The sequence below is a fragment of the Varanus komodoensis genome, unplaced genomic scaffold (assembly GCF_004798865.1).
Source record: "Varanus komodoensis strain SLA01 unplaced genomic scaffold, ASM479886v1 scaffold40, whole genome shotgun sequence".
Taxonomy (NCBI): Eukaryota; Metazoa; Chordata; class Lepidosauria; order Squamata; family Varanidae; genus Varanus; species Varanus komodoensis.
This window is the reverse complement of record NW_025335942.1, coordinates 7425244-7549392: the sequence shown is the minus strand read 5'-3', so window position 1 is coordinate 7549392 and position 124149 is coordinate 7425244. Positions and strand designations below refer to the sequence as shown.

The window sequence follows — 124149 nt, the reverse complement described above, 5'->3', positions numbered from 1 at the left end:
GGCTCGGCTGCCGGGGGCGCGGTTCTAACCCGGCCGGCGCGCGCCGCTGCCTGCCGCTCGGCCGGCCCGGGAGACTCGGCGTGGCGGCCCTGCCTCTCCCGCCGCCTGCCACCTCGCCGGGCAGGTGCGCCGCGCGGCTCGCTTCCCGGCGGCGGACAGCCCCGGGCCCCTCCCGCCTCCCCTTGGACGGGCCCGGGCCCGCGCAGGACGGGGCAGCGGCCGCCCCGAGCCGCAGGTGTGCTCGGCCCGACCCATCGGGGCGGCCAGGTGGGGCCGTTCCCTGCCGGCGAGCCCCCGCGCGGTTCCCGTGGGAGCGCTTGGCGGCGGTGCAGCTCGGCCCCGGGTGCCTTCAGCGCGCTTCCCGCAGGGCGATCCATCCCAGCGGTTCGACCCACCGGGATCCGGCGCAAATCTGCCCTCGGCCACGTCCACCCTCGGCGTTCCGCGGTGCCCTTTGCGCCCCCCGGGGCTCCCGTGGGACGGCGGCAGTGGGCGCAGAGTGCAGCCGGGGAGAGGGCAGATTTGCGCCGGATCCTGCCTTCACGGTGGTCTAAAGGGCAGTAGCCGCGTGGCCAGCCTCGAATGCCCCATTCAGGCCGCGATGCGATGGTAGGTTGTCCTGCAGCCGCCTCGGGCTTGCCCTCCCGTGGCCCCGCGCTCGCCGGGAAGCTCCGAGGGGCTCGCTGAGACTCATTTCCCAGTAAGCACGATGGGATCCCGCTGTTAATTCGTTGCTGCAGCCAGTTAAGGGTATGCATTCCATGTACATCCCGTCCCTTTCCCAAGGCGGTTTGTACAGCTGCTTGATCCTGGCAGCAGCCCCACGGCGAGGTGGGGTGGGCTGCGACTGAGCCACTTGCCGCAAGTCCCCCAGTGGACTCATAGCCAAGGGGGATTCGAACCCGGATCCCCCGGGTCCCCAGTGCAGGTCTTTTGAGTGGAGCAAAAGTAAGACTGGAGCAGAATCTTGGCTAAAAGTGGGGGTTTTATCGTGGGGGGAGGGCTCCCCAGGAATAGCCTGCTCTAGGAAACATGTCTTCTTGGAACTTTGTGCAAATGCAGATTCGTTTAAATCTGTTGCAACTCACACAGGCATGCTCAGGCAGAAAAAAACCCCTACAGTGCTACTCTTCCCCGGAAGTGTGGAGGGCATTTATGCACCTGAAGAATCGTGAGGTTATGCCTCACACTTCCGTGAGCCAGGTGAAACCTCTGCTGGCAGCTCTGAGGACCTCGGCCATCTTGAATAGACCTTAGAGATTTGGACCTGTGTCCACCGTTGCTTGCCTTCCTCGCCACCGCGCTGGGACAGCCCTTACCAGGACAATTCATCCCCCCCCCCCCCATCAAGTCCTTAAAGTCATGTTGCAGCGGGCTGCCATTTGCCGGAACCCTCTGGTGCTGTTCTGTAGCCTACCGAGCAATCTGGGTTTGTTCAGCAGCCATTTGTGATTCCAGGGCTGCATTTTCTGGAGTTGCATTTATCCGTGAACTCTGTTCAGCAACAGTTGCATAACTCTGGTAGAAAGGTCATGCAGTGGGTCCCTTTTGTTATCCGCTCTCTTCTGTGGGGTTCAGGGACGGGGAAGGCTGTTTATAATGCATCACCTACCTTTAGACAAAAGGAAAATCCTTCTGTTTTTGTCCTTTGGGAGTCACTGAGTTGCACAGTCCAGCGCTTTAGAAAAGCGAACCTTGTGGCATAGTTCATTATCTTTTGTGTTTTGGTAGACTACAGTGGAGCAGATTGGAACATTTCTGAAAGGGCTTTTTAAAGAACAGGGTTAAGTCCAGCATGCAGTTTGGTTGCTGGAGGACTGAAACGGAATTTTAGTCATTGCATGATCCTTCTCTCAGGCCGTAAAACGTGCGACACATGAAATGCAGTCCACCAAATTCCCAGTACGAGATTAATATTTGCATTGGGAATGTCGAGTTAAAGATGCAGAATCCTTGCTGCAGAAATAGGAAGGGTTGTTGAGTGTGCTCGGTGATGATGTATAAGACTGGATTCAGACACACACACGGGGGGGGGGGGGTCACGATCTCCCACCAGAATGGAGCCGGCTGTGACTAACCACATTTTCCTGGAGTAACGGACAGGGTTGCCCCAACCTCTGTGATTAATTCCAGCAAACGAAGCGTGCTCCAAATTGCTGGCTTGCGCTCAAACTTCCCCTCCCGGCCATCCAAGCTTGGAGAAGTCCTGGTTCCCCACAGCCCAGCATCTGGTCCCGTGAGCCACCTAGGCGACTCTAGGCTGGAGTGCTGACCCATGAGGTAGATTTCACCCCCCACCTGCTGATGGTTCGGAACTGAGATGATCCCAGCGATCAGAGGGCACACCCTGTGCGCATAGGAAGTGGGGGACACGGGTGGCCCTTCAACGCAAGAAAGCACGGGAGGGAAGGGGCCCTGCCGTCCCTCCCTTCTAGTCCTCCCCGGATTCACCGCGTTGTGCTGACACCAACGGTCGACCCTGTTTGAGTGGCCCAGGCAAGGTGCCAGTGGGGTCCCCACAGCAGAAGTCTGACAGTCGGCACAGGGCAGAGTCTGTTCCTAATCCAGAGTGGGCCGTTGCCATCCTGATGAGGCTCTGGCAGTTGGAAGGACCTCTGAGTGCCCATCTGTTGGTTTCCCAACGACCATGTTTATCCTCCCGAGAAACGGATGGAGTGAGTCACCGTCAGATCTTAATAACTGTGCGTCTAAAGCTGCTTCCAAAACCTGCAGACTTCGGGCGGCTGGGTGGAAATACTGCGGAAGGCCAGCGGTTCTGCTTGTAATGGCAGCAAAAGACCCGCCACGTGCGATCTGCCGCCTTTGGAAGGAGAATTCAGTAGGTTCGGGGGATTATTGTCAGCATTTGCAATGTAAAGGCAGAATTAAATATTACAAAGAACGGAAAGCGTTCTATGGAGGGCATGTGCAAAATATATACCCATTTGGAAGCCTACATTGGATTTGTGTCACTGTTTGAGACTTTAACTTGCTACAGAGAGGCAAATGAGTTGTCAAATTATACCACAGAAAACATACATTTGGAAAATAATCTGGGATTGCAAATTTATTCCCCGGACAAATAAGCACAGCAAAGGAATAACCAGGTCAATGCTTGCTTTTTTGGTTTGGAATGGCTTCAGATCAATTCTGTTATACTACAGTTCAGTAGCACGGAGTGCCATCTGGTGGCCCAGCTGTTTCCCCATCTAGCCCCTGTCTCAGTAATTTATGCTCTGGTGAGCTCTTAACTAGACTACTGCAATGCACTCTATGTGGGGCTGCCCTTGAAGACTTTTCAGAAACCAGCACTTGTGCAAACCCCAGCAGCTGGGTTAATAATCCGGACCAGAAGCTCTGAACATAGAACACCAATTCTGGCCTGCTGGCCTTGGGCTCGTTTTAACATAGAACACCTGCTTGGTTTGGCTCTGCAGGGCTTAACAAAATGCCTCTCCCAGCCACCATCTGCTTGGATAACACTGTACTCGGCATTGGAGGCCTTCCTCCTCCGACGGGCACCCAGCGTCAGCCAAGAAGCAGCGCCTCCTCTGTGGCAGCCCCCCCCCCCAGTATGGGACAGTCTCCCCACTGAGGCCTGCTGGGCCCCAGCTCTGCAGCTTGTTTGGTCAAGCTTGCCCTCTGTGCCAGGGCATTTAACAGCTCTAAACCACACATGGCTGTTCCTGTTTTTAATTGGCCTATTTTAATTAACTTGCCTTAGTTGTTTGCATTAGTTAAATTCAGGTTTTTGAACTGCTGTGGTGAAATTGTATGATGTTTTGTTATCTTTTGTATTTCATACTGTGATTGGTTGTATTTTAGGAATGATGCTAAACATCCCAGAGAGCCTCAAGTATGGGGTGGTATAAATATAAATAAATAAATAAATTCTATAAAGGGTCTAGATTTAGTTGATTGGAATGAACCCTCTGAAGGGAATGCCTCAAATACTAAGATGTTATAGAATGTTCATAAACATCCCAACTGCTCAGATGTTTTGACCGATGTCAAGAGAGTGGGACCAGAGGCCCGTGAGAAAGGGTCGAGAAAGGGTTAAGCAATGCTATCACAGTTCAGGTTAGATGTTAAATTGTGTGTGTATATGCGTGTGGTACACTGATTTTTACACAGTCTTATGGCGTAAATCAGGGAAGGGCTGATCAACAGGTTGAATGCAAAACGGTGGCAAATTGAGGACCGGATGCCAGGAGGAGTGATAGACCTGCTAATCCGCATGTTAATTTAGAGGGAACTCATTCGGATGTAAACATGGCTGTTGTTAAGCAATTGGGAATTGGAAATGGTTGCAGATGTGCCGACAGACAGCCGGAGATTTAAAAGCAGATCCTAATCTACCTGCATCCGCCTCAGTTGTGAATGAATGTTTGTGTGAAAGGGTTGTGAAAGACCATGTCCGGTGGACAGCCCAAAACCACACTGGAAAATGTTGTGGCTCTCCCTTTTTTGATCGATTTCTTTCTCAAAAATGAGTTCAGTGCCACCTTTTCTGTTTTGGATATGCAATTTCGCCGTCTTTGATGAATAGGGACATGTCCAATCAAAATGAGTACATTTGGATTTCACTGACCTGAGCTGCGTTTAAGGGAGCTGGCGTGGTATAGTGGCTAAGAGTGTGGATTTGGGACTCAGGAAGTCTAGCTTCGAGTCCCCACTCGGCCACGGAGCCCGCTGGTTGGTGGCTTTGGGCCAGTCACAGGCTCTCGGCCCAGCCTGCCTCGCAGGGTTGTTGTTGTAAGGGTAACACTGAGAGTAGCTGGAGGAGAATGAGGTAAGCCACTTGCAGTTTGGTGTAAGGAAACAGGCCACGTAGAGATGTCTTCTTCCGGAGAGAAGAACCTGGGTCAGAAGAGTGGTACAGCCATGGCTCGGAATCACTTGAACCAGGCACAGTTGTGGGAGAATCGAGATGCGGTCTCTTTCAGCCAACCCTGTATTTTGGGAATGGCTACCGAATAAAATGCAGAAGCACTTTCCTAGGTTTCCTAGGCTAGGAAGAAATCGATTGATCTGCAGTGAATGCCGCAAGGCAGGGGTTCCCCTCTGATCCGGAAGCGGCCTCTCCTTTACTAGCTCCCCGTAGTTTTCCTGTTTTGATGTCCGAAGGAGTTTTAGAGATGACATGGATCAGGTGAGGATTTTGATCCGCCAGTCTCAGACTCGGAGCTGTTATACCGCACGGTTTGGTAGCTGGGGAAACCGGTCCCCTTGCTGGGCCGCGTTAAATCTTAGCTTCGAAGGTTCAGCTGCTCCCTGGGAATTGCATGTTATGGGAGCCGCTTCCTGCATCGAGCACCAAGTCAGTGGGGAAATGCAGACCAACTCCAGTGGCTCTGAACTGTTGTGAGTCCCTTTGTGGCTGCGTAATTCCTGTGAGGGAGGTGGAATGTTGCGGGGGGGGCAAGATCTTTAGGCACGTCGGTGCGTCCCGTACCTGCCGTCTCCCTTGCGCGTGCCGCTGTCCATGCACACAGCTTCACACTGAGAAACGGACTGTGCACACACAACCGCACGCAAGCTTTTGGGTCGCTGTGCTGTGGAAGGGGAGCCTGGCCACGGGACGGGGCGGACAAGCCGAAAGGTCTTGAGAACCACCAGGATAATTGTTGGAAGGGATTCCTGGGTTCACCCATTACCTCACCTGCTATCCATGGGTCCACCCCTTCCGGAAAGGTCCAGGCGGCAGGCACTGGTGTCTGCAAGGTGGGACCCTGCAGGCAGAGGTCTCCGCTTCCTTGCCACCTGGCGCCCGGATCCCATCGTCCTGGAAGAGTCTGTGCCAGTCAGTCTCTGCCGTCCTGCCGCTTCCTCCTGCCCGCAGCTGCAGGGCTTCTGGGGCTGGGAGAGGCCGTGGGGACGCTCCCTTCCCGCGCAGAAGGAGTGAGAGGGCTGATTAATGGGTGGGCGTGTGGGGCCGAGCAGGTGACCTGCCCTGCCTGGGACCGTGCAGCTTGCCTATGTAATGTGCCTTCGGTGCCCTTTGAAGTTCCTCAGGGCCTCATCTGCACGTCCTGAGGACGGGAACCCGTGGAAGGATCCCTGAGAGGAATCTCGCCAACATGTTTTTGGCACTGACATTTCGTCTGCGGAGAACCATCAAGTCACTTCTGGAAAATCATTGAACCATAGAATAGGAGAGTTGGAGGGGACCCACAAGGTCATCTAGTCCACCCCTCTGCTCAATGCAGGACCACAACTCAAAGCATCCCTGAGCGAGGGCTGCCCAGCTGCCCTTGAATGCCCCCAGTGTGGGAGAGCCCACCACCTCCCTGGGAAATTGCTTCCACAGCCGCACTGGTCTAACTGTCAGCAAGTTTTTCCAGCTGGAATCCAGCTTCCTGCAGCTTGAGCCCATTATTCTGAGTCCCGAATTCTGGGATGATCCAGAGGAGACCCTGGCCTCCCTCTTTGTGGCAGCCTTCCAAGTAGAGCGCTCTCCTGCCTCCCCTCAATCTTCTCCAGGCTAAACGTGGACCCAGACCTTCCATCTCTCCGCTTGGGCTTTGTCTTCGGTCCCCGGATCATCCTCCTTGCCCTGCTCTGAACCCTTTCCGGCTTGCCTGCATCTTTCTTTAGCGGCGATGCCTGGAAGCAAGTAGCAGCCCTGTCAGACCTGTGCAGCTCAACGTGGAGAAGAAGTCACAAGCAGGGGGCATTGGGGGGGCACATGTACCCCACTTTCTCCACATGGCCCCCCCTTTTCTGTTTAGGTGCAAGGCTAGCGCCAGGCTCCAGTGTATGAGCATGATTGCTGATATACAGCAAGAATGTAGATTTTAATTCCCTGGCTTTTCACTGGGAGGCATTGCACGAATTTCCTTTTTAGGGCACAGACCAAGAGGTTTGAGGGGGAGCCATTCTGTTCGGAGGGATATTCGCCACCGTTGTTTGTCTCTGCTTTGGGTTTGTGAAACGGGAGGGCCGGAAACCCTCCCCCCCTCCCCACATGGAGAGACTTGGAAAATACAGTAACGGTCACCCCCTTCCCCAGCATCAGTCGGAGCTTCTCTGTAAATAAAACGAAATGATTCTGTAGCGAGGTCACCCCAGTTCTTGGCCAAGGAAAGATGGATTTTGCGTAACTTGAAATCAGGAGTGAATCTCTCCCTGCTCGCCTTTCTCCAGGCTCTCCAGCCCTCTTCCATATTCAGAGATGGATCCTGAGATGTTCTCCCTGCCTCTGCATCAAGCAAATTGGGCGCATTTGCATATGCATGTTTATTTAGCACAATTCCCTCTGATTTTGCCTGCCGCCGGGAGAGGCAGGGAAGGAGCTCTTCAGGGGACCAACCTGCTGCCTCTGATCTGGCAACTGCATCATTTCAGCAAAATTAGAGGAAGGAACCGGAGGCTGTGTGAGCTGGGAGGCAGCTGCCGCAGGCGCTTCGAGAGGCCAGGGTCTCCTTCCTCTCTGGGCAGTGTATTTTCAGGCATGCTGCTCTGTCTCTGGCCCTTTGGTATATTTTCCTGCTCGTTTGCTTCCCAGTTACCTTCCTGCGGGTTCCCAGGTGCCTGCAACCACCCCTCCCCCCGAGGTACACCTGGCACTGAGGTACCTCTAGTATTTGGCCAGATGGGATGGCGGGAGGGAGGTCCCCTGGCCGGAAACCTCCCAGATATTTTGGAAGGGCATTTTTTGAAAAGCTCAGCCAGGCGGCCGGGATGTCCAGGGCGGATTACACGGAGTCTCTTCAGCGTCGGATGGTGCAGCTGGATTAATTTAGGTGCTGCAGGATTGCAATCTGTTCTCAACTGAAGGCATAAAACGGCCGCAAAACAGAGCCCGACATGACATGGAGCAAATGAAAGTCAACTGCCGGTCCCGGCAGAAGTCCTGAAAGCTTTTCTGTGGCTCAAACGAGCGTTGCCTGGACATGCCTTTTACAGAGCATGAGCACTGGTCTTCTTCACAGCCTCACAATCCTTGAATCTTCTGATTAAGGGATTCCTGTTCCCTGATCCACCCTCTAATTCATCGGAACCCCCTTGGTCTTGTTTGGATCGTTTCGATCCTGTCAGGCCCAGTTTAGAACTAGCGAAGCTTCCTTGGATTTAGCTGGAAAGGGCGGATTCGGTGTCATTACGAATTGCGCCCAAGCTGGAGTCCTGCCCCACTGACTTCATGTATCAGTTCCGTGGGGGCAAGATGGAGCCCTGTGGGGCACTGTGGCCAGGGGCTTGGCACCGCTTACTGAGAGCCAGTCATGCCTCCAGGAATCCCATGGCAAACGGTCTCCAAAGCGGCCGAGAAGTCCAAGAGAGCAAGGTACACGCAGCCCAGTTCCCAGCATAGGTCAAGTGGGTTTTGGCCCATCACCAGGCTGGAAACCAGGCTGAAATAAATCCACTGCATCCCGAAACTCTTGGACCTGAGAAGTTACCACAAGCTGCAGCCCCTTGCCCAGGAATGGAATTCCGAAGAGCGGTTGGAATTTGGTGCTTCTGACCAAGGTGTCTGGCAGGCCTGCCAGGAAAGGGGCGGCCAGACCCCTGTAATGCAAGCAGTGCATTGCACCGAAAGGAGGAGCAGTGGCACTTGGGTCAGGGAAGCCTGCAGAGATGGTGCTGAATGCGTTTCTTGCTTCCGGACTGGAGGGGCTGGAAACTCTGGTGCAACAGGAAAGGCAACACGGTGTTCGTCTACCCAAAGAAAGTGGCATCCCAAATTATTTATTTGCTTCCTTCCTTGCTTGCTTTCTATACCGCCCAGTTGCTGAAGCTCTTTGGACAAACGGCATCAGCAGCATCCTAAAAACATCACCACACAAAGCTTTAAAATCAAATGTATACAAAAAAAGTTACAGTGGCTTATATGAATTGGCTCATATGACCTATTTAAGCCACGAACCAAGCCTTGGTGAAGTAATTAAAGGCCCTGTGGTGGGTGAAGGACCTCTCAACCTGCTGCGGAAAAGAAATCAAGGTCGGTGCCAGGCGAGCCTCAGCAAGGAGCTCGTTCCCGAAGTGGGGGCTGCCCCGGAAAAGGCCCTTCTTGTTGCCCCCAGGGGCACCTCGCTTGAGGCGAGCCATGACTGCACGCTCGCCTGTAGCAGGATCCTGCCCTCCTCCTCCTCCCTCTCAGGTGCGCTGCTTTTGGCAGTCCTGGCACTCGTGCCGTGTGGCAAACTGGCCCGTTCTGCGCCCATTCGGCCGCCTTGTTCTCTCTCCATGTTTCGCAAACACCGCTGGAAATGCTCGTTTTGAGGGGCAGCGTGTGGTGTGGTAGTTCCAGTCCCCGCTTGGCCGTGACACATGCTCGGTGGCAGCCCTGGATCCGTGGCCTGGCCTACCTCACAGGATTGTTGCTGTGAGGATAGAAATGGAGTGGAGGAGGACGAGAGAAGCTGCTTCGGGTTCCTTGCTAAAGGCAGAAACGCCAGACAGGGTATAATGCATTCTGATAACACAGAGAAAAGGTATTTATTTTGAAGGGCCACATACGAACTCCGCGGAAAAACCACATCCCCACCCTCGCTGGCACGTTGCCCCGTGCTGACATGACGGTGGACGCGCACGTGGGCCTGGGGCAGGGACGGGGGGCTTCACACCCGCAGCGGAAGGTCTGAGCGCCGCAGGCCCTGCCCGGATGCGCCCAGCGGGCTCTTCCGGGGCCCCTTCCGTTCCCCATTACATGGGGAAAGCCCTCCGATTGCAAAGTGGCTCTGGGTGGCACTGCCTTTGAAGACGGTCTGGTCACGACCGCGGCACAGACCAGGGTGGCGTGGCTGCTTACGAGGACTGGCCGGCAAGAATGCGTAGCCCCAAGCCTCCGCCAGCTGTGGGCCCCCAGCTCAGTTCAAAGTCTTGTCTCTGGTATATAAAGAGTTGAGCCAACGGAAGAGACCTGCTTCTCAGTTTGGTTATTTATTTAAAGCTTTCCTATGCCATCCCATTACTAAAATTCTCTGGATGACTTACAGAGGACAAAAAAACCCCAAGAACAAAATGCATAACAACAACACACAATACACTGCATCCAATAAATAATGATAAAACAAGGATAAAACCAATTAATTATTAAAATACTGGGAAAATAAAAAGGGTTAGGGTTGGGCATGGAACCTCATCTCAAGTGCAAATCTACTCCGGCTGCAGGTGAGAACCTGTCCAAAAATAAATAATAGAAAACCGGATGTCATGTGAAGGGGTGTTGATATAACCTTTGTACTGACATGCTGGTTTGCTATGCACAATTTTTGTTTTGGTATGCAGGAGAAGATGATCACATGACCCTCCAACCAAATGAAGTGGTACAGTCCTGACACTAGTTTCCCATTCACCGAGTGCAAAATCCCACTTCTTACTACATTGTTGCATGGGAAATGAGACATTTCCCCTACATGTTTGTTTGCTTGTGTGGAAAGTTTCTACCCTACCTTTCCAGCAGAAAACATCTTCAGGATGGCGTGTGGAATAAACATGAGCCATCATATTAATAACAGTCTCCTAGACCTTATTAAAATAGAGTAGTGCTATTTTATAAAACAAGAAGTACAGGAAAAAATGCTTGTTAGAAGCTCTGAGAAGTAGAATGGACACCTGGATGCCTAAATGGCCATATATTTTATAACCATGCCATTCTGGGACCTAAATTAGGCATGCATTATTTTAGTAGAAAGAATATTTAAAATGCACGTGTGTAAATATTCTGTTCTTTGCAGCTTTAAGGATGCCCTGGAAAACCAGGGGCCTTTGGAGCAATCCTTATTTGAATGTTGATTCATATGGCCCAGGTTGGTACCATAAGCCAAGGCATGCCACAACTGTCCTTGCATTTCTTCTGATCCGAAAACCTCATGGCATCAAATGGAGTTTTCCAGCCTATTTTGACCCAGTTTGCTCCAGACACCCATAAGGGCCCTGATCCGGCACCATCCCCGACGTAGGCTTCCAAGATTCAAACGCTTCTTCCCTCCACCGCAACTTTGAATGCTGTTCCATCGCTTTCGACAACAGCAGAAAGCTCGGTGAGCATTTGACCTTATATTTCTGGATAAGCCCCAACAAATATCACTCTTCAAAGAAAGGGAATGTTCATGTGGACCTAGACAGTTTTGCAGTAGAACAAAGCAATTTCTTCATCCTTAAAAAAATAATTGGAACACTTCAAAGCAGGACAAAGGCTGTGCTCGCTTATAATAAATGGGATGCCCCGTATCTTTGACACTTACAGTTTTGTAACTGTGGTTTCTTTCTTTTAGCCTGAGCTTGGTGCTTTATGTTGGTCAGAGAATTAGCTCTGAGTTTAGTGAGATTTTTCCCTTGGTGTCCATGGAAATGGATGTACTCATTTACATGTTGCAAATGGAAACAAGAATTCTGCTGCACTGTGGCAACTTCTTTCAGTCAAGCTTCACACCTTGGCGACCCCCTAAGTCAGGGGTCCTCGAACTTTTCCACCGCGGGGCCAGATGAAAGCTGCTGGTGCTGAGCAAGGGCCGGAAAGGAGGTGCTGGTGGGGCGCACGGGCCGGCACGGGGGCAGGGGGAGGCGGGGGGTGGGCGAACGCACTCCACAAGGCAGGCGCACGAGGCAGCGGTTTGCTTGCTTGGAGATCATTTTCTCTGAGCGAGCCAACCGCTGTCTCCCTGCACGGCGGGTCCAAATGCGCATGGCGGGCCGGACAAATGGGCATAGTGGGCCTGATCCGGCCCCCGGGCCATAGTTTGAGGACCCATGCCCTAACTTCCTTCTGTGGCATTTGAAAAACTTCAGGATATTTAGCAGACAGTTTCAGTTTGCAACAGAACCAATTTTATTTATTCATTTCAAACTTTTCTAGGCTGATCCATTACCGAGGTCTCGGTACGCTTTAACAATACAAAATGTCAAATAAAACACAGCATCCTAAACGCTCAGCTAACAAGAAGACCCCAACTTTGTGGAGGCCCTTTGCAACCTTCATCACTTGGAAAGGTCATTAGAGGTCCTTGTGCATTTATTTGCATAGCCCTGGGATATTTCCATACGATGATTTCATTCCAGAAGATGAATCTGCTGCTCTGAAGATGGGAAGAACTTTGCTGCCTGTTTGTAGGTGCTAGCGGCGTTTTCAAAAGGCGTTCCCAAAATCATGCCAAAGGTGCAATAGGGCCAGTGATCGGAAAACCTGTAATATGTCTGGTTAATACATGGGGACCCATGGAGCAGCTGGTCTGTGAAGATGCCGAGCAGCCGGATCGCTTCGCTTTGATGCCCTGCAAATTGATTCCACGGTCCACACATTGTCTGGGAAACCATTCGTGTTTCTCACCCACCCCGTTGTGAGCGCTCCACGGATGTTGTGATATGAAGGCCACTCGTATTATTATCATGGTCCTGAGGTGCGGCCTTGTGACTGGACCGCAGGGCTGGCCGTGGAGGCACTTGAAGCTTCCTCGTTCCCACGATATTCCTGAGGACAGACCCGGAAAGGCTGCCCGCAGCCTGCAACTCTCATTGGCGGACGTGGTTTGGAGGGGCTGGTCCGGCGTGGGAGGGCGGGCGGTGGGTCTGGGGCATCCAGCAAGCAGGAGGACATGGAGGCATCGGGACACGAGGGGAGAGGGGGCCCACCTGGCGGTGCTCCAAGGCGGGGGCTTCGCGCAGGTTGAACAAGGCGAGAGCAGGGCTGGGTGCCTCAGGCTGGCTTCCGAGGAGCCGAGCCAAGAAACGTGTATCGGCTGCGTGGTCCCGTGGCGGAGCTTGGGGGAGCAGAGGCTCCCATGAAATTGGGTGGTGGTGCCACCAGCTGGGCATCCGTGAGCTTCCCTGTCGGATCTTCTGTCCCGTCAGAATGCTCTGGAAGCAGGAGCCTGCGTGCGTGCACAGAAGCAGCAGAGGTGTTGCAAACATGCAAGGACTCGATCGCGCGAAGCCAGCAAGGGCGCACGTGTGCATCCGCGGGTCCGGGACGGAGGACGCAGAAACAAGAATTCGGTCCAGTGCAAAGAGCTTTGGCATGTCCTTGGTTTTGGACGCCCTCCCTGCGGACTCCCCCATGAGGCCGAGAGCCTGCCTCCCCGCCTCGCACCGCTGCCCTTCCCTCTGCCCGTGGGGAGAATGCTGGCCCCCAACTGCTTTCTGAAGCCGTGCGTTCCAGCTCATGGCCATTCTGTTCGGAAGCCCGCAGGCAGTTTTTGCAATGGGTGGTATAGAAATAAGACCACCAAGGCGGCGATATCTGCCGACAGCCCAGATGATGGAAGAGAAGGTGGCAGGGATTTGATGGTGGCTACGCGCTGGTGAGTGAATGCATTCTGCACATGCCCAGGGGCGCATGTTCCTTGCCGAAGATATGCCTCAGCCAGATCACGTGGCTCTCACTGAAGCATCTACGTTTTCACTTGGTGCCGCTGACATCAAGCAGGAGAGAAAGCAGAAGGGAAAGTGGCAAAGTGCAGAATAATAAGCTTGGTGAGAAAGGGACGAAGGCAGCAAGCTGGGCGTCCGTCCGTCCGTCCGTCCGTCCATCCTCCGCTCCTTGTGAGGCAGCTCAGCGCAACCCAGTCGCCGTGCGCCGGAGCGCAGGGGAGCCTGTGGCGGGATCTGACGGCGTAGAGCGCTTCGGTCAGGCCTCCTCGGGTCGTTCTGCACAAGGGGCTCCCCCGCCTTGAATATATTTCAGTTCCGCGAAGCCCAGGGTTCCCCCAGGCCCACTGGTGCTCCCCTTGCGCGGGGGTCTCACTGTGTCGGCTGTGCAAGCGCTGGCGCTTGGGCTGAACCGGAAGTGGAGGGGGAGCTGCTGACTGCTTGAAAAGTGAACGCCGGGCACCCAGAGCAGTGGGACCGGGCGTCGGGGCTCCTGACGCTTGGGGCGGCCCTCGCTTTCGTCTGCAGCCCCGCCTGTTGTGGCCGCTCGGGTGTCTCCTTGCCACCACACACCTCCCAAGTCCGTGAGCAAACTATTTCCCTTTCCCGCCAAGCTGCCGTCTTCTCACCCCATCCTCTCGTCGCTCAACGAAGCCCCCTGCATCTGTCTGCCTGGCTCTGGCCGGGCCCCCTCCTCTCTCGCTTGCTTTCCACCCCCACCCCCTTGCCAGCCGTGTCGTTTCTCCCTCTGCGGCAAGACGCAACCCGCCCCTCGGCTGGAGCTCTGCCCCGTGCTTTCTGGGTGACTCCTGCGCTGGCCGCCGTGACCTCCCATCCTGGCCTCCCCGCTTAGTCCTCGCTGCTCCCAGTGCGTTGCAGAAGGCTGCCTCCGGCACGGCCAGCCTCTGCCCACCTGCTGTGCCTCCTCAAGCCCCTTCGCGTGGCCCCCGACCCTTTCCCGCCCCTGCGCGGGCCCCTTGCTCAGGGTTCCACTGCCCCAGGGCCGGCCCTCCCACGAGGCAGGGTGGGGCGGTGGCCTCAGGCGGCGGTGCGGAGACAGGCCTGCCTCGCGTCCTCCGAGCTCCCAGGGGGCTGCCCCCTTGCTCAAGGAAGGGTCTGCAGTCAGACGCTCCAGCGGCGCTCAGGGGGTGGGGAAGAGCAGAGCCGGACCGCCTCGCCTCCGGTAGCAAACATCTGGGGCTTATGCTCGTTGCCATTCCAGACCTGTGGCTTTTGCTTCTTAGGCAGGGTCAGCAGGGCTGTGTTTCATCTGCTCCGTCGGGGCACCGTCTGTGGCCCCCCAGGGCTGTGCCCGTTCCCACAGCCAGAGGAACCAGGGATGGAACCGAGACAGAGGCGGCTGACCCCGAGCGACGGCTCCGTACCTCTGGTGCTTGCTGCACTGACGTCGTCACCTCGAGGCCACTGGAAGTCTCTGCCCTTCCCAAGAATGCTGCCTGTTTGTCCGTGGCGCTTCTGTGCATGAACCGTCCCCCTGAAAACGCGTATTTTCTACCCTTCTCCAAGTGTGGCTGAGGGTTAAGTCAGGGCAATGTTCTTTGCCGGGTCGCTCCCCTCTCTGCCCCACCTCCCCTCCCTCCCTCCCTTTCCTTGCCATTAATTTCAGATTGCAGAATTTTTGGGAGGCGAAACCTGCCCGTGTTCGAACGGCCAGAAGGGACTCCTTGCATGACGGGGGCTTGCTCCATGGGAGGTTGGAGGAGCAGGGACCAGGACGGGTGCAGTGCAGAGGGGACCGTGCCGAGCACCGGCCTGACCCCAGGAAGCTGCCAGATGCCAGAAATGTCACCAGCGCTGAGATGCTGCTTTGGTGAACAAGCTGATTCCCTCGAACAGGGATGAAACGAACGGAGTCTGAAAGCTCAAGATACTCAACTTGCTGCTTTGGAAATCTTGTGCTCCTCTCTTGCCTCCTCGTTGCAAAGGGCAGCAGAAAACTGCACTGAGAAATGAGGGCTCTGCAAAAGGGAAGCCAAGTCAGCTGGTGGGTGAATCTAGTCGACTGCCCTCATTTGCATAATGATGGATGCGAAAGCGAAGGCGGGTTTACTCTGTTGGCTCGCCTGTGATGAGCAATTAAGATGAAGCAGGGCTGACCTATATGTGTAATTACTCTGGTGCGAAATCTCCAGACAGCACCTTTTGGGCAGGATAGGTTACATATGCTCAGAGGCACTTTCTCCCTCCAGTCCCAAAATGTATAAATATGAAACATGGGAAATGCCAGGGCAATATATATTTTCAGACCAGAGTTGGGAAGGTGGTTCCCACTGGTCCACCCTGGGAACCTCCCCCGACCCCAGGGATCTTCCACATCCCAAGCAGCCCCGTACTCTGGATCCCCTCTTCCTCTTCCCGCCTGCCGCTGCTTCCCGACCCTCCTGCCGCCCCCCTTGCCGCCGCCGCCTCTGCTCTGCCCAGAGCCCAGACTGGGTGGGGGCTTCTGGCCCACCTTTCCTCGCACCTTTTGGCCCTTCTTTCCACTGAGGCGTCCCCCCGGCTGCCTTTCCGTTCTCCTTTCTTGTCACCGCCGAGTCTTCCCATTGCCGCTCCAAGGAATTTAAAGCGTCTATTCAAGACAGTACTTTGTGAATGTGAAAAAGTTCGGTTTGGAAACACTGTCCGTATGTTATGCATTCATTTCCCCCTTCTCAGCTCATGTCCCACGCTGCCCTTCCGCAAGGCCCTCCGTAACGATAATAAAGCACCTTGTGGTCCGACCAGTGCAAGAGATTTTAATTCGAGGGCGACTATAATAGCCTTATTACACTTGCGGGTTCCAGTGGCATATAATGGGAACAGCGGGCGTGTGGTCCCAGCAAGTGCAGCTGGCGTCGTCTGGTGCACGCTTCCCAGTGAAACCTGAAAACGAAGCAGCAGCTCTCCTGAGAAGAAAGGGGAGCTTGGAGCCGGCTCCCCAAGCGTTTGTCCTGGTCCCATGCCCACCCCGGAGCCGATACTTATTTCTGAGGATGCCAGAGGCAGGGCGGTGGGGAAAGTGGGCATTGAACCTCCCCTCCCGTGGCGCCACTTGCCTTTCTGGACCCGCTCACTGCTGGAAAGGAGGGCAGGAATTCTTGCTCTCCCAAGGTCTCAGACGTTTGTCGAGCTGTAATGGTATTGAGCACCCTGGGCTTGCCGTCAGGATGTTCGGACCGACTGTGCTCCTTGCTCGTCAGACCCCACCTGGAATCCCGTGTCCAGTGCTGGGCACCAAGATTTGAGAAAGAGGCAGGAAACTTAGAAAAGGGTCCAGCGGAGGGCAACCAAAATGACCCAGGGTTTGGGGACACTGCCCTGTGAGGAGGGACTGAGAGAGCTGGGCATGTCCAGCCTTGGGAAGAGAAGACTGAGGGCGGGCGTGATCTCCCTCTAGAAGTGCCTCCAAGGCTGCCACAAAGAGGAAGGTCAAGGTCTCTTCTGGCCAGAGTGCAGGGCATGGAATACTCAGTTCAAGTTGCAGCAACCCAGATTCAGGCTGGACACCAGGAAAAGCTTCCTCATGGTCAGAGCAATACAACAGAGGAGCCAGCTGCCTGGAGGGGTGGGGGGCTCTCCCACGCTGGAGACATTCAAGGCAAAACTGGGTGGCCCTCGGTGGGTTGGGGTGACTTGGTGTCCTGCAGCAACAGAGGGCTGGACTCGAGGGCCTTCTGGCCCCTTCCAACTCTGCTGTTCTTTGATTCTATGATCCATCCTGGGGTTGAACTCAGGAAAAAGCATTGGAGAGTTTACACGTAGGTCATGGGACGGATGGTTTGACACCTGTCCCTTTGTGCCCTCCGAGTTGCTTTGATTAAAAAAAAACATATTCCACTTTTAAACCTGCAGCAAATGAACATATAAAATGTACACACAGTGCTTTAAAATGGTTTAAGGCATGCCGCCCGCTCGCTGGAGGCTCCGGGAAGACTGACGGCTGAACCAGTGTTGGGTTTGTTGAAATCTGCGTGCTGCAAAAGTGGGAGGAAAAGGCGCTCGTCCTGCAGGGGAACAAAACAATAAATCAGCCAGCCCTTCTTTTGCTCGTTTTAAATAACTCACAAACAGAATGGAAAAAGGCAGTTTTTCATTTTTAATGCTCATCTTTGACCTGCAATGTATTAATAAGCGACTTCAGTCAGAGTTGTATATTAAAAGGGGAGGGGAAGGTGTCTTCTGTCGTGTAAGTGAGTTTTTAAAAAGAGTGGAGGCTGAACTTCTTTTGCTTGCTTTTCCCCACCTTAGCAGACTAGGAGAAGCAGGGAAAGTTCTCCAGCAGTTGGGTGTCTAATTTTGTATATCCCGGTAAGCTGTTTGGAAGGAAAATTCAGGAAAGAAATGCAATCCGTTGTCGCCTTTGCAGTTTCTCTCTTTCTTTGCTTGCTTCAGTGAGGACTCGGGTGTGTGGGATTGGTATCCTGAGAAAGGAAAATGTGCAGAGAACGCCCCCCCTGCAGCTTAAACCCACCCAGAACAGTATTGCAGGTCTAGAAAAGTTAAATGCCCCCACCACTCATTCAATCAGATTCCCTGAAGTTAGCAGCACCCGGAGGCGCAGTGAGAATACAGGACCGCGGATATCTGGAATAACCAGCCCGGATCGAAACCTTGCCTTTCTCTTAATCCAAGATACTCACACAGGCATTGTTCTAAGGAGACTGACTTGGCTAAAGACACTGTCTTCAGAACTGTTGCTACCAAAAGGGACCAAGCGAGCGCTTATTTTTGAGCCTGCAGATTTGAAGTAAGTTTCGCCCTTGCAACATGAAGATTGATTATACCTTTGGAAGCAGGGATGTGCATGTGACATTTGCTTCAACCTTTAACCTGGGCCTTTGCTGAGGTTTCTTCTGATTCGTCCCCCAAACCGCCTTCCCAGGGTTGTTTACTTGTATCTGGGATGCTCACAAATGAGGCAATTAATTGCTCTGCTCTCGTGGCCGCCGGACGTCCGTTTGCATAGTGAGCGCAAAACAACCCACATCAATGCATTTGGTGCTTTCTGCTGACATCTCTGGAAGAAGCTGTTCTCCATATCAGGCGGTAATGAAGATAAACGGAAAGTATTGTGCAATCCTGATCCCAGACTGCTCTCCGAAATTATGTGCTGTGGAGCATTGTAGGAGCTTTCTACGTTGTGCAAATTCGGCCTCTTTGTTCCGCAAGGAATGTTCTAGCCTTGTGTACATGGGAGGGAGTGAAGATCTGGAAGGCCAGCGGGACACACGTGCTAAACAGTTAGGGGAACCAGGCACCCGTCCACTGCTAAAGCTTTTCCTGGGGAGTGCAGAAAGGTTCTGCAAATTTGAATCCACACACACACATGGCGGGCATGTCGTGAGCGGAGCCGGCTAGTGCCAGAGGTCAGACTAGATGGCCCGGGAGACCCCTTCTCACTCGCTCTGTTTCTATGTTTCTTCACCCTGGAAATGAAAGCATGCATATGACTTTTACATACGCTCAGGTTTAGGGGAAGGATTCAAATTCGCAACACCTTTTCTTCAGCCCTAAGAAATAAAGTCCAGGAAAGTCTCGACTGCCTGACTCTACTGAATGTATAAACCAGCTCTCTCAGAAATGGGTTGTAGCCCCTGCACGTTCACATTTTCCTGGCCAGCTTGGGATTTTCTGTGGTTCCTGAGAATGTGGCGATTACTCATTTAAATTTGAATTCATTTTAATAGAATGTTATTGAGAACCTGGAACTTTTACAGGAAAAGACAGAAACTAGGGGAAGTACAAGGTTGCAACACGGGGAAGGTATATTATGCATATATTATGTATTAAATACATCAAGATAATAAAACCAAATAAACATGGCCGTACTTTTGAGAATGCCTGAGCTAACGGTTTGCGATCGGATAAACGCACGCATTCAGACGCTTTTCCATTTCGGTTAGTTTCAGCCTTAGTAATCCAATCCTTATGGGTGCCATTTCTTTATGATTAGGACGTCCGTAGTAGCTCAGAGATTTAAAAACCCATATTCACCTGAAGCATCTGAACAAAATGGCCAGATCTAAGGTGTATTTCGAAACAGAACTGCCACCGGTTGTGAGGGAGGTGAACCAGAGGAGAACGCATCCCAACATCAGTTCCACTTCTGAAGGAAATGCTGCATTTGTGTTTTCTTGTCAATGGCTGCAGAAGCTCGTGCACCTATTCTGCAGAGGTGACAAATTCCCCCCCACCCAAAATCTGCTTGACCCCAGGATTAGACAATGGGGCGGGAATCCAGCCCTTCACCCCCATTTTTAATGATGGTATTTCCCAGCACTATGTATGAATGTGAAATCTGAAATGAAGAAAACGGGGGAAGAGCGGGGTTGCGTGTGAACCCTGCTGCTGGGGGAGAGCTTTGTGAATTCCCCGGACTAACGGAGAGGAGCACCTGTGCCTTTGATCAGATCAAGCCAGAATGCTTCCTGGAAGCCACAAGGGCGAAACTGCACTGTTGTACTTTGTGCACCTCATGAATAGTCAAAACACCGTGGAGAAGACAACCGTGTTCTGGACAGTTGAAGGCAGAAGAAGGGGGGAAGAGCAGCTAGGAGACGGATGGACCACCAGGGAGCCATGGCCTTGAACTCGGGAGAGCTGAGCGGAGCTGCCATGGACGAGACGTTTGGGAAGGCTCTCACTCCTCGGGTCGCCGTAAGTTGGAGAGAGCTTCCAAGCACGGAGCAAAACAACTTTTGTGCTTCGGAGTATGAGGAAAGCTATGAGGTTCGGGCACCGCCAAGGTACATCCTGACTCAGTAGTGCCATCTTCCTTTCTCTTCCTGACCCCAGAACACCCCATAAATCCTTCCTCCGAGGTGGCTTTGCAGCCAGCGTTTTTCCTTCCGTGCCGCCTGCAAGGAGGGTGCTCCGAGGGTGGAGTCCCAGCTCCGATGTTGGAGCAATGCTCTGACTTGGGAAACATTCATAATACCTCCAAGAATGCTTTTCAGTGGGGTTGGTTCACCCCGGGAGCAGTCACTCATAAAGTGGGCAGAGGTCAAATAATTAATCCTTTCTACGTGAGCCAGTCAAACCGGAGTCTGGGTGGACGAAGCACACCCTTGCAGCCTATTTAGAGTCTGATTTAAATACCTCCACGAATGAGCATTGCTGCCTCATAGCCCGTGAACACATGGTGTGCTTCTCTCGGACGTAACCCCTTCCGTGGGATGCAGAGCTGAATCACCTGCTGCGTGTGACATACAGACCGGTTCATGGACGCCTGGATGAGTTACTCACACTCCTTTACTCTCCGTCCACAAGCTTATAATGCACAGAACATAGTTTTGGTTCCTGCCCAATTCCTGCTGCACCAGCGTGGTTTTTCAGCCAAAAAATTTGGCGTAAGGTAGTTTGATTCACTACCCAGGGCCTGCAATGTATAGAAGCACCTGGAGACGCGTCCCCTCAGGCTATCAGAGGGGGTAAGAAAACGCTCTACACACACTCAAGAAAGTGCTGGGTACCAAACCAAGATGATGTTGCCCTCTTTGTGGAGAGATCCAGGACAGAACAGGGTCAAAGAGCTGGCAGTCCTCGTCACCAGGAAGGAAAACTAGCAGGCCGTGGAACGATAGAGGCTCTTGCTGAGGCTGGTCCGGCTGGGACAGTGCATTTCATTGCAGGTGGAAGTGATCAGGCAAGAACGAACTTCTCTGCGTGTGGATCCCCACGCGGGCAGCGTGGCACCCTCCACACCCAGAGGGGAGGTTCAAGAGGAAGCCGGAGGTTTGCTGAGCTCAAAAAGACCTTTAGCCGAAACACCCGTAAGGGGCGTAGAGCCCAGAACAGCCCCGTGTGGAAGGAACACGCACAGGGGATGGACAAACGAAGAGTTGGCCAGGAGGGGGAACGGAATGGAGTCCCCTGGAAAGGGCATGGTCGTCAGGCTGGCAGCCCGGAGAGGAGTACTCCGCATTAACGCAGTGTCGTTTCTGAAACAGGAATTGTTGGCCTGAAACCGTCCTTTGAAGGGAAGCTGTCGACGCAGGGCCAGCCTCCGCCCTGGTGCGCATGTGCGGGTGGGTGGTGCGATCATTCCGTAAGTACAGAAATGTCATGTCGATCAGGAATAGGAAACTTACGACCTTCCAGATGTTTTGACTGGCACGCCTCACCATTGATGAGAACCGCACGCCAAAACATCTGGAGTGCTATATCCGCCCCCCCCCCCGATATTCCTTGTGGCACACTCGTTGCGTTACTTCCTCTCTCCCTGGCATTCAGACCCAGTTCTGCCACTCATTCCTTCTCTGGCCACGTCTTGGCTCAGATTAAGCCCTCGATGAAGACTTTACCTTATTGGTTTTGTTCTGGCCCGCCACGGCGGAATTCCTCTGCTTGCCCTGTACACTCCCTAAGGAGGGAAGAAAGCAAGCAAGAAGCACTTTGCATCTTCTGAATCATCTCTGATTCCTATTTAGGCAGCAAGCGCAGGCTTGTTGGAAGGAGCTGCGAGTCGTCTGAGCTCAGCAGCCAAACTGCCATGCTGCCTTCAGGCACATGCTCCGTGTCTGCTCTTGTCTGTCAGTTATAGAAATCCCATGTTTGCGCTTATTCTGGGGCACTTTTTCCAGCCATTCCAGAAGCGAGGGTTGTTTTGCTTGTTTGTACCAAGTGGAAATTTCTCAGTGTAATTCTTGCAAAATGTGGCATTACTCATTCCTGTGTCAGGTAGGCTGCAAGTTCTCTGAGATCCGTCCTCCAGGTGTCCTCAAAACGCAAGATGCAACTGGACAGCCGTCGGGGAGGGATGGTTTGGGGCCTGGACCCGGTGGATTCCTGGCCTCTTCCAACTCTACTAGTCCAGGATTAGTACCTCCAAGGCTGCCACAAAGAGGAAGGTCAAGATCTCCTCTTGCTGATGCCAAAGTGCAGGACACGGAATAATCAAGTCAAGTTGAGGCAACCCAGATTCAGGCTGGACATCAGGAAAAGCTTCCTCACAGTCAGAGCAATAGGACAGTGGAAGCAGCTGCCTGGAGAGGAGGTGGGCTCTCCCCCACTGGAGACATTCAGGAAGAAGCTGGGCAGCCCTCTGAGTGGGGTGGTGTGGCATAGTGTCCTGCAGCAGCAGGGGGCTGGAATCGATGGCCTTCATGGCCCCCTCCAACTCTACTCTTCTATGATTCTACTTCTTTCCCCACAACTGCTTGCAGTAAAGATAGCAAATTTGGGTCGGTGTTGACTCAGCCCTTGAGCCCAAAATGGCTCTATGCCATGGCTGCACTTACTTTACCTGGGAATCCACCAGGAATTGTGTCTGAGCAGAGTAATATAAAGTTGGGCTGCCCTTGCAGAAACTTCTTTGCCATCTTTTGTTTTGTTCCATTTTCATTCCTGAAACTCTCCTATTTAGCTGTGGCTGTTTTGGTTTTACCTTTTATTTATTTTACCTTTTAATTACCTTTAAAATAAACCTTTTATTTTAAAAGGTTTTACCTTTTATTTATTTACCTTTTATTTTACCTTTTATTTATTTACCTTGCATCGCACATGCAATTCTAACAACTTTGTGGCAGGCAGAAATTTAGCAGGCAGCAGAGGCTTTCAAAGGCCTTTAGAAGGCCTCGTGGAGCTAAGACTAGAACTTGGGGCTGCCACTTAGAAGACCATGTGCTACCCGTCACTCCTGTTTTAGATATAAACAACTCATGTTAATGATTAATTAAGGCAGGAATAAATCGATGCCCCCTTTTATCGGCACCATTCTGGGCTGTTGGAAAGTGGGTGAAGAAATGTGGGGAAAGCTTTTCTCGGCGTGGGTTCACGTGTTTTCAGGAACACATCCAGTGCCGGATTGCGGAGCAGAGGCTGCTGTCCAGCGCACAGGGGCCGGCTGCGCGGGAATGTTGCTGGTTTCCCGGTGGCCACACGCACCTGTTCCAGTGCACCGCGGCTTTAAGCGCCCCGCCACAGCCGAAATCCCGCGGTTGCAGCTTTCCAGCAGCTCTTTTGCCGAGTTCCGTCTTTCTCCCCGAGTCTAACAAAGGAAAGTCTGGCGGGGAGGGAGACACGCGGGGAAGCAAGGCCCGTAATGTGTTTAACCGAAGCAAGACTGAGTGAGAGGGTTTTTTTGTAATGGAAACTTGGCACGAAGCTGCACTGACTCTTTGCTGAAAGGGTTTTGAGCAGTGGGCGTCCTGCTGATTCCTCAGTGTTTGCAGCACTGCCAGATGTTACTGGCCCAGGAAAATGCACTAATCAGAGCAACATGCAAGTTTCTAGGACGAGCGGGCGCTTGCTTGCCAAAAAAATCCCTGTGTGCTGGTGCTGTGGCTGCCAGCACAGAGCTTTTGCTCTCCAGCATCTCCACTGAAAAGAAAGCGGAGAATACAGAGTGCGCCTGGCTTACGAGGTTCGTGGAGGCCCTGGACACGCGTGTCTAGCGACATGCATCTCTGACTCACACCAAACTGAGACGCTCTTGCGGCAAGCCGAAGGCATCGATGGGCAGAATAAGTACCATGCCCGGGTTAGGCCAAAGTCTAACTTCTCCAGCGTTGCATTTGCCAAAGCCCGTTACCTCTGGAAGCTTTTAGTGTCCTTTGCTCTAGCAGTTTTCTGTAGCTCCTCCTTTAAATTGTGCATGGAATTGGCAGCTCCCTTGGCACCGAGGGGAAATCAGAATCCAGGTGATCCCATTTTGGGATGGGAAAGAGCCTTCAAGCTCAGATCTGTCATTGGCGGAACTCTGGAAATTGCCTTATTCTGAAGAAAGGGAATTGAAATGCAATGTAGTAATATGAACATCAGAAGCAGACTGGGGAATGGGAAAGCATGAGCTGAGATTCTTTTGCCACGACTCTCCCTCAGCTTTAGCACCTGCCTAGAGGCAATATTCTCCGTCCTTTCATACCCAGACTTGGAAGGCAAGTGCACAACACCGCACGACCCTCCCTTTTGCCGGGGAAGGATCTTGCGAGCTTTGTGGCCGGTGACCGCGTTGTTTGGGTGCGGCTCTGCCCTCCGGAGAGCAGCAGGCTGGTGTGGGGCGCGGGAGTGGGGAGCGGGCTCGCTGTCGAAATCACGACGGACCCCCTGGACTTGCAGCCAGAGATCACAGCAGCCCTTCTTCTGCACTGCAGCTGCAGTGGCTGTGCCCGAATTTGGGGTTTGGCTCGGCCCCTCGCCCCCTGCCCTGTACGAAGGCAATGCAAAATGTGGCCGGGCTTCTGTCGACCAGAATATGATGTTTCTCTGGTTCTTTTCCCTCTCCAGTTTACGATGTTCTGAACTCCGCTTTGGAAACGAGCGATGAGTGGAGTGGCCGGAAACTACTGCAGGATTCTGAGGAGAATGTCACGGACCATCCCGAGGAAACGGGGCGTGTCTACCTTAAAAACTGCACTGAACCAGGTAGGATCACCCCCCCTCCTCTTGGGGCCATCCATATGGCGAGATGGGATCCCTGCTTCACGGGCTGAGGTATCGCAGCTGGCCTTGGGTGCAAGGTGCGTTGCGTTGCGTTGCGAGCTGGGTGGGAGAACAGCCGGGGCCTCAGGCAGCAGCGTGGCTGGCCAGGAGCACCGTCTTTCTCCCAGGGCTTATCAAGCAAAAGAGTTACAAGAGCATCTCTGCGCAAGGATCGTATTTTGTACCTGTGAGTAAGAGGCGTTTGATGGTGCTTTAGGTGCCAACATCCTCTGGTGGAGGTGGTTGTCTACCGGGCGTTTTGCAACCGCTTCCGAGGCTTTTTTAGATGGAGGAAATTGCGATATTATTTAGAATTTGTGCCATCACTTGCACGTGTATTTATGTAGTTCCACTAGACTGTAGCACCCCCTTGTGGTTGCATGATGGAACATACAGAGAAAGAAAACCCCCGGGGTTAAAACACGTGGAAAGAAGCTTATCTTTATCCTGCAAAGAACCTGGAAACAGAAGCATCAGTAAAGTGGATTCAAGAGCTTGCGTAGATGTCTTCAGAGCTGAAAAAATACGGCTCTTAGATGTTTTTATTCCTTTTTGGTTTTCTAGTGTTTAGGCCTTGTATACAATCAAAATATAAATCTTGCTCAGTCTCTCTTAATCTGAGCTTAAGAGGAAGCGGCTAGTAGTATTTCTGCCAGTTTCACAGTTGTATATATCAGAGTTGAGTGTATGGAGCTGCTCGGTGGGAGTGTGAAAATGTTGTATCAGTTTTCCCGCTGGAAATATTTTAAGAAATGACACAGGTGCTCTTCCACTTTTTATTGTAATCTGAGAACAAGGTACGATCGTTCCAGTTTTGAAATGCTTAGTTTAAAATAAATGGTTTTTGAGTGGAGGGCTTGATAAAGATCCCGCAAAGAGAGTTTATTTCGTCTCTTCTACTTTAATTAAAAAGAAAACCCATCCAGCTCTGTTGCGCTGAGTGATCAAAGCCACTCTTCTGCATAAAATCTGCTGTTAGGGTTCTTCCCGTTTGCGTAGGGACAAGTGCTGAATTGTGTTTGCTTTGCCTGAAAATAAATGATGACAATCCAAGAAAGGGTCTGGACTCAGTTCAAAAATTCTGCTGAGAGAAAACCCGGAAAGCAGCGAACTGGTTTCTTCAGTCATCCGGCGATTATCGAGGCTGAAGGCTCTGGAGGTCTTACTGAGTGCAGCCCGTCCTTTAGCATTGTGCACCTAGTTTTTTCTTTAATCCTTCTAACCTCGCCGAGGCAGTCGGACGATCGCCCCGCGTCCCCACAGTTTCACTTCCTCCTTTGGGGTGAGCTTTTCAAAGGAGAATTCTTTCTGACAGATTCATTATACGAAGGTCTGCAATTCTAGTTTCATCTCTCTGAGTTTTGAATCTGCTGTCTTGCTTCTCTACCTGTTGCCGGTGTAGTTTGAAATATGATTTTGTGGAAATGCATGAATACAGCTAGTTTTGAGAAAGAAAATAGAGCTATCCACACAAATTAGCAAGTTAAATGGAAAGTGTCTGCTTTGGATGAATCTGGAGGACAGAAATTTATTAAAGGAATTCAAATGTATTTTCACGGACTTACTGACAGTTTGGTCTAAGCTGGGAGTCTGTTTATGTCCTTTGAAATCATCAGCATCCATCTTGATTTACAATTTAATAAAAATGCGGTAATTGGCCATTTTATAAATCGCAACATTATGGGGATGATACATTTATTGATTGGATTGATGGTTGTCACGTTAAACCTTTAAATCAATGGAGAATAAAATGATTAATTCAAGAGCAGCATACTTTCAAGTTAGATATATTTTAAATAACCAGTTAAGAAGTAAGAATGGGTGATTAACACAAGTAAATACATTTGAGAAGATAGTGTGGGAGAAGACCCAAAAGATGCTAACCCAAAATTTATCAAATTATAACAGTGTTATGACATACTGTCAAGTCATGGAGACTCCGTGATGGAAGAAAGCTCTCCAAGATGTCCTATTCATGACATCCCAAATTATGGTGCAGATGAAGGAAACAGAAGACTGACTTGCATTCAGTGGTAGAGAAAATACTTGGAGAAATATCATCAGATTAAATGTGGAAATACAGTTGAGATAACTTAAGTAGACATACAGCCTCTCTGCTTTAGCAGAAAATTCAGTTAAGCTTTTGCATCACATGCTTCCAATATGGATAGCTAATGAAGATCTAGGAAAATTGTGAAGCTATATGTTGGAAGGGTAGAAAGGAAGCTCGGGGTTTATGCATCGTTCGTGGACTTGTTCAGAGGCAAGGGGATTCTGGAAACAAATTATTTCTAATATTGGTAATATTCTGCCGTATACGATCATTTTGATCATCAAATGTGCTTAGTAGCTTATCTGTAAGCTGCAGTAGCAAAGAACAAAAAACCCCAACTCTTTTATATATTAGCAACACTTCTTGTGTGTGCGAAGTGATGGGAAAGAAACCAAAGCATTTCTGTTCTCTGGCAGTGCAAGAGACCAGCTAGAAACAGAGCGAGTCAGAAGGGGCTTCCGGGTCATCTAGTCTGACCCCTGGCTCCAGCCGGCTCCACTCATGACATGCCTACCATGTGTAAGCTGGCTGTATAGCTAAGAATGTCCAACCTCTGTGACCAGGAAGGTAAACCCAGATCTGATATTCTCAGAGGAGGTGGGGCTTCCTCTAGGGAATCCCGTTAACTCTTCCGACAAATTTGGTATGAGGCCAGTGGATCCCAACGGTTAACGGTTGATAACCGTTGGGCTCTTTGTAAGGCAGCCAAGCTGTGACGGGTGGGAAAATCCTTCTCAGCAGGACTGCGGTCCGGAAGGAGGCCACCCCACGGCAGAACAACTGGGAAGGAAAGAATTTCCACCTTCCCCCCAAGTTTGGGAGAACAGCTGTGGGGATGTAAACCAGCCCTGAGTTTGCCAACATATCAGCCCAAGGTGCTTTTGGCAGAGGCTTTTGAGTCTCTCCTGTGGCGCCTGGTGAAGATACGCTCTGACAAGCAAGTATCCACCCTGCGTATCTTGTCTGGAAAGGGACCCTCCCCAGAAAGGCCAGGCAAGCTGCCATTCTCCTGCCAAACATGGGCTAGGATGTCGTTGGGCATCGCTCGGTTCCTCAGGCCAGCGCAAGGCACCGATGCTGTCAACGGTGGGGATGTACTGATTGGGTGGAGAATCTGCTGGATTCCCTTGCTGCTGCTTCCCCAGTTCTGGCCCACTTTGCATGGAGTCTGAGTTGCTGACAAGCATGCCCATATTATGGGGCGCCCACCAGGAAATGAGCGCAAGCGGCGCCATGATTGGTCACCAGGCGCACCTGCTCCCGCCCCCCTTCTTCCCACACGCGTTTGGCACCCAGAGCAAAACCGCATGGCTCAAATCTGGCGCTAAGCAGGGAATCCTGATTTCTTGGTGGCATTTTGTTTACCTTTAAGACACTCCCGTGGACATTCTGCTAGAATCTGCCTACTTATAATTCAAGTCAAGTCACAGAAGTCACTCCTGACAGCCCTTGAAACATCTGAGGAGCCTTCTCGGCTCTCCTTTCGGTCTTCCTTCCTCCAGGCGAAATGCCTCCAGCTCCTTCTGCTGCAAGCAAAAATCAGCATCTCTCTGCTCCCTTGAAATCTTTGCGGGCGTCCCCTAACCTTCTGTGGCAGGTGTTGAGGGTGCACGCAGGAAGAGGAACCGCCTGTCTTCCTTTTCAGCTGAGTTAACCGGATCCCTCCATAGCTTCTGCTAATGCAGCCTAAAGCAGCACCAGCATTTTTAGCAACTGTCACCCCAAGACCCATTTCCCCGGTGCAACTGCCATTTGATTTTCTAGCAAAGAAATCAGGCTTGGCCAGTCGGGTTACCTCCTGTCGATCACCGCTGGTGCTCGGGAGGCGTCTGATAAATAGTCTGCTTATTACACCTCAAAGAGTGTTCCAAGTTGCCCATAATGCAAACTCCCGTTCACATTAGTGAGGCCTCTTATTCCTTGAGCCCCCTCGTTTCTGTGTAATTTTCGAGAGCGAAATAGCGCAGCTTGGCTTGGGGAAGTGAAAGGGGAAACAATGGGAGAGGCAGGGAGTAAATCCAGCCCCACTCCTGGAATAGAAACTGACATTAAGGAGTAATTAAGAGAGGCGATTCAAGGAGCAATTACCTGGCTAATCATCAATAATCCCTCAGCCAAGCTCAATAGAAAGCAATAAAAGGGCTTGGACTGGCAGAGTGAGATGCTTGTTTTATTAACGTTGGAAGGAGTCCTAGCAGAATAAGATGGATTTCTGAGTAAGTATTGCAGAAGATCTTGGTTGCCCACAGTGGGATGGTGCAGCGCTCTAGCAAGTCCATCTGGTACCTCGCTTCCGCCGGGTTTGCTCCCAACGGCGGCAACCTGTGGGTTAATTAATTAGTAGCTTGGAGCCAGGTTAACTGTGGGTCGTTGAACTCCCAATGAACCTACTGTGACTGGGTTCGGACATCACATGGCGGTCGGCTCAGTCAAAGCCTGCGGAACCATGCTCTGTGCCCCCTGTAGCGGATCATGGGTTAATTAACCCACCATTAACCCATAAACAGTCCATTGTCGGCTTATCTGGGGACAGGGTCTAAAACGGGGGCGGAGGAGGCTGCAGCAGCTTTGGGGTACCTCCTCTCCTCCCAAAATGCCCCCTCTAGCCCCCCTCCCGAGGTCACTTTCCCAGCCTCGGGGTGGATTTTTCCAGGATGCTCTTCCCCATACCAAAATGGGACTACCACCTCTTTCCAGAAGAGTGAACAAGGAACTAGTTTTTTATTGGAAAATGCTGAGTGATGCATGAGCCCCTAACTCTTGGCTGCTTCTGCAGAAAAGAAAAACCAAAGGGGCTTGGCCTGTTGGCTCTTTTGGTAGACGGGCCCATTTTTCTGTCTTTATACCTGTGCGAGATTTTCCGTTCATGATTTTAATCCGTTTGCGTGGCTCACCTCCTCTCCATTCCCACCATCACACCAGATGTGATGGGTGGAATGTTGGATTGGGGACCCAGGAGAGCCCGGTCCGAGGCCCCGCTCAGCCGCAGGGCGGCCTGGGCCACCCTGGGCCAGTCGCCCCCTCTCGCCTCGCAGAGGAGAAACGGAGGGGAGGCGTGCTGGAAACTGCCTTGGCTTCCTTGCATGAGGAAAAGGCAGGAAAGAAATGCAATGTGGTAACGAAACAATATACCCCTGTATACTTCCGGGCTATCTTTATTTCGAAATGCAAATAATATATCCAGTGTTCGTCTTACTTAGAGTAGATCCACTGAAATGACGGGGAGTTAAGTTAGACAGATGCTGGATAACATCCAATGTTCCTGTGCTTCAACATCTTTTCTAAGTACTGCGCTTCACAAATCGGGGCATTATTCAATATAAGTTGCTCTGTGAATGGTAGGCCAGTGGTAGGAAAAGATTCCTGGCCCCTTATAGGAGACGAGCCTGTCGTAACTTCTGTCAGGCACATCTGTTAACCACCCGTAAAGTCAGATCTTTCCCGAACCACTCCTGTAACTTTATTCACTGCGGCTGCTAAAAGCTTCAGGGCAGAGGGCCAAAAACCGTTCCTGTCAGATGTGCACGAGATGAATCGACTTGATTAGCTTGTTCGGTCTTTCTCTTTCTCACGTGTGGTGAGAGCGAGCGCCGTCTCCCGCCTAGTGAAATGGTGGGAAGTGGAATCAGCTGGCCCGACATGCCAGTCGCCTTACTACTGGCAAGACGATCTTTTCAAAGGACGGGGTGTTACGATGCGCATCTGGGTTTCACCTGACCGGAAGTCTGCTTTGGATATTTCGTTTTATAGAAGAACTTTAAAAATTGCTATTGTCGCATTGGATTAACAGTTGGCATGGGAATACGGACATTTTTAGTTTCTCAGGACTCGGTATGCCAGGAAGAAAGTAATCTAGAACTCTGCGCTTTGGAAGCTTGCCTGCTGCAATAGCAAAAAAGGAAGGTGGTAGGACATTAATTAGTGCTTTGGCTGTTGGCCACAGGTATGAGTATGGCGGACTCCTGTCTCTGCACATGCGCTGAACTTATATGTGGAAATACCAGGGCTTTGGCGCGAGCGTGGCAGGCATGATAAATCGGACTGCACGCTGAACTAGACAGCTCAGATGGGGAGTTGATCCAGTCACTGACAAAATAATGCTGGCGTGGCTTAAAAACAAGAGTGTGGAAGGCTGAGGGTGTTCTCTCGAGGTCCAGAGCTCAACCCGACTCGAATGTGTGCAGGGAGCTGCAGGTTTTCCTTTCCCTCACAGTGCGGGGTGCCTCGCATCCACGAAAGGGGTTGGTCCATTTCACACCCAGGTTCAGGTCCAACAGGTGGAACAGTCAGTTCAGCTCCTCCAAAGGTCATCTGCTCCCTGGTCATGAAACACTGAAGAGGAGGCACATAATCCGAGGGCGCTTGTTAAAACAGAAGTGTTGATGTTGCCTTGCAAATGCACGATGAGTCCATTCGCAGACAGGTAGCAGCGTGTGATGGGCCCGTTCACTGGGCAGCTTTTTGAAAATTCCACCCCCGGCTGGGCCAATTGGAGGCGAGGACGTGCGTGCAGATGTGGGCAAAGCCCAGCGACAGATTGCCGAGCTGCCGTGTATCGCATATGAAAGAAGAAGTCCAGAAGCTGATGGCGAAGGACTGCAGCAGGCCGAGGGGAAGGCCCAGCTGCGTCTTCAGATCCCCAGAACACAAAATAATATTCAGGGGCAACGTTCTTACTATGTTTCACAGGCAACAGGGCAACGTGGTCTTCCTGTTTATGAATTGTTCCTGTGCTTTTGTACCTCAAGTGTAACAAGGCTAAGATTAAAAGCCCGTAATATCGAGTTTCTCTTCTGTGCCGCGGTCAGATTGCCCATTAAAATGAGGAGAGCTAGTCCTTGTGCGGCACACCAGAAACCGATCACATTTAACGACGCTTGCCCAGCAAGGAAAATCTTCCAGTCAGAGAAAATGTTGAATGCGCCTTCTGGGCCACCAAGACTAGACTGCACAGATTTTGACTGGATTACCTTCAAGAGCAGGAAATGTTTGCAGAGATCAGAAAGTTTTTACTCTGAAAAACTTTATTTGACAAGGGAATATGAGAACTTCCTTTCAAGAAAAAAAAAATCAGGATGGTAGAAAGAGTTATTTGACATTTTCAATACGAAGTGCTATTTAGGCTATCAATTTCAAGAATAGCTGCTTGAAGTGCTACCCCGAAATATGTCTAAGTCTGAGCTGTTCAGCACCATCACTATTGATCCTCTACCTGCGCTCGATGTATCTGTTGGAAAATGCCAACATTTTGAGCTTGGACTGGTTTATTTTTAGCAGCTCCTTGGAACAATAAGTAGAAAAGGCTGAAGGTTTTGCTTAGTCCCACTTCTGAAGAAGAGGATGCAACTCATCCGTGTACGGCAGTCCTAGGATAGGGGGCTAATCTGGTTGGGTGAAAACCAGGATTGGGTTTTCACAGCTTGCTTCCTGTGCGAAGCAATCTGATGGGGTGATAGCCAGAGAATCATCCCTTTTTACATCTCAGGAGGCAGGCCCCATCCTGGTGGCATTTGTTTGGACGGACCAATAGCTTTTGCAAGGTTAAGAAATATAGAAACAGAGCGAGTCAGAAGGGGTCTCCCGGGCCATCTAGTCTGACCTAAGGACTGCCTTATTTTTTAATCTCTCCTGTCAAGACTGGCTGCCATGAAGGAATTCTTATTAAGTCAGCTTTTGGCATTACTCAAGAGTATCTACTGAGAAAAGTGCCCTGGCCCAAGTTTTCAGTGTCTCTGGTGAACCCAGAAAGTCATCTCAGAAGGTTCTGGTTTCACCCTACAATGTGCAAGAAGAGCGAGTAATTTTAGCTACAAGGACCAACTCTACTTAATGCCCCTCTTGTTTTCTTTTTAACTGACTGTTTGTACCTTGTGTTGTGTTTTGTTTTGTTTTTGGTAAGACCACCAGAGACTTTTTATATTGGGACAGCATATAAAAACGTTAAACAAATAAAAAAAAACACCATTGCTTTGGAGAAAGTAGTGCTAGAGAGACTGAGGAATCTAGAGCATTTAAAATGAGCTACCAACTGATGCTTTGTGGGCACAGTCTTGAGAAAACCAGGATTTTCAGGTGCATTTTAAAAGGATGGGCATTTTTTTAGCAATTAAAACTTGATATTTATTTATTGCAAACTTTTTTATACCGTCCACTACCGAGGACTTGGGACGGTTTGACTGTAAAGCAGAATAAAACGAAACACAGCATCCTAATTGATTTCTAGCAATAAAACCCATATTAAAATGACAATCAGACCTTAAAATATTGGGAAAATGGAAAGGTGGTTGCAATGCTGGGACTAAAGGAGGACGTTCGTCGGAATGATCTCATTTCAGAGCTCGGCGGGGCCTGTCGAAGTTAAGCATGTTAGCACTTAACTCATGGAAGTTGCTGGGCCATCTAACTCTTTTATAATCATCATTAGATATAACATTGATCCCTAGCTTATCTGTCAGGGAATCACTGCAGATTTAATTTTGAACTTCAGGAAGAAAGGTAATTGGTCACTTTCCTGGAAAGACCCCGTTTTTTGATTAGATGGATCAAATTTTCCCGCAAACAATGTGAAGTCAAAGCATCGCCTGCTGTCCTGTCACTCATTCTGACCAGAAATCAAATCAAGGAGAGCCCCCACGAGTCGCTCCGTTAAGAATGAAGGGGTTTAGCCTGGTTACTAATCGGATTAAGTTGACTCCCCCTCTGACTTGGTGCGGTATCTTTAGCTGGATGGGGGAAGATGCCACTGGACCCATCAGATACATAAGAGGAGCAGCGCTGAAATGCGAGTACCGGTCAGGGTCTGAGGGGCGTCTTCTTTCATCAGAATCACCAGCCACTACCGCAAGGGCATTAGGAAACCTTTTGGAAAGGCCAGAATGTCATCCTCACAAAGAACTCCACATTTTTCTAGTCCTTGGTCAGGTTCCCGAGGACCGGAAGTAAAGCTTTATGATCTTGAGGCTACAGTGAGCAAGATTCACAATACAACCCACATCTCGAAGATCACCTGGGGCTAAGCTGGTAGGAGGAGGAGAAGTTTTGGAGACCAGGATGGCCATGCCTCCTCCGATTCTTCTTCCTGCACTTGTAACAAACCGGCTTAGGACCTGGTTACCTGAAGGAGTGTCTCCCTCCACATGTACGTTCCCACCCCTTAAGAGCCTTCCTTGAAGGAGATTAGGTTAGCTGGAGCAGGGCCTTCTCTGGGGTGGTGCCCCGACTGTGGAATACGCTCCCCAGAGAGGTTCGCCTGGCACCGTCGCTTTATTCTTTTCGCCTCAGGCTAAACTCTTTTTATTTTCCCAGTATTTTAAGGTTTGGCTGTTATTTTAATATGGGTTTTATTGTCAGAAATTGATTAGGATGCTGCGTTTTATTCTGTGTTTTGTTTTATTTTTTGTCTGACTGAGTTAAACCATTCCAAGACTTCAGTAAGGGACAGTCTAAAAAAGTTTTAAACAGACAAACAAACAAACACCCATCCATCATCACTGGGATTTGTAACCACATCTCTTGAAGCAATACGTTGTCAGGCACGTCCATACGCTCTTCGAAAGAACCTTAGTTGAGGTCCAGCCAGTGATGTTCCAGGAAAGAAGACTGAGGAGAAGTTGTAAGTTGTCCTCCTTCCCCGTATGATGGACATTCTTCCAGTGGGTTGCTCCATTTCCGCTCATGCGGGAAAACAGGCAACTGCTGGTCCTCAGATAAATTGGCCACTTCCTCCGGCTTGCTTGCCCTGTCAGCAGAGGTGGAGCTATTCTGGGTTTTGTGTGATATTTTCATCCTCGTGACAGAGAGTTTTAATGGGAGGTTGGTTTCCTCTCTTCTCAGTCAGTCCAGTTCCTCTATTATATCCAGATGATCCAGCACAGGATCCGACACAGAATGGTTGGATGTTGGAGCTGGAGAACTAAAAAATTCTTCGGCTGGTCTCTGTCGCTCATTCATGCTTGGCAAGCCAATTTCAGTTGCTGAAAGGAAAACCTGTCCTGGACTGAGAACTTCAAAATTAACAGCTGAGATTCTTCTTGACTGGTGGCGATTTATGTGTTGTACATGCCATGCTTTAAGTCTTTTTTGGTTGATTACATTTCTGTACTATACACGACCAAGCTTCTTTGGGCAATTCCCAACCATTTCCAACAAAGTACAGCCCAGGTAAGAGTACAAAACGGTAAATGTTTTTAAACTACATCTTGCAAGAGAAGTCAAAGCCAGAATAAAATCTAACACCAGTACAAAAGTGATATGTAAGGTCAATGAAAGATTTAAAATAGAGGTTGAAACTAAAACTCCGGGAAAATAAGGTCCAGCAATTTGAATTGGGTCCAGATGTGGGCTAGCAGGCAGTGTGGCTGAGACAGTCACGCTGGTCCGCCTCGTTAACCATCTTGCTGCCAAAGTTTCTGAACGGCTTTCAACAGCAGCCCCACCTGTAAGAGGGTGCAGTGATGCAGCAGGAGGAAACCAGAGCAGGGAGAACCGCAGCCGAGCTGTCCCTTTCCGGGTGAGGACATCGTTGGAGCCTCTGTCTCCACCTCTGTTTCTGGAGCTGGACAGGAGAGCACCCTCAAATTATACGCTGATCCTTTGGGGGCATCACAGCCCTCTCTAAAACACGTTGGGTATCTCACATCCAAGTGGACAAACAACCCACCGACTGAACCTCCATCTTGCCTGGGGGGCTTCTCGGTTTGCTGGCCCTCTTCCAGTCCGTGGCTCCGCCTAGAGCCAGCCAGTGCTGCCGGGTTATTAACGGGGACTGGCAGATACTCCCATCTCATGCCAATCCTGTACTGTCTACACTGGCTGCCCACTGAAGCCCGGGCCCAACTTAAGGTGCTGGTAATGACCTATAAGGCCCTAAACGGCTTGGGTCCTGGATACCTGAAGGAGCGGCTTCTTCCCTATGTGCCGGCCCATCCCTTGAGATCGGAGGCAGAGGCTCTTCTCCGGGAGCCCCCTTTGAAGGAAATCAGGAGGGTCGCTACTCATAGAAGGGCCTTTTCAGCGGTGGCACCTCGACTGTGGAACGCGTTCCCCAGGGAGGTCCACCCGGCACTGTTACTTTATTCTTTTTGGCATCAGGTGAAGACCTTTTTATTTTCCCGGCATTTTAACATTTAATTGGTTTTATCTTTGATTTCATCATGAATGGTCAGATGCAGTGCGTTGTGTATTGTTTGTTGTATAAGGTTGCTTTGCTTTTTGCTTTTTTTGTTTTTTGTAAGCCGTCCAGAGACTTTTAGTATTGGCATATAAAAACTTAATAAATAAATAAACAGTGGTGTTTTCACTTTAAAACACACCTTGTTTTAAGTTAGGGGTGTATTCCTGGAGGCCCCCGGGGGACAAGGCGCAAGTTTCCATGAAAACCGGTTGTGCATTTCGCATGTACCCTGGCTTAAGGAATGCAGGCGGGGAGCTGAGAGACGGAGGCTTGTGGAATTTGGGAAGGCACTTGGCTGAAGCCTGGGTGTCGCAGGGAAGAAGATACGAGGGTGGTCTTGCCTCCGTGATCCCCACAGAAGATGCTCTGCAAGCACACATGGTTTTGGGCAGCCTCGTTCAAATGTGTATCTGGTGGACAAAATGCATTGTTAGAGCACCGAGCTGAGCAGCTGGAAACGTAAGCCGGCAAATTCGGAGCGTGTCCGCGGCACACGCTTCACGCTGGAGCTGTGGCTTGATTGCAGGAGGAGATGCCAAAGAAAGCAAAGGTTCTTTGCCCAGGAGTCTTAAAAGGATGGGCCCGGACCTCTGCTCAGTCACTGGATTTGCCGCAGCAGAGGCTGAACGGAAGGCAGGGACCTGAGCCACTGGGATGTAAGTTAGTGGAACTGTCTGTTCCTACAAGCCGGATTCCTCTCCCCTTGGCAACACGCTGTGCCTCCACTCGCAGATCTCTGGGGGCTGCAGCAGCCTTGTGCAAATCTCGGAGCCAGCATCCCCGTTTCCGGCTGCCACTTGCGCCGTCGGCTCTCACGCCCACCGCGAGCCTTTGCTTAGTATGCGCGCCTCTTGAGGAGGGGGAGTCGGGAGAACCAAGCTGCAAGGCAACGCTGGCTCGCTGGCTGATGTGCACCTTCAGGGGAATTGCGTAGGATTGCTCCAGGGTCATTCATAAATGCGGCTCTTGACCCTAGGAAGTCCGAATCCCACGGAATCCGCGCTTCTTGTGATTCACCAGCTATCCAGCTATGTACGGTTGAGCTTACATTGCTGTTTAAATTTGATTATTCGGAGACGCAATGCCAGTGCCCATTTCAGCTCTTATACATATCATCTATACACTGTTCTGAGAGCTTTTGCTAATCTATAAAAGCCTTAAACATACAAATAAATTTCTGGGATTGGAGAGCTTGGATGTAAATAATCGGTGACCTTCATCTTTTTACAGCCCGTCAAAATTGCTCTGCATGATTATTTGTTGTCTGAAAAGATTTGCAGATAATGTGCGGGAAGCTGCCAATGGGAAGCTGTGCCCCGGTTTTACTGGGGTTTTTGTGGCTTTGTTCTGCCCCCGTTGGATGCCTAGTGACCTGCTCAAATTTGCAGGCTGGCCCCAGTGAGGGGGACTCATCGGTCAATGAGCCGTTGCAGTTATTAGTCACCTGTTTCTCATGAGGGCAGAGGTGGAGAGCTGCGCCCGTCTCCTGTGGGGCACTGCCGCTTGGGCCTCCCCCCGTGCATGGAAGGGGCCTGAGTGCTCTCCTCCTCATCGGTGCTGAAGAGGGCTCTGTGGCCAGCATGGGGAACCTCTGGCCTATGAGCCTCGGCATCCGCAGACCGATCCCTGGTGAGGCCGTGGCCCTCCCCACCACCCCTTCTGTTTGTGCTTGCTCAGTGAAATCCCCACAGTGTGTGAAAAGGGCATTGAGGAAAAGGGCTGCCCCACTTTTTGGCCAGGTGGCCCTGATTCACCCCTTACCTGTGCATGCATGCATACCAGCGGCCCTTTGGTAGAGGCTCTTGAGAGGCAGGAGAGCCGGAGATGGGCTGCCCCAGGGGAGTGCAATCCGAGCAATTCCCCTTGATCTTGAAATGATCCGGGCTGTTCTCCTGGATTGTTTCCATAGGCCTGGGACTGAATGTGCTGCTGCCACGCGTTGCAGGATTTTACCATGATCCTCCTGGCAGACAATCAAATAAGTCTCTATATGATCGTGGCTTCCATCCTCCCTGCTCAGTTCTTCCACAGTTGGCATGTATCCCATCAGCCACCATACTTGGAATTCAATCCTAAGGTGCATCACTCCCTGCCTAGGCTTCCTCCTCATTGGTCCACGCATAGAGGCTGGGTGGCTAGAGCAGTTCCTGCAGTTGCTGCTCTTTCCAGAGGACTCTGTGGTAGTTGAGCATCGGCACCGTGGAAACCACGATCCTGGGTTCAGGCAACACAACAAACCACGGCGGTAGAGAAACTCCAGAACAAGCCATTGTTTCTTATCGTTGTTTCAAAAGACCAAACTTACCCTGGTGAAATACCATGACCGGGTTCAGTTGATACAACAGACCAACGATGGGAAACAATGGCCATGGCTTGTTGTGTTGTCTCGACCCACTGTGTTATGGTCTTACTTGCGGGGTTGATTTCAGCTCTTTGGGTGAGTGTCATTCGGCCCCTTGGCAACTGAATGACTGGATTTTGCAGGATGTCTCACATCAACATCTATACAAAGCTGCTACGAGTTGTCATTACGGTTTTCTGAGCCGTGGCATCTTTATGCCGACGACACAGAACTCTCTCTCTGAAGTGTCGGAATCCAGGGAGGCCCAACACCGTGTTGTTGCCAGTGCCTCCCACAGACATCTTTATTTCAGGAAGCTTCCATTGACTGCCCAGGGACCTTACTGAGAGTTATCCTGGTTTTAGCATAATTATTTTATTCTCGTAATATTTTTATGGTTCACTTCTCCAAATCACTTTTGGTATGAAGCTGGAGATCAATGCTGTACATAAATCCATTCAGTCAAAGCAAGTTCTGGATGCTTTTTTCCCAATTTTGAAACTGCCTTCTCAGAAAATGGGATGCACAACCCAAAATAGGGATAAAAGGCTGAGATCTGAGAGAAGGCATTTCTCCTGCTGGCTGTTGTTGCTCGCAATGAATTAATTCCATGATGCGAGACGCTCTCTACAAAGAGCAGAGGGAGGGACCGCAGATGAAACCGATTAAGAGAAGATTCAACGGAGCTTGGTTGTGGCAGGAGGCAGAGGGCGAGCTGGCAGGGTAAAGGGAACATTAGCTTGCCCTCTGAGACTGGAGAAAGGAATAATATTTGTTTTAAACTACCGACATTCCTGACATGACAGATCAGGCAGGGCTCAGAGGAAGGGCTGCATGTGACAGAGGCCGGGGGCATCCGCGTGGCGCCTTGTCGCGGCTTGTCAGAATGGTGGTTGCCGAGGAAGGCTGGTCTACGTTGTCTGTGGCTACAGCCCCGTCTCTTGCGCCCACAGAACTAGGGCCCTGGGCACTAGTCCCTGGGGAGAGGGAGGTGGGGAGAAGGTCAGGAGGCAAAATCCCACTCAGCACTGGCTCTGGATCTTTGCCTCTCCGAGGTGAGGTGCTGGCTGGATGCGAATAAGGCCAGGGGAGAGTTGTGGAGAGCAAGAGGCTCCCCTTGCTTCCGGTCGGTCCTATGCTCCCAATTTTTGTTGGCCGGTAGAATTCAACAGGAGCCGCTGAGAGCTGAGCCCACCCTGCCGATATCCCTCTGGGCTCTGCTCGTTGGACGTACTAAAACATCCGTCTCCACCGATGTCCTCGAATGCACAGCTGGACTGTGCGTCAACCCAGAGTGGGTCACACGGTTTGGTACCAGGCAGTGCAGCATGTTCCGGCACTCCCGGATCGTTAGGTAGAGGGCCACAGCCGTATCTCTTTTCTCACTTCATGCTATTAAAGATTTGCAGTGGCACTTTCGAGAACAAAAGGTGGGGAGCAGAGAGACAACTCCACACACACACACACACACACACACGAGTAACATAAATAAATAAAATCGATTGGTGCCTTGTTCTGAAAACATTGGGAACTCATGTCCTTCCACGCACACGTCTTCCTCTGACCTTGCCATGTGAATTCATTGTTTTTCATATCATTTCCCCAAATGCACAATGGTTTGCAGGGATGCCCCCATATTGCTCAGTAGCAACACGGGAAATGGCTTCCTATGTCGCTGCTGAACATAATCCTAAAAGAAGCACAGCCTTTTTGCTTACAGAGTTGGAGGCCCTCTTGTCACATGCAAAGAAATCCGAGGGCAAGTTCGCACCATCGAGGCCGATGCCGGCTTGTGTCTCTTCTCTGCATTCCTTCCATGTGCGTCTTTGATCGTCTGCAGTGAAACCCACGTGTCTGAGCAATCCTTCCACCCCACTGGAATCCTGACAGTGCATGGGAAAGACTAATACCTTGCAGCTGCCTATGGCAGTAGATTCCAAAGAATTGTCCCCGCTACTGTCACCTTTGCAACGGAATGGGGATCTTTCTTTTCTGTATGGTTCCTTCTTTGTACGTCTCCTCCGATACAGGTACGCTGCACTTGCACGTTCTTTTGGGGCCATAAAGATTAATTTGAGGCCATGCAGTTTTCGCGACATCTTCCTCTGTTCTTTACTGTACACAAGTACTGCATTTTGCTTTGCCGTCAAGTTTGCTCTGGTTTATGACAGCCCTTTGAGTGAAAACTCTCAAAAATTCCTCTCCTTGACAGCTGGGTGGATTTGATTTAAACTGAATTGATTTCAATCACTAGTAAGTTAGACTTGATTTAAATCATGTTTTGTACATAATTTGCATGTGAGCCTGCCTTACCGGAAGGTAGCAGAACTTAAAATATAATTAAAATTGTAAAATTAAAATATTCCCCAACTGGGTCTCTTTGTGGCCTGATGCCGTTATAGGTTTTCTTGTCCAGGGAAAGAATAATACGATAAGCCTCAGGATAAAGGATCCAAAGGCTTGCGGAGTATTCTGCTCAGAAGGTTTCGTTTTCATTTTCCCGCTTGCCCGGCCCTCCTCGCACTTCGCTTCTTCCGCAGATCTATTTCCCTCCCAACAAGCTGTCATTGATTGTTTTGAAACTTAGCACTTAAAAAATGGGGGATTGATTCTGTGTACATACATTTGCAAAGGAACAATGGGATTAAGATCTTTTCCTCAACTCTGTATGTTGATCACGTTTTTGCTGTGCGCATGTTTTTGGATGTGATCTGTGCAGATGCAAATTCACGGCTCAGGGTAAAACCAAGAACCTGTGATAATGTCCTCTAGATAGAAAAACTGCCCAGTACTCTCACAGGGACCTCTGGGAGAGCACAACCTTGCCAATGGATTAATGGAATTTATTTACCAAAAAAATTAAACATTGCTTGACTATATAGCCTCATGCTACATAATTAAAATATATCCTTATTTCATGATGAATAAATAACCTTTGCAATATAATGTAACTTAAAGAGAAAACTGTCTTTAGATAGAGGTTTTCCTCCATCTTGACCGGGGGACCTTCCAGGCCGAGGGCCAGACACAGCCCGTGTGTCAGGATCCGGGCCTGAGTAGCTGCACACGCTCGCAGAGCCAGGAGCCCCTTTGCGGGCCCTTGCAAGAGCGCCTGTGGAGCAGTCCTGCCGTGCCGCCGGAGACCCTGCAGACCACCCTGAAAGGCTGCCCTGCCCCGCTGCTCCTGGGGGCTCCTCCGGCCCCGCTGCCCACCGGCTCGTTCCAGGCCGTTCCCGCCTTGCTCCAGCCCTGCTCCAGCCAGCACCCTTCCCGCTCTTCCCATCTTTCCTCCGAGTAGACCCTTCCTCACTCCAGCCTCCTGCAACCCTCGCATCCAGGTCTCTCCGGTGAACGGACTTTGGAACTGCGCTCCGACTCTCTCTCTCTCTCTGCGTGCCAAACTCGGACTGCCTTCGTCTGAGTCTTCGACCCGGACTTGCCCCAAGCCTCTGGCCCCCAAGGAGCTCTGGACTCAGCTTGAGCTCGCCCCTGGACCCGGCGTTCTGCCCCTCTTTGCTGCTGCCCCCGGCCCGGCCCTCGCACTGTGGGGACCCCCACCCAGCCTGCCAGCGTCTTCGCCACCTCCCCACACAGGCACAGTCTCTTGTCCCTAGGCAGCAGCTCCATGGCGAGAAAAGCTTTTTCCTCTTCTTGCTCGACAGTCAACCTTGAGACCGTATGTGGGAGGCGTTTTGGGACCGTGAAGGCTAGGGCCAACCCCTTTCTTTCCCCAGTGCCACAAATTCTCCCCCTTGAAAATCCGTCCTCCTTCGCCGCTTCTGCAGCCCACCCCTTGGATGCCCTCCATGGACACCAGCGGGGGCTTGTTGAAAACAGAGTTGCCTCGTGTGCCCAAGCCTGTTGCAGGGCTCCCCCCTCCCCGGATCTTGTCCATTGTTTTGTTTCCTACAGCAGCCGGCTTCAAGGGGACAGCCCCTCCTGTTATTCCAGCCTGTTTAATTTATGTTTGCTTTATTTGGGGTATTTCGTCATAATGCATTGTGCAACAGCCATTGTGATGGATAGATAAGGTACAAATGGGCTGCATTTGTCGAATGAACAGGAGAGATCGGCTCGCCCCTTCTTGCCATGGATATTTTGAAGCAGGAGAAAGGACGAAACGGCACCGACGGTTTCCCTAGCAACATTTCTGAAATACGACATTCATTAGCATTGTGGTGCTAAGTCCACAGGGCTCAGGCTTGGATCTAAGCCGCACGCAGGGCTTCAGTGGAATTCAAATAAAATATCAAAGTTTCGGGAACTCTTGCACATCCATTTAGCACAGCTTTCGCCCACACGGCCCTGCTGGCGCAGTGGAAGTGGCCACGGAGACCCATGTGGAAACGGGGGTGCCCTGGATTTGAGAGCTTGCTTCCAACAGCTGTTTTATGGCATGGGTCGTTTTAAAATCTCCTCTCCCCAAGAACGCTTTCCCAATTTGCTTGCTGGAAGGTGCAGGCCCACCCTATCCATCACCGGATTTTTAATTATTGGGATGGCAGCTCCAAACTAGCCACGCACCGTTTGAGTGCCGGGCAAATCCAGCTGATCCCAAGACGGCCTCTGTGAGCCCCAGAATGTGCTTTCTGTCGGCGCAGGCTGGTGTACCACGTGTGGCCTGCCCTTTCAGTCAGGCACGGTGGAGGTGGGGCTCGCCACACGGGATGAGGGCAATCAAATGGCCCTGGGTGGCACAGTCAGGCGATGCCCGTTGATGGCCTGTTTATTTTCTCGCCCGGTTCAAAACCTTGTGTTTATCGTTAGGGTCCTGAATGGCTCGGGGCCAGTTTCTCTGAAGGAGCCTCCCCGCAGCTCCTGGACCCCAAGGTCAACTTCGGAGGCCCTTTGGCAGGGCCCTTGCCAAAAGAGGGCCCGTGGCCCCTGGGGAGACGGCTTTCTCAGCACTGAGTCCTCAGCTGTGGAATGTCCACTCGGGGGAGTTTGCTGGCAGCCGCATCAGGGACAGCCCACACCTGTGGGCCGGTACCCCAGCCAGCCTGCCCTTGAAATCCCCCGCCTCCTTTTCGAGTAATTTTCTGCCATCGCAAGCTTGGGAGGCTAGTCCCCTTCGGTAAAGTAGCAGCACTGAGAGGGCAGCCCCTCACGTACGGCCACGTACAGAGCAGTGGAGCATCCTTCAGCACTGCATGCAGTTGCATGGCTTTTCTAGCCACAGAAAGCTGCTGCAGCTTGCCAAATTTCCACCTTCTAAAGGAGAGGGCCTTTTAATGGACTCGGGCAGCCACTTCCCTCCTAGCAGGGAGAAGAAAGTCTTCCCAGCTTCTATGCCCTAAGTATGCACAAACATAAGCAAGCCTGGTTAAAAAAATGCAGCCCGCGTAGGACGGGGAAAGAAACCGCCATGTCACCCTGGAATTTTTAATCGCTGGACTACCTAACCCGTCTTGCTGAGTGTCCGGATTGGTTGGCGCTTCATATTCCTAGGCAAGAGGCTTGCTTTCCGCTTTGTGCTCATTCTCCCCTTTCTGAACTTGCCGCTGAGAAAGATTGCGCGGCGCAGTGAAGACAGAATCGTGGCGGTTGGCGCATTTCACGCACCGTTCCTCTGGCTTATCGGCTCAGGTGGCTGAGTTGAAGCTGCGATGCCTGTGGGATCTCAGAAGCCCTCAAGTGGCGGCCGGGAACATTGGAGAAGGAAATGATGGCAGCTAATCTGGTCGGAAGAGCAGAGCGTAATTCACATGGAGAGGCGAGCCAGAAATGGGACCTGCGGCATTCCAATTCCAGCACAAGTTGCATTGGATGTGTTAGTCCGTATTGCTTTAGGCCAGCCTGCCAGCCTGCCATGGGATGCTTCAGTAGTACCAGGATAGACACAGCCCAACTGCAAGGAATTTGCCGTGGCATCCTCACCATCAGCCTTGATCTTCACCTTCCCCCTCCTCAAGCAGAGCGCTGTCAGTCGCATCCTTGAAATGGCTCCTTTGCTTTTTACTCGGAGATTTCGTCGCGGTAAACGACAGGTGCTAGGAAAACTCTCATGGCGGTGAAGAAATCAAATATGCGTCTTATGGCTGTCCCCATCTGCTTCTGAATGAGCACACATCAAGCGTCTGAAATACGTATTTTAGGATGTCGGGCTGTAGTGGAGTGTGGAGAGTTTAAGCGGGCAAACAGTTTAGGGTTTTTATACAAGCCTCGTATAAGCCTGAGACGCCCAGTTCTTAGTCCGAGAGGGAAACAGTTTTCCTTGCACAAGCCTGTTTTGTTCTCCCAGACAGAAATGGGAAGAAGTGGAGTGTCTGATTGCAGAGAGATTGCAAAGGATCAGCAGGGCTTGCGCTCTCATATGCTCAATTTACATAATTTGTGTTCCTCCCAGTGAATGTGTAGAATTCATCCTTGCTGACTTGGCCTGTGAATTGCAAAGTGAGTCCTGAAATGACCCTGAGCTGCACATTTGCTCTGGCAGATGGGAGAAGAAGAAGGGAAGGGAAAGGTACACGGTTACATGACTGATTCTCCAATATTGGCACAAAGGTTTTCCAGGAGAGAACGTACCTGCTTCCCAGCATGCTCCTTCCCAGAGACGGAGCATTCCCTTCCCGGCAGTGTATTTTAGCTTCACATCAGCAGTACATTAAAAATATCCATACAAACTGGAACCTTTGGATGGGAATGGATTGTGCTGCAGTGTTAGCACGAACTGGGTGCACGGAATGAACTTACAGGAACTGTCAAGGAGAGATGTCGGATACTCCTTTGAGCTCTGCCTGCCTGCAGATCATCTGGCACTGCCGAGAGCAGCAGAAGCATTTGCACAAGATTGAATGCATAAGATGGGGAGGAAGCAGCACCAGGCAAGGGCAACGGCGTGGTGAAGCAGCTCGGCTGTTTTCTCCCTTCCAAATTCCTTGATCTCTTGGAGGACGCCTCCCGCACTCACCTCCTCTAACTAGGGCACTTGAGCTAATCTGCATTTTCCTCTCTGGCACAGGAACTCTTGCCCAGATTGCTGGCCTTTCCCTGCGAAAATTAATATAATTACATGTGGTAAAACAGAGATCCTACCGATAAACAGAACAATTGTGTCTGTTCTCTGTGGGTCTGCCTTTACTTCCCCACAACAGGGGGAAGTAAAGGAATTTGTGGGGGAATTTGTCAGGAAATGACCCACTCCACAAAATTTGCAGGTATTTTGAGTCTCCAGATTCCCTCTTGCGGGAAAAAGAAAAGTGTAAAGTTGCCAGAAGGTGCTACAGAAAAGTAGTCCGGCTTGTTTTCCGTGTGTAGGGTGTGCCACGACCCAGTGGAGAAAGGCTGGGTAAGTTTATATTTGAGCTCTCCTGGGATTAGAAGCCCCTCGTGCCACAAGCTGAAGTGCCCTTTGCAAGCTCAAAATGACAACAGAGACAAAATGTTGTTTCTTCAGACCATCCATGCATTACAGAGGCACCTTTTCTGCTTTGTGGCAACACCTGCCTCTCCACAGAAGAGCATCGCGTCTCCCCCGGTCTCCGTAAAGACAGCAGGAGTGCCTCCTTTCCATGCACACTGACGGGATCCAAACTGGCAGTGACCAACCAACCAGGAAAGAGAACTTGGGATCTATTTATTTATTTGATTTATACTCCACCTTTTTCTTTTTTTAAAGAACTCAGAACAGCTTCCATGATTCTCTTCTTCCTGCTGCCAGTCTTATCCCCACAACAACCACCCTGTGAGGTCGGTTGGGCTGAGAGTCAGTGACTGGCCCAAAGTCACCCAGCTGGCTCCGTGGCCGAGCGGGGACTCGAACCCGGATCCCCTGAGTCTCAGGCTCACGCTCTTAACCGCTGCACCACACTTTTTCCGGGTTGTGGTAAACAAGCTTTCTGAAAATATCAACGCATTGTATGGACACTGCAAAAAAAAGGCAAATCCCATGTAGGGATTTTAGGAAAGGAATCGAGGATAACATCGCCCAGTTCCTGTTGCCCCAGTCCGGAGCTGTGAGGCAGCTGACTTTGCAGCGAGTCCTGGGTTCTGTGCCTCACAGAGTACGGCTGCAGAGTGGCAGTAAGTGTGGGGAAGGTGAGTCAGGATTATCCCCGTGCTGATGCAACGCTGCTTGGAGAAGGGGCAACAGTTTGGCTCTTTAGGCTGGAAAAATGGTGACTGTGGAGAGGCGTGATAGAGGTGGGCGAACTTAAGCATGGTTTGGGAAAAGTAGACAGGAGAAGTTTCCTTCTAATGCTAAAACGTGGGGTCATCCCATAAAACCGAGCGGTGAGAGATTCAGGACTGACAGAAGCAACAGGCACAATGCATAATTAGATGGCAGAATTCACAAATGCACGGTATAACAATGGCCGCCACTTGGCTTTAAAAGGCAATTATTTAATTTATCAATTTAAGTTCTATACCACTCAATAGCTGAAGCTCTCTGGGCAGTTTACAACAATCCGTTGAAACACAATCTGAAAACACACCATGGTATAAAAACTTCAGGGGAAATGTGCCTTACCGTTTCAAAAAATTAAAATCTACATAGGCATATTTATGGAGAATAAAGCTCTCAAAGGCTGTAAGTAATGGAGCGATAGATTACCCCTCTTTATACCAGTGGCTAAGGGGGACACAGGAGCATGCCCTTCCATTCCTATCCACCAGAGCCCATGGGCCACTGTGTGAACAGAATGATGGGTTAGATTGGTAATTGACCATGCTGGGGACTCAAGCCAAGCGACTCACTCCCAGATCAGACTCAAGTCGCGTTAGTGACTCGACCTGGACTCAATTCGGGAGCGGCAAGCAAGTGGCTCAAGTCTACTTGGCTTCAATTTCTGCGTTTCTCATGAGCGAGTCGCTCAAGGGCTTACCATGTGCCAGGATATCCTGGAAGGTGGGCACAAACGGGTGGGAGATAGAGGCGGGGGCAGGATGGGGGGCTGCATCGGGGGGAGACGGGACGTCAGGTTTTCTTTTTGGCATGGGAGAGGCAGAGGAAGGGGGAGAGCGTGAATGAGGTGGAGGCGGGGGGGGTTGATTTATGAACATAAATCGTGGTTGAAGTAAAGGACTTCCGTGCATCATTGAGAGAAGAACAGATGGAAACACTGGGGCTTCAACTCTCCCACCCGCCCACCATACACCCCAGCTGCTACAGTTGGCTCTCGAGGCTTGAGACTCGCTCCGAACATTTCTTGCAATGACTTGAGACTTGCCTTGGGCTTGAAAGTAAAGGCTCGAGACCTGGCTTGGGACTCGGAGGAAAGGACTTCGACGCATTACTGGTAGCTGAGAGGATAACCTGGGGAAGGAGAGGACTCCATGCACGCTCTTGAGCTTCTTGGAGGAGGTGGGATAGAAACGCATTGAATATGATCTCTGGGATTCCTTCTCTGGCTAATATGGCATTAAAAGTTCCTTGACGGTCCCATTTAAATCAATTCATTGGAAAGGTTTCTTTGGGCCTGACCTCAAGCGTAATCTGACTCACACATTTAGAGAACCTGAGACAGATGGCCCGGCTTATTCGCCCCTAGGGGAACGGAGAGGACCAACACAATTTGGTTTGTGCAGTGTTACTAAGATAATCTCAGTTCTCATTACTTTGCCCTTGGATTTTCCAGTCAACTCCTAGTTAATGTTTACATTTGGATATGTACTGGTATATTTTATTTGGACTGTCAACTCATTTGAAAGCACCAACCAGAAAGTACTGTTCGTAAATCAACTGATCTTTCATCAATGAAGTTGATACGGGCAGAATCATTAACAAAAAAGTTCATTAATACAGACTATAATATCATGTCAGAGTGCGAGTTACAAATAAGTTGGCAGGTTTTTCTGTTGTCCTGTTCTGCAACCAGCATCCCATATGCTCTAATGTAACATCTGCAAAGCCTGGGCTACATGTTACACTCACCACGGTGAAAGGCAACCTCCTATAGTCAAGGAGGACTCTGAAGGCTTCCCCAGAGATGGGCTGAAAGGGATCACAGTCACGTGGCTTCTGGAAACGTGCACCCTTGCCATCCCAGCTGGCTGGGAATGGAGAGGGTTAGATGTCCAGCACATCTGGAGGCAGCTGGTTGGAAAGAGCCCATTGATGCCCTCAGGCTTGATTTCTAGGAGCGAGGGCTCCTGTTGAGGAAACCAGCTCTCTGGACATGCTTTGCTCACCCTTCATATGATCTATTTCCTGTTGTTGTTCATTTGCAAAGTCATGCCCAACTCTCTGTGACGGACAACCTTCCTCCAGGCTCCAGGCCCTCCTGTCCCCCACCATCCCCCGGAGTCCACTCAAGCTCACACCCACCGCCCCAGTGACTCCATTCAGCCACCTCATTCTCTGCCGCCCCCTTCTTTTGCCCTCAATTGTTCCAGCATTAGGCTCTTCTCCAGGGAGTCCTTCCTTCTCATCAGGTGGCCAAAGTATTCATATGATCCATGGATTCATAAAGATCCATCCATCTTTAACACTGAAGGCAGTTTCCAGGCCTGCAACCCCCACCCAGATTTTTGTCTGCAGCTGTGCGCTGAGGGAGCAAGAGCAGAATTGCCCTTAAGTAAGACCTTTTTATTTCAGCAATATTTTAATAAGTTTTAAAATTGGTTCTTACATGTTTTTAACTGCAGCCAGTGTGGGCCTGTAATTCATTTGTGTTATGTTTTATATTATTTCATTTATGTAAGCCGTCCTGAGGCCTTCGCGATAGGACGGCATATCAATACTCTAAATAAATAAATAAATAAAATGTCAGCCCAGCCCCTTCCAGTAAACACTGGGAATGGCCACACCCTTCACTTGGTTTTCCGTTACGAGGAACGTGGCACTTCTCTCTCGGCACGTCTGGAATCCGGTTTGGCTGCAACATGTGGCCTGTGGGAGCCGCTGGTGTGTGGGAGCCGCTGGTGGGCGAGTCAAGGTCAAGTGGCTGCTGAAGCCCCCAGCGACCAGCCGTCTTGGTGAAAACAAAGACCTTAATTTTGGGACTGAGCACAGAAGGACGCTGACGGCAAAGCCCAAAGCTGCGGTGCAGTAGCTGCTTCCGCCCACGTTGTCTTTTGCGCTCTGCTTTCATGGTGATGCGAACTTTGGTTAATTAAGGGCGTGAGAAGAGCCATGCCAGGTCTGCTGAGGGTCCGGCTGCCAACCGGCTGCCCGCAGAACATGCGCAAGCAGGTCATGTTTAGCACCAGCCTCCCGCTCATACTCTCTGCCGACAGTACGGTTGCCACTGAATCTCACTGCAGGGACTAGCCACTTAGATGGCCCCGAGAAGCCCACTCGCGTGGCCGTAGAGCGTTTTATCCTAGCCTTGTTAAAGGCAGCGCTGCTTAGCCAATGCATTGATTCGCTTCATCAGTTAAGAGCATTTGCATTCAATTGATGGGGCAGCGGATTAGAGGGAAAACGTTTATCTTCAGTAAATGCATTTTAAGCCACCAGTGGTAAGGGCCATGGTAGAGGAGTCATTCTGATTTCTGCATTCTGATTTCGTGGTCTACAGTGATTCATTGTAGGTGGCGCTTGGCGAATGGCGTACCTGCGGAGCTCAGTAAAGGGTAAGGATCCGGGCAGGCTTTGCACCCCAGAGAAACGTTCTGGGTTTCCTTCGATATGCCAAGATTAGACCTTGAAGGCCCTGCACTTCGTACGGGTCTGTGCCTTTAACTCCGGGGTCCGTTTGCACCACAGCTTGACTCCCTTCAAGCTGTCTGGAGCTGGTGTTGAGCGGCAATTACACCTGCCTTGAAACGATTCCATTTCATCGAGGCAAGAAGAGAAAACAAGAACAGCCAACTGGAGATTGCTTTTGGGTGGCACAATCAGAAGCAAACTGTGTGCTCTCCACTGAAGCCGAGACCCAAATGCGCATCTGCAAATTGCGTCCATTTCGTCTGTGGTTAAAGACAAGAACACGTCCACAGATCGCTTGTTTTCATTTTCTTCCATCCTCAGTTGCAGAAGGACATTTTTGTAAAGTTGCATTTTTGTGATGCTTGTCGATCAGGTGGGTTGAAACGGTGGATTGTGTTTTCTTGGAATGTGCCTTCGACGAAGCTGTTGGAGCCCGTTTTATGGCCGCTCGAGTTAACTTGCCAAATGTGTTTGATGTTTCACATCAATAAGACTGAAGCAGAACAAACAGCAAAATATCTTGCAGCCGCAATTAAGACGAGACCATAAATAATTAAGGGATATTAGTAATGGTTATTGACAGGTGAATGTTATGGGCTTTTTATACTATGCTTTTACTCCTTTTTAGTAAGCGCTTGTACTCCATTTTACCCTTTATTTTGTTACTGAAGAGATTCCAATACTCTATTTTAACAGGACCTCTATGCCAATATAGAGACTTAAATGCTGAGACAGAAAGAGACTGGTCAGAAGAAGTAAATACAAAGCTTTGGGCCTATTAACTTCTTCTGCAGGTAAATAATTGAAAAAATCTATTTTAGGAGCTATGGAAATCACATGTTTTAAATAATTATTCCACATTGTTCTCTGCTTTACAATCTGCCTTAACCTTGAAACAATCTGCAGAATCTTGTTCCCGGAAGAGTGCTCGGAAAAAGAATACTCCCAAGTGGTTCGAGAAGGAATGGAATACAGTTAAAAAATAACTGAGAGCTGTGTCCAGCCAGCATCAGAAGAAAAATCTTGGTGTCTTACCCCCAAAATATTATCTGATTAAAAACCCATCTCAACCGGAAGAAGCGAGCAACACAAACAGGGTGGCAGGCGCTCGTGGGTAGAGGCCTCATTGAATAATAATTCTAAATTATTTGGGGTGTTCATCTGGGCATCTTGGGTGATTTTTCAGGCTTATCTCGTTGCAGTGTTCCTGCTGACCCCTGGGAGTCTCATTATTTAAAATGTTTGCAGAATCTAGGGCGCTGTCATTAGAAAATCTGCCCTTTCTGGGTCCCAATAAATTCCCAGAATGTGATGTGGGAATCCACTCTGAAATACCTGTCCTAAAATGGGAAATGTCCTAGCATCCGTTGACAATAGCCTGGGAGCTCTGAAGGGCGATGCAGAAGGATGCAACCCCCTTAGCAGAGCTTCGTGTGCAGGTCGTGACGCTGGACAATTGCCCGTGACGCAGCAAGAGGTTCTTCTTTCAATTTTTTTGAAGAGGTGATTGAGTGGATCTGGCATGTTATATGCTCATCAGTTTCCTGCCAGCAGGGAGAAGGTTGTGTGCTAGCTAAGCTCCCTAAACTAGAGGCTTGCGCAGAGTATAAAAATATCTTGGGGACCGTGCAGGCAGATTCCTCTCTACCATCCTCTTGTTCTAAGCCCTTTGTTGGAGAAATGCACAAACTCTTTTGGAAGGGATAGTACTGAAATCGCCATTGGCTTGAAATTTGCCTCTGACTCAATTCTGAGGAATAAAGCATGCGATAAACTATTTTCCTACTCCAGTATCTATTGTCTTAGACACCTTTATGAAAGTATTATGCTCCAGGTTGGGTGTGTTACGGAGGGCAACTGGAAAAAACTATTCTTGCCATTATTGGAGTTGCATACTAGCTTCTGCACTATTTAATCTTTACTTCAGTGGCTTGATTAGCGCCAGAATTCCATGTACCAAAATTCATAGGGACCGAAGCCCCATCTTGAGCTACGTGGATAATGCCATTCTTCTGCCACGATTCAAAATAGATTGAGCAAGTTGATTGCCTGTTTTCCTGAGTTATTGCAGAGATAATCCACTGGTAATTAGTTTTAGTAAGACTGGGACTATGGTCTTTTCTGGATGAAGCTTGGTAAACGAATCGATATGGATAGTAGCACGTCAAGCAACTCAAGCAGTTGGAATATGTTTCCTTCCTCACTGTCTTGCACCATTCATCAATAGTCCGCAGTGTTTGCTGCGCAGAATACCCTAAGGCCGAGTTTTATTTTTTAATGTTAAAGTTTAATTTAATGGATCACTGCCTTGTCATGGCGAAGGGGCTTGGTAGCTCCATGAAGTTATGAGCTCTGCTGTGCAGGGCCACCCAAGACGGACAGGTCACAGCAGAGAGCTCTGACAAAGCGTGATCCACTGGAGAAGGAAATGGCAACCCACTGCAGTAGCCTTGCCATGAAAACCCCATGGACAGTACCAAAAGGCAAAGAGATATGACGCCGGAAGATGAGCCCCTCAGGGCGGAAGGTGTCCAATGTGCTCCTGGGGAAGAGCAGAGGGCTAGTACTAGTAGCGCCAGAAAGAATGAAGCGACTGGGTCAAAGCCGAAGGGACACTCAGTTGCGGATGCATCTGGTGGTGAAAGGAAAGTCCAATGCTGCGAAGATCTATACTCCATAGGAACCTGGAATGTAAGATCCATGAATCAAGGCAAGCTGGATGTGGTCAAACAAGAGATGACAAGGCTGAACATTGACATCTTAAGAATCAGTGAACTAAAATGGACAGGAATGGGTGAACTTAATTCAGATGACCATCAGGTATACTACTGTGGGCAAGAATCCCTCAGAAGAAATGGAGTAGCCTTCACAGTCAATAAAAGATCTGCAGAGATCTATACTCCGCAGGAACCTGGAATGTAAGAATATTCTCTCTGTCTTACAAGGATTGCACTTTGAAATCTTGCACCAGCTCCTGCACAATGGCCCAGTTTGGATTCAGGAATTTAACCCAACTGTTGAGAAAATGCTTGCAAACTTGTTCACGTCTAGAGAATCCCAGGCAGGCCCTTTGTTTTCTGGTGCTGGCTAAAACTCCCTGTCTTCCCAGGGGTGTTGGCACCCCATTGTGAAGCTGTGCAAAACTATTTCCGATGCAGCCGTACTGTTGTGGGTGGAGGGAAGAGCTTGTGACAGGTTGGTTGCAATTATGCATATCCGACACCTTGCACAGAAAGTGGGTGTTTGCACAAAGCTCCCTCTTGTGGAAATGTGTTTGCCACACCGATGCAGCGGGCGGATGAAACTGGGCAGCCCAGCGCACCTCTTCCAACAAAATCAAAATTTGCAAAACTCAGACACAATAAATGATGAGTGTCCGGTGCTAAACTGGGTGTGAAATCTTGCCACACGTTGCCGCTAATTAATTAATTAATTAATTAATTAATGTGTTTGTTCATTTCACTGTTATACTGCCCAGTAACCAAAGGGCTCTCTGGGTGGTTTACAAAACTGTTCGTAATTTCGCACTGGCTACACAATGTAACGGCCGGTGCATCACAGCACGATTAGGAGCATTGCCCTAGCTATACAAACAGGAGGAATACAATTAATTTCTTTCCCCGTTTCCAGAAGGAGGGAAATGAAAGGCCTTTCCATGCCCACAAGGCAGTTCTGAGATAACCCACTTGGAGTGCCCGCCTGGTGCCAGCCGTAGTCCTGGCGGGTGTTCCCTCACAAAATGAGGACGTTCTCCATGCAGACATTCAGTCCAACTCCCATATTGACTTTGGTTCTATGAGCCTCGCTCAGATTAGTCGCCTTTCTTATTGTACGCCTAATCCGAAAAGATTTAGCCGGCACTTTGCATTCAGCAGCCTTAAGGGTTATCCTGTCCCACCTGCATGTCTTGGCCGTACAGAAGGGAATGCGCAGCTTCAGAACTTGCGGCATCGCCAAGTCCGTGCATCACGCAGCGGATGGGGCTTCGCCTCCTCCCCCTGCAATGGGCCCCCCCCAGCTCGGTCTCTGTCAGCAAATCCTCAACTGCCTTCCGTGCTGCTTCGAACAGAGATCCTTGAGTCGTCTAGAAAATGTTTTAAGCCTCAGCTCCGTTTGGCTCAGTAGCCTCTGAGCACCAGTGAATTTTTCATAAAGAATAAAAACATACAGGCATTAGTAATACCAATAATTCCAAAAGGAATCAACATTGCAATGAATAATCCAAATCCTTCCCAGCCTCATTATTTCAATCCAACACTATTTATTTATTTATTTATTAGATTTATATCCCACCCTTTTTTCTTACAAAGAACTCAGAGCTTAGTCCCAGTTCTGCATCCTTAACCACTGCGCTACACTGTTTCTGCACTACTTCTTGAGATTTATTTATTTATTTATTTATTTATTTATTTATTAAAACATTTTTATGCCGCCCCATTCGCCGAAGCCTCGGGGTGGCTTACAACAATAAGTTAAAATAATTACAGTATAAATCAGGAATATAAACATTAAATTAAAAATACAAAAATACAGTATAAAATAAGCTGCCCCGGCCAGATAAAATCCAATAATATTAACAGTTAAAATGCCGCTTGAATAAAAAGTTGATGGAGAAAGTGTGAGATCGTACAATTCAGGAGGCAGAAGCTGCTTGTTAGAGAGAAAATCATCTTTCACACGTTCTTACATCTGCAGTTCCAGTGACACCCCAGAATAGCCTCAAAATAGAGACCCGCTCTGAGCCACGCTGATTGAAGAGTGGCTCCCACCCATTAATCAGCCGGAGCTTTCGGGCGCAGTGCAGGGCTGTTCTGTCTGCTGGAATGAACAGGAGCTGAGCAAAGAGCACGGCCAGCTAATTGCAGCTTCCAGTGCTGAAAATTAATATTTTCACCAGCACTAGTTTGTCAGGATCAGCCTGTGGGCAGTAAGGAGCAATTCTAAATTTACATGCATTTGAAACGGTCAGTTACAGAATCACGGACTAGTGTCTCTGGACTTGAGTTATATCTCAGCTTCAAAATAGTATCTATTTAAACATGTACTTATATTTAAAGCATACCTCACTGCCTTCCTCTCCACACAGCACTTTGCATCGAAATGTATTTACAAATTATTTATTTTATTAGCTGGAAAGGTTTAAAATTATTACCGCAACGCTTATCAGAAAGCAAACCGGCGCTTTGTATGCATAATGAAGGTTAACTCAGATTGCATTGAAGAGAACAGTAAATCTATTTGGGAGGTACGTAGGAAGCATGCTAATATTTCCTGTTATTGTATTAAAGACTTCCTTGTGCTGGCTTGAAGGCACACATCCAGCCCAGAGTTAAAGGACTAAGGTGCTCAGCACTCCTGGGCAAAGCGGTGTCAGTCCACGCCTTGCCTGCTTTTCCAGCGGGCCTTCCCGGGCAGTGCCGACTCTCCCTTTACCCAGCCCGCGGGAGGGCTCTGCCAAGGCTTAACCTGCTCGAGACCGCACATATTTGCTGAGACAATGCGTCCCACACACAGGTCACTGAATCCTCCTTCCCCATCTAAGAAGCGCAGTGAGATAAGCAGGCTCTGAGGCAGCCCGAGGCAGCAGAAGCGCCTTGAACCCGGTAAATGGCTCGGAACACTGGTCCCTCCAGGCGCACTTCCTGGTTCCAAGCCAGTTCTGCTCCACCGCTGTGCCTCTATCTTCACAGACACAAAATTGGACAATTGGTTGGCACACGAGAGGGGAAGGGAAGGAGGGGGTGCGTTTTGTCTCCTCGATCCTCATTGTTTTGAAGTTCATCCAATCTAAGCCCCATCCTCTGCCCTGGTTCTGGGAGGAACTTCTTCATTTTTGTTATACATGAATAGGAACTGTTGAATCCAGTTTTCTGAAATGCATCATTACTGGGAACACACGCTAAGCTCAGTGTTCTGAGAAATTAAGTTCAGTATCTTGTGCTGCCGTCTTGCAATGGAGTCTTCCTGGGCAGGTATTCCTGCCGGGGCTGCTCATGGCTGGATCCTTCTCTGGTCATGACGCAAGTCGAGGCTGCTTAAGCAAGGATTCCCTGGAAACCGCTTGGGACACTCACTCGGTGGTGTCCACCAAAGCCCTAGGGATTCCAGCATTTTTAATCCTCCATGCCATACGGAGAGTGACTCCATCTTTTCTGTGCGGTGCTCCGTCGTCCATTTGTCGGGGTTCCAAACCACGTGGGAGAGTCTCCCAAACTCATCCTTCGTTGAGTCTCCCATTGCGGGAGGTCCTCCTACAGCTCGTGGAGGGCCAGGTGCACTAAAGCTCCTGTCTGTGAGAGACGTCTAGCTCTGCCTCGGGCTCGGCTGACTTTGCCCCCCAGCTCCGGTTAATGCGCTTGCGGGATACACAACTGTATGGCTCAGATTCTCCTGCAGGAAACGAGGTTAAGAAACCGCATGTGCCCAGTCCGGCTCCTTTTGGTCCATTTCTCCCAGTGGATCCTTGACTTGGCACCTGGAGATCTGAGAGCCAAAGTGGACACGCTCCGTTTGCCAAACTGAGAGGTCTTTTTGGGAACTTCTGCAACACCGGAGGAGAGGAAGGAGGAAGCATGGCAAACCCTTGGAAGCCCTTCTGCAAGAACCACCCCTTGGGGAGGTGAGGGGAGCGGCAGCCTGGCGAAGGGCCTTTTCCGTGGCTGCTCCCCATTTCTGGAACTCCCTCCCTCAGGAGACTCGCCTGGCGCCATCTCCATTTTCCTTTTGGCACCAGGCGAAGACATACCATCATAGGGGTTTTTTTTTAACACCCAGCATGCATGCTGTGGCCCTTTTTAGATTGCTTTCACAGATGTTCTATTTCATTGTGTTTTGATTGGTTTTAATGGGGTTTATTTTGTTAATATGTTTTATGTATTGTAAGCCGCTTAGGAAGGCCTTGGCAGTTACAGGCAGCCTAAAAATACAGGTATAAATAAAATAAAGAAAGAAACATGTCGCTCCCGCTGCTGCCAGAATTTAACCGACATTGCGGACATTGGCACTCCTCCAGCACAGTTTGGTGCCCTGCTCATGGAGAAGGTGGAGACGGCACAGAGGGAGAAAAGGCAACAGAGTGGTGCAGCTGCCCAGCCTTCCATTAAGAACGTCAAAAGCGAGCCCCGTAATAGACAGCAACGTTGGCAGAGCAGCAAATTTTAGCCGAGGTTTTGTTGTCTGCAGGGTTCTCAAAGCGTGGAATAGGCCCCCCCGACAGAGGTGAGGAGCCTTCGCTTGGGAAGCTGAAAGCATCTTCCTGTACTGTGGCCAGTTTGCCCCTGTCAGAAATGCAGCCCTGCTCCATTTGGGCTGGTCTGGAGTTTTGCCTCCGGAAGGTGTCCTTTTCCCAGATTATGCGGGAGACTATTAGAATTTAATTAGAATGTAACTCGAACGTTATTTCTCTGGACTCAGTACTCTTGGAATCACACAGCCGGCCCGGTCTCCAGAGCCCCGGTATCCATGAGGTTACGGTGCATCTTATCTCGCATCACCAGCCGTGCGGATTTGGGACGATGGGAAGCCAGTCCTGGCTGCTGGGTGGCTTTGGATGCCATCTGACGCTCACGGTGGCCGTGTTGCTAAACGTGGCACCTGTCTAACAGCGTGCAAGTCCAGCATGTAGACACGAACCAGCTAAGTGCAATGCAGGAAAAACAGGGTGGACTGGCCAATGCATTCCCCTTGACCCAACCCAGGCTCTCCGCAAGGAGTCCGCCCCTCTCCCAGCCAGTACCAGCAGCGCCTCTGACATCTGGAGCTGTGCAGGAGAAGGCAGCATGTACACGGGAAGGACCCTGTGTTCGGAAATGATGCATTTGCCCCTATAGTATTTGGCGCAGTGGCAAATGAATGCGAAAATCAACTTAAGAAGGCGATTTTAAATCAACACACGCAAACGTGGGAACTCGTGCGAGCTTGTAAGTGAGGTTCGATTGCTAGGCAAGGCGATGGAATGAGCGCCGAAAGAATGAAAGGGCTATTTGTGTGAGCGACTTGAAAGCTTGGCTGAAGGAATGCAGTGAACTGAGGAACGGAAACACGGTCTTTGCCATTCGCCCTTACCAGGAAAAATTCGGGTGACTTGCAAACCGCAGAGGAACTTCCAAGCCATATTGTTGTTCTATTAGTAGAGCTGGTCTGTAGTCCACTTCACATAAAACGTGCTTATTTGTTTAATAGGACAATATGCTAGCCTAGAATCTGTAATTTCAAGGCGTCTAATGCAAGGATGCAACAAAATACATCCGCATAAAACAGTAAGAATACAGGAATAAAGCAGAAAAAAGTAGCCATTAAAATAGCATTCAAACATTCAAAGTGGCAGGCAGTTAAACAACCGCAAAAGCAGTAGACCAAAAACAGCTCATACGGCGTTTGAAGGACATGGCAATAAATCATTTTGACCTGTGGAGCCTAAGATGTACAACCATAGGTAAGTGGAATGCAGCCCGGGGAGGGAGAACAAAAAGAAGCCCTAAAAAGGAACCGACATTGATCAATAGGACGGAGAGATATGATACTGAAAGTCGCTTCTGGACAGCCTGATCCTGCTCGATCTTGGAAGCTAAGCAGGGTCAGGCCCAGCTGAAATCTGGATGGGTGACTTAAGATGTTGTGAACCATCCAAAGAGATGGCTGTGGGCGGTATAGGTAATCAATTATCTCAATAATTAATTATTATTGTGATAATAATAACACTGATCAATATATCAAAATAACCAGCTAAAAACCTTTGCACTGGGTGGATAGATAGTCCTTATTTAGATCGAACGGAGGTAAGGGGTAACAACTGTGTTCTGCCAACATTTTGGGAATACATGATGTGTTTTGACGAGCCCTGGCATCCATTTGGATATTGGTGATTCCTAAAGATTACAGTGGGGGAAAAGAGAAGCAAACATAGCCAATTTCAGTGCCAATTCACCATTCAGCACCGATAGTGTCATGTCTGCATTTTCCTGTCGGACTTAAGTATTTTTGTGCCTACATTTGATAAGGAAGGTGCTTATTTATCTATTTTCTTCTTCTTTTGACTTGTTACATTCCATCACATGGCCCTGGAGTGCCCTTGAGAAAGCTAAAAATAGCCACTTAACCTCCAGGGAGTCAAGCAGGGAAATTTTGTAGAAGTTGTTGGATGATCTTTTTAGCCACACATGGCTGGTAAAAATTTGCAAACTTCAAATATCTGTGAGCCTTGACAAGGCTAAATCGAAGCACAATTTGGCTCTGAATATGCTCCTGATGAGTGAAATGCGCCAGGCCGTATACAAGCAGGCCTTGCTTTTCCTTTGCATGAACGCAGGTTGAAGCCCACGGATTGCAACCTACTAACTACTATTTCATTTGCTTTCTTCAGCCACCTCGTCTCTTTTATTGATATCTGGGAACCAACTTGGTGAGCAACTGCAGTGAAGGGAGCGAACGCCATCTACTTGGCTTTCTTTATAGCTCAATTAGGCAAGCCCTCCTTGCAAGCCCGTCGGCCGTCTGTGTCAGTAATAGCTTCTTCAGAGAGAGAAGGAAAGCAAGTTCAATTAGGGTCTCATGAAAAATAGACCTCTCCAGGATAAGATGGATTACGCGGGAGCTTTTTTTATTCCTTGACAAGAACATATGGTCTGAGAGGCAGGTTGACGGGATCTAACCTAGTTTTCCATCCTGGATTTTTTAAAAGCATCCCTGAAGCTTGCTTTCCCCTCCATGCACATTGTTCGAGCAACTCCACATCCAGTCACATGGAACCCAAGGCGGGCAAGAGAGCCGGGCGTGGGGGGCCTGTGTCCCCCGTTTTCCTTCTGGGGTGCAGTGTGACTGGGCCCTCCCTTCAGCATTGCCATGGCTGGAATTTTGTTCTCAGGCTTCAGCTGGGGACTCCCATATATCGAAAGCACACCAGGCACGTGGGTGGATTGGGACCCTCTTCTCTTGCCCCCGATTTTCTTTGAGGGAGCCACTTGCGAAGGAAATGTGGCCCTGAGAGCCATCCCAAACCTCCTGTAGACCGAGACCGAGCACAGATGCGCGTTTACGCTCCCCAAGCGAACCTAGTCCTGAACCGGACTTGGTCCGTCCTGTGGGCGAAAAGCTATTTTCATGTATTTTGTGCCATATGAACCCTTTATGATTTGGAGCGAGCGTGTTTTAAATTAAGCACCTTTACTGAATGTTCACAACAGCTTCTTGCAGCCTTCGAAGACTCCACATTTCTGTGACAAATGCTCCACAGCAAGTTTCTTCTCTTGTAAAAGGAGCTCCAGGTCTCTGGCGCATCGAGCAGGTTTTAATGAGTGCCTTATAGCTTGCAATGCTGTGATTATAGATGGAGGCCGCTTTCCTTTAATCCATTTAGCCACTCCTCAGATCTGGGGAAGCAACTTCCAAAGGAGAGTGTTGGGAACCACAATGCCGCCGAGGTGAGCACATGAAGGCAAGCCTCCAAATTTGTAGCTTGTCTTATTTCAGCCTCAGGCAGCCGGAAGTGGATCTCCAGATGTCTTCAGCTGGACTTCAGCTCCCAGCATTCCTGATCACTCAAGGGCTTCTGGGAGCTGGAGTCCAAAATATCTGGAGAGCCACTCGATACAGCTCTGATTGTCCATGCTTTTGTAAAGACACTGCAAGGGTACATAAGCCTAAACTTGGTAAAAAGCGGGTTAGATCCAGACGTAAGTCATCCTGACATTTGACTCATTGAAATCAACAGGACTTAAGCTAGTCAATAAGTCTACTCTAAACATGACTGAGTCTGGATCCAACCCAGCATTTTCTAAAATAGTAACCATCCTTGTTAACCCGTTGCAAAACCAATCACAATTCTTGAGATGTCTTAAAAGTTAACGGATGCAGTTGTGTAAGCAAGAACTTACTTCATTAGACCCATGAAGTGGACGGCAAAGAAGCTGGAGACGCAGAAGTAGTTTGGGTGCAGAAAATAGAACAAAGCTTTTAACAAAGCTTTGAAAAATAATGAACTAGTTTGCTAAAAGCATGTGTTAGCCAGGTTGTTTTGGGGATTATGGGAATTGTGGTCCAACAAATCTGGAGGCTGCCATGATGGGAAGCTGTTATATATGAATCTAATCAATTAAAACAAGAAAAATATGCTTCTAACAGGTCCACAAATGTGTCAATTGAACTGGAGGCAGCAGCCATTGCTGCTGGAGCAAAATTTGCACAATACTATGTGTAAATTAATTGTAGTTTGCAGTGAGATAACCTAAGTCACAATTAAGGCATGAAACCGCTAATGCACCCTGGTTCTTTGGCCTCCCAATCTATCGCTTAAAATATCTCCAGTGCAGGGCTCTTTTGAGGGCAGAAATGAATATTTCAAGATGAACCTTTGCATTATATTAATGTTGCGCAAACTAGTTTTATTGTCTGCAAAACAGCCTGCATTCCGATTTATTGAGGTTGTGCGTGCCTGCTAGCACATTCTTTGAGCATTTGGAACTTGGAATGGAACGGATAGTGAAAACCCAATGTAGCTCTTAAATTTTTTTAAAGGTGTTAACTTCTGTTTGCCTGAGTTCAACAAGTACTTGATAATGAGTAACAGTCATTCTTCCGTACACAGAATGTGTTGTGATCTGCTGCAGAGCTATTGCCGAATCGGGGATTAACTCTGCCCCCGTCAGTCCTAGGGTCTTTTAGCTGGCCCATCGATTTGAGGCCGTTCTGTTCACATTTGCCGACCGTGGGAGCTGCTGGGAATACACCTGGCCCTGTCCTGGCCCAGCTTTCTGCTCCTTCGGATATTCTTGCACTCCTTGCCTGATCGGATAGCCATGACTGATTCCAGTAGTAACTTCAGCAGTAAAGTCTGTCACTTCTGCACTGTCTGTAATGTGCCTTCCCTTTCCCCCAGGCTAAGAAAGACAAGAACAATGATCACAGAGCCTCTGGAAATAAATACGTGCCTGTGGAGGATTCTTCCTTTTAGAAGTTTACTCTTCCCAACAGAGTCTAAGTAGGACAACCGAAAGTGCACTCTTTTAGTGATGACATATAATGCTTAAGAAACGATGGTTTGCCATATCTTGGCACGCCGGAATTGGAAACCGTGGCTTGAAATGGGTTTTCAGATCTGCTGAGATGGCGACTCTGCTTGATTTATCAGCTCTGCTTTCTGAGGGTGTTTTATCTAGAGACTGGAAGGCTGGACAGATAGAAGATGAATGTAAACAAGTGGTTCTTAACGATTCATTTGGAAACTCAAATAATAGCTTTGGTTCTAATATCTAGTTAGAGCAAACCCACAGTGTCCTGTGATTTCTGAATTAAGCCAGTGACAATGTCATGGCTTGGGTCATATGCCACCTCCCAACTTATGTGCATCCAGCTGTAGGGATGGAAAGGGACTTAGTTGTTTTTTAAATGCATTACAATTGATTTTGAGGCATTTATTTAAAAATCACCCATGGGCCCCACAAAACAATGCACAATTTAAAACAGTTCTGTAGCTGTTTAAAATTGGATGTTCTCCACCAGCTTCAGCATGTTGAAACTTAAGGCCCTCTCATTGCCTCTCCTGTTAATGGGATATGCAAATGCCCCCTTAATGAAGATGGCAAATTACGGGCAGGCCAACGCAACGCAGAGAGTCCTTGCAGGTGTGCACAGGAGCTCCCGAATGATCCTTTGAGCACATGTGCATGTGTGAATGCAAGTCTAGTGTTGTTCCACCAGGCCTTGCACATGGAAAAGGGTTCCAAAGAGCGAAAACGGAGTGTGATGGAATGGTTGGAACAGACCACAAGGGAGCGAGACACTCCTAGGCACCAGTTATTAAGTGGAGAGAAATGGGACATTCTCCAACGTGAGCAGTGCAGTGCCTTCTTCCAGGATACTCAATTCCATTCCCCCATCCCTGGTTGGTTGCCACGCTGGGTTTCGCATGCCCAGAGTTACTTCCTGGTATGGCTGGCTGGTGGCGGTTTGACCACGAAAGGATCCACACGCACAGAAGACCTTCCCTGTCGATAGATAGGTCTGTGTGCGCAGGGTCAGTGCCGTGCTTATTTCAGGGCCGGGTTTGCAAGGCAAGACATACTCGGAATGGCTTTCCCATTGCCCCCTTCTGTGCAGTGCGAACCAGAGCTAGCTTGACGTCCCTGCCATTGTCCAAGAGAGACCCCGGCCAGTGTCTCCTTCAGCCAGTGCTGCTGCCCTTCAGGAGTTATTTCCATCTCCTTCACTGCTGGAAGTATTAATTCTCTCCTGCCGAAGAGGGTGAGCACGGCTGACGAAGGCCTGGGGTGATCCTTTTGGGAGTCCTGGTAGCACTGGCCTTGTCTTCCTCCAAGAGAGGTCTTTCACAGCAAGGTAAGGCTCACTGGAGCAGGTAGACATGCTAGGCAAACACCGGAGGAGGAGGAGGAGGAACACAAAATGGATCAACTCCGTCAAGGAAGCCACTGCCTTGCGTTCAGGGTTGTCAAGGGTGCGTTTGGGGGACCTCCGTCATTGGGTTGCCCTAAGCTGGAGCTGACTTGACGCCATGTAAGAATAATGTCCTGGTCTTCAACTAATAACTCGCTGAACTTTATAAGGGCTGTGAGGAACGCAGAAACTCGTAAAATCCATGTGACGAATGAAGAAGCTTTCACAACTAGGAACACGGTTTGCTCCTTGGCCCGTTGAAGACTCGGTGCTGTCTCATTCTCAGCATGGCACGTGTTCCGATCCTAGCTGTGCATGGTAACGGGATGTTCCCTGTCTTTGGAAGAAGCCCTTCCAAGCACGACGAATGATTCTGGATCCACGCTAAAAGCGCTGTCCTCTCTGACCAACTTAAAGGCAAGAAAGAGCAACACACTTTGATCAGTCGCAAGAGCAGAGGGGTAATTCTTACTCAGCTCTTTCTGCCTCTTTTCTATCCGAAATTCTGGTTGGCTGGCACGGCCCATGGAAACCTTGGATCATGTTTCTGGATTCTCTTCCTTGTCACCAAGCCAGCTTTGCATTCCTTTCTCGGCATATATCTAGCCAACATAAATGCAAGCAAATATAGGCATGTTGGAATGCATTGTAATGTTTACTTTGACAGTTGTACCAGCTTTAAGGCTGCACGGCCAAGTCCCAACCAGAAGCAAGTCCTCTCAGGCGCAGTGGAATTTACTCCCGAGTAAGCAAGCGCAGTGCTGCGGCCTCGAAAGGGAAAATGGAGGTTGCTAGTGCAACGGAGAACGCCGCTTCACGTGCAATGGCATTTGCTTTCAGTTGAGTTGTAGTTCTTGCTCTTTTATTCATGGCTAAATTGCGTTCATTGCTGTGGGTTTCTCTTGATGCGGCCTGCAGCTGGGGATGAGGGGTGCAGCTGGATTTTAGGAAGGGAGCATTGGTAGCCGGCTGAAGCCCTGCACACCACCCTGCGACTTTCTCTAGCAGCTCCCACTGGTCCAGGAAGAGCCGCAACAGGCAGTGTGCAGGAGGCGTGATGCCAACATTGCGGCCACCCCTGCATTTCAGGCTGTCAAATGGCTGCCCTTCAGAAAGGAGGCTTTGCAGCAGGTGATGTAGAGCGAATATCATAAAACCACTGCACGAACCTCTTGGGTGTCGATTTAGTGGGCGGTCTGGCGTTCCTCGGCTTGAGACTGCCTTGAGTGTCCACTGCCCCAGGCCCCAGAAGGTCACCCCAGACGCTGTTCTGCGCCTCTTTTTGGGTCCCTCCTGCCTCGCCCCACTTGGTGTCCTACTTGCTGTTTGCACGCAGGCCTGGCGAAGCGTCTCTCCGTGTTTCCACCGGCACAGCCCTGCAAGAACCACTCCTTTGGTTCTGTCGTCTGCATTAGTTCTAAGAGGAAACGACAAGCCATTTCAGACCCAGGCCGCCTTGATGGCTGGAGCGACGCAGGCCGAGGTGGGTTATCTGTTCAAGCTGAGCGTTCCTGCTCGGGGATGAAGAGGGATGCTGGCTTCAGGAAGGCCCTTGCTTTCCGCTCTTCTCTGTCCTCCGGTTAAGGGTGGTCTGCAGACATGCAGCGCAGTAGGATCGTCCTCGCCCCGAATGGGTGCGGGAGCCACAAAGCGTGGACGTCCATCGGGAAAGGAGAAAGGAAGAGGTGGGGTTGGAGGGGAAGAGGGAGCGGCTGCCTGCCTGCCTCCCTTTGATAAGGCGTTCAGGATGCACTGCAACCTTTTGCCGCCAGGAGAGGCGCACGGATCTGGCCGGGACCTGCTCGCCGCCTTGTCCCACCCTCTGCCCCGGCCGGGAAGCGAGCTGAGGCGGGACCAGCCCACGAGCACGAGCAGGCGGCGGCTTCTCCCGTTCAGTCCGCCAGCCCTGTGGCACCCGGGCGCGAGCTGCCGCACGGCCTTCCCCCCGTGCCCTGTGGGGGGCACTTGCGGGCGAGTGGGGGGGTTGCATTGGCATCGCCTCGGGGGAGTCCTGCCCGAGTCGGGCACCACGCTGCCCTGCTTCGCTCTTGTGCCCACAGCCAGCCGCGGCACCCGGAAGCCTCTCTTCTCCTCGCTGAATGAAGGCGGCACACAGCTCAGCTCCATCCCGCCTGTGACTTTGTCAATTTTGACCCGTTATCAGATGCACAAAAATAGCTGAATGCAGTGGCAGTGACTTTCTCGAAAACAAGACCGAGTGCACCCTGCGAGAGGAGATAAGAAGCTGGAGGCTGATATAAATACACGGCTGTTAACGCTCTCCTTAATTAAAGGACTGCATTTTGTAAGGACTGCATTTTGTAAATTTTGTTACGCATTTTCGTGTGGCGCACGAAGCATAAACAGCTCCGCGGACGAAAGGAACCTTCTCCGCTGGTGAAAGCCGCTGCGGCCTGGACTGGGGCCAGATGCCCGGAGTCCTCTTTGCTGCAGCAGCCCAGTGCTCAGAAGGTGGAAGAGGCAAGCGGGCGCAAGGCAAGCCCAGCCCAGTTCCCTCCGATTTCAGTCGAACTGTCCATAGCTTTCTCAAATCAGTAATAGTTAAAGGGGGAGGGCGGTTCCGCAACGGAGCATTGCAACGGTGTGTCCCAGCTCGCAGACAAACTCCGGGGATGCAGGAGAATCTTATGTCATGTCGGACGTTGGGGATGCCAGGCGGATTCTACCGGGCAGTGAAAAATCCCCCACCTGCACTGTAAATGTATATTTTTTAAAACCAATATTTAAATACGGTTGTTAAGAATTTAGAGTGTGAGACCAAGCATGCCTTGTCTGATGAAACAAACAAACAAACTGGAGGTGAGCTCACACAAAGATCCGGTTGCTCTTGGCCTTAGGATTTCTGGTTAGGTTTGAACCATTTTGCATCTGGGGCCGGGATCCCCACTGGCGGGCATGATGACAGGTCAAGTTGGCTCAGCCTTAAAACTCTGCCACTTTGGGGGACCTTGGGAAAAACTGCTGCTGGGGATAGATGGGCCTCCGTGACTTTCTGATCTCGACAGATAATTTTTTTGTTGATTTGGGTGCTTGGAATTGGTCCTGTGATCCAAGGGGCTTAATTCCGCGTGCTCCTAAATTCTTTGCCTTGCTTGGCGTGTGCTCTCCTGCTTCTTAATTTGCTGCTGGACTAGAAGCACTGAAATGGCCGGGAAGACAGCAAAAGCCACCAAAGGAAATGCGTGTGACCAGATGGGAACACACAGTCAGTGCCTCAGTGACAGCATATATGCCAGCAATTTTCAAGGAGGCTCCATCAACCATTTCCATTGTTCCGGTTTTCATTAAACGCCATCAGCCCTGCTTCTTGGGAGAAGTATTTCTGCTTGTTTTGGGGACCCATCTTGGGGTTCTCCTGGGTTGGTTTTCTGGATGAGAGTGAAGATCTAGGGTCCTCTTTGGGAATGGATTCTGTTCGGGAATCTCAGATTCTGCCTTTGGAATCTTGCTATTGAGCTATTCCATGTGGATCATGGTGTTAAATATTCTCCGAGGTGCTGCTGCCTGGGCTGAGAGATCCACAGAGTTCTCTGACGGAATAAAGGAGATGGAGCTTTGCAGTCCCTTTGCTTCGAGCAAACCCCGTTTATGGTCCTAGTTGTTTGGGGCCAATGGGAATTGCTCCTGGCTTGGCTTTGGCTTATGGTTGCCCTGCGTGCTTGCCAGGACCGATGGGAGAAGCTCTCCTTCTTCCACCAGCGATGGAGGAGGGTCTGGCTTGGGCCAGGGCCAGACCTTCCTGTGGCTCTGCCTCCGCTGTGGAGCAGCCTCCCTAGGGAAGTCCATTTGACTTGACCTTCAGCTCTCAGGCAAAAATATTTCTTTTCGGCACACATTTGACCTGCCCGGTTGAGAAGTTTTACCAAGCCGTCTCTGTGGGCATGTTTAGATGTTGCCCAAAGTCACTCGGCAAAAACGCCAAGGTGCCCGGCTTGATTGCTGACCATGTGCCACAGATATTAGGCTCACCGTTCTCTGTCACCTTCCCCCTTGGTCTTGCAGCCAGAATCCCAGGGTCCTTCCGGACAGAGTCTGTCTTGTCTCCACATTCCCAGTTTAACCACTGTCCCTTTTCATTGGCTGTGTTTTTTAAATTTTATTTCCCAGATCCTCACAGGATCATATTTTCATTATCATTTTAACCCCTAAAATTGCATATGTTAAAAAAAAAACCTTATTTGTTGCTGGTCTTTTGCAAATGTACACTTAACAGCTTTCTGAAGTTTGTAGGCACCGTCAACTTCCTTATCTATTTCAGTTGTCAAAGGAAGCAAGGAAATTGCGCCACCAAAGCAAGGCTGCGTAAAGCTGATTTTTGTCCAGTTGCTTCCTTTCGGCGGAAAACCCACAATTAAAGAGAGGAAAGTGGCAAAGAAGTTTCACCAAAGGGAACCCAACCCTTGACTGGGTGATCATTTGGTGTTGAGCTGGCAGTTCTCATTGGCCTCCAATTTTTCAGCACTATCCCAGTCTGCAAAAGTATATTCTGAAAAAGGGGGTTATTAACCCAGGGCAGTTGCTGCCAGATTCCCTCTCTGTGTACTTCTCAGCCCTTTAGTCAGCACAGATCTCCCTTTCATTGGCTTCCCTGCGATCCAGCATTTCTACATTTTTTTTAAAAAGAGCTGTTGGAAAACTGTAGAAACTGCAGCTCACTCCCTTTTGGGGAGTAAACACTTTATACATAATGTAAAACTCTCTCACACACACAGGTGCACATAACTCTAAAACTGGCTTGAACAACCAAAATTTAAAATCAACCATAAGAAAAACTTGATTAAAATGCTTAAGAACCTCGGGGACCACATGTTGGCAGATGACGTCCTTATGAAAGAGCCAACCTGAGTCTTCCGCATCCTTTTCAGAGCTTCTTTTGAGAAAACCTGTTCTAAAGTTGCCATAGTGACCAGCCTTCCCTCTGGGAACACATCTTGTAGATAGCATAAACCCTTTTCTTTCCATGACCTATATTGGAAGCATTTGTACATTGTTTGCGTAATTAAATCTGTATTGGAAAAGTACTGATTGCCACCTTTGAAAACCAGCAGCAGGGCTGTCTGAGGCTTAGGGTGAATGTCCTCCTAGCTGGTAATTCAGAAAAATTGCCTCCAAGAAATACTTTGCTTTAAACCTTCGCATGTTGCTTTCCTTTTAGAAAAATGTCAAAGCAGTCTTAAAATATCGCACTTGCAAAAACCGTGAGGGTTATAAATCCCTCTCTTTCTCCAAGGACAGGACTGCCGAATCAGCAGCAGCTTCAGGGAGTGCTTGAGAAGGAAAGTTCTGCTTATAGAACTCCTGGAAGAGCATCACTTGGGTGCCTTCCGCACTACAGGTCACAGGATTTCAGGCACGGGGGGCCACCAAAGGGAAGGCCCTGCTCTGCATGTGGGAGAACAGGGAGTGTCACAGGAGTGGTTTGTTTGCTTATTATTTATTTATTTGGAGTTTTTGTATGCCGTCCCATTCGCATGAGCCTCGGGACAGCTCCCAACACAATAAATAAACAAGCATAAAAATAATACATATTAAAATCCGGATTCACCCTGGCTGTAGAAATTAAAACCAATAAATAATATTAACAATTATTAAAATATTGTTTAAATAAAAAGGTCTTGGCCTGGCGCCGAAAAGCAAATAATGACGGCGCCAGGCAGACCTCTCTGGGGAGCGCGTTCCATAGGTGGGCGCCACCACAGAGAAGGCCCTCCTCCAGGTGCTCACCCTCCTAATGTCTCTCCCGGAGGGCTCCCAGAGGAGGGCCTCTGCCGCTGATCTCAAGGGGCGGGAGGGCAAATATGGACTCAAGCATTCCTGTCACCCAGAGCCTCCTGGTTTTGGGAGAACCACACATGCTAAACAGTGTATTGGGATTAGAGCAGTAAAGGCATTTAAAAATGCATCTGGGGTGCATGTGTCTAGGAGGAAACAGGCAGCCTGCGCGCGTGTGCCGCGGAATCACTGTCGTGAGCAAGAAGCCTCCCATTCATGTGGGGATACATGGCAGAGACCTTGAGCCCCCTAGGGCTCCACCTCCCAGTCCCTCGCTCAGCCCCATTGCCTTCAGACCCCCGTGCGTGACTGGGGAGAGCTAGGGGGTATCCGCCGCCGGAGGGGCAAGATCTGCTTGGGATCACGCACCCTCCATCTGCATTTGGCACCTGCCTCACCCAGCAGGTCTTCAGTCTCGCAGGATCAGCAGTTTTGTGACTGCGAAACCGCCAGCCTGGCCCATGTCCACCTCCGTTACCCAGGGGGGCCTTGTCCAGGCGTGACCAAAGAGACTACCTTTGCCTTCCAAGATGAAGGTCTCAGGTCTGCAGAGGGCCAAGCTGGGCAGCCATGGGGAAGCATGGCCCAAGCACGGAACCAGTTAGAGGCTAGCTGAGCAACAGATGTGAGTACCTTTTGAGAAAACCGGAGGAATGGAAAGGTTAGACTTGTTGCTTTTGAGGAAGGGAAGCTCCACCTGCCCCTAAGTGGTGTCTTTCCGGTTTTTCTGGAATCAATAATATGCTGGACAGCTCTTTTCTTCCAGCAAAGACTTACTTATTTGATTTCCCTCCTGCCCCATTAGCCATAAGACCTTCTGCAGTGCCCTATAGCTATTGGCACGGATTTTTCTTACATTAAGAAGTATTAGCAACCGCGCCCAAATTCCCCATTTAATTTTTCAACTACATTAGGTTTGTTCCAGCCATGCCTTCTCTCAGTTAATAAGAGATGCAATTGCCATTCTGCAAGCCCTACTCTCAGGATTAAAGGCAAGGTCGCCTCTTTTTAATCAGCCGGAATGAAAACCTTCCAGTCATTTGGATGCAGGGCTTTAGCAGCCTTTCCTATTAATCAGCTTTGGAATATAGCTTGATGTGGGAACACTTCCTACACAGCAACTTCCTTTTAAAGGTGTGCTGGTTGCATTTTGGAAAAGGGTCCGTCCGTGTCACTTCCAGCACCGACGAAGGCTGCAGATGACATGCCTGGAAGAGGGACGGATGCCGTTTGCGCAGGGATCCTGTAGGGATCCATTCCTGGTGAGCACCGTGTGATTGTCCGGTGTGCTCAGGCTCTTGAGTGCGAGAAAGTAGGCTGGATTCCAGGGAGCCGAGCAAAAGGAATCCCGTGGATTCCCATCCCAAAACAACAAGTGCCCCTTGTTGATGGACTGCCAGATGCCAATGATAATGCTGGGGTAGGATCCAGAGATGCTATTTCTTTTCACTCTTTTTTCCTCTTGCCCAGCACAGCTTCCAGAAGCTGCCTTCCCAAACTTCCTCCAGCAACACAAACCTTTCAGTTACTGCAGCAGGAATATTTTCAATAAATATTTCATTTTCAGCCATTAGGATCCAATTATTGTGCAACAGGAAAGCATCCCCACTGATTATGCTCTGTTTAGCCATTCCCGTTAGTTTAGCTGCTCCGGCAGGCAGCCTGGAGACAGTGAGGTTGCCCTAAAATTTTTTAAAAATGCTGCTGTAACACCTTCGTTGTTCAGTTGATCGTTTTCCGAAGATAAATGGAGATGCATCCTTAAAATACGTACTCAGTGAATCATTGCTGGCTGCTTCTTTTACAATGACAGATCTTAGTGTAATGTGTAACTTAAGATTTCAGGAAAGGGTGTTCATACCCTATCAAAGGCCATAATGCAAGGATGAAAACAGAGCGGAGCTGCGTGGTTCATCTGATAGGTACGAACTGGAGTGCCGTTTTAATTGGGTGAAGGTTGGGCAGCAACAGTTCATATTGAGTCCAGAAACGGCACCTTCCAAGCCCTGCTACAGTTTGGGCGATGGATGTGTTAATTATGTGCATAGGTTGCATGCAATGCTAAGCCACTGATGTTTGTCTTGTGAATTTGAGTGGGGAGGCCTTGGTCATCCACGTTGTTGTGTTGCTGAGCGTTGTGTATGGGTGTGAAAGCTGGGCAGCGGGAAAGAAAATGGCTAAGTTCAAAACATGGTGCTGGAGGAGAGCTTGGCGATACTCTGGACCAGCAAGTTGGCCCTAGATCACATCAAGCCAGAGGTTTCCCTAGAAGCAAAAACAACAAAGCTGAGGTTGTCCTATTCTGGGCACGCCATGAGAAGGGAAGCCCCGTGGAGAAGACCATCATGCTAGGGAGGGTTGAAGGCAGAAGCTGAGGAAGACCAACTGTGAGAAGGATGGACTCCATCAAGGAAGCTCCAGCCCAGAATTTACCGGAGCTGAAAAGGGGTCTCAAGGACTGGGCATTTTGGAGGACTTCCACTCGTCGAGTTGCCTAAGTCAGAGATGACGTGACAGGACGTGCCAACAATATAGAGCTTCCATGTAGCCTGGAGTGCCTGATCCGGCCCCATCTTGGAAGCTAAGCAGGTTCAGGTCTGGTTGAAATCGGGATGGGTGACGTGAATGTCGTGCACCGCCCCGAGAGCTTTGGCGTGGGGTGGAACAGAAATGTAACAACAGCGACATACACTAAGTAGGACGTGTGTTGATTTTGCCCTCATCAGTGTGCTATCGCTGTCGTATTTATTGTTGTAAGCTGCCCCGAGGCTTCGGTGAATGGGGCGGCATAAAAATGTTTTAATAAATAAATAAATTAATAATCCCTTAACCGAAAAACAGAAAAAAGATCACCCTGAAGAACCCATCACTGCAGCTTGGACAGATTGTGTTGGTGAAAGCCAACCAGGGGAGAGAGTGGTGGGCAAAATAGCAAGGAAGGAATGCAGGTTAGTAATTGTGGGTACAGGACATCGGTTTTATTAGGAAAGAGAATGAGCCAGAGGCTTCAAAGAAAGGGACTTCGAAGGTGTTCTTGGAGGTCGAGTTTTTCAACTATTGCTTGTATCCCATCCCTCTTCCCCATGACCCTGCACACACTTTTTAATGCTCATAACCACCCTGTGAGGTAAATTATTTATTTTATTTATTTATTTGGAATATTTTGTATGCCGTCCCATTCTCATAAGCCTCGGGACGGTTTCCAACATTATAAATAAACAGTGAATACAGACAAGAACATATACAATCTGGATTCATCCTGGCTAAAAGATTTTAAAACCAATAAATAATATTAATAATTATTAAAATATTGATTAAATAAAAAGGTCTTAACCTGGTGCCGAAAAACATATAATGACAGCGCCAGGCGGACCTCTGGGGAGTGCATTCCATAGTCGGGGTGCCACCACAGAGAAGGCCCTCCTCCGGGAGCTCACCCTCCTAATATCTTTCACGGAGGGCTCCCAGAGAAGGGCCTCTGCCGCCGATCTCAAGGGGCGGGAGGGCAACTATGGACGCAGGCGTTCCTTTAGACAGTCCAATTACTCCAAATGACTACGATATGTCCAAGATCAACCAGGAAACCCTGCGGCCGAGAATGAGCTCCATGACCAGTTCTCCTAGTCGTGGTCCCTTCATGGCACCCTGAAATATGTAGGGTCTCAGATCAAGGGAGAAGGGCAGCAAAGTAGGGCCTTCCCGCAGAGTTCACGAAAGCAACATGTACAGTTGTGTCCTTTGGCCACAACACCAGCAGTGGGGCCGAGCAGCTGAAATAGGCTTCGGCAAATGGGGCGGCCTAGAAATGTTCTAAATATAAATAAATAAATAATAAAGGGGTCAGAGAAACAGCTGTATGTTGTCTGTTTCACACTAAGACCATCAGGGGTTCTGTTTCGGCCACTTCTGGAGTCTTTTCGACAAACATGTTTGCGGTAGCCAAGCTTGGGGAACAGGACGGCATCCAGGACCCGCCTTGGATTGTTTCGACTGCTGGAGAAGGAGGGCAGTGGGGCTGGTTCTTTCACATTTTTAGAACTGTAGTGGGAAAGTGGTGTGCCAGTAGATTGGGCCTCTGTTTGCACAAGATTAATCGGGGCGCCCGCACCCTGAGGAGCACTCGTCCAGTGAGCGTCGGGCTCGGAGACACTTTCAACATGCCAGTCGCAATCATTTTACATTCAAAGTTCTCACTGTTCCAGGAGGTATTGATTTGCCTTTGATCATGAACAGCAGTGCAGAGTTTTTCCAGAGCTCTCTCTGGAAAAGAGATGAGACCTTCCTTTCAAATGAGCGTTAACCGTTCTGGAATTCTGAAAGTGGTGCTTTGGATTCATCATGGAAACCCTGACACCAGAGGCCCTGTGGGAACCAAGGCTGTAAAACCAAGACAAAGGTAGATTTCAGTCCTGTTTGACCCCAGCGCCTTTTCTCTGGGTGGAATCCAAGGCTTTCTTCCCAGAGATCAAAGCGATCCTTTGAGGCATTCAGTTTGGAGGAGACCAAGATCAGGAAGGGAAATGCTCTTGCGCATTTGATGGCTGTAAAAATCCCAAATTCCCAGAAAAAAGGCCAAGGAAGGCTGTGTGGCAGCCCGTTTGGCTCCAGTTCCTGCAGGAAAAGGCAGAACGCTGCCCTGAGTGACCTAAGTTTAACAATTAATTGGTCTTACCCTCGTTTTTATCATTATTTATCAGTGTGTTGCTGTTACGGTTTTTTTGTTCTCTGGTTTTTTGTTCCTTGTAAGCCGTCCAGAGACTTTTAGTAATGGGACTGCATAGGAAATCTTTAAAGAAATACGTGTGGTGAGGGACGGACCTTGACCTCAGGCGGCTCAGCTTTGACTGAAACTTCCTGCCGACATTCCTCAGTGTCCCCCTTCACCCTTCCTCCTGTCCCGCTGGTATCTTGGGATGACGACGCACAACCCCTTGGCTAGTTCATGGCCTTTGCAACAGGGCGGCATATAAATATTCTAAATAAAATTAAATAAATAAAATAGTTCAGTGTCAGCATTAACATTTTAGCTAAAGAGCGAAGCTGGATCCTGCCATGTGCTTGATTTTCTTCTTTATACAGTGTCAGCTTTTGGGCAAAAGTGTTGTGCAAGTTACCCTCTTTTATGAAAAAAAAAATTAGGAGGGGAATATTGCAAAATCCGGAAGGAAATTCCAGAGGGATTATTTCCGAGGAGACCGAGGTGGGGCTGGCGCTCGCCTGTAGCGAACTGCTTCTTTCAAAGCGAAGTGGGACCAGGCTTGGTGCTTGGGAGAAACCGCATTGCCAGTGTCGTTTTGCAGCCAGGCTGCTGAGCGCGCCTCCCAACCCTCCTCGCCAGTGAACAGCGGCCAAACGGGATACGCTTTCTTACCCACTTAACACCTCGTGGTAGAGGAATTTGGTTAAATGAATGTCCACATGGACATGCCATTTGTGCTGCTGTTCATCCCATCATCCATTTACATTCTATGCATTTGTCGACCGGGACGGTGACCGAGGAAACACACGTGACGTCTCCTTTCCGACTTGCATCATAGTCTGGAATCTAACAGGGAAGCTATAAGCGACTGACTCCTGTGGAGCATCCAAATTCCACCAATCTGCAGCTTGCTAGAATACTAATTTTATCTTGCATTCCAGGGTCTGGGGATTCCGGCCTGAGGGTCCTCGAATTCGCCCCAGCTGTGAGCTTGCGCACTCCCCCTCCAGGGGCCCTTCTTCGGGTGCTTGTGCAGAAGGAAACCCTGAAGCCGCAGCCAAAAAGCCAGCACAAAATCCCCTAATGCCTGCAGCCTTCGGCCTGGATCCAAAGCTGCTCTTCTGTTCTCCCACACGTGAAGGGGCGCTTTTCTCCAGCTTTCCCCAGGCAGCTGCTCCCACACTATTCCCAAAAATACAGTGAGAGAGGCGGGAAAGCCCCATTCTCCGGGCATGAGCTCTAAGAATGGAAAGTCTGGGTCTTGCTGCTTCTGTTTGCTGCTGTCACAGACTGGATGGTTCAGATACCCCTTTGGAGACCGTGGGTGTGCAGCTAAAAATGCAGTGCCTTGATCCTCGCAGTGTTTCTCATTCTCTAATTTTGCTTCTCCTGGGCTCGATTTATCCTAGGCTTTTTTTTCTGGATTGGAATGTTTGACTCGGCGGCGTGTGACATGATGCTTAATTCTGCCATCGTAGCTCAAATTTATTCAAACCAATTACAGCTTTTGCCTTACAGGTTGCGTCTCTGCATACCTCTGCCGACGGGTGCTAAGCTCACCATACTGTCCTGCAGCCCGGGGGAATGACTCCAGTATGTCGGGGAGGGGTGCTTCCGCAAAAGAAAAGCAACTTTTCTGGGAGGGGACAAGACAAGCTGTTGATTATCCCCCTCTTTAGAAAATATTTCCTCTGTTTTGCTCTTTTGCGCTGTTGCATAAGAACTGAGCAAATCGCAGCCTGGGGAAGGAATGTGGGTTCCACTCATAGTGTCCCCTGTGCTAGCGAAATGTCAGCAGCTGGCTGCTTATTGCCACCCTCCCCACGCTTGCATCGTCTGACTCTCCCCGCAATCGCTAAAGGTTCGCTGCAAGGGTCTCGTCGGCCGCCCCCAGAAACGCTGCCGAGCAGCTCTGTGCCAGGGCCTGGACGCTTGCGCAGGCTGGAACTTTCTCTTTGCTCCCTGGAAGGTGCAGCCTTTTCACAGGAGTTTCGCACTGCTGTGCTGCTCGGGCGTTTCACCCCTAGGAAAGAGAAATGAAGATGCACGGGGCTTGGATTTCTCCCCGGGTGACCCTAACACAAGCCTAAAGACATCCTTTAGCTTTCTGAAACTGGAACCTGGTGAGCGAAGCCCTGGCAATTCTGACTCTGGTCATGGACGCATAGTATTCTCCTATACATGTTTACTCAGAAATCAATCCCATTGTAGTTCATGGGTCTTCCTTCCTCGTAAGTGTCTTAAGGATTACAGCTTGGGAACAACTGGAACTGCAAATAGCATCCTTCCGATGCTCTTTTAGGATAGCCACAATCTTGCTGTGTCTTCCAGCACTATCACCCTTTCACTTGCCCGTGTTCATAGTAAGATAAACAACATCGTGAAGGCTAGTTAAATACTACGTTTTTAAGACAGCGAGCAGTGTAGCTCAGGAGATGAGGGGGGACGGGAATGGGGGAAGGTTGGCTTACTCACTTGCCAAAGCGTGAGTCCTTTGGTTTTGCCCAGCAAGGGCCTTCTCATGTTCATGTATTTTCAACTTAAAAGCCTGCTTTCTTAGGATCAAAACCCTCTTGTGATCAAAAGGCTGTTATCTCAGGATCAAAAGCACCTTTCTAGCTCGAGTGTACCTCCATCACTTGGGAGAGGCCTCTCTGTGCAGCTGGAAGGACGAGGCTTTCATAGGAGAAGCCGGGAACTAGGAGATCAGATTCCATGGCTGTGTACCACATGGCTGAAAAAGTAACCATCCCACCTTAAAAGTATGGGGTGACTGGACACACCAGTAAAGCAATCCATAATTCGAAATCCAGCAGAAATCAACAGCAGAAGCCTAACTAAATTCTGTGGGACCTCCGCTGAACCCCTTTGAACCTCAGCTTCTTTGCTCTCCGAACAAGTTTATAATCTATCTTTGAGGTATATAATCCTACAATGATTTTATTATGGAAAGCTTGTAAGGAACAGCAGGTGCCATTAATGCAATCACAGTAGACTACATCGAAGCAGAAAAGTCATCCAGACCTTTCCACCAAGCCTTTGGTGGGCCCCTCCCCGCAACATGGTCACGGGTGCAAAAGCACAGCTCAAGCGGAGACACCTTTCCCTGTTAATGTCTTTCTGAAATCGCTAGGAAGTACGTTTGTAGGGGATGGCTTGGGTTATCCTGGGAGTTAACTTCCAACGTAATACAGCTTCCCTTACTGGAAATGGGACTTTTCAAACATGCTTTCCTACGGAGTGTTTTCCAGGGGGTAGTGGAGGACAGGGGAACCCGGAGGAATGTTGTCCATGGGGTCGCGGACAGTCAGGCACAACTTCGTGACTGACCAACGACAGGGCGTGGACTGGGCCTCCAGCGCTTGTCCTGCCTCCCTACGGCTTCCCCACTCCGTGTTCCTTCCAGCAGATGCATCCCGCTGTCACTTCTGGGTTTGCACACTGTTGCAAAGAGACTTCTGGAGCGTCCTCAGAAAGGCTGGGCTCCAGCCACTGCTCCACAGCTTCCTGGCAGGGAGGAACTGCTGAGCCTCTTCGCAGTGGGTCGCAAGAGAAAGTAATATTCATTTCATTTATTTATTTAAAACTTTTCTAGACCATTCCATTACTGAAGTCTCGGGACAGTTTAACAGTACAAAATGTGAAAAAATACAACGCAGTGTCCTAAAACTCAACTAACAATAAAACCCCAATTAAAACAGTCAGGTCTTAAAACATTGAGAAAATAAAATGGTTTTGGCCTGGCGCCGAAAAGAATGAAGTGGTGGCACCAGGCAAACCTCTTTGGGGAGCGAATTCCACAATTGGGGAGCCACCACAGAGAAGGCCTTTCTCTAGGTAGTCACCCTCCTAATCTTCAGGGAGGGCTCCCGGAGAAGGGCCTCTGCCCCAGATCTGAAGGGGCGGGCAGGCACATAGGGAAGGAGGTGCTCCTTCAGGTAGCCAGGACCCAAGCTGTCATTGCCAACACCTTAAATTGGGCCCGGGCCATTGGAAGCCAGTGTAGGTAGAAAAGGACCGGTGTTATATGCTCATACCTTCCAGTCCCTGTTAACAACCTGGCGGCTGTATTCTGGACCAATTGAAGCATCCGGACTGCATGCAGGGGCAGCCCCACAAAGAGTGCATTACAGTAGTCCAGTCGGGAAGTTACCCGTGCGCGGGTCACTGCTGCCAGGAACCCCACCTCCCCATTCAGAGTTGTGCACTTTCCCCATCGGACTGGTAACACAACCAAGGCAAATCCCTCCGTTGGGAACCGGTTTGAAATACATTTCCAGCAGCCAACACTCTTAGACTGCAAGGTTTCCAGGCAAGTCTTGTATCTCCATGATTGTATTTTTAGTATGATAATTTAATCAAGCGTTCAAACATGTGCTTAATTCTGTCCAGTTTTGCATTCCTGAAGACAATGGAAAGGGACTCAATGTTTGGAAGGCACTGGCTGCATCCAAAGCATCTTTATGTCGTGTAATGTTACTGTTGCTATAGCATGACATTTCACCCTAAATATTTACCGAAAAAAAACTTACGATAGCCGGGAGACAAATAAAGTAATTTAAAAGGAGCACGAACAGAAGCACTTTCCACGGCAGGAAACTTTTCAAGGCCCGTCACCCTGTCGAAGCATTTGGCTCATGTAATTAATGTATCTTTATTATGAACCAGATATTTCCAGTTGTTTGATTCCTTGCGTTTTCCTCCCCAGCTCTCCATGAATTCCCTAACGACATCTTCACAAACGAGGACCGGCGACACGGAGCGGTGGTCCTACACGCCGTTTGTGTGAGTCATCATTTGCCTCTTCGCATACTGAACGTTGCCTTGATGTGCTCCTGTTGAGATTCTCCAGAACATGAAAGTCTAAATCAAGGAGTAAAACAACAGCCGTGATCATTGGCAATGTCAATTGGCAGTAATCCTCAGCTATAAACGCACTTGGAAAGAATAAAAATGTTCTAACTTTTCAGGGGAAACTGAAGAGTGAAGACCTGTAGCTGGCAGGACAGAATTTGCCTTAGTTTAGTGGTGTTCGCAGAAATACATCTAGGGAAGGGTTATTGTCATCTGTGCTGCCATTTCATGTGTTGTTCATGCCAAAATATTCCGTTTTATTGGTTAGGAACTCCCTGTACCTTGTTTGAATCCTTATGGGCTTCACCCTCAGCCATTCTGAGGACTTGGGTATTTTCTGATAATACCAGTTTGAGCACTGAATTGCAAGAATTCCCACGTCAGAGTGATGAGTCTTCCCTTTGCATGAAGAAAGAAGCCAATGGGAGAGAATGAATTCCCAGCTCCTTTCTGGATCTGCCAGGATTCAGATCACTAGCCCTCTGGTCGCTCCCGCGTTGCCCTTCAGGATGAGGGGCATTTGCTTACCGTTAATAGGCGTTTGGTCTAATGCGCTACAGCTTTGCTTTAAACTGGCATTTCTTTACATCTGTATCTAGCCACAGTCTCTCTTTCTTCCTGTTTACTCTAGAGCAGGCAGACAGAGTATGCCCTAGATCAGAAAGCGCCCCTGTTGCCTTCCCTAAGATCTCCGTCTTGATCAGGGCTGAAGGACTCTGGGGAAAGACCAAGTAAACAAATCCTTGTTGCAGCTAGATGTGGATTCCAGCTTGGCCTGGAACCACCCACGATGGCAAGGGGAAAGAGATGCGGCTCTCCCAGCGTGCTTTGGGACATGCCCTTCCCAAGGCAACATACTGGCTGGATTCAGATAACATGACTGTTCTTCCTGACTCGTTCTCTTTTACCATCGCTCGTCTGTTGTGTCGTCCGAACCCAGCCATGATCAGCTCTCTGTAAGCCATGTGAGCAGTGATCCTCCATTTCACCACGTCGCGTCCAAGCCCTGGGGTGAAATTACGGCAGAGTCCCTTGAAAGAGGTGGTCTGCCTAGGAACGAGCATGGAGACCAGTGAGGAAGAGGCAGATGGCGCTGGCAGGGAGCAAGGCAGCTTGGGGTGGAATGGCGGGTGCAGTGGCTCATGGGATCGGTTTTAGCAGTGGAGGACTGAAAACTATGGCAATAGAGACATCATTTGATCATGTTTCCGGTAGACCATGGGAAAAAACACGAACCATGCAGGGTTGCTTGCTGTAAATGGACTAGGGATTTTTTATGGGAATACAGACTGTATAGCACATTTTATCAGCCAGCCAGTCAGTCAACAGTGCATGTTCCGTGAACTCAGTCCACAGTTTGGAAGCCATTCATGTCCACAAAGGGCTCCCTCTTGAGTAGCCACCCAACTCCTCGGGTTGGCCGCTTCGCCAGAGGATTCTTGCCATCTGCCAAGGTTGGGTGGGGCATTTTGGAGGGCTTTCTCTGACAGTCGCCATGGGTTGAAGACAGCTTATATCCCAGCAGCCACGGTTCCCAGGACTTAAGATGCTGCGCACAATGGCCACGGTTAGCAAAAATAACGATCACCTCTTTGGATGTACTCTTGGGCTGCTTGAGGTCTCTTATTTCCATTTTTAAGTGAAGGCCTGTTTTTAAAGTAATGCTTTAGGAATAAGGGACAGCAAGTGAAAAACAGGGTGGGTGGCTGGGTGTGAGAGCCCCTGCATAATCCCGAGCGATCATACACAGAAGCATCTCCGTGGGATTAGTTTTAATTAGCAGATGTTTATGCTTTAGCAAGGATACAAAGCGAAAGAAGACCGCCGCCGTGGCCGAAGAGTTCTTGCAGCAGCGTTCTCCAACCCGGGGGGCTCCCAGAAGGCTAACTGTTAGCAGTGCTGGCTGGGGCTGATGGGAGTTGAAATCCAGGACATCTGGAAGTTGCCAGGCTGGGGAGGGCTGCTTTACATAGTTATATAGAGTATTGCTGGCACATTAGAATCGCGTTAAATTTGCTTTTGCTTGATAGCCCTATAGCTTGTCCAAAAGTATTGGAAAACCATTGTGCAGAAGGGTTAGAAATCAATCTGCTTAGCTTAAAGTAGTGCTTGGACTAAACTAAGCTTCTTTGGAAGACCTTAGCGGTTATAGGCAGCCTATAAATGCAAGCATGCATGCATGCATGTGTGTGTGGGTGTTTGTGTGTGTGCGTGTGTGTGTGTGTGTATAAATCAACCAACCAACCTACCTTTGGAAGAATTAATTAATGAGTCAGTTTTTCCCTCAGATGTGAATACCACAAACGTAAGGTATTTACCATGTTTCTATCATGCCAGAGACAAGAAGTGAGATGACTCAGTAGCAAAGATTCTTAATTATTCAAAGGGGGTCAAAGCTTAATGGTTTAGCCTGGGACTTCTGGACCACATGCCAGTATTCTGGACCGTTCCAACAGTAGTGCACGAAAGGAACACCCCCACCTACTCCTGGGAAGAAAAGACTCCTCCTAAGCATAGAGATGAACATTTATCACATTGTGGTTAGACACACTGTGGCTGCCACAGCCAATTTGAGAGTGTGTCGTTGGAACAGAAAGGGGCTGGTTGCCGTGCTTAGCTCGCACGAGAGATATTGACAGCTTGCGACGAAAGCCCACGGGGCCGCAAAAGCTTGCCTTTACACCAGGCCAAATGTTGGTCCGCCTGGAGTTGCAGCCACCTGCACTGGCAGGTCGCTCTCCAGGGTTTCTTTCCCATTCATCCCTGCTGAAGCCAGGGGTGGTTGGATGCACTGGAGCTTTGGCCCATCCCTCCCGCTGCTCTCTCCACTTCTCTGGCAAATGGGAACACACGGGTATGAGTGGTCACACAGGTGTCCCCTTCGCCTTGCGTGGAGAACCCGATCCATTAGCCGGAGTGCTTCTTAGTCTTCTGCCCAAGTCACGTTTGACCTTCCATCTAAATTAAATCAGTTTTTAAATGCAGGGGGAAGTAATGAGCTTTGCTGCCATTAGACTTCCTTTTGTGTCACTACAGGAATCTGCTCTGAGGTTTTATGGGGTGAATTATTCAGATCCTCGGGACTGTTTTCTCCACAATTATGCTGTTTGAATCATGAGGATTCAGTTCTAACAACTGGCCGTTAATTCATTCCTTGCTTATCTCTAGCGTCTTTATCAGGTCGCATTGAGTGGTTTTATTTTCTGGAAGAAAAGGTCATGTTTGCCGAGCGGCTTTGCTGTTTTCCAGCCTACAAGTTCCCATTAATATTTCTGTGGTGGTGATGCACTATCTTAAAATGGAAACCAAAATAAAATATTAACGGCTATATAAGTCTCACGGGTCTCAGAGATACGTTCCCTAAAAGACAGTGAAGTGCTGAACCGCACAATCTGACACTGATTTCAAATCCACGTGGGCGGCCTTCCAGTGGCACCATGTTCCTGAGGGCATCCAGGGCTCAGCCGGTTTCCCGGGAACCCTGTGGGGTGAGCCAGCCATGTGCAGGGCTCGCAGGTCCTCTCTGGGAGCTTACGGTTAGGGCTGTGTGCGAGGGCTGTGCAGGCTTTCTGTTTCAAGCAGCTGGAACTGGGGAAGGTGCATCGCCGTATCCCATGCAGCAGGATTTTAGGAGGACTGAGACCTGGCAGGAGCTTTTAGCACGGTGGAAGAGCACGCGGGTATTTGATCTCCCACCCAAAGAGGGAAAGTTTGACCCCGTGTGCTCTTTTTGCAAGCTTGAATTCGCTCTAGATTTGTGTATTGGGCGATCAGCCTGGGGAAAGGCGCCAGTTGGAGGACTTTTGCTGGGACAAGAGACCCGGAAAGCCCCCACAATGTCAAGTTCGCTGGTTGGTAGGGGCTGGATTTTGTCCTGGAAAACTCCAAGCAGCAACGTGGGAACCCGATGTCGTTCTTTGACTAGTGGAAGGGGAAAGAACTGACGGAGGAGTTTGCCTTACATCCTCTGGACTCCTGACCTGAAAGTGGCTCTGCAGGTCCCTCCAAGGCTGCCGCCGAGAGGAAGGGCAAGACTCTTCCTCCAGAGGGCAGGACATGGAATAATCTACTCACGTTGCAACAACCCAGATGCAGGCTGGACACCAGGAAGAGCTTCCTCACATGCATCTTTCTTCTTCCACCAAGATGAAATGAGGACATGGAAGTAGCCCCTTCTAAGCGCTCTCCCTCCTGTTTTCCCAGGCGGTCTACATGTTCTATGCATTGGCCATTGTCTGCGACGACTTCTTCGTCCCCTCGCTGGAAAAGATTTGTGAAGTGAGTATCTGCCCGTGCGGCTTCCTCAGGATCATTATCCGAATATATACCGGCAGTATTATCGCCTTTCCTTTCCAAGTGACCGTATTTGATGTGCAAAGGTTTCTCTGCATGGCAAACCCCCCGCTGCCTCCTCCATTTTCTCCGCACGAGAATCGGTGCATCCTTCACACGGAGGTGCCCTTCCTTCCTTCCTCTGCCCGCCTTTCTTTCCTTTCCACAACACAAGGTGGTACTGCAGTGCCAGACCCAAAATCCGCCTTTCCGGCTCTCCTTCAGGGACCTTCAGACGAGCCGGATCGCGCAATCGCCAGCCAGCAAATTTGGAGTAAAGTTTTTAATCATTTCTCCAAGTGTAGCTTTCTTGAACATCTGTAAAATGTCACTGATTTTTAAACTGTTTTTACTGATCCTTTTATCCTCTGCAAACATTCGTAATTCATTTTACATTAAAAAAAATTAAAAATGGTTTTTAGATGGGGCAACCGGAACTGCACATGGCATTTCAAAGCACCATCAACCGTCACCCTGGCAAATTTTTTTCTTTCCCTTTCCTAAGAAACTGTTGCATGGACTTTGCCGAAGGCTGCAACATGGCCAAGTTGGCAGTTTCATTTTCCATCAGCTGTATCCCCCCAAGTTCATTCCTTGTTTTGTTGCCCCCAGTTTGGACCCCTAATTAAGAGTGCAGTTTTGCAGAGCTTCACGTTTCTATATTTATAAAACTGGACTTGTGCAAGGTGTGGCCGGGTCAAAGAATGTGCATCAAGGTTTACATTTGAGAATATTTATTCAAAAGTTGTTTGAAATACTGTAACGTGTTTATCCAGGAAGCCGTGAGTGGACGGGCTGATGATGTGATTCCTTTCATCAGCAGCCAAGCAGATGAAGGTGGTGGCGATCCTGGTTGAATAACAGCATAAATAATAATAGTTCAGCTTGCCCCGAGGTGTTCCAAGCATTCGCGATGGGCCGGGTGTGATCGGGTGCTGATGCCCAGCAAAGGAGGCAGAACGGAGGAGGTTCCGTCGGGGGATCCAACTGTGCCCCGAGCCGAGCGTCGTGGGCCTTGTAAACCACGACGGGGCCGGCATGCAACCCCCACTGGGGAAGCGTGGGTCAAAACCACGGGGAGGAGCCATGGCAAAGCCCTCGTGATGCATGAGCTAACGTGAAGATGGAATGGCTCACCCCCATGCAGGCTTGTCCACGAGTGACTCCCGTTCCGTCCCGTGGGGCTCACCCCCAAGTGTGTGTGCGGGAGAGCATCCCTTGGCCGCCCCAAAAGAAGGTTTCTTGCACGCCTCCTCTGGCGTCCTCTGACTCAGAACGGCATTGGAAGAAGGACTCAGAGGAGAGGAGAGGAGAGGAGAGGAGAGGAGAGGCCAGGTCGCCACTTCTTTATTTGGCGCGTGTCTGCTCGGAAAGAGGCCGGGGGTCACCGTGACGCTTCCGAGCAGGAGGCAGGGCAGCCTGCCAGGGCTTCTGTTCTGTTTTGCTTCTGACAAGATGTTTTCTCTCCCTTCGCAGCGCCTGCACCTCAGCGAAGACGTGGCCGGGGCAACTTTCATGGCTGCTGGCAGCTCTGCCCCAGAACTGTTTACTTCTGTCATAGGTAACTAACTCATCAGCCTCTTGCTGTCAGTGGGCAGCGGTGGGGCGGCTATTTATAGTTTTTTCCCTGTCCTGTAAAGCTGTGCATGTGTGTGAAAGAGGGAGAGGAAGGAGTGGGGGAGAGAGAGAGCTGCTAGTCCCAATAGATCAACAAACCCACAAGATTAACCCCAGAGCCACGAAAAGCAGCAGGACAATGGAAGGAGCTGCCACAACCCCGTGCTCAAGCCCGGGGAGTTTGCCAAAGTGCCAGCCCAGGACAAGCTGGAAAAAGGTCCCTTTGGACCGACGCACGAAAGGTGCGCTGACGGGCAAGGTCCCGCCCGCGTTTGCTTGATGAACACAAAACCCCGCGAGTCGGAGTGGCTTTCCTGTCGAGAGAGGCTGGCCGGCCGGCGAGGGCAGTGGATGGAGGGACTGGCCTTGCAGCTGGAGCTTAAGGTGGTGTGTGGTCAGACGCTCGGGAGAGCTTTGCAGAGATGATGGGCAGGGTAGTGCCCGTCCGTCTCCCCGGCGAGGAGCACGTTCCTGGGCTTCCTGCAGTTCCTGGCACGTCCACACAGCACCTCCGGGGGCGAGGCAGGCCTGCGAAGGTCCCCCGCCCGAGAAGCTCCAAATATGTACTCCTGGGACGGAGAGCAGCTGCCTTGCTCTTGGGCAGGTTCCTACAGCCTTGTTTTCCTTTGTTTCATCTGTGGGAAGGCAGGGCAGAGGAGGAATGGGGAGCGGCAGGACCCGTTGCCCTGGGTGCCCTCTGCACCCGGAGCCCCTGGAAGGCCGGGCCAGCACCGCCTGCTTCAGAAGCGCGCCTGCTTTCCTCTTCAAGGGGACCTGCTCGCCAGCAGCAGCGCTGGGAAAGGCACGGGGAGAGTGGCGACGCCAAGGGCTGCTTGCGCCAGGCCAGGTTTCGCTCACGAGGCCTGGTTGGCAACTCTGGGGCTCGGTTACTGGCATTTTTACTCCCGAGCGCTCTGGACCCCGATCCAGATGGGACCCTAGTGGGCAGGTACGGGGAAGTCGACCCCTCCCCAGCACAGGTGAGGGCCTCCACGTTGGCCATGCCCCCACCTCCCTCCTGATGCCTAGGTGCTCCTCATGGGATTCTCGCAAAGGTCTTTCGGCCGCTGCTTCCTTCCCGCACGAGGTCGAACCAGCATTTTGCACGGCTGATCGCTGTCACGGCCGGCGGAGTGCACAACGGTTCCTTGTCATGCTTAGCCCCAGGAATGGGCAGTCGCGTTTTTTGCTCTGCCCTCCAAGCACGGATGCACTTCGATCGCACTTGCAAAATGCATTTCCCGTACAGAGCCCTAAAGACTGTTTATGCCATTCCAATAACCTGCCTCTAACTTGCTTTTCATAAGCCATTTTTGCCACAAATCTGGCTTGTCCATACCTCTTCATGGATGGATAAGGTCGCAGTTGTTACGGATTAATCTGGAATTCGATTGTGATTCTGCGTCCATTATCCCGCTTCATAGAATCATAGGATAGTAGAGTTGGAAGGGGACAGAGTGTCACTGGGTTCAACCCTCTGCTGGTGCAGGACACCAAGTCACACCACCCCACTTGGACAGCTGCCCAGCTGCATCTGGAATGCCCCCAGAGTGGGAGAGCCCACTGCCCCCCTCGGTCATGGGTTCCGTTTTCCTACTGCTCTGCCATCCGGGAATTCCGTCCCCTTGTCAGCCGGAACCCGGCTTCCTGTAGCTTGCAGTGCGCTGAGCGCATTGAAAATTCTCTTGCGAGGCGCAGCTTTGAGCTGCACTGTGGAATGCGCTGCACAGTTGCCACCAGAATTGGAGTGCCCCTTGGTCAGCTCCTGGCATTCCAGCCAGGCTTGGCCTGCCAAATCCTAAGGTACTAGTGCATGTCAGACCGCTGCCAGGAAGAAAGCGACTGTCTTCAGCGCTCCCCGTGCCAAAACTAAAGCTCCCTAGAGGCAGAAACCCGCATAACTGGGAGAAGCGGTGACTTCCCCACACTGCCCTTGTTCATCCGTGCAGAGGGCTGGCTGCGTGTGCATTTTGGTCAGTGGGCGAGCCTTTGAGCATGGTGTTCCCCCACCACGGACCCAGCCATCATGGGAAGGATCTTGGATGGGCTTCTCGTGAGGGGGACCCTCCCCACTCTAAGTGTGCCGCCATTGCTTCCTCCCCAGGCGTGTTCATCACGAAAGGAGACGTCGGTGTGGGTACGATCGTTGGCTCTGCCGTGTTCAACATCCTCTGTATAATTGGGGTGTGTGGCTTGTTCGCAGGGCAGGTACGTGAACGCGCGGGGTACAGAAATGCCTCTGAAACACTTTCCCCTCCACGACGTGTGGCTCAGGGTGATCGTGGCCCCCTGTGGAAACGGAATGGTGAGTCTGCCAGCTGTGAGCTGGGTCTCCCTGGCGCACGTCTTATCCGGGCCTCCCATTATCTCTAGAGGAAGGACCCCCAGCAGAAGCAACTCGGTGGGCCAACCACCTGGAAAGGTGGAATCGTCTTCGATATCTACATGTGCATAGAGATGGATGTGGATGGGATGGGCCAGAGCAGGAGCTTGGAGCTTAGCTCTTGCCTTCCATGTCCCAGGGTCCCAGTCCACAGGCTCTCCTCTGGAAAAGCTCCTCTGCGGGGAGGCGGCCAGTCTGCTGGCAATACCAGACTGCATGGACCCCCGTCCCACTTGGCGGGGGGCAGCTCCCCACGCCCCTGCCTAGCCTCGGCTAATTGAGGTCCGTGCACCTTGAGGGATCGCAGCACCAGAAGACGCTTCGACCGACCCGCAGCGGTGGGGATGCACGTGCCAGCCGGGCAGGACTGGCTCCCTCAAAACCGTTGCTGCCTTCTGGCCCTCGTGCCTCACCCTCCCTCCGAGGGGCAAGTCTGCTGGTCTGGGTGCGGCGGGCCAGGGTGAGCTACGTGGGGCCGGCACAGAGAGCACGGTGCTGCCGGTCAAGTCCAACCCAGCTTGGTCTTCTCCGTTGACCCCATGGCTGCCCAGAGAGAGCAGGGGCATTTGGGGAGAGGGCAGGTGCGCCACAAAACCCCAGGGCCGTTCTGAAGCCACGCAAACGTCCCTCCCCTTCTCTGGGGTTGCCGTCGGAATCGCCAGCTCGGCACCCTTGCGGAAACCAAAGCGCCGTCCCTCCCCAGTGCCGGCAACTGTGCTGAAGCTTTACGTGTCCATAACCGGAAAAATGCACCCAGGGAAATTCAGAGCACGAAAGGGTGAGGAGCTCAGAGGAAGGGAGGTGCGCTGAGAGGCACGGACGCCCCTCATGGGCAAAGCGTGAAGTCGGGGAGCGCTGGGAAATGGTTTCAGTGTTATGCCTCGTATTCCACATTTTTGCATCCCTAGGCAAGGTGTTCTGGACACGATGGGTTTATTTGGATTTTGATGTGGGGGTGAGGCAAAAACATATTACCTAGTTAATAAAGCGGATGCAGGGTAAATGGCATTGGTCGTAGCAACGTGAGTCAGGCCGGGGGGGTGGAGAGGAGCTCAAGGAAGATGACTGTCTATATAATATGCCATCTGTCCTCTGGACCGCCTCGGTCAGACCGCTGTAATCGCTGCAATTAGACAAGAGTCATTCCACAGAGCAGTTTTAATCTCATGGAGGGGTGATTTAGTACAGGCATAGAAATAGTCTATTAATTACGTTACCTTTTAAAAATCAGGAACAGGTATGGGCTTTACGAGAGAGAAAGGCTCCTGCTTTTAGTAAAACCAGTGGTGGTATTCAAGTTTGGAACTGGAAGGGAACTGGAAAACAAATTCACTCTTCCCAGGTTTCTCTGTAGTCCTTGCAAACAAGCCACGCACAAGCCGCCATGTCTGGTTTGCATGCTATTCCGGAAATAAGCCACTGGGAGCTACTGAACAGCAAGCGGCTTCGCTTATGTTAATAAGCCACTCTGAACAAGCAAGGCTGATGAAGCATGCTAGGTTCTTGTGTCCGGGTGACCAGGTTGTGGGTTAGGGTGCCCATTAAAGTATCTATTCATAAACAAAGAATTTTAGAGACCAATTTAAATATGAAACTGTTGAACTGCAGTCTATCCAGATATTCAGCTCCATCGCCTGTGCCTTGAATGGAGACAAAGTCTTTACAGCGTGCCACAACTGAATTCAGACAATGTGGGTTATCGTGCGGTATGAATCCCGCTGGGATGACAAACCATGGCTTAACCAAGAACAACCCATGATTCACAAGCCAGTAACACAAACCATGGGTTCTTCCTTTTTTAATTTTTATTTTCCCAACATATACAATTGCATAGTAAAAAGAATACAGAACAGAGCAAAAGAGAAACTAACATAAACAGAACCATGGCTCCTCTTTATTGACATCAAGCCATGGTTTGTTAGCATGTGATAACCCAGGTTTAAAGAATAGCCCATACTCAGCCCTTAAGTGGGAGTATTGTACTGTCTGAATCCAATCTACACATTCACTAATGCAGGTTTATCCATGTTATCACCCACCAACTCATTTGCAAATGCCGTTAAAGTAATTATCACAGTCTAAACTTCTTGCATTTAAATTTTCTCTGACTGCACTGTTTATAATTCTCATCCACAACCAGGTGCATAAATACTTGCCGACAATGAACTTGTTAGATTTCAAGGTGCTGCAAGATTGTTTTCTTCAATTCTAAAGTGATTCCCAACAGCAGCAGCATCTTGACATCCTCAAATGATAACTTGCAAAGAGCACTAATATTTATGAGTTGACTGGCCCTACAAGAAAGGAAAGTATTAGCAGGGATCTTTCTACCCACCGTTGATATCTACCTGCCAAAGGTTTTCCTCCAGAAATCCTCCTTCCTTTCTGTAGAACGTTGATCCTTCCCTTGGAGAGAAGCTTAGGTAAGGCTGACGATTACAGCTCTCGGAATGAGCCGACCCAAAATAATTTGTTTATTCTATTTATATCCCACCTTTTTTCCATGCAAGGAGCTCAAAGTGGCCCACATAATCCTCAATTTTATCCTCGCCACAACAACCCTGCGGGGTAGGTTAGGCTGAGAGTCTGTGCCTGGTCCCTCCAGCAAGCTCAGTGGCAAAGTGGAGACTCAAACCCAGATTCCCCAGGTCCCCAGTGCAGCACCCAAATCCTCACACACGGCTAGGACTGTGCCCATGATGCACCTTGATACGCTCTTGGTGCCATTTTCCAAGGATCCTTGAAGTTCCAGTTCCAGGAATTACAACTGCAAGGAATCCAGACTGGCCTAGTCCTTGAGCCGTGCTGGTTTGTTTGCTTGTACAAGCTTCACCCCCTGCAAATGGCTTTTGGGTGTGTTTGTTTTGGTACATAACACTCCCTAAAAAACCTGATAGCCTCTGGCGCACTCGGTGAACTGCCTGTTGTAAACAGTTCCTTCCTTCTCAGTAAATAAAATAGCCGCTGTGTCATGCCGTCTTCTCAGAGGTGATCAGACAGAACTTGACTTCAGCTGCACTCCAATGGAGCTACTGAAGTTGCTGGAAAAAGTCAACGAACGAGCCCTCCCTTGGGATCTGTCTCAAGGGAAACAATTCTGGGAAAGCGCAACCCGCATGCAGGCGTGTGTGTGAACGTGCGTGCATGCGTGTGCCGGGGCACCCAGGCAGGTACCAAGCTGCCACCCGCTACACATCTTCGTGCAACAGCAGGCGGAGGTTGGTTGCCGCACGGCAGAGCAAATGGAGGGTCTGCATTTTGGAAAGGTGTCCTAGGAGAACCATCTCCCAATAGCAGAAAATTAAAGTAGCGCAACAAGAAGGAATTTGGTCTAGAAATGTGCTTGCGGCTGTACTAGAGGGTTAAAAAACAGAAACTTTCAGGGATTTTGTGGCACATTCAATCCCTATTCAAATAGAGACAATCCTCTGGAAAGCACAACGTAATAAAGGCTCTTCGTTGGAACGCTTGTGTCCCAGCTTGCTTGGCAGCAGGGGACACCGCAGCAATGTCAAGCCACCAAAACACTTGTGTCCCCCAGGGCTCGCACAAGCCACAACGGGCAGGTGTGAGTGTGCAGTTGTGTGTCTCTGTCCCCCTCGGAGCACCCATCAGCTGTGAGTTCTGCACCTCCTCTGCATCTAAGCCAAAATCTACATTTGCAAACCCGGAAGGCTAATCCTCATCTGTGCAGTGGCTGACCTGGGTCTAGGAACCTTCACACGAACCTAATCTAGGCGCTGGGTGGGGCAAACCTTTGTGGACACTTGGGCTGGAGGTCTTGTGGAATGGGACTGAGCCTCTGAAGTTTCCTGGCAGGGATTTAGAAGAAAAATGCTCTTGAAAAGTGAGCATTGCCACCAGTAACATGTTCTAAAAGATGCCCACAGGCTGCTTGCTCACATCGGTGCTGCCCCGACAATGGTCTCGCCTCAATACGCCCATGATCGGTGAGCATCTAGATATCTCCTTTTGCCGGGGACGGGCTCCCAAAGTTAAGCTTTTTATACCTGGAGGGACACAACCCGCCTCACTGGGGGTGCAGTGATTACAGAATTCCCTGATCTCCAGGGAGACGCAACTTTCGGCTGCTGCTGTGAACCAGGCTGGGACAGAGCCGTTGATTTTCCTCCCGCTTGCCTTCGCAGATCATTCAGCTGTCTCCGTGGAGCCTCCTGAGAGATTCCTCATGTTATACCTGTTCCGTCGTAGCGCTTATTTTGGTAAGTGCCCCGTGGTGCCTGTCCTGAATGTGGGTTTCTTGGATTTCCCTTGCCAATCCCGTGTGCTGCTGCCTGTTTCAAAACAGCCCCGTTTCCCCCAGATATGTTGTTTTCTGTAGCATCCCATTAAAAGAAAGTGTGTCTTTGCTCCCAAAGAGTTCCTTGTTACTGTGACAATTAGCTCCATAGCAGGAACCCTGAAATAATAGTGAAAATCTGGACATGGCCAGTTGCTGTTTGGGCCCCATGGTGTGATTCCCAGTGGGAGGCGCTTCTGGGGAACTTGTGGGCCTGGGCCTTGCGGTGGGGGGCAGACAGGTGGGTCCCACCTTCGGCAGCACCGTGGCAGTGCCCAGAGATGAGAAAGGTAGCGAACACCCGGTCTGCCCAGGATTCCTCCAGATCCGAGCTGGGTTGCCGGCTGACTCGCCACCCTTGCCGTGCGAGGAAGGCCTCTGAGGAGCTGCTCAAGGACAGGGGAAGCTGAAAAACCGGACTTGGTGTGATCATTTCGAATGGCTTATGAACCGAATGTGTTGTCTTGCTAAGCCCTGAAGCCGACGTTTATTTATAGTTTCATTGTCGCATGTTCACAGCCCAATAATCTTTCGTAGCATTTGGTCGACTCTTGCAATTGCTATATGTGTTCCTGCAAGATGCTGTTAGCGGTTATTTCGGAGGGGAGGCTGCGCTAAAAATAAAGGGGATGAATCACGGCAGCCGAGCTGGAGAGTTCAGGCCTCCCTCACTCGCGGCGGCGCCCTTCTCTCTCCGTCAGTCTCGCCTGCAGCTCTGCCTCGCCTCCCTGCGTGGAACTTGCTGGTGAGCCTGAGGCGCCGGATCACCCACGGCATCTCGTGTCGTGTCTCCAGGAGCAGGGAACCTGCAAAATCCCGGCTGCTGGAGAACCCGACTGAGCGCAGAGGCTTTTCCGCAGCAATCGCCTGTTCCTTGCGGGCCGCAGGAAAGGGCGCCTTCCCCAAGCTGTTCCCTAATGCAGTGTGACGCGATCTGCCGGCATTTGGCCCATCTGGGGTGGTCGGAAACAACCAGGAAAGCCTGGGGAAGGATTTGCATTCTTCCGGCCCGACGTTGCCTCCTCACGTTTTGCCCTGGCACCTTATTACGGCGCAGACGCACCTCTTCGGCTATAAGTGGCTTCAAAATGAGGCCTCCCTTGGTGGGTGGGAGCTGAGCCAGCGGAAGAGGTGGCCCCGCACCGCTCAGCCTCGCGAGGAGCAGAAGGCTAGAAGGACGGCGGTGCAAACACGGCTCCCCAAACTAGCCAGGCGGCCTTTGCGGTCGAAATTGCAGGGAGAGGAGGAAAGGCAAGCCGTGGCACATGGTCTCAGCCTGGGGCGGCCTCACCTGCCTCTTCCTTCCAGAAGAGGCAGCGAGCTTGAGCCGACCCACCCGCCCCAAAGGACGGTGGGCAATCTGTCCAGGATTTCCACGTGTTCGTGCTTCCCCCTAGTAAAAGCAGCAATGCTGTGGGAAACCCTCATGGATCGGGATACGCTATGATATTCCCTGGGCCATCAGGCAGCAGGTGCCATGACCGCAGGATCCAACCACTCAGTCCCTACTGTAGCAGAAACCATCTTCCGCGGCTTATCCCGAGGCGCTGAGGGAAACGTCTGTCGTGCCTGTTGGAAGAGCGTGGCGAAACACAACACGAAACTCCTGGCGTTTTGATTCTCACTTAAAAGCCGCTTCGGAGGATGCCAGCGAGATCAGAAGAGGGCTGCTGAGGGGTGTGGCGCTTAGTATTTCTTCTCCCCCAAGGGGAAGGCATTAGTCCCCCCTCCCTCCGTGCCGCTCCTCTGAGCCACTGCCTTTCCTGCGCATGGATGCTGCAACAGAAGAGTCTCCGGACCCAGCCAGAGAGGGTGTGTGCCGTGGGGACTGGCCCTAAGCGCACCTGCGTCTTCCAACATCTCGGGGCCCTTGCCTTCTCCAGAGGAACTGCATTGCTGCCTCCAAGCAGCATCCTTCAGGCAGGGAAGCTGGGGCTTGTTTGCAGAAAAGCCGACGCGTCTGTTGGCAGTTGGGCACCTGGAAAGGTGATTGCCGGCCAGGTAAATGGGCACCTGGGTGCCAGGAGAGGGGAGTCCTTTCACAAAGCTTGTCACAGCACGTTGGTGAATTGCTCAGGTGCCAAGTCCCTGGCATTTAAATCTGGGAAAGGTAACGGCAAAATGCAATGCCACGCTCTTGCCTTTGCTTCTCCACGTGGCGTTTCAGAACCTGGGCAGAGGAGAACCATTTATTTTAAAACTGGCATATTGTTAGGGAGCTAAACTGGAAAGTGTGAAAGGGATTGCTACTCCTTTTCAGTGAACTTGTTATGTTGGTTCGTAAAAATAAATTCTTGCATATCATAAACAGCGATATGCTGCGGATGTGGAAAAGTTGTGCTCGCTGCAGGAGGGAGGATAACTCCGTGCATGGCAATTGTGATAAGAGGCACTAAAAGTCTTATTTTCATGCCCGGCACACAGGCAGCCAAATGTGTTAATGCTGCGTTTTAATTTTTTCTCCACAGTTTATTTATGATGAAAAAGTTTCTTGGTAAGTAGTACAACGGGCGCTTTCTGACAAACACAAACAAAGGTTCTCCTGGGCAACCTGGCCAGCCATTTTCTCTCTCTGTGGGAAACCTAAATAATTAAGTGACTCATAAATCTTTTTTGTGTCGCAAGAGAAAACCTGCTTTTTCCAGCACTTTCCTGTCAGCCAGTTGTTCTGCACGCCCACACACAACTTGGAGCAGGAATCGCGTGGGTCCACACTGCCATTCTTGTAGCCCCGTTGCGGGTGCAGGGGGGGGACACCTCCAGAAATGCCTTCCCGTGCTGAGCCATTGCTGTGCCTCCTCAGGCATCCACGAATGCTAGCGATGCCTTCTCCACCGCTGGAAATCCCTGCGTTCCGTAGGGTCGCCGGAGTTGCTGCTTTGGTGGGTCTGGGCAGGTTTCGAAGCACTGTGCCCATCACAAAACCTGGTTCAGTAGAAAGTGCGTTAGGAAAAATTGAATCTAGTACCCACAGGCCATCAAAGTACATTGCAAGTCTGTCATGCCAGGCCTCCCAGACCCTGTTGCCTGTGCCCAGCACTCCTAGCAGTGGGGCAGAGGGTGGCGTTCGAGGAGGGGAGAATTGTGAGGATGCAAAGAGGACAGAAGTGACGTGAGCAGAAGAGGTGGCAGAGAAGAAAAGCAAACTGGGTGGAAAGGTGGAGCTAAGAGGCAGTGCTCCGCAGGAGAGCAACTGAGAGCTAGAAATGTGTTTATTTATTAGATTTATATACCGCTTTTTCTCCCCCTCCTGCAATGAGAAATGACACCTTATTGCTGATGGAGGTGTAAGCGATCACTCCCTGTCTGGCTAGTGGGGTTTGGCTGCAACGCTGCTCATGAGCTGCTGAGCCAACAATGCAAAGCGTGATCTGGCCAAGGTTCGAGCCCCGGCGAGGGTGTCATGGGGGCAAGTTGGGGTCACAGTTCGAAGAGCAAGTGCCACGCAAAGAACTGGGCTAGCCAAGGAGCTGTCCAGCAAAACCTGAAGTGGCGGAGGACGGCATTGGCCAGGAGGCCCAGGGAGCTGCCCAGCAGAGTTCCTTGCTCTCCCAAGATGCAGTGGGGCAGGGCGTGATGCTCACAGAAGGCTGCGAGACGCCAGTTGGGTCCCATCAGATCAGAGACCAGTCTGCATCCGGACCATGGGGGGAGAGGAAGTTGGAAGCCTCGAGCTATCACGGGCCGGCACAGCAACCTGCATCACCCTCCCTACACTTACTTTAGAGTAAACCACCAAGATGCAGCTTCTGGTTGTGTCCTCAAAGTCTCCAAAGCCCAGCGCAACCCTCGGTGCGAGCGCTTGAGGGAAGGCCGCTTGCCAGCTCCATGGAGGCCTGCCTCTGACTTGTCTCCTCCCGGTTTGCTTGCAGGTGGGAGTCCTTAATCCTCGTGGTGATGTACGCCGTCTACATTCTCATCATGAAGTGAGTATCCCGTGGCTGGTCAAGGTTACTTCAGACCGATCCTTAGAACCTTCTAGGAGATGAAAAGTTAACGGGAAGGATCCAAAGAATGCTGTGTCCAGAAAGAGGGGTTTTTGGTTGGGTTGGGTTTTGATAAATCAGTTCTCCAGTTTCCGAAGTTTTTGCCCGAAAAGCCATATTCACATGTCTTGGGGAATTTGAGATGTTACCTTTTCACCCCCCCCCCACATTCCACTCAGAACCCCTTCCCTTAGTACCCCTTCCAGGAACCTCAAGCCTCAAATGATCATAGAGAAACTGAGGCCGGCAGAGGGGAACTGGCTGGTTGGTTCAGTGGTTCAGTGTGAGATATTGAAAGAACTGGGCATGTTTAGCCTCGAGAAGAGAAGGCTGAGGGGAGGTAGGCGGGTGATCTACAAATGTGTGAACGGCTGCCATGAAGAGGAAGGCGAAGACTCTTCTCATGCATCCCAGAGTGCAGGGTACGGCTCAGGCTGCAGGAAGCCAGGTGGAGGTTGGCCATCGGGAAGAACTTCCAGCCTGTTCGAGCCGTAGGGCAGTGGCACCCATGACCGGGGGAGGCGGTGGGCTCTCCCGCACTGGGGCACCCAGGGTGCAGCAGGGCAGCCCTCCACGTGGGGTGGTTTAAGTGGGCCTCCTGCACTGAGCACTGGCTTGGACCCAGCGGGCCTTTGCCCCCTCCAGTTCTAGCATGCCATCATTCTAGTCTGCGATCAACGCAGAGGAAACAAGGCCAGGGGCGGTATGGCATGTGCCAGTTCCCAGAGCAACCCACGAAGAGATCCAAAACTTTGTTTTCGGCCCTCAGCCATCCCTACCCGTAGCCGTATTTCCTATGGCCTTGCATTTTTGATAATCTGCTTAAGCTTCCTATATGGGGAGAATTCCAGGTTGGGAAGACTGTGCCCATTCCACAGATCTCAACCATCCAAAATCAGCTCAATCTTTTCTCCTTTAAAAAAAAATCAGGCATCTTTTATTTAAGGATCGGTAGCCGTCCAAGCAAATGGAGTGACACCCGCGTTGTTCAGGAAAGCCACATGAAAAAGGTGTTGAGAAGAAATCTCTTTTTATTTGCATAGGTTCAATGCCAGTCTACAGCATATATTTGAAACGAGGACAAAGAACGCCACAAATATGGTGAATGGATTAGCGAACACCGAGATGGATAACAACAGCCACTGTGACGCTACTGTAGTCTTACTAAAGAAAGGTAACCGAGTGATGGGGCTTGTTCGCAGAATGCTTCTTACGGGGGCTGATGGACCAAGAACTGCAGGCCGACCTAAGCATGGGCTCTGAACGGGGCTTTGCTGTCCGTCCTCCCGTTCTCCATACAGTTTCAGCTTAAAGAGCTGTTCTTGGCAACAACACGGGATCCCAAGATGTGTACAAAGCCATCTCCAACCTGGATCATGTTAACCTTGCGTGGGAGCACAATACATCTCTTTTGCAAAAAGGACGTGGTCCTGGAAGACAGGAGAAACATCACGGGTGTGCTCTCATTATTCCTAGTATTCCTCCTTGAGGTATGCGGGAATTCTTAGAGTAACGTTTTTGAAAAAGAGATCCATGCCACGTAGAACTTCACCTCTAAGTTTGGACCGCGTGGAAGATACTGGAGGGTGGGAGGGGAGACCCAGGTCAAACCCAAAATGTGCAAATTCAGTTACATGTTTCAGTTTAGGGGGTGAGGACTAAATTGACGACAGCTAATGGCAGGATTTTTCAAATGTGGGGTTGCTCTTGGCTGGTGACACCCATCCCACTTTTGATCCAGTGCGCAAGTTTGCACGGTTTTGTCTTGTTTTCCAAACCAGCAAAACTCAGGGTAACATGTAGAACGTGGGAAACGAAAGCAAATGTACTTTCGGCTCTTTTTGGAACTACTACCTGCCTGCAACTTGAATTGGAGGGGGTGTCATTCTCTAAAGCTAAAATCCTGGGAAACCTTTACCAGTCCAAGAAAAAGCCTTCACGTGGCACCTGAGGGCAGTCTAAAGGTGGTGTGGAACAGCCACTTTTAAGCATCCCCAGCTGTGAACTGGGCAGGTATCGATATATGTGCTCACACGGGGCTAATTCATCCAGCAGCTCTTCCAGGTAAGCACCTCGACTTTATTTGTGTTGTTTATTTAAAACTTTTGTATTCTGTCCCATCACAAATGTCTCAGGATGGTTCACAACAACAACAAAATAGAATGAAGATAAAAGTCGGGGTAGCGCAGCATCCAGAATTAGGTGTAAAACCACAGATTAAAACAAATTAGCAATTGAAATAGCGGGAGAATAAAAAGGTTTTCACTTGGCGCCAAAAGGAAAGAAGCGTTGGTGCCAGGTGAACCTCTCTGGGGAGCCGAGCTCGGCATGATTACTCACGAGGAAGCAGGAACGGCTCCCTCAGCCGGACTTCCAGCTACGTAGCTCCCCAGCGACCTGTCTCTGAAGGTCTGCTCACAAAGAAACAGGCTCCGATATTTGTGGGACTAAACCACTCGGCAGTTTTCTCTTCAGGCCTTTTCAGTGGTCTGCAGGGGAAAGTTTGTCTCTCTGATCAGCTGCTGATCGGAGAAAAGGGCTTTTTTTGGGTGGCGGGGAGAAAGCTGCTGACCTGGATGGACAACCCCATCTGGCCTTTGCAGCCGGAGTTTCCCGGTGCCACTGCCAAACCTTCCCGCGTCTTCGTTGAGACAGGTCTGCACTGTTGCAGTCCCCCAAAGCTCCGGATGCAAGCAAGCAACCTGCCATCTTGCTAGAAGAAAACAGGTCTTTATAGAGAAGTCACGCAGCTCAAAATCCCTTAATTACAGCCTAGAAGTGAGTTTTATGTGGAAGCAAACTAGGAAGCAAATAATTCCAGCTGCCTGCAAAAGCGATGCCAGGTAAGCAAAATGGCAGCTCCCTCCCATGAGGGGCTGAGTCGTTTAATTGATGTTCGTTTTGAAGAGTTCAGTGGGTTGTGGTCGGTCTTTTCCAGCAGAATTTTCCAGGTCTTTTACACCAAGCCTCTTCCCTGTCCAAGGATCTGGTCTATGAAGTTCTTGTACGCACGTCTTAGACTAGCTGAGCATGATAAATTGCCCTGTTTATATCTCGAACCCTGGGACGGCATGGCAGTAAAACTCCTGGCATCTCCTGGCTGTCTGCTTTGAATCAAGTTTTTCTTGTGTTGCAACTGGTTTTGAACCAGGGTTTAACTCCCAGACTGCTTGGTGTCATGCTCTCGCTGCAGATTAAGTTGCAGTGACTAATTCACTGTACGAGACATAAAAAGCTGCCGGATGGGCTTGCTCATGTGCGAGCCGCTGAGAAAAACTAGATTGCAGCAGTGCTTCCTGTGACAAACTCATAAATGTGGATAATAGGCATGCACCGGGGAAAGCAAAACTACTTCCCCAGATCCAGGGAGCCAGCGCGGCGTCGTGGTGAAGAGCATGGGACTGGGACTCGGGCGACCTGGGTTCGAGTCCCCGCTTAGCCATGGAGCCAACTGGGTGACCTTGGGCCAGTCACAGACTCTCAGCCCAGCCTACCTCACAGGGTTGTTGTTGTGGGGATAAGATGGAGGAGGAGAATGATGTAAGCTGCCTTGAGCCCTCTGTAGGAAAAAGGCAGGATATGCATTGAAAAATAAGAAATAAATAATAATAAGATCCATTCAGACTTGCGAGTTTTATGCTTTAAAACAACCCTTCCCAACCTTGTGCCTCCCAAGCATATTCAGACAGCAATACCCAGAATGCCCCCATCCCTGAGGGGTGGGAATTCTGGGAGTTGCGGTCCGAAGGCCGCCAGGTTGCTTTCAAGCCCTGTATGGCTCAGCACTGGGACACCTGATGGGCTCTTTTCTCCAACCCCAAACTTTCCCTAGGTGAGGCACACGCCAAATCCTCTTTAGTTGTGCCGCAGCTCAGCCGGACGCTGCCTCTGAAATGCTTATTTGCCCAGCTTTTTAGATACCAGGGTTGTGTGCACTGTTTCAAGCTGCCCCCTTTGCTTTCCCCTCCTTCCTGTTCTATGCGGATGTGATTCCTTCATTATGCTTTATAAAGTTGGGTGCTCCATGAGGTCTTATTCAGTGTGCAGGTGGGCAGTGCGCAACAGAACAAAATAAAACTCAGACCCAGCTGCGGCTCCCAGATGCGATACCAGATGCATGGCTGCGTCTCATGTGCTGGGTGCAGGGCGCAAACGCTCGCCGTCTTGTTTCCCGAGTTCGGCCGATGCCGTGCTTTGAAGCCAGGAAGGAACAGGAGCTTCGGGTTGGCACTGCCAACATGAGGCCCCTGATTTGAGAAGAATGAGTGCAGAAAGAATGGAGAAATCAGTTTAAGTGGCGCGTTTAAGCAAGGTTGCAGCCATAATGCCCCAGTGCCCCTGGACCTCTTTCGCCATGCTCAGGGGCCTGATGGGGCCGTGAGTGGGAGGCACGCTGCCTCTGGCCCCCGTGAGGTTTGTGCCCCTCCGCTCATTCCAAATGCCCCCCCCCCCCGGTGAGTTTTAATCGCAGATAAAGAGGAGCGCTTCCCGTCACTGTGGCCACAAGGCAGCCAACGCACCACTCAGGTCTCTGGTGCGGCCGGTGCCTGAGTGGGGAACGCCTGCCCCCTGCAGGCCTGCCGAAGAAGGGCAGGCTGCAGCGCACCCGCCGGTCCGCCCGCCTCGGGCTTAGTCGCCGCGTCGCCGGCACACCTGCGCTCCAAGGACATGCCTTCCTTGACGACGACAGCGATGGCCACCGCGATGGTGGTGGCCGTGGTGGCGTGGCTGATGCACGTGCAATCAATGCGTCCAGCGACCTCTGGAGTGCCCGGAGTGCCGCGCGTCGGTTATCCCGAGCGTCCGTGCAGGAGCCCCGCATGGAGTCGCCCCTGCATAGTGCGGAGGGAAGACGGGAGGCGGGGAAGTATTTTTCCCCTTCATGCACTCATGCAATTTGTGATCATCTAATGAAACTCACGGGCAGCACGTTCAGGGCAGACAAGAAGAAGCACTTTGCAGGAAAGGATACAAACGGCCAGGCGTCGTCATGGTGGCTGTTGACCTGGATGATGATAGTGTATGCATTAAACGCCTGTCCCAGCCATTCCTCACAATGCGATCAGCAGCAGCAGCAGCAGCAGCATCGTCCTGTCTTCATATCCCAGCCTTCCTCCTCTTGCAAGGAGCCCAAGGTGGTGCGCAAAGCCCTCTGTTTATCCTAACAACAACCCCCGAGTTCTTATATTCCTGGGAGGGTTACTTTTATTTCTCCCGGATTGAGGAATGAGGGCCTTGACTTGTACCACCTTGCATGTTTGTGGCCGACGGGGTGACATTTGACCGGGGACTTATTCCATTTATTTTTAGTTGGACTCTTATCCCTCCACATTCGCCAATAAAACCCCCTTTCTAGCTCACCTGTAACCCTTTTAGGCTGCAAGTACCTTCACACTCACCTGGGAACTAATCCTTTTGCACAGGGCACACGGAAGGATCGGATAGGGTTGCACTGTTTGCTCCTTTTCTCCTGGAAAATATTTCTAAAACCTCACCGTTCCTAACAGAAAGTGTCTGAAAAATAGGATGTCGCAACTACCCTTTTGCAAACCAAACTGTTGTTGATTTTGAGAGTCTCGTAAGGTCAGTCATAACCATTTTTAAAACTGCGGGCGTTAAATCTGTTGTGGCTTGTTAGGAGTTAGTTGACAGTGTGGCAGAGTGCCAGTTCGGCATCTGTGGGCCACACTGCCGCGGTCAGCCGTTCGGAGGCAGCCCTTCTGCCGTTCAGTCCATGTGCTGATCTTGGTCTTGCCATGGTCTTCAGCTGGACGAGGTCTGTAGGCTTCTGTGGTGTCCCTCAAAATTCTTTTGGGCTGGAGAGCGTCAAAGAGAACACATCTTTCTAGAGGACCGATGCAGCGGATGAAAGGAAAGTGTAGTGGTGAATGGACTTCACCCAGCTATTAAGGTGCCAAGATTCTTCAAAGCCGGACAAGTTTCGGGCATGTCTCAAATGGACCGAGTAATGATTGCAATCGGGTGGGGAACACCAATGCATGGTGGGCCTTTAAGATAAGAGAGCCGCCTGATGATACAAAATAATTCTTCCCTCCTGCTCTGTTAATTATCTTTAGGGAACTTCCACCGCAAAGCTTCTGTGATCATGGTGGATGAGTTGCTCTCGGCGTATCCACACCAGCTTTCCTTTTCTGAGGCTGGACTCCGAATAATGATAACGAGCCACTTTCCTCCAAGAACCCGACTCTCCATGGCCAGCCGAATGCTGATCAATGAGGTATATTCTCTCTTTTGTCCAAAGGATGCCTGCCACCCCGTCCCCTCTGCTTGCCTCCCTTCCTCTCCTTCAGCTGCAGTCTGTGAACTTGAAGCACGGAGGTTGCAGGAGGGACAACAGAGTGTCTCGGATGGCCATAGCTCAGACTGGGTGCCCGGGATGTTGATCACAGCAGGGCGAAACAGGGTTGTTTTGTGATTTCGTCGGATATCACTAAACGGCTTGGGACCAGGATACCTGAAGGAATGTCTTTTTCCCTATACACCCTCCCACCCCCAGAAGCCCCGCTCCAGGAACCCTCCTTGAAGGAGGCTAGGAGAGTGAACACCCGGAGGAGGGCCTTCTCTGTGGTGGCACACTGACCGTGGAATGCGCTCCCCAGAGAGGTTCGCCTGGCGCCAACCTTATATGCTTTTCGGCGCCAGGCAAAAACCTTTTCATTTGCCCAACATTTTAAGGCTTAAATAATTTTAATGTGTTTTTATTAATATTCTCAACTGCATTTTATCTTGTTATTGTATTCTTGGGTTGTCTGTATTGTTGTTTATTTATATTAATTGTAAGCCATCCTGAGACAATTGGATTGTATAGGATGGGGTAAAAATATCCTAAATAAATAAATAAAATAAAATAGGCTGCATGCAGCAATTGATACGCTAAGCAAGTGTCAGAAGAAGCCTCGCGATCGGCTCTGGCTTGCAGCGAGGGAGAGGAGGCACAGTGGCTGTGCTCACTGGGGCGAGGAGGAACTCTGGAGCCGAGGGATCAGCGGGCTGTACTGAAAGCCATGTGGTGAAAGAAGGAAAGCCCAAGTCCCCAAGGAAGTCGTTGGCACGCAGCCTTTGCTTGGCAGAGATCTGGGAACATGGTCCAAAAATATAATACTGCTTTGTGTGCAAGACAATGACGAAGGACCGGTCACTTCTGCTCCTAAGTTGTGGATGGAAAAGTGACTGAATGACAACAGGTCACCGGCCAAGCCCAACCACAAGCCGCGTCCTGTGTGCCGGGAGCCGGTGGTTAGCGTATCGTGCAGAGCAAACAATGCGCTATCTTATATTGTCCTAAATAAATCCTGCATAGAATGCTGCGCTGATGAAATAGGGAGAGAATTGGTTGTCAGCATTCAGTCCTGAGAGGCACTGCTCCTTCTCTCGATACTGAAAAGCCTTAAAAGTAAGGTTCACTCGTTCAGTGTTTTACTGAGTAGGTTAACCCACTGAAACTTGCGTTGATTAATTCCACGTCCAGTTTTAATCTGCAGCCTTTCAGGGGTTTACCGAGTGGGTTCATCAACTAAAATTAGCCCCCTCCCATTTTAATTGGTGGGATGGAAAACGAAGCGCGCGGAGGTTTGCTGCATGAGCCTCTTTCGGTTGCGATGGGGAACGTGATGCAGCGTGAGCGTGGACGTTTTCTTGCAAAGGGGATCCGTCCAGGCTTCGAGGATCCACAGGTATTTCTGGGCTCAACGAATCAATTCATTGACTGGTCCATGTTTGTTTCTAAAAATTAGACCATGATTTGCCTCTTCAGAGGGGAGCAAGCACAGCCTTTGTAAGGGAATATTGCGATTGCATGAATTAAGGCAGGGAAAAGCTTTGTGCGTCATGAATTTTCCAGGAATTTTGATGTCCCAAATGTCCCTTTCTTTCTTCCCCCAGAGACAAAGACTTATCAACAGCAGAGTGTACACCAACGGAGAGTCCGAGGTGTCCATCAAGGTCCCTGTCAAGCGCACCGTGGAGAACGGATTGGGACCCAGCAGTTCCGCTGACAAAGGGACAGGTGGGCTCCAGCAAGATGAGGAAGCTGCTGAAGCAGGGAATGAAACGGAAAATGAAAACGATGACCACGAAAATGATGAAAACGAGGAAGAGGAGGAGGAGGAAGAGGAGGAGGAGGAGGGGGGCCCTTACACGCCCTTTGATCCACCCTGTAAGTCATTCCCCTCTTTTACGTGTCTGTCTCTGCCTTTGCTGCTTCGAACCCTTGCCCTCGAGCGCTCTTGGAGCATCCCTGCAGGTGGCTGGGCTTGGTCTGCGCCCACTGACAGCACCCCGTCGAGAGGCTGAGTGAGAGGGCCTCAAATGGCAGGGCTGTCTCGACGAAAGCCCCCCGCCTTCCTTGCATGCAGTCCTGGCTAAAATTCATGCAAATTCTTTGTTCCATTTCATTGATTACATTTGTATGCCGCCCCATAGCCCGTCAGGCTCTCTGCACATCTTACAGTCAAACAGCAAAAAATATTCCACACAAATGCAATACTATGGTGCTGCAGAGACAAGCAGAGAGAGCTGGATGTTAACTCCACGCTTAACTCGTTTCACCAGTAGTGAGCAGTTTTCAGTGGTGGTTGGGAAGGTGGGACCCAAGAGCAGGGATCGTTTGCTGCTAAGGAAATGGAAGGTGAGCAGAATTCGGCCTTCCACATTCCCAGCTGCTGGGCTCCCCCTTCATGGACACAGGCCTGATTTTCCCTTGGCAAGCGTCATGGGGATCCCACAGCTGGCGAACACCTGCCTAGCAGCCTCGGGTGCTGGAAAAAGGTATGTGCACTTAATTCCGGCAGAATCCAAGAAGACTCTGCTGGGTTGGTGCTGAAAGGAAGTAGCATTGTTCCAAACTCTGGACTGATCCTGTGACTTGCAAAGCTTAATTGTGGTATTCTGTTAATGGGTCAGGTTATGAAGTTTGTTTGTTTATTGCATTTGTATACCACCCTATAGTCAGAAGACCCTCTGGGGAGTTCACAAAGCAATCTTAAACAATAATACAGATAAAAATAGAAAATACAGATACAAATAGAGGACAATAATAACCAAAACCATAAAACATGCTTGAGTAAAAGTACAATATAATACAACGGGATGGTAAACACAATATAAGCAATAAAACAGCAAACCAATAAAGCATTAAACCAACAGCAACAGCGATGGTCATAATCGAAAAACATGCTAAATAAAGACACCTTAGTTTGGCACTGAACGCAAGATGAAGTGAGGGTCAATTGCAGCTCCATCAGAAGGGAATTCCCAAGATGAGGTGTGGTGACGGAGAAGGCCCCTTTCCTCGCTGATTCCCCCGCCTCGTTTGGGGTGGGTTCACGAAGGATGACCTGAGTGATCTGGTAGGGACGTGTGGACACAGGCATTCCTTTAGATGTCCCGGTCCCAAGCCGTTTAGGGCTTTGCATGTTGGCGTGAGCACTTTGAACTAGGCAGCCAAGCCAGTTGGTGGAGGACCGGTGTGATCGTTCTCCAGGACTGGTCCTTGTCAGAAGCAGCGCAGCTCTGTTTTGGATTAATTGGAGAGCCCAGACCGTCTTCAAAGGCAGCCCCACGTAGAGCGCATTACAGTAGTCCTGGTTACCTGGAGAGGTTACCATTCCTCCAAGTAGGAACGCAGCTGGAAAATCAGCCAAAGCTGATAGAAGGAGCTCCTGGCCACTGAGGCCACCTGAGAAACAAGCGAGAGGGTCCAGGACCATCCCGAGCTGCAGACCATAGCCTTTATTTATTTCTTTAAAAATTTTCTAGGCCGTCCCTTGCCATGGTCTTGGGACAGTTTAATAAGACAATGTAAAATAAAATACAGCATTCTAATAAAATTTCCAACCAGCAATTAAACCCCAATTAAAGCAATCAAATCTTAAAACATTGTGAGAATAAAACAGTTTTAGCCTGGCGCCAGAAAAGAGTAAAGTGACGGCGCCAGGCGAACCTCTCTGGGGAGCGGATCCCACAGCTGGGCGCCAGTGCTCAGAGACTTGTGAATGCTCACATTTCCTGTGCAGAATAAAACGCTTGCAGGAAGAGCTGGAGAGACTCGGGAGTGGTGTCCAGCACCCGACAGGTGTGTGGCTGCCTGCGGTTTCCTCACACTGGAGCTGCGGCCGCACTGAGCCGCGCTGCGGTCGCTCGGGACGGACGGTGGCGAGCCAAGAGCGGCGCATTCACCCTCCGCCTTCGCCTCTCGCTCTTCTGCAGCGGGCGCAGCGGAAATGACCAAGTGGCTGCTCACCTGGCCGCTGTCCCTCCTCCTGTACTTCACCGTGCCCAACTGCAGCAGGCCCCGCTGGGAGAAGTGGTTCCTGGCCACCTTTGCTTCTTCTACGCTCTGGATCGCCGCCTTTTCGTACGTGATGGTATGGATGGTACGTATGGGGCCGGGGAACGCTGGGCACCCCTACTCCGCTTGGAGTCCCCGAATGGAGGAAGAGCCCCACTCGTGTCGACCGGTTTCCACTCCTTCCTCTCCCGTTTCCAGAAGAGGTTGGCCAGGTACTTCTCAGAAGAACAGGAAACCCTTCCAGATTTGCCTCCCAGCAAAGCCCACTGAGAGCTTAGTTCCGTCCTCTGCGAATTATTCGTTCTTTCATTTCCGTAGTGCCCCAAAGCCAAGCTCTTGGTGCAGTTCACAACCACTTGTGTGGCCTCGCTGCGAAGAGGTCCCTCTCGCGCCAGCCCCTGTGTGCGTTCCGCATGTTCCAAAGGAGAGGACATCTCAGCAAACATGTGGGGCGTGCGAGGAGGAAGGAAGGTGTCTGGGTGAAAGAAGGAAGGAAGGAAGGAAGGAAGGAAGGAAGGAAGGAAGGAAGAACGAACGAACGAACGAACGAACGAACGAGCAAACAAACCCTGAGATACTTTGAATGAGGGAGGAGCAGCCCCTTGTGGAGGAACTGTGGAGGAGAATTAGTTGAGGAGGTGTAAAGGAGTGGTGGGCTGTTCCCAAGAGCAGGGCCTTTGGAATTTGGAACGGGGTGGAATATTAAGAAAAAGGAGGAGATAATGGGCGTATGGGTCACTTAGACGGGAAGATAAAGATGTATCTCTGCATATCTGCGGCTGGACCCTCCTGAAGACACGGCACTGCTGTTTTCTGGGCAGGCAAGTAGCGTCCAGTGTCATTCCCGAAATGCAAACCAAGAAGGAACTAGAAACAGGCTTCTAGCTGCGTTGGGTTCCTGAAGGCTTCATGAGGCTTCTTTCTGTGCCCAAATATACGAGGGTTCCTTAGAAAGTTTCCACACTTCTTACAACTCTGTTCATTAAGAACTTCAAAAACAAATCACATCACTTCTCTATATCGTCGCCTTCCTTTGCGATGCATTTTTCCCAGCATCTTGCTGCCTTTTTAATGGCATCAGCAAAAAATATATAAAATATATTTATAAAAGTATGGAAACTTTTGAAGACCCTTAGTACAAACTAGAAGTCTGAGGAGGGCAATTGGCCTGAGCAGTGACCTTTGCTAGAATTTTCTTGGAATGCAGTTTTCACTGTACTTGCTACTAATAAGATAAGAAACTAGTGCTTTTGCTACATTAGCAGAGATGAAATACTCCCTCTTGCTCTGTCTAGTTCCTTGTGCTTTTATTTTAGGGGGTGCAGGGAGGATAGAACAGTAGGACAGAAGGGAAACGGGGAAATGTTTCAAGGGTGAGGAGGCGGTTCCCATTCTCTGATGAAAATTAATTTGAAGCATGTCTCTCCTCTTCTTTGGGTTAACGTTTGGGAAACAGGCACCATAAAGGCCTTCGATTCCATCAAAGAAGCCGCAGCCTGAAGCTGGCAAGAGCTGAGCGGGGTGGCCAAGGGAGGGGCACTTTGGAGAGCAGGAAGCCATCCAGGCTCAGTGGCAGAAGGCTCTCTAGAGTGTGGAGCACGGGTCTTGTGGAGCCAGAAGTCTGCCTGAAGGCTGGAGGAAGGCGGGGGGGAGAGAGAGAGGGAAGCCGCGCGGGTGGTGGGGCTTGGGGTGCCTCCCGCAGCAGGGGAGCTAGCTCCTCGCGGTGGGCATCCCCGGTGCGGGCGAGCTGGGCACGCTCCTGACGGCGGGCTCTGTTCCCCCAGGTCACGATCATCGGCTACACGCTGGGCATCCCCGACGTGATCATGGGGATCACCTTTCTGGCAGCCGGGACCAGCGTGCCGGACTGCATGGCGAGCCTCATCGTAGTGCGGCAAGGTGCGTCTGGGGCGCCGTCGCGAGGAGCCGCGAGCGCCCCTTGCGGAGCAGAACGCTTCCTGCCACACGGCTGAGGGGCAGGAAACCGCAGGAGACGTGCTTGCACCCTGGAGGGACTGCAGATGATACCAGTGGCCTCGGATTAAGTCCAGGGGGCGAGCGGGAGAAGGCGGGGCACGCGGTTCCCCCAGTCTCCTTCCCTGCCCTGCCCTTTGCCGCGGGCGGAAGCCGATGTGTGAACCAGACCATCCTGCGCTGACTCAGTGCAGGCCCTCGTGAAGCTGCAGGACCGGCTGTGGAGGGCGCATATTTCGCATGCATTCCCATGCAGGCATGCCCAGCCTGGGGCTGAGGGGTTCTGCGTGGATGCGTGACCACGTGATGCCTTTGTCGCTTTAGACATAAATGCAGACGATGTACGCCGAGGCAACATAGTTCTGATTTCGTGTATCCCGCAGCAGGGACTAGCCAGGAAAAAGACCTCTGGGAGGGTCAAAGAAGGCAGCCACGTAATTTGCGATGTCGGGGCAAAAGACGAAACCCATGCTAGGAATTGATAGAACGGGGCATGAGGAATTCTGTTGGGCAATCCTTCCAGTTAATGCGTGCCGTTGTTTTTTCAGGAATGGGCGACATGGCTGTGTCCAACTCGATCGGAAGCAATGTTTTCGACATTCTTATCGGTCTTGGCCTCCCATGGTCTCTGCAGACTCTGGCAGTAAATTACGGCTCTTACGTAAGTCCTGGGCTTAGCTGAACTCCCTGTTTTTAGAGAGACGCTCCTTTTCAGTGGTTAACTGAATCTGCAGTCGTGTGTGGGGAAGGGCATGCATTGAGATTTGTGGGAAATTATGGTATGTCATCTGTTAATATATGCAAAGATTTGCCCGTGAGTGTGTAGATTCCTATTCAAATACATAAATAAGAATTAGAAAAAGGCGAGGGAGATGCCTATGAACAGGAAAATTTTCTCTTGGCATTGAATGGTATGCCAAGCTTTAGAGTAAGAGGCTTCTGAAACATGTAGGGGTTTCTCTGTAATTGGAGAGTCCTCCTCTTCCTATGAAAGTAGGCCTCTAAAGCACCTTGCTTTTTCACGCTCTGGGTCCAAACTAGCCAAAATTATCTGTACCTCACATGCGTACCTCTCAGCTCCATATTATTTTCCACTTGTTCAGCAATTGGCAGTTCATACAAGCTGCTTATTAGCTGTTAATTTATTTTATTTATCTTGCATTGCGATGCTACATTAGCCAGGAGGTCTACGATGCTGTGCAGAGTCATTTGGCTGCTGTTAATTGTGTATATGCAATTAGTTTATGGGAGGTCTACCCAGTCCATCGTTTCAGCCTCGCAATGAAGCTGTGATGTGTGTTGTGGTGAAACCAGGAACGGCTGGCTGGGGACCCAAACACAACTTCTTGGTGCCAGATTAGATGTGCTGGAAGATTCTTTTCTCAAAACCTGCACAGATGAGTAGCATCAGTAACTTGCATGTCACGGTCCCGCTAGTGGAGGGAGGGACACGCTCTGAAAATGCGGTTTGTGCAAATCAGACTCTGCGAGCCAGCCAATTGGCTTGTCTGCTGCTCATTACAGAGAGAAGCTGGTGGCTGGCAGTGAAATCTTTTGTAACCAGCAGTGGGAGCTGCTTCGGGGCTCTTGCATTCCCCTTTCCCTGCAGATTGTTCTTGGGGACCTGCTCCTCCTGGTTTTCTCATTCGCGGGGCTTTTGCTCTTAGGGTTGAGCAGTTCTGTTTTGCTTCTGCCCGCAACAAAAAGCACAACCGTGGCACTTGAAGTGCACCTTATGCAACGCTTCAACCCACAAATATTTCTCTCCCGATTCGTCTGTTCCGTGAGAAAGGTGCCAACGAAAATTCTTGCCCTGCAAAAGCTGGACTTTGTTCCAGGAAGTGCAGCTGCAATGCCTCCTGCGGGCAGCTGAGAATCCAGAACGGGGACTGCCGACAGTCCAGGGAAAGTCTCCCCAGAGAAATGAGCCTTCCTGGTTTGGCAGAAAAGCCATTTAGATCTGGCGTCCAGCAAGACTACAAAGAAACAGATGGAGGGTTTGTCAGTGGCGCAGGCAAATTAAAACAATGTCCCCGTACTTCTGATAGTTTGCTCCACACTGTAATGATGGCACATTAAATAATACAAAGTTGAACAGGGCAGTGCTTACTCATTTTTGCTTCTTGGGCCATTTTCCTGGAGAAGCTGGACTATTCCAGGTCAGATGGTTTGTCCATCTATGTAGCTTGTCTTCCTGGAGAAAGGGCTCTTCTACATTAGGCTGTTAATTTTCCGTAACTACGTTCGGCATTATCACAGCTCTGAGATCGGAGTATTAGACAAGCTGCCATCCCTTTCCTGCCTTCTGGCGGTCTTTGCTGGTGTGCTGGCTAAAGTCCTGAACCGGGGACCTGGGGTGTCCGGGTCCGAGTCCCCACTCAGCTCACTGGGCGGCTTCAGGCCAGTTACAGACTGTGACCTACCTCACAGGGTTGTTGTTGTGAGGATAAAATGGAGCTGACACTGCCTTGGGTTCCTCACGAGAGGAAAAAAGACAGGATATGCCTTGTTTTGTTATATTTGTTGGGGGGTTTTTATTTTCTTGGAAGCCATCCCAAGATGCTTATAGTGGAGGGCCTAGAAAAGCTTTTCATAAATAAATAAATATAAATGAAATATAGTCATAGTAATATATGATGACTAATAATGAGAGCCAGGGTGGCGTAGTGGTGAAGAGCATGGGACTGGGACTCAGAGGATCCGGGTTCGAGTCCGCGCTCAGCCATGGAGCCAACTGGGTGACCTTGGGCCAGTCACAGACTCTCAGCCCAGCCTACCTCACAGAGTTGTTGTTGTGGGGATAAGATGGAGGAGGAGATGTAAGCTGCCTTGAGCCCTTTGTAGGAAAAAGGCAGGATATAAATCGGAAAACAAACAAACAAATAAATATAACTGAGGTGTCACTTTGGTATAGTGGGATAGCGCAAGAGGAAAACGCATTTTGCATTCACAATTAAATGCCATGTTTTCCCAGCTCGGAAAACACTTGCCAAGCGTGTGGATTCGACACGGGAGCAAACCGGGAGGGTCACAGCAGCTTCTCCGGGATCTCTGAACAGCTCGGCAGGGAAAGAAGGGCACACGGCGCCACGGGGAGAAGCAGCTGTGAGCGGCTAGGGCAGACCCTGCGGTTCTCCCCCTGCAAAGCAGGTGCTCTGAGGACCGAGGCCCGCTCTTGAGTGCCCGTGTCGGCACCTTTGGGGGGGCACCTTTGTGGGGGACAGTAGCCAGGCGAAGCGGCGATCGCCCACTTCACGGACGGCTCTGTCGTGAGGACATCCCCCGACGCGCCCCTCTGGCACAATGCACCAAACCCCGAACCGCTAACCAGAAGGGTCACGTCTCACCTGAACATGAGCTCTGTCTGCAGCCCCAGACTCTGCTTTCCTGCTTCCTCCCGCCCTGCCCCACATTTGCACCTCCGTGCTCCCAGGCCCACAGGGTGTGGGGAATACAGTGGGGAAAGAGGGTGCAAAGCGGCCGACCCCCTCAAACCAGGCAGAGGGGGCCCGTCTGATATTCTCCCCCAAGGACCATCTCCTCTGCTCACTCCCATCAATTAGGTCAGTCAGGACCCCTAGGGCAGGGCATGGGCTTCCACGGGAGGCGGTTGAAGCCCCATCGGTGAGGGTCTTCAAGGCTGGACAGGCACATGGTGGTCATGTCAAGAGTGGAGCTGGCTGGAGCCGGGGGTCAGACTAGATGGCCCAGGAGGTCCCTTCTGACTCACTCTGTTTCTCTGCTTCTAAGTTGCCTACAGTTGGTATGGGCTGTTTGTTCCCTGCCCACATTCATGGTTTCTACCCCCTGATTGAAAAAACAAACCCACAAGCAAGAGGAGAAAAGATAGGATGCTGCTAAGGAACCCACAAACTGAGGAGGGGCTTGCCAAGCTATGCTCCTTCCCTGCATAACTCTACAAATTTCATTCGTGGATCTGGAAATATTTATTAATCTGCTTTGCATCCACATGTCTGAACGCTTCCATTTTTTAAAACCCGGTTCAGAAATAGCTGAAAAGACACTACCGATGTAACACGGGGCGTCATTTATTGGCCTGGCAGCAAATAGATGACTCTGGTGAAGACAGTCGCGATGTGAATGGCTTATTCGGTTGAGGATGGCGATGCGGACCAAGGAGAAAGTCCAGCTGTTGAGCAAACAAGAGGCGCATTGTTCATGGCACATGAACTTTGGTCCTCAGAGTGATTTTGTGGCGACAGACAAATGTTTTTCCTCTCCTCTTTCTGTGCATCTGTCAGTGCAGCTGAGCCACCGTGCTCTACGCGTCGACCCCTCACCTTTTGAAGAAGAACTGGGCTCCGCTGGTTTTCCTTTGAGGCCTGCGAACCGGTGGCAGCTTGCCACTAAAAATATTCTCGGGTCTAATCCACACAAAAGCACGCCGATCTTTACCCTGACGATGTGTTTCATGTAGACGAACTTGCTAAACACACAGCTCGCTAGCAGCACCCCGAACTCCTGCTGCAGCTTCATTAGAATCTCTGCTGTAATTTGAATTTGAATTATTATCTGCATCATTTTAATGCTGGCCATAAAGCTTGGCTCTTTTTCTAGCAAGGTGGAGTTGAATTTTAAATACATCTGCAGACCGAGAATACCCTCCTTTGAAACTCTGTGGCTGTTCTCACAATGTGGCATTGTGTTCGATCTAAATTGATGCTTGCTTTATAGCTCCGTGATTACCGTTTTATACTGTGTAGATGCCGATTGGGGCAGAATGAGCTACGGACCCTTAAAGCCGTGGCATTGCTTTTTTCAGATCCGACTGAACAGCCGAGGGCTCATCTACTCCGTGGGCCTGCTGCTGGCGTCAGTTTTTCTCACCGTAAGTATACGAGCCCGTCGTCGCTTTGTTCTTCGGGTGGATGATGGGTCCACTGGGGGAACCCCTGGTTGGGCTGGCCGGCTGAGTCACGGGGAGCCTGTTCTGCGGTTCCAGGTCCCTCTGCCAGCTCACGTCAGCCCGAATTCCGCCCCCGCCTCTGTCCTCCTAGGAAATCCTTTTTCTCATCCGTCGTAGGTGTTTGGTGTTCACCTGAACAAATGGAAGCTGGATAAGAAGCTGGGCTTTGTGTGCCTTTCCCTGTACGGCATCTTCTTGTGCTTCTCCATCATGACCGAGTTCAACGTCTTCACCTTCGTGAATCTGCCCATGTGCAGGGAACACTGACCCGAGGACAGGCTGCCGCGAGATCCCTGCCTTCCTTACCTGTGCAATACGGAACGCGGCTGGCGCCTCCAGGCCGTGCGCGGTGCCCGGTGACGGCCGGGGAACGCACCTCCTCTTCCCGTTCTGGTTCAGTCCCTTCTCGGCCGCCCCTTCGCACGGACAGACACCATCTCGGGACCCTCTTCCTGCACTGATGTGAAGATGTAAACCCTCGGAACGGGGATTGCGGGCTAAACGGACTAACGTCGACCTGGCTCTGAGCCAGAGAAACTGAACTTCCACAGTTTCTTTTTTTTAACTTATTTGATGGAAGACTAATCTAATTTATGAACTGAAACTATAGCTAGGATACAAAGAAGAGGATACATCCCACTGGGTGCTTCTTTCAGGAAATGGAAGGAACTGACTCTGTCCTTTTCCCCCGGACGAGCCCTCTTGCAGCTTTCCGCAAGCCGCTCAAAGTCCCACGTGCCGCTGCGGAGGCAGAGTTCTAGGTGCTTGTCCACAGGCACGGAGCTCGCGCCTCTTGCAGGAAAGCGCAGGCGCCGACGCAGTGACTCCCGTGCCTCCTCGGAGGGATTTCGGAGGACTCCGCCTGCAGAGTTGGGCACCACTGCCATTTTATGCTCAACAGCGAGATTCGTTGTATCGCCAAGCAATAGTTTTAGGCCCGGTTGTCGGAGGGGCAGTCCTGGTTGCTAACGGTCGGTCATTTGGGGTGCCAAACCCGGGACTGACCCCTGGTTGCTTTTCCGTGTTTTTAATTTGTGTGGCACTTTTAGATCGAAAAGTGCTTCTGTCCCTCACCCTCTTTGCCCTCTCTGTACTTCTGCAAGGTAAGTCATTAGTATTCCGGTAGGCAAACTATTTCTGTCAGGAGGACAAGAGGCGGAGAAGAACGGCGGCGCGAGAGGCAGCGAGTGTGTTCTGGACTGAGTCCGAGTGTCCTGGGTCCGTGCCCACAGAGCCCGGTTGATCTCCCGACTGGCTCTCGCTGTCCTAAAGGGCAGGAAAGGGGGGAAGGTCTGCATTCATTGGGAAGGGAGGTAAATGGCACACATTTTTTTAAAAAGAAGTTGTATACACTGGTTTCCGAAAGGCATAATTTGCACAGATGCTTTTGCTGCCATTCGTCATGTTGCAAAGGATACACTGGACTCGATAGGAGGTTGCTTTCATCTGGCAGAACCGGTTGGGAAGCTCTCCTGCACACGCCTCATTTCAGGAGAGCTTCCGCACGAGTCCTGCCTTCTACCGCATGCAGAATCGCTTACAAGTTACCCCACGGTTCCTCGGGGGCTGGGGCGCTTTGAGAGCGTCCGGGGCCTCCTGGCACGCCATCCATCCCACTGCTGTCCACGTCGTTTGCGCCATGGATGTCACTCGTTCACTGACGGTCAGGCGAGGTGCTTTGCCGCTCACCTCTATAGGCTGGGGACCGATGGTCTCACGGGGCGGTTTTGCCTTGCGTGGCACCTGCCTTCTGTGCAAGGGGGGGCTTTCTGCTGGGCAAATATCGGAGATCTGCTTGATCTGTGTTGCCCACGAGGCAATTATTTAACAAACAGCAGCCAGCCGGTGTGGGGGCACCGACACGAGTTCCTGAGCGAAACCCTCTCCATTAGTTTGCACTTTTACCCGCGAGCACTTCAAAATGACTATTGTTGGGATAAATAATATGAAATAAATGGTTCGTATCTGCTCCCTCCCTTCATTACAGCACCTTGCTTTCACTCATGATGTCCACGGAGAGCATTTAGTAGCTCCTGGAGCTCTCCTTGCATTGGGAGTCAGGCACATCCGTAGCACCGATGAACCATCTTATTTTCCTCAGTGCAAGTGACGTGTGCAAACATTTGTGCGATTTAAAAGGGGGGGTGCGTCGGTCTTCGGTGCGCGAGTGTGAGCTCGTTGTGAGCGAAAAGAAAAGCCTCGCCTGCTCAGCATCGTGGCACGGGGCTCCTGCGGTGTGCGCCGGCCACAGGCCCTGGCGAGCAAGGCGCTGCACGGCCGCTGTGCCACTCGCACCTCGCTTGAGGGCGGCAAACGGCGAGCCCTTGGGGGAACCGCAATGCCGGCATGAGAGGATTGCCGGGGCGGGAAGGGGGGAGGCTGTGGCAGTGGCCCTACGGGACCAGGAGCGGCGCGGGGAGATGGGCCCCAGGCTGCAGCTGCAGGTCCACTGAGATGCCCTCCGTGATTCCAGCCAGGGCGGACTCTTCTTTTCAGGGGGGGTCGCTGTGTCACGTGGACTCAATCATGGCTGTAGTTCAGTGGAGAAGGGATGGATTTATTCACATTTCTCCCCTCGCTTTCTCCCTCGTTCACCCAGATGCACAGATAGACGCACTCCCTGCTCTTCGGGGTTCCATGTCACACAAGTTACATGGTCGGAGCTCCTGTGCCGATAGGCAGGTTTATCCAAAATATTCGACGGCACCTCTCCCGAAGGGCCCCCCTTGCTTTAGACCAGTGGTTCCCCCCTCCCGCCCTCCCACCTACATTCTCCTGCCTTCTGTTGATTTTTGACCACATCAGAGGGAAGATCCTGTGAGTATTTGTCATGGACCTGTGGGCGGTGCAGAGATCCTAAAGTATCTGTTAGGACGCACTTGGTTCACTTGGGAAACTGGCCATGTTCTTGAAGGCTTCGGTGGGAGCGCACCCTAAAAGATGGTCCCACGATCACCAGTCTTCTCATTCAGGACCCCCTAATAGGGTGCAGTGGAACCCTCGGACTTCCCAGAATGCAGTTGGAGATGCCCCATGGTTGGCATCACCTGTCATAATTCAGTGCTTTAAATTTGATCTTATAATTCAGCCTATTTCCTTTAATCCAATTTAGCACCCAAAAATTACATCTGCTTTTTTAAAAGTCGCTCTTTGATTCGGAAAGCGAATTCAGTCAGGATCTGTTCCCTCAGAACCTCTTCCATGGATTTGCAGGGCAGCTCCAACGGAGTCCGGTGGATCTGTGTCTGTGAAATAGCCTTCCTCTACCCTCTGGTACAGCAGCAAAGGGACGTTTCACGACGGAGGCCATCAAATATGAGACATCCCTCGCTGAATTACCAGCACGAAAGCAAATTACGAGCTGGGAAGGCGCAGCGAGGGTTGGGAACACCAGGACGGAAAGCGGAGCTGCGTGTCCTCCAGCCCAGCATCCCCGGCGCCTGCTTCAGGAGCTGCAGTTGGGGCCCCCAGGTCAGCCAGGGGAGGTTCCGCTGAACAGACCGGGCGGCCGTGCCCAAGGCTCCGACGGCTCCGCGGACTCCCGGGGTCGAAGTCCCCTTTCGTGTCTGAGGAGCTCCGAGAGGGTTGGCCGCACCCCGGCGTCAGTCAGCCCGTGACGGGGCGGGACCCTTGGCAATGGGGGCCAGTGAGCCTCCGTGCGTGAAGTGTGGGAGCATTACTGCATGGGTGCCAGCGTGGGAGCCAACATTTGGCCCACCTTACGGAAGTGACGTCGGTGCGGATCGAGATCCGGCCACCGAGCTGGGTGTGCTCCCACTGTGCACGCTGAGTTACTTGGGAGGGCCGTGCCAAGCAGCGCGGGAGAGTGAATTAACCCCGGTTCATGATGGCCTTTCGAGTCCACCCTCATATAAGTCCTGTTAAAAGGAATGCGATTGATGTAGAATTGAGCCAAAACTATGCAGGCACTTTCATTTCCGTTATTTATGGATAATGGTCCTGATTCTGCTGACTTTCTTACAGCCTCTTGATACTTCAAGTCTATTTCCCAAAGTAACCATCATGTATCAGGTTTAATGACAACTACAGATGTCTTTTCTTTGTTCCTGAGCTAAAATTAGCGGAATAGTCTTACAAACCAAGTTGTGAGCAGCTTTAGCTTTTGGAAAGTGTTCTTGGACCGTACTACTGAAAGGTCTTGCTAGTAGCTACAACAGTGGAATCACTACTTATAAAAAAGGGGTGCGTGCCAATAAACTGGTTGCACACACAAAACAGTTTGCCTAATTTTCATCAGAGCTGTTCTAGGGAATGCCAAACATTTGAAATCCCTCCCATTAGCAGTTCTTGGTAGAACTGGGTTTAACTGCATGCATTTCTCGCTGTTGACGCTTTTCTCCTTGAGTGTTCGGACAAGATTAAGAACAGCAGGGCTAGGATGTCAGAGTTCACCCCAACTGCCAAGGCGCACACTGTCCCAACGGTGTCGTGGGTAGGGCTTTGTTGGATTTAAGTCAGCATGGCGTTGCTCACGAAGCATTCACGATTGTTGGCCTGATGTAATACTCCTTGTGTCCCAGTATATAGTCGTTAGGCAAATTAACTTTGCATTGCTTTTCTGATAGGTGTAGCAGGAAACCCGTTGGAGTACACAGACTCCTAGGAAAGACGAAAGCTGTATTTTGCAGGACGTGTTGCACTATCTGGCAAGTTGGCATTCGGGGATTGCTTGACGTCGTTCTGTCCAAGTCCACACAGTAACTACCGCTTAGTTCAAGGCGAGTGTGTCCCATGTAACTTACGTACAGAACGCCGTGTTCGCCTAAAGCCTGGCTCAGCTGAATAGTCAGGCTAAATTTTCTTAGATGCTTCTCCAGAACATTCTCACAATTAGGTAATACTCGCTTTTTTCCTGTCTGCAATTATAAAAAGGGAGAATGAATATTTCAAATGGTTTTTGTAGATAAACAGGATAAGATTTTTTTTGTTTGCTTGTAACAAGCCAAGAGTTTGTGCCAATATGAGGAGGTACATCACACTGGCGTGCAAGAAGACGTGAGCTGACGTTAGTTGTGTAGCTGAACGGGGCAGAAACCTGAGTGCGGATCCCGAGGAGGCGGGAAAAACGGGCTGGGCAGGAGTCTGCTCAAGTCGGGCTGCAAAGAGGATCCTCTGGATCCAAACAGCATCATAGAATCATCAAAGGGGCCATGAAGGCCACCGGGTCCAACCTGCTGTTGCAGGACACCAGTTTATACCATCCCACGCAGAGGGCTGTCCAGTTTCTTTGGAATGTCTCCAGTGGGGGAGAGCCCCCACCCCTCCAGGCAGCTGTTTCCACTGTCCCATTGCTCTGACCATGAGGAAGCTTTTCCTGGTGTCCAGCCTGAATCTGAGTTGCTGCAACTTGAACTGAGTATTCCATGCCCTGCACTCTTGCCAGAAGAGACCTTGACCTTCCTCTTTGTGGCAGCCTTGGAGGCACTTCTAGAGGGAGATCACATCCGCCCCCAGCCTTCTCTTCTCAAGGCTGGACATGCCCACCCCTGGGTCCAAACAGAATCCTGCAAACCTGCCTAGCCTTGGGTGGGCAGTGTTGGGGGCTGCACCGCATGAATGGCACTCAGGGCAAGAGCAGTAAGTGGCCCCTTCCCGACTGCGCAGGCTGCCTCCTCAGCCCAAAGGAAGGCGAGTTCTGAGGGTTGGCTCAGCAAGGCCTCGGGGATGGGCTTTTGCCCTCGGTCCGACCCACTCAGGGTTCTGGCAGGATGGCGCTGAGGCCCAGGCAGGCCCCTTGCAGTGCCGTGGGCTCTCTGCGAAGCTTGTGTTGGCAGAACGAGGCAGCCCGGGAGCGTGGCTTCAGAGGCGCATGGAGACAGGTGCATTACGGAGCGGTGCCGCGTCGGCATGCAGGTCGGGGGCCTCTTTACGCTTCCGCGTGGCTTTTGAATGCTTTTCTCTTTGATCTTCCGTGTGGAAAAGCCGAGCAGGACGAGGCCGGATGCTTTTCCCTCTCTGGTGCACTTGTCTTGTGCCTGCACACTCTTTGAGGGTTGGTTTCACCTCTGGGAGCACTGCAAATCCTCAGGCATCTTCTGCTTGTGGCGGAGGTAGACCAGCTCCCCAGTATGCCGGTCCGCACACCTTGAATTAGGGCTCCGAGTTGCTGGGCTGGTTCCACGCTTGTTCTGCCTTCATTGAGAAAGAAACTCCGTATTTCCCAAAGAATCTTGATGGACAGACTCCTTCCCCATTCCTGGCCTTCTCGCTTCATGTTTTTCCTGCGTTCCACCTCTTCTCCTACAGGGGTCCGCCAAGGACTGGCTTCTGACTCCTAGTTCATAGGATGGGCGAGCTGGCCCTCCATGAGGCTGAGTGATGCCGTCACCCCAGGCAGTCGATATGGGGCTGGCGGCCTCCTGGCCGCCCCCCCAGCCCCGCCCTCCTCACCTCCTGTCCCGGGGACCTTACCTGAGGATCACCCAGTCCTGTCGTCAGTGCTGAAGCGAGATGCAAGTCCCAGTGTGGCTGGAAGGAACAGGGATGGCCGTCTCGCCCTTCCGCTGCGGCAGGAGACTGTCGTGGGCCACCGCCCCAAGCCATGCGGCTCGTGACCACCTTCCTGCGGCACTGGCATCCTCCCGGCGCAGGCTGCGATCGGCAGCACCGAGATGCCCATGGAGGCACAGAGGCGGCCAGGAATCCCGTTACCTCTCAGAAGGTGTCCTCATCTTTGCTCTGAACGTCTCTGGGCAGGGCGCACCATGGGAAAGCGCCATACAAGTGACGCTGAACTTGCAGAGTCCGTTGGCCACGATCCTCAAGCACGTGCCGCCCAGTTCATAAAGAGATCTGTGGTGCCTGGAGGAAGCTGTGAGCAAGCGAGAGATCGCTCCTGGGAAAGCACACTAGGAAGGGCAGCGTGACGGACCGAATGAGCGGTCCTCAGAACGTCTCAACCACGTGCCACCCAGGTCAGGTGGCCACTGTGCATTTCCCACTGAAAGGGCCATATATTAAGGTCAATGCGGATAGCTCAGAGCCTGCAAAGTCCAGGCCAAGCCCCCAAATTCTGAAACACATTCCATGAGGTTTTAGACCAAAACAGTGCAAATTAAGCAGAATATGCTATTTTTTAAAAACCTTTTCTTAGCATGGTCGTAGCTCAGTGTTGTTCATGGCCCTTCTGGAAAGGTAACAAACAATGTTCGTTTTGCATATGAGGCTATATTAATTAAAAAGGCTGTCTGGGACAATTGCTTCTAATCACCTACAAGTTTTATGTCCTTTTTAATTATTGGAACTGTATTAAATGCTTGCTTATTTTTATTAGGGCTGGATGGAATTTCCCCTGCTCTGGCTTTATCCTCTGATTTCATCGGGGGGAAATGGATTAATTGAGCCAAAATTAATCTACCCCTTAAGGGATTGAAGGCAAAGCCAGGATAAGTGACTGCATTCCTTCTGAAATGGATGGGACATATTTGCTCCCCTTGCTGACAGTCTGACATCATACTTGGCATTTATGCAAGACAGCAAAAGTATTTTTGGTTCAGGCCATGAATTTAAGAAAGACGTCTTACTTGGCTCATGCATTTTTCAGCACCTGGCCAGATCCTGATGGATAAACGGAACTCCGCTACTTGGTAAGAGCTCCAGTGCAGAATTGTGTGCAGGAATCAGCCTAAAGCCTTCCCAGAGACTGCTTTGCTAGGTCACCTTCTCGGGGTTATTTATTTCTTTACTTATTTTTGCATTTGCCTGCTGCCAAACTACTCCAACAGGAATCTCTAGGCGGCTTGGAACAATATCCCAGCATGTGGTTACTAACAATACGCAATATTTTGCATGTATGGTGTTCTTTTCTCAAGTTCTCGAACATTTCCCAATGCATGATGTCCTTAATCACCACAAGTTACTGTTAAAAGTAGTCGGTGTAATTATCCCATATGTGGGCTGCGTCTGAGTCGAGAGTCACCGCTTGCCTTGCGCCAGTCTGAGGCCTTGGACACCCACACGGCAGTCCAGAATATGTGGAGGGCATATTCGCCAGCCCAGGATCCTTAGGATGAGGTGCTAGACCTGAAAACTGGGTAGAGCAAGCAGAAGGTATCTGACTGTTGATGAGGCGCGGACAAAAGGCACAGCCTGAAGTGCCTGATCCTGCCCAATCTTGGAAGCTAAGCAGGGTTGGGCCTGGTTAGAAGCTGGATGGGAGACTTGGGTCCTGCCCTGAGCAGGGGGTTGGACCTGGTGGCCTTCTAGGCCCCTTCCAACTGTATGATTCTATGAAGAAGATGCTGCTGCTGCTGATTCACCCGAAAGCTCTTTGCTGGAGTGGTCGTATTAATTTCCTGCACTGCTCTAATGCAGTGTCCTTCTGGGACACGGCAAGAAATTTAAATTGCGTTTCCCAGATCCAGCAAGCCTGGCAACGGCTGGTCAAGGGCTGACACCAGCCTTGAGGGAAGCTCGTTTTCAAACCCTGGAGCCCCCGAGGACAAGTAACTTCCCACGTGCTTCCCATGGCTAAAACCCTATTCATAGCGTCATCAAACATGGCAACCCACCTGTAGGTTTTATGCCGATGGCTGCATCCGAGTGCCTTCCACGCTGGAATTTGTTAACCTGTGGAATCAGCGCACACCTTTGGGTATCAAAAAAAAAAAAGCTTTCCACCCTCGATTTCTGTTCTCTGTGGGGCGTTTGTTCTTCAGAGACCATGTGCCGTCCCTCCTGCATTACCAGCGCATATACAGTTCTACCTTTTCAGACTGTAGGTTAGTCAATGGTTTAGGTTTTTTGTTTCCCTTTTTTTTTTATAATACTGGGTTGTGATCTCTGAGTTGTTGGAGTACAGAAAAGAAGTTTCACAATTCCAGCCAGGTTAGAACCCACCTGTACAACGGCAGAATCCACTGCACTGACCCGACAAGAAAAACATCTGTTTTCCAGATGTTTTGGAGAGTGACTTCCCCAAGCCCACCTCACATGGTGAGGAATCTGGAGTCTGAATCCCGCTGAGATAAAGTGTCTCTCTTGCATTTTGCAAAATTGGGTTTGTTTTACCAAAATACAAATGGCGGGGGGGAGCCATCTTGGGAAAATGGGAGGTACAGAATATTAACCAGAAAAGGGGGGATTCAGAAAACAGTTTCGTACAGGAAGCAGAGTGCAATCCAACAATCACAGCTACCGAAGGCTGAACTTCCTTTGGGCACACCATCTTTGTTTCCACGTACATCTGCCTCGTTCGTACAGAGAGAATTCATGTTTGCAATGAAACGTGTGTGCAGGTAAAGGGAGCCAGATTCTCCCTCTGCCCCACCTTGTTTTCTTTCCCTCCAAGCTGGTTTGTTTCCAGCCTGATCATCAGAAGAGTGCAGAGTGGGAGAAAAAGACTGAGGTATCAGACTGCAAGACAGTTTTGGGGGGAACCCTCCAACTTCTCCCGTTCGTGCTTCCTCTGGAGTTTTGCTTGAATTATCTTGTTTTAAGCAGAGGCCTGAATGTTGCTGGTGGCCCCTGGATCGTGCCTGGCTTGTCCTTGAACGAGCAGCTTGAACTAGCTCAGCGGAAGTCTTCATTTTTAGTTTGATGTCAACCTACGGCAGCGACAGCTTATGGGTTCGAAAGCACTTTCTGGAGCGGCATTGTGTGTCTGTGGGTGTGTTGTGCATCTAGGAAAAGTGAGTCCAAGGTTCTTTGGTGAGCATAAAGCTAGTTTCCTAGCCTGGAGTGTCCTGGGGGAAGAACTGGAAGGCCCTGGAGAAGCTGCGGGGTGAGGCCAAGGGCAAAGCAGGACATGCGCACTGTCTCCCGTGGGGCCCCAGACATGCCGAGACCCTCCCCACAAGGAGGGCAGAAGTGGGGCTGCCGCTCCCTCCTCTGCTCAGGATGAGCCCACTTCATTTTTTCCTAATTTGCAAGAACGGTTTTGGTTCCTGTTGCAAAGCGTAGTTCACAGAACAGACGAGCTCAGGCTGTGATTTTGGGCCTGCTCTCTGCATGGCCTGCTTTTATCTTGCTGTTTTACATGCGACGCTCAAAGTGGTCAAGTGTGGACCGTGGTCTGCACGCACCCATTTTACAGCACGGGTAGATGAGTCCAAGTGGGACCCACTTGCTTTTTAAAAATTGAATGGCAGAGTTAGCCATGAATCCCGAGAATAAAAGTAATCCTTCACTTGACGTCAAACTCAGGAACAAGAGATTACGGGGTCTGGAATTTATTTATTTACTTTCTATTTTAAAAGGGTCTTTTCTGTTTCGGATGTGGCCGGCAGAACTAGGATGGTGAAGCCCCTGTGCTACAGGGCTCGGTTAGAGTCAAAGGTTTACCGTGATTAGCAGAAGGATTCCAAGTAAAAGCCACGAGGGTTCTCGCCGTCCAGAGATGAGATGCAATTTTTTCCTAAATGGTTTATTATTTGATCATGATAAATGTGATACTAAGCAATAATGTTATCTTGTTGGGGCAACGAAAAGCTCCGTTGCCTGCGCAAAACTCTACACACGGATGCTGGACTCTCTTTTATCCCACTCGTGCATAAGGTGTCCGCAGAAAAGGTCTTCCTCAGAACAGACAGGAAGCTAAAGCTGGCTGTAAAAGAGCAAAAGCAGTGAGGCACCCAGGAGATGGAATAAGGTGGCCGAATCCTGATGCAGTGGGAGAACTCTAGACGGCCAGCGGAGAATCCTAGAATCACGGTAGAGTTGGAGGGGGCCGTGAAGGCCATCAAGTCCACCCCCCTGCTGTTGCAGGACGCCACGTGCACCACCCCACTCAGGTGGCTGCCCAGCTTCTTCTTGAATGTCTCCAGTTTGGAGAGAAACCGTTGCTCATAGAAATGCTCTTGCGTGTACAAAAATCCCTGGGAGGGAGGGAGGGAGGGAGGGGGAAGCTCAGCGCAATAGGGAGAGATGGTTTGTCCCCCATCTAGAAAACTGGATGTACTAGGAAGTTTCTCTTTTTCATTTCAGAGGATATTCCACACCTGCTTTCTCAAGTGGAATCCTCCAGTCCATACTTCCTTCGTACATCCTTCTGCTTTAGGTGCAGAGGCCTAAACTCTGATGAAATTAGTGGGACTTACCCTCATTTGCATTCTGCTTGGCATGGAATAGCATATTGGCATCGTTTGCTCTCCGGGTTTGTTGGTGGGCATCAACTGAGACAGGACAAAGGGACAGCCAGAGAGAAGGACCCCCCCACCCCCGCGGCTGGCACCTGATTTGCCCCTTGGGACGAATGATGGAGGAGCGGCGAGGTCCTCCCCTCCCCTCCCCTCCCCTACAAACATGTCTTGCATATAGTTCAGGCCACATAACTGAATGGCTGCTAGTGTATACAGTCCAAATCCCCCGAAGGGCGTCCTCCGGCGGATTCTTCCTCCCCGCTGGCCCTTTGTCCGGGGGTGGGGGTGTCGTGGAGGTTTTGCTGCCCGCCCGTTCCCTTCCTCGACGTCTGCACGTGTTGCTTCGCGCGGGCTTGCATGCTCGGATGCAGCTTCACGTGCCACAGAACTGCATGAGGCATGGGGGACATCTCGGTTTGCGTCCGACCTGCCACGGCTCGGCCCCATCTCCACTGGTTGCCGGAAAAGACCCAACCATCTTTTCCACGAGATTAATTTCCCCAAAGGCGGGAGTGGCAATTTCAAAACTGAGTTTGCACTAGTAGGCACAGATAAATTGAATCTTATTTATAGAAGTCGTAACTTACCTGTACTCTTAT

General features: G+C 50.5%; 1 protein-coding gene across 3 annotated transcripts; it reads left to right on the top strand.

Annotated features, from left to right (window-relative positions):
* The first annotated feature begins 24578 nt into the window (after positions 1–24578).
* Positions 24579–114689, top strand: SLC24A3 (solute carrier family 24 member 3). Of its 3 annotated transcripts, none has more exons than XM_044442920.1 (16): positions 24579–24675; positions 78478–78554; positions 82827–82901; positions 84432–84516; positions 86677–86780; positions 91104–91178; positions 93724–93749; positions 95128–95181; positions 96285–96415; positions 101319–101479; positions 103144–103417; positions 105469–105635; positions 107335–107449; positions 108073–108185; positions 112308–112373; positions 112569–114689. In XM_044442920.1, the coding sequence occupies exons 3-16, from the start codon at positions 82836–82838 to the stop codon at positions 112716–112718; spliced, it is 1587 nt and encodes a 528-aa protein (XP_044298855.1). In that variant the 5' UTR covers positions 24579–24675; positions 78478–78554; positions 82827–82835; the 3' UTR covers positions 112719–114689. The 3 variants fall into 3 exon arrangements, with proteins under 3 accessions (XP_044298855.1, XP_044298854.1, XP_044298856.1); XM_044442919.1 differs by lacking the exon at positions 24579–24675 and adding an exon at positions 64497–64760; XM_044442921.1 differs by lacking the exon at positions 24579–24675 and adding an exon at positions 66020–66097.
* Positions 114690–124149: the final 9460 nt, after the last annotated feature.

What these genes read in the sequence shown, in the direction of transcription:
- SLC24A3 (XM_044442920.1), top strand. Translation starts at nt 82,836, where the DNA reads ATGTTCTATGCATTGGCCATTGTCTGCGACGACTTCTTCGTCCCCTCG. An exon ending in CGCTGGAAAAGATTTGTGAA is followed by an intron (nt 82,902 to 84,431) that starts GTGAGTATCTGC and finishes CTCCCTTCGCAG; the next exon opens with CGCCTGCACCTCAGCGAAGA. An exon ending in GTCTACATTCTCATCATGAA is followed by an intron (nt 95,182 to 96,284) that starts GTGAGTATCCCG and finishes TTATTTGCATAG; the next exon opens with GTTCAATGCCAGTCTACAGC.